General features: G+C 43.7%; 1 protein-coding gene across 2 annotated transcripts; it reads left to right on the plus strand.

The window, feature by feature from the left end:
• Positions 1–59,971: 59,971 nt before the first annotated feature.
• Positions 59,972–111,370, plus strand: LOC143983838 (keratin, type II cytoskeletal cochleal-like). 2 transcript variants are annotated; one of them, XM_077483936.1, is made up of 9 exons: positions 59,972–60,433; positions 90,631–90,839; positions 95,631–95,691; positions 96,627–96,722; positions 96,817–96,981; positions 97,088–97,213; positions 98,894–99,114; positions 110,933–110,961; positions 111,050–111,370. In XM_077483936.1, the coding sequence occupies exons 1-9, from the start codon at positions 60,017–60,019 to the stop codon at positions 111,202–111,204; spliced, it is 1,479 nt and encodes a 492-aa protein (XP_077340062.1). In that variant the 5' UTR covers positions 59,972–60,016; the 3' UTR covers positions 111,205–111,370. The 2 variants fall into 2 exon arrangements, with proteins under 2 accessions (XP_077340062.1, XP_077340061.1); XM_077483935.1 differs by lacking the exon at positions 110,933–110,961.
• Positions 111,371–144,179: the final 32,809 nt, after the last annotated feature.

Here is a 144,179-nt window from a genome sequence, read left to right on the forward strand (position 1 = left end):
GAGGTTGCAGTGTCATGGCACCAGCACCAGTGCCTAAGGCCCAATTTTTCTGCCCCTGTTTAACAGGGGCATGTAATTACAATTCTTGATGTAATATTTCACAGCAGGGCCCGTTCCTGTGCCCACCCAGAGTAACTGTGAGGACTTATAGTGTTGTGGCACCAGCACCACAACCACCAAAGGTCAATTTTTCTACCACTGTTCAACAATGGCATGTAATTACAATTCTTGATATAATCGTTCACAGCAGGACGCTCCAGTGCCCACCAAGAGTCACTTTGAGGGCTTACAATGTTGTGGCAACACCAACACCTTGTTCCGCCATTTCTGCAGAGCATATAGGGCAGGCCCCTACTTTCAAACATCCAACTTTCAAGCGTCTCCTACTTGCAAACTAAAGGAGATAACAGGAAGTGAGATGGCAAAACAAATTATACAGGGGTTATAACCCTTGCCTATATTTTCCAAAAAGCTTAAAAATAGATTTTTTGACTGGAGCTACACTTAAAAAATGTACCAGTTCAAAATTACACACAGATTCTACTTAACACAACAAATCTACACAGTCCCTTTCTTGTTTGCACCGCCTGTATACTGCTGTTCTGAGTATATAAGGCCTGGGGGCCCCACATCTTTCCTTTTTTTAATATGGGTACGGGGTTCCCCTTAATATCCGTACAAGACCCAAAGGGGCTGGTAATGGGCAGGAGGGGCTACCCGTGCCATTTTTCTCAATGATTTTCATCCATATTGCCGGAACCAGATATTACATTAAAAACGCAAGCAGTTTGAACTGACTTTTTTTCCGTTAAATGTCATTTTGTGCAGGGACTGTTCTAAACACAGGAAACATGTGGCACTTCACAGGCATACTATAGACACCCCCCAGGCACGATATTTAAAGGAATATTTCACTTTTTTTTTTCACTTTAATCGTCATTAAAATCAGTGCTCCCACAAAAACTGCCATTTTTAAAAACATTTTAGGCTTTGACTCATGTCCCCTGGGGCAGGAGCCAGGTCCTCAAACCCTTTTTAGGACAGTATCTTGCATATTAGCCATTAAAATTAGCACTTTTTATTTCAAACGTTAGAGTCTCATAGGCTTCAATGGGGTTCTAACGTTCGTACGAATTTGCGGTCCATTCGAACGTTCTAGTGCGAACCAAACTGGGGGGTGTTCGGCTCATCCCTAGTTTTGACCAGCAGCAACTCAATGTCTGTGGGTAGTTTCAAAGCAGATCAGGTTTATTTGACACACACTGTTCACACGTGTGGGGGGGTCTGCTTACAATTCAAAAGATCGCTGAAATTTGCTGTGATTGTAGTTTTTTTAATTTTACACAACATGATTAACGTCATTGGCAAGTAAAATGTTGCACAAGTCAGATCTGTTCTTCTTGAGATAAGCGCCGAGGGTGTGAGGTTCCTGCAAAAAGGCCCCCCAAATGTTCTCACAAGTTGTTACGCAGTGCTGAATTGTAATGACTATGCAAATTATATATACTGTATCCATAGCTCCCAACTGTCCCTGATTTCGAGGGACTGTCACTCATTTGGAGCAATGTCCCGTTGTCCCTCATTTCTCCTCATTTGTCCCTCATTTTGATCTAATCTATATAGATTTATATCAAATGCACTTTGTATCTATCAAAAAGTGTTTTCCAGGGATAAACTTTTCATCTGATTTCTACATTGCTGATTTGTAAATTCCAAAAGCCAATGTAAAGGAATAGTAGTGGTAAACAAAAAAAAGCACTTGTGAGTTTAACCAATCTTGTTTGTTTGTACAATTTTCCTTTAAGGAGGCGTGGCCAGAGGTGTGTCCTATGGCTGCATACTTTTGCTGATAGGTGTTCTAATACCTCTCCACTCTATCCAAAACAAAAAAATAAATAAAAAATTGCATTCAGTGACATTATGGGGGTTATTTACAAAAGAAAAATCCAATTTGCACTACAAGTGCAAACTACCAGTGCAAAGTGCACTTGAAAATTGCACTTGGAAGTGCAGTCGCTGTAAATCTAATGCTGCGTACACACAACCGGACTTTTCGATGGACTAGGTCCGACAGTCTTCCCGACGGACTTTCGGTGGAGTTCCGGCACCCTTTCTGAATGAACGGACTTGAACACACACATTCACACCAAAGTCCAACGGATTCGAACGTGATGACGTACGACCGAACTAGAATAAGGAAGTTCATAGCCAGTAGCCAATAGCTGCCCTAGCATAGTTTTTTGTCCATCAGACCAACATACACACGAACGGATTTCTCGGTCTCCGCCGGATTTTTGGCAAGCAAAGGTCAGATGGAGCCCACACATGATCGAATTGTCCGACGGACTCGTTCCATCAAACCTTTGCTGTCAAAAAGTCAGGCCGTGTGAACGCGGCATAAGGGGTAGATCTGAAATGAGGAGAAGCTCTGCTGATTTTTTTTATCCAATCATGTGCAAGCTAAAATGCTGTTTTTTATTTTTCTTGCATGTCCCCCTTGGATCTACAGCGACTGCACTTCTAAGTGAACTTTCAGTGCAATTTCAAGAAGAAAAGCTAAATCAACCTGCTCTGTTTAAAGATGGCCACCAGAGCTCACAGGATATCCAGATGACATAAGAAATTATAGCATTGGCCTTCTTCTTTAACTCTTTAACTACAGTGCAAAAGCATTGTGTTAAAGTGGTTGTAAACCCTTACAAACCACTTTGACCTACAAGTAAGCCTAGATTAAGGCTTACCTGTAGGTCCAAGAAATATCTCCTAAACCTACACGGTTTAGGAGATATTTGCCGAAAGACAGGCACCGCTGTCTACAGCGCATGCGCTGTAGACAGCGGCATGCAGGCACACTGAGCGCGCCACAGTTAACGGCGATATGCCGCGAGTGGCGGCTCCCGTCTGTGCGCATGCACGAATGACAGCGCCGGAGCAGCAAGACCCACCAAGAAGATGGAGGCTCCGTACACAAGGGGACAGCGGTGACTTTCGCTGGCTCCTGTGTCAGGTAAGTGACACATAATGGACTACTATGCGATGCATAGTAGTCCATTATGCTTTACCTTTGCAGGGAATCAAATTGGAAGTAAACTCATCAGGGTTTACTTCCTCTTTAATGCTCTAGAGATTTTCTGTAGCAGGATTGCAAGTCAGGAGATAATTTATTTACTTTCTTGGGTTAGTAGTGAATATCCTGGAATTCCAGCACAAACACCAGCTAGGATCCACTAAAGCTGTTTAGACCTGGGTGATGATTTCTCTCTCAGCCTTACCAGCAGAGATGTTGTTGCACAGACACTACCTCAATGCCAGTTTGTTCTATGTCAATATTTGCAGACAATTTGGTTTTCTTCCGATGCTACGTCTGCTGATCGCTGAACAACAAACAACAGCTGCTTCAACCCCAATCTTAACAGTTCTCCCAGTTGGGCCCTTTCCCAGCCTGGGCCAGCTGCTGGAAACTAAATGCTTTTTAATCTGCCTACACCTATATACGGCTTCCTAAAAAGGAAACTTTCTGCACCTCATAATATAGCCAATAATATATAGTACAGCACTACCCTCTCTAAATTCACAGAAAAAGCTTTCAAAAATCAAATGATATAAAAATAAAGATGAAAAAGCCACAAAGCCCCAATCCAGGTAAGTCCACAAGGTGTGCATACTCCTTTAAATTACACATTGTGAAGTGCAGTCGGAGCCCAGTTTAGTGGGCATGGAGGAGGAAGAAGGTAGTGTAACTCTATAGTCACATGGGCTGCTCAGATTTGATAGAGAGGAAATGCTCAGCATAGAAACACACTGAGCATGTGCACTAGCTGCCAACGGATGCTCTGCAGAATCCCCAGCTGCAGTGGGGACATAAACATAAGGAATGGATAGAGAATAGCAGGATCAATCAGGTTTTTTGTAGAATACAGAAAACAAATCCCATATTGACTGAGTGAGTATGAGCAGCATGTGATACAGCATTTATTGATAGTTTTTAATGATATGGGTTTAGTGACACTTTAATGCATTCCCTGCATTAGGGTAAAAATGTTTAAGTATTAGTATCACCCCCCCCCCCCCCCCCACCTTTATAGTTACCTGATTCAGGCTTTGTTTAAGTATTTAAACCAAACAGCAAAAGTCCATAGTAACATCAATCACGTGATAATGGTGTCTTCATGCATGGTGCACACACAACCCCCACCGGGTGTTCCCTTACCTTACAGGCTTAAATAATAAGTAGCCTGCAGAGATCCTCCTTTGCTTCCTTTATCCTATTCAGGTTTGTGGAACACTTATATGGAACACAGGACACCTTCTCCTTCCAATAATAACCCAGTTCAGAGGTCTCTATTTTGTCCTGGTATGTTCAGAAAATCTCCTCATACATCACATGTGGGAAATGACCGAGGCATGCAATAGCGTGATACCGTTTAAAAAAAAAATGTAATTGCACATAAAACTCCACATATCTACAACTCGCATTTCAAAATAAATAAAAATGACTTTTAAAGTGCTATATTGTTGAGGGGTGAGGGCCCGGCTTTGCAGACCCGGTTTTTACGGTGTTCCCCCTGTCCTATGTCAGCTCTCCTGCACTTCCTGGTACCTCTCTCGTCAGCTGATCAAGCTCCTCCTACCAGTTTGGTCACTCTCGTGACTTCCTCTGGGCTTCTACATGGACCACCAATGTAATGGAGGATTTGAAACTAACCGCAATTGCAAGTTTGGATTTTTTTACTTAATACCAATATAAAGAAGTGTTTTTACACTGGCCACCCATGTAATGGGGATTTACACTAACCACTAAGGTAATAGGAGTATTCACAACAACCACCAATGTAAGGAGGGATTTACATGAAAGGATTTTACACCAAGCATGAGTTATTCATCACTGTGTTCTTCAGTATGCTGTAACGTCTGATCTACACTCCTGGATTGTCTTTGATTGCACCCCGACAAAATTCTTTGTAATTGTCTTATCATTTAACCAACAACGTTTGTATGTAAAAAAAAAAGAAAAAAGAAAGGATTATACACCAAGTCCCAATGTAATGATAAGATGTATACTGACCACCAATGTAACTGAGACATTTAGCCTGCGTTCACATTTGTGTGTGTTGTGAAGGCATGCAAAATTGCTTTCCTGACACCACAGAAACATGCTGCCCTTTAGGAGATACACAGCAGTGCCATTAATTGTTCAATACACCCTCACACATTTGCTGAGATGTGCGTATTCACATGCACCAAAATTCAGGGTGCTGTAGCAGCTTATTTTGAAAAAGGGTTCCACCTCCAAATTGTTTACCTTTGTAGAACAGCCTGATGTTAGCCTTTATGACCACAGTTGTAGGCACACATTTCCAGCAAGCCCATTTACCCCCCCCCCCCCCCCCCCAGTGGACCGCATTCAGCAGAAGTGATGGTGGATACGACTTCTCTTTACAATTCAACGCCACCAGTCCGTGACTATTTACTTAATAGTGCCGCCTCTATTTACATAGCAATGCAGGTTATTTACATGTAAACACAGGATCTGCAGGTGAGTCACCCGTACACAGCAATAGGGAAGAGCTGGGCAGCATTAGTAACAGAACTTCACACTGAGATATCAGGACACAGCATGGGTCTAAAACGCCAAGCAACAAGGAAATTTAAACTTGAATAGTTGGCAATTTTTAGGCAGCTGCTTTGGGCCCCACAACAATGATAGGACCCTGAGCATTTGTTCCTTCTGCCCTGCCTTAAAAACGACCTTGCCTTGGGTCAATCTTGACTCACCAGCCACTTTAATAGGTACACCTTGCTAGTACCGGGTTGGACCCCCTTCTGCCTTCAGAACTGCCTTAATTATTTGTGGCATAGAGTCAACAAGGTGTTGCAAACATTCCTCAGAGATTGTGGTCCATAATGACATGATAGAATTACACAGTTGCTATGGATTTGTCGGTTGCACATCCATGATGCAAAGCTCCCATTCCATCAAACATCCCAAAGGTGCTCTATTGGATTAAGATCTGGTGACTGTGAAGGCCATTGGAGTACAGTGAACTCATTGTCATGTTCAAGAAACCAGTTTGAGATGACTTGAGCTTTGTAACATGGTGAATTATCCTGCGGGAAGTAGCCATCAGAAGATGGGTACACTGTAGTCATAAAGGGATGTACATGATCAGCAACATGGTTTTAAACAATGCTCAGTTGGTACTAAGGGGCCCAAAGTGTGCCATAAAATATCTCCCACACCTTTTAATACCACCAGCCTGAACCGTTGATACAAGGCAGGATGGATCCATGCTTACATGTTTTTTACGCCAAATTCTGACCCTACAATCTGAATGTTGCAGCTGAAATCAAGACTCATCAGACCAGGCAACGTTTTTCCAATCTTTTATTGTCCAATTTTGGTGTGCAAATTGTAGCCTCTGTTTCCTGTTCTTAGCCTTAGGAGGGGCTGGTTGGTTTTGAACAGAAGCAACTCAATGTCTGTGGGTAGTTTCACAGCAGATCAGGTTTATTTGACACACTGTTCACACGTGTGTGTGGGGGGGGGGGGGGGGGGGCTGCTTACGATTCAAAAGATTGTTGAAATTGGCTGTGATCGTAGAGTTTTTTGAATTGTAATGACTATGCAAATTATATATGTGAACTCACAAAAAATATATAGTACATAACGTAAATCAATCAAGTCCATATACCATAATAAATAACACCCTTTGAGAAAGTCACGTGGTATGTGACGCAATGCGTCAGGGAGGAGTCAGGTGTCGATTGTCACTTCCGGTCGCGGCCGAGACCGGAAGTACTGTTTTTTTACCCACGAATTGCTGTATTTTGATGTAAGTGTGGATATTGCCATTAATAAATGTTATTTTAACTTACTACACATTGGGGGCCCCTTTATTTTCTCCCCTTATTATTATACAACCCGGATTTTGGAGATTACAAGCTGGTGCTCCGGAGTTTATGTATGGGAGAAGGTGGAAAATTGTAGCCCATTATCTCTGAAGTGTCATCCGGTCCCTAGGGACCTTGGTTAGAGGTGAGAGGCTTTGAGAAACAAGGGGTGCACTTTAAGCACTGGAGTGTGGAGGAGTGGTGGATTTGCACTTTTGGTTCACATCACATGGTTACCATCATTTTCTGGACTTGTTATACATCTTATAAAGATTTGAATGGACTAATTTTTTTGCACTTTGTATTTTGATTGGGAGCAACACCATTTAATCGTTTTTATTCATTGATTCATTTGATTGTGTGTTATGCTATTTGCACTATTGCACATTTGCATGTATTCATTTATATATGGATTTGATTCTTATGCCTTTTATGCTATTTACATTATTGCTCATTTGCACATAGGTTTTGAAAATGATTGCACTTTATTATTTATTATGGTATATGGACTTGATTGATTTACGTTATATACTATATATTTTTTGTGAGTTCACATATTGTGGCAGCATGCAGGTAAAGTCACCTGGTTGTATCCAGGATGGGAAATATGTGTGCCCTAGATTCAGGCTTTATGCAGACTTTTACAATTAGAGGGGAAGAGTTAATGAGCCCAGCTGAAGTAAGTGGGCTCATTAAGACCTCTACAAAAAACCCCAGCATGCTTAGGGAGATGCTCCATCCTGGAACCAGTTTTGTGTGTATAGACTGGGGAGTGTGACACCTGTTCTGTGCGGTGAGTTAACGCCTGTGTGGCAAGCCCCTACAACAGAGACAGGGACTTGGGCAGCACAAGGCTGCACTCAGTTGTTAGACAGGGAGTCTAAGTGTGTAATTAGAGGTCAAGCTGACCAGGATTTATTTTCATGTTTTATTTTTGTTTGGCTGTTATATGTTTCACTGCATGGAGCATAAATAAACTGCATCTTTTGTTTTTTTGCACCAACAACGCTGTCTGCTGTGCCTAATTTTGTGTTGTGAACCCATCCAGGGGGCCACACACACCCACTGCCGAGCTAACCCCCTCACAGTTGGTGGAGAATGCGGGCAGTTTTTTTTTTTTTAAGGCCAGCATGGAAGAGATACTGAGACAGCTGGCTCTAGCTAATGCAAATCAGCAGCAAACAAATGCAGGTTTACAAAAGAGCCGTGCAGCCCAGCAGCAGACAAATGCAACTTTGCAGCAGAGTCTGGAAGCTCAGCAGAAAGCTCACCTGCAGAGTCTGGAAGCTCAGCAACAAGCCCAGCAGCGATCTGAAGCCCGCTTCATAGACCTGTTGCAGAAGCAAGAGCAGAGTTTTCAACAGCAAATAGAGACATTAATACAGCAACGTCCACAGACCAATGAGGCAAGTGATTACACTAATACCGCATCCTTTGGTGTGAGCCGTTTACTGACAAAAATGACTGGAGAGGATGATCCGGAGGTGTTTTTGACCACATTTGAAAGGACTGCTGAAAGGGAAAAGTGGCCTAAGGAGCAGTGGGCTGGACTGGTGGCCCCTCTGTTAACTGGGGAATTGCAGAAAGCTTATTATGACCTAGAGCCTGACCAAGCAAAAGACTATGTGGTGCTAAAAACAGAAATATTGGCATGGCTGGGTGTCACCCTGGCCGTCCGGGCTCAGCGTGTGCATAATTGGACTTTTGAGGTTGGAATAGCAGACACCTTATCGAAAGCCCAACAACAGGAGGTTAAAGAGTTTGTACTTCGTAACAAAGAGATTTTCTCTGAGCTTCCGGGACAAACATCTGGCGTAGAGCATGACATTATCACCCCGCCAGGAGAAAGGGTAAAACTAAAACCTTATAGAATACCAGAGGCCCGACGGGAGGCGATACGTGGGGAGGTTCAAAGGATGCTGGAATTGGGTGTGATAGAGGAGTCCCAGAGTGACTGGTCCAGTCCTATCGTATTAGTGCCCAAACCTGATGGGAGCTGGCGGTTTTGTAACGATTTTCGACAATTGAATAAAGTTACAAAATTTGACACCTACCCCATGCCGCGTATAGATGAGTTGATTGACCGGCTGGGAACAGCCCGATATGACAACTCTTGATCTCACCAAAGGGTATTGGCAAATTCCCCTGGCCGAGTCGGCCAAGGAGAAAACTGCGTTTGTAACCCCAGATGGGGCATTCCAATATAAGAGAATGCCGTTTGGGTTACAGAATGCACCGGCAACATTCCAGCGGAAAATGGATAAGATTCTGAGGCCCCATCAGAAATATGCTGCAGCTTACCTGGATGATGTGATTATCCATAGCACAGACTGGGTCTCACATTTGCCAAAAGTACAAGCAGTCCTAGACTCTATCCGGGAAGCTGGGTTTACGGCCAATCCAATGAAGTGTACCATTGGAGAGGAGGAGGCCAAATATCTTGGGTACACTATTGGGAGGGGGGTGATAAAACCCCAAGTCAATAAAGTCGAGGCCATACAGAGTTGGCCACGTCCCAACAGCAAGAAACAGGTACGAGCCTTTCTGGGAATCGCTGGCTATTATCGACGATTTATTCCCCATTTTGCTTCTCAGGCTGTGCCCCTTACCAACCTGACAAAAGGGAAAGAGTCGGTCATGGTTAAATGGTCCCCAGAGGCTGAAGAAGCATTTCAGTCCTTAAAAACAGCCTTATGTAGCCAGCCAGTGTTGTACTCACCAGACTTCTCTAAGGACTTCGTTGTACAAACTGATGCATCAGACGTTGGGTTAGGAGCAGTGTTATCCCAGGTCTGGAACGGGGAAGAGCACCCAGTCATTTACCTCAGCAGGAATTTGAAGTCCCATGAGGTAAATTATGCCACGATTGAGAAGGAATGTTTAGCAGTGAAGTGGGCTCTAGATTCCCTTCGGTACTATCTGCTAGGTAGGCACTTTGACCTGGTGACTGATCACGCTCCTTTAAAGTGGATGGCTCAGAACAAGGAGACCAATAGAAGGGTAAATAGGTGGTTCCTGGCCCTACAAGAATTTAACTTTACAGTTAAGCATCGCCCTGGTGTTAAAATGGGGAATGTGGATGCTTTGTCTCGGATACATGCGTGTCTGAATGCTTGTGTTACAACCCCAAGGTTGAAACAAGAGGGGGGGGGGGGTATGTGGCAGCATGCAGGTAAAGTCACTTGGTTGTATCCAGGGTGGGAAATATGTGTGCCCTAGATTCAGGCTTTATGCAGACTTTTACAATTAGAGGGGAAGAGTTAATGAGCCCAGCTGAAGTAAGTGGGCTCATTAAGACCTCTATAAAAAACCCCAGCATGCTTAGGGAGATGCTCCATCCTGGAACCAGTTTTGTGTGTATAGACTGGGGAGTGTGACACCTGTTCTGTGCGGTGAGTTAACGCCTGTGTGGCAAGCCCCTACAACAGAGACAGGGACTGGGGCAGCACAAGGCTGCACTCAGTTGTTAGACAGGGAGTCTAAGTGTGTAATTAGAGGTCAAGCTGACCAGGATTTATTTTCATGTTTTATTTTTGTTTGGCTGTTATATGTTTCACTGCATGGAGCATAAATAAACTGCATCTTTTGTTTTTTTGCACCAACAACGCTGTCTGTTGTGCCTAATTTTGTGTTGTGAACCCATCCAGGGGGCCACACACACCCGCTGCCGAGCTAACCCCCTCACAATATATTTTTTGAGAGTTCACATTTATTGAGACCTGTTTCAGGATTCACTTAATATTAAGGTAGTGCCACATAAAACACCCCCCTATCCATATTTCTGAGTGTAGAGAACACTTTTTATATGTGAGCAGCTTTCTAAAATTCAAGATTAGGTTATATTTGGCGAGGTTTGTGCGCAGCAGTATTGTTCATTTGTATATGCAAATTATATATACTTTATCCATAGCTCCCAACTGTCCCTGATTTCTAGGGACTGTCACTCATTTGGAGCAATGTCCCTTTGTCCCTCATTCCTCCTCATTTGTCCCTCATTTTGATCTGATCTATATAGATTTTGATATAAAATGCACTTTGTATCTATAAAAAAGTGTTTTCCAGGGATAAACCTTTCATCTGATTTCTAAATTGCTGATTTTTAAATTCCAAAAGCCAATGTAAAGGAATAGTAGTGGTAAAAAAAAAAATAGCACTTGTGGGTTTAACCAATCTTGTTTGTTTGTACAATTTTCCTTTAAGAAGGCGTGGCCAGGGGTGTGTCCTATGGCTGCATACTTATGCTGATAGGTGTTCTAATACCTCTCCACTCTATCCAGAACAAAAAAAATAAATAAAAAATTGCATTTAGTGACACTATGCCGCATACACACAACCGGACTTTTCGACGGACTAGGTCCGACAGTCTTCCCGACGGACTTTCGGTGGAGTTCCGGCACCCTTTCTGAATGAACGGACTTGGACACACACAATCACACAAAAGTCCAACGGATTCGAATGTGATGACGTACGACCGAACTAGAATAAGGAAGTTCATAGGCAGTAGCCAATAGCTGCCCTAGCATTGTTTTTTGTCCATCAGACCAGTATACACACGAACGGATTTCTTGGTCCGGCGGAGTTCCGGCGGGAAAATTTAAAACATCTCCGCTGGATTTTTGGCAAGCAAAGGTCCGATGGAGCCCACACACGATTGAATTGTCCGACGGACTCGTTCCATCGGACCTTTGCTGTCAAAAAGTCTGGTCGTGTGTACGCGGCATACGGGGTAGATCTGAAATGAGGGGAAGCTCTGCTGATTTTTTTATCCAATCATGTGCAAGATAAAATGCTGTTTTTTATTTTTCTTGCATGTTCCCCTTGGATCTACAGCGACTGCACTTCTAAGTGAACTTTCAGTGCAATTTCAAGTGCACTTTGCACTTGTAGTACAAAGTGGATTTGCCTTTAATAAATAACCCCCCCATATGTTTATTTTTATTCTTATTTTCTTCAACCAGGTCGGCGTTGGCCTATTGCAGTCCCCTAATTCACCTCCACAGCAACAATTATAATGGGACCTATATGCTCATGGCAATCAGCAAGCAATAGGTCGCAATCCCATTGATATGTTTCTGCAGGGGAAGGAGAAGAAAAGCTAAATCAACCTGCTCTGTTTAAAGATGACCACCAGAGCTCACAGGATATCCAGATGACATAAGAAATTATAGCATTGGCCTTCTTCTTTAACTCTGCAAAAGCATTGTGTTAATGCTCTTGAGATTTTCTGTAGCAGGATTGCAAGTCAGGAGATAATTTATTTACTTTCTTGGGTTAGTAGTGAATATTCAGGGAGGCAAGGCAAGGACGGATGTGTAGGGCTGGGCATGACTGATGCTCGGGTAAACACCTGCAGGGTTAAAAAAATATAACAGAAGAGAAGAGGTGAGCTATGAAGGAAGAAAGTGAGGGGGTGGAGTCATATATAAAGAAGGGGAGGAGTCGAGCGGCAAGCGTGGGTCACAACAGGGGAGAAGTTGACCACCCACCCGCCCATGTGTGTGTAGATTAGCACTGTATGTTATTGTTTGGGTTCGGTGATGCAGGTCGTCATAGCAGCTGTAACGGCGGCGTCTTTGGTCTTTGACGGGGTAAAGAAACTGATGTGATGGAAGTGTTGGGGGCTCATACGTGGTATGTGCCCCCTTTTGGTGTATCCCACCGGAAGGGTAGGCTGGGATACGGGATTGGTGGCACTGCGGGAAAGGGGGTTGTCTCCGGGCTGATAAACGGCCGGACGCCTGGTATGGTAAAATTTGGTCCCGCAGTGTATTGGTGGAAAGTGTAAAGTTCAAAGGAGGAAACCAAGGTACTGACAAAGATCAACTGACTGGGACTTTTAAATTGCCGTTGCAATATAGTGTTTTCTATTATAGTAATAAAGTTATTTATTTATGTTTGGTTTGAAGATTTGTTAAATAAAGGCTGCTATGGCCATTTAGAGCCGGTTCACACAGGGGCGACTCAGATCCGACTTCAGGTCGCCCCTAGTCGCCTCAGGTCGGACAACATTAAAAAATCAATGTAAGTGAATGAGAGCCGTCTTAATGCACGCTACTGAAGTCGCTCCGACTTCAGAAAAGGTTCCTGTACTACTTCAATCCGACTTGCAGGCGACTGGTACCCATTGATTTCAATGGAGGTCGCCCCCAAGTCGAATCCTTGTCTATACGGAGGCGACTTTGACAGAATTATTAGCTCTGAAGGGGAACTTCCCCCTCTGAGAGCATACCAGGCCCTTAGTTCTGGTATGGATTCCAAGGGGAACCCCCCTATGCCGAAAAAACGACGTGTGGGCCCCCCCCAGATCCATACCAGACCCTTATCCGAGCACACTACCCGGCCAGCCAGGAAAGGGGGTGGGGACGAGCGAGCGCCCCCCTCCTGAGCCGTACCAGGCCACGTGCCCTCAACATGGGGGGGTGCCTTGGGGAAGAGGGGGCCGTGCGCCCCCCTACCCCAAAGCACCTTGTCCCCATGTTGATGAGGACAAGGGCCTCTTCCCGACAACCCTGGCCATTGGTTGTCGGGGTCTGCAGGCGGGGGGCTTACCGGAATCCAGGAGCCCCCTTTAATAAGGGGGCCCCCGGATACTGGCCCCCCACCCTATGTGAATGACTATGGGGTACAATGTACCCCTACCCATTCACCTGTGAAAAAAAATGTACAAAAAAACACAACACACAAGGGTTAAAATAGTTTATTGCACAGCTCCGGGGGTCTTCTGTCTTCAGGGGTCTTCTCGCCGGACTCCTCCGCTATCTTCTGCTAGCTCTTTTGCTAGCGGAGGAGCCCGGCTTTCTTCTTCATCGCCGCTGCCCTCTTACAACTTCAGGGGTCTTGTCCCCCTCTTCGGTTCTTCTTGCCAGGCCACCGCTTCTTCTTCCAGCTCTTTTTTTTTGTACATTTTTTTCACAGGTGAATGGGTAGGGGTACATTGTACCCCATACTCATTCACATAGGGTGGGGGGCCGATATCCGGGGGGCCCCCCTTATTAAAGGGGGCTCCCGGATTCCGATAAGCCCCCTGCCCGCAGACCCCGACAACCAACAGCCAGGGTTGTCGGGAAGAGGCCCTTGTCCTCATCAACATGGGGACAAGGTGTTTTGGGCACCCCCCCATGTTGAGGGCACGCGGCCTGGTACGGCTCAGGAGGGGGGGGACGCTCGCTCGTCCCCACCCCTTTTCCTGGCCGGCCGGGTAGCGTGTTCGGATAAGGGTCTGGTATGGATCTGGGGGGGGCCCCACGTTGTTTTTTCGGCATAGGGGGGTTCCCCTTGGAATCCATACCAGAACTAAGGGCCTGGTATGCTCTCGGAGGGGGAACCCACGGCAAATTTTTTTCATAAATTTGGTGTGGAGTACCCCCTTCAGAGCTCATTCTCTGATTGGCCACGGCAAAAGTTGCCTGGCCTGGGGCGACTTAAAGTCGTGTTGTAAGTCGCCCCAGGTCGTGTTCAAGTCATCTCCAAGTTGCCTCACAAAGTCGTCCTGGAAGTCGTGTCGCCCCTGTGTGAACCGGCTCTTACACTCCAAACTCCGGTGTGGTCTATTTATTTGAGGGAAGGTTAAAGGTCAAAAGGGGAAGGAATAGGTAAAAGGGGGGTAAAAAAGGGGGTTTCCAGAGAAGGGGTGAACTCCCAAGTGCATGGGTCATGGAATTACAGCACAAACACCAGCTAGGACCCAGTAAAGCTGTTGAGACCTGGGTGATGATTTCTCTTTCAGCCTTACCAGCTGAGATGTTGTTGCTCAGACACTACCTCAATGCCAGTTTGTTTTAACTATATCAATATTTGCAGACAATCCAGTATTCTTCCGATGCTATGTCTGCTGATCGCTGAACAACAAACAACAGCAGCTTCAACCCCAATCTTAGCAGTCCTCCCAGTTGGGCCCTTTCCCAGCCTGGGCCAGCTGCTGGAAACTAAATGCTTTTCAATCTGCCTACACCTATATACGGCTTCCTAAAAAGGAAGCTTTCTGCACCTCATAATATAGCCAATAATATATAGTACAGCACTACCCTCTCTAAATTCACAGAAAAAGCTTTCAAAAATCAAATGATATAAAAATAAAGATGAAAAAGCTATAAAGCCCCAATCCAGGTAAGTCCACAAGGTGTGCATACTCCTTTAAATTACACATTGTGAAGTGCAGTCGGAGCCCAGTTTAGTGGGCATGGAGGAGGAAGAAGGTAGTGTGACTCTATAGTCACATGGGCTGATCAGATTTGATAGAGAGGAAATGCTCAGCATAGAAACACACTGAAAACTGAGCATGTGCACTAGCTGCCAACGACTGCTCTGCAGAATCCCCAGCTGCAGTGGGGACATAAACATAAGGCATGGATAGAGAATAGCAGGATCGATCAGTTTTTTTGTAGAATACAGAAAACAAATCCCGTATTGACTGAGTGAGTATGAGCAGCATGTGATACAGCATTTATTGATAGTTTTTAATGATAGGTTTAGTGACACTTTAATGCATTCCCTGCATTAGGGTAAAAATGTTTAAGTATTAGTATCACCCCCCCCCCCCCCCACCTTTATAGTTACCTGATTCAGGCTTTGTTTAAAGCAGGATTCCACCCTAAAGTGGAACCTCCGCTGATCGGATCCCCCCCCCCCCCCCTCCGGTGTCACAATTGACACCTTTCAGGGGGGAGGGGGGTGGAGATACCTGTCAAAGACAGGTATTTTCACCCACTTCCGGGCATAGACTCCCGTGGGAGTCTACGCCATTTCCTGCCCTGCCGCGCTGTCTGCTGGGACACACGGGTCCCAGTGACAGCGCGGAGATTTCCTATTGCGCGGCGCGGCTCGCGCATGCGCAGTAGGGAACCGGGAAGTGAAGCCGATTCGCTTCACTTCCTGATTCCCTCACCTAGAATGGTGGCGACAGCAGCCGAGAGCCGAGCGATCGATCGGCCTCGGCTGCCGGCATCGCTAGAACCCGGGACAGGTGAGTGTCCATTTATTAAAAGTCAGCAGCTGTAGTATTTATAGCTGCTGGCTTTTAATATTTTTTTTTTTTTGGTGGAATCCCTTTTTAAGTATTCAAACCAAACAGCAAAAGTCCATAGTAACATCAATCACGTGATAATGGTGTCTTCATGCATGGTGCACACACAACCCCCACCGGGTGTTCCCTTACCTTAGAGGCTTAAATAATAAGTAGCCTGCAGAGATCCTCCTTTGCTTCCTTTATCCTATTCAGGTTTGTGGAACACTTATATGGAACAATGACCAAGGCATGCAATAGCGTGATACCGTTAAAAAAAAATATGTAATTGCACATAAAACTCCACATATCTACAACTTATTTAGTTTAGTGACACTTGAATGCATTCCCTGCATTAGGGTGAAAATGTTTAAGTATTAGTATCACACACCCCCCCCCCCCCTTTATAGTTACCTGATTCCTCACTCAATTCAGCACTGCATCCATCTTTAGCGTTTTTCCCCATTCTCACAGGCTTTGCTGAAGCAACGGGAACGATGGCTCCCTCTGCTGTCAGTTAAATCCTGTGACGAGGAAGCAGGGGGTGATGCTGTGCCACGCCGTCTGTTTCTATTGACGCAGGCAACATGGCTCAGGACTGAGCCCATAGATGTGCAACCATAGGAAGTGGCTTCCTATAGTGGCATACCGAGAAGAGGAGAAGCCAGGAGCACTGGCAGAAGACTCCAGATAAGAAGGATTGGGACCACTCTGTGCAACATATATATATATATATATATATATATATATCACCGCTATCGGCGGTGGGAGAGGTGCCACCCCCCCTCTCGCACCCTCCGTCGCTTACCGGAGCCGTAGGTAGCGGCGGAGGTGATCGGGTCCTTTCCCCTGCTGGGTATGGAGACGAGTGAGGCTAAGATGGCCCCCACTCATCTCTATACCATAGGGGGGCGGAAGCTACGTCAAAACATCACTTACGCCCATACCTCTTAAAGGTATATTTTTTAATGTCATTTTTTCACTTTTTTTTTTTCAAATACATTTTTTTTTTTATTGCATTTAAGTCCAAATATGAGATCTGAGGACTTTTTGACCCCAGATCTCATATTTAAGGAAGACCTGTCATGCTTTTTTCTATTACAAGGGATGTTTACATTCCTTGTAATAGGAATAAAAGTGATCCATTTTTTTTTTTTACAACAGTGTAAAAATAAATAAAATCAATTAAAATAAATAAGAAAAAAAAGGGGGTTTTAAAAACACCCCGTCACGACGAGCTCGCACGCAGAGGCGAGCACATACGTGAGTAGTGCCCGCATATGAAAATGGCAATCAAACCACACATGTGAGGTATCGCCGCGATCGGTAGAGCGAGAGCAATAATTCTAGCCCTCCTCTGTAACGCTAAAAATGCAACCTGTAGAATTTTTTAAATGTCGCTTATGGAGATTTTTGAGGCTAAAAGTTTGACGCCATTCCACGAGCGGGCGCAATTTTTCAGCGTGACATGTTGGGTATCAATTTACTCGGCGTAACATTATCTTTCACAATATAAAAAAATTGGGCTAATTTTACTGTTGTCGTATTTTTTTATTCAGAAAAGTGATTTTTGTCCCAAAAAAAGTGCACTTGTAAGACCGCTGCGCAAATACGGTGTGAAAAAAAGTATTGCAATGACCGCCATTTTATTCTCTAGGGTGTTAGAAAAAACAATATAACAATATAAATATATAAATATAAAATGTTTGGGGGTTCTAAGTAATTTTCTAGCAAAAAAACAGTTTTAAACATTAAAGCGGGAGTCCGCCGGGACTCCGCGTTTTTTTTTTTTTTTTAAGTCAGCAGCTACAAATACTGCAGCTGCTGACTTTTAAAATAGTGACACTTACCTGTCCAGCGCGCCCACGATGTCGGCACCCGAAGCCGATCTCTAGATCGACACTCGAGTGCTGCCATCTTGGGTATGGGAATCAGGAAATGGAGCCTTTCGGCTTCATTTCCCGGTTCCCTACTGCGCATGCGCGAGCCGCGCTGCGCAATGAGGACGGTCCCCGCTGCCTCTGGGATCTGTGTGTTTCCCAGCAGGCAGCGGGGCACTTGCGGAAGGGGGCGGGCACTTGCGGAAAGGGGCGTAATGTACGCCCCTTTCCGCAGAGAGCAAGCCCGGAAGTGGGTGCAGTTACCTGGATTATCCAGGTAACTGCACTCCCCTCCCCCTGAAAGGTGCCAATTGTGGCACCGCAAGGGGGGAGGAATCCGATGAGCGGAAGGTCCATTTTAGGGTGGACCTCCGCTTTAAACACCGAGTCTTAAAAAGAGGCCCGGTCCTTAAGTGGTTAATTGTTCAATACACACTCACACATTTGCTGAGATGTGCGTATTCACATGCACCAAAATTCAGGGTGCTGTGGCACCTTATTTTGAAAAGGGTTCCACCTCCAATTTGCTTACCTTTGCAGAACAGCCTGATGTTAGGCTTAATGACCACAGTTGTAGGCACACATTTCCAGCAAGCCCATTTACCCCCCCCCCCCCCCTCCAGTGGGCAGCATTCAGCGAAAGTGATGGTGGATACGACCTCAGGGGGGCATGATATACATATGAATGCTGCCTCTCTTTACATATCAATGCCGCCAGTCCGTGACTATTTACTTAATAATGCCGTCTCTATTTACATAGCAATGCAGGTTATTTACATGTAAACACAGGATCTGAGGTGAGTCACCCGTACACAGCAATAGGGAAGAGCTGGGCAGCATTAGTAACAAAACTTCACACTGAGATATCAGGACACAGCATGGGTCTAAAATGCCAAGGAACAAGGAAATTTAAACTTGAATAGTTGGCAATTTTTAGGCAGCAGCTTTGGGCCCCACAACAATGATGGGGCCCTGGGCATTTGTTCCTTCTGCCCTGCCTTAAAAACGGCCTTGCCTTGGGTCAATCTACACTCACCTGCCACTTTAATAGGTACACCTTGCTTGTACTGGGTTGGACCCCCTTCTGCCTTCAGAACTGCCTTAATTCTTTGTGGCATAGAGTCAACAAGGTGTTGCAAACATTCCTCAGAGATTGTGGTCCATAGTGACATGATAGAATTACACAGTTGCTGCGGATTTGTCGGTTGCACATCCATGATGCAAAACTCCCATTACATCACACATCCCAAAGGTGCTCTGTTGGATTAAGATCTGGTGACTGTGGAGGCCATTGGAGTACAGTGAACTCATTGTCATGTTCAAGAAACCAGTTTGAGATGACTTGAGCTTTGTAACATGGTGAATTATCCTGCAGGAAGTAGCCATCGGAAGATGGGTACACTGTAGTCATAAAGGGATGGACATGGTCAGCAACATTACTCAGGTAGGCTGTGGTGTTTAAACAATGCTCAGTTGGTACTAAGGGGCCCAAAGTGTGCCATGAAAATATCTCCCACACCATTACACCACCAGCCTGAACCGTTGATACAAAGCAGGATGGATCCATGCTTACATGTTGTTTACGCCAAATTCTGACCCTACAATCTGAATGTTGCAGCGGAAATCAAGACTCATCAGACCAGGCAACGTTTTTCCAATCTTTTATTGTCAAATTTTGGTGTACCTGTGTGAATTGTAGCCTCAGTTTCCTGTTCTTAGCCTTACTAGTGGCACCCGGTGTGGTCTTCTGCTGCTGTAGTCCATCTGCTTCAAGGTTTGGTGTGTTGTGCATTCAGAGATGGTATTCTGCATACCTTGGTTCATGTAATGAGTGGTTATTTGAGTTACTGTTGCCTTTCTATCATTTTGAACCTGTCTGCCCATTCTCTGACATCAACCCTGCATTTTTGTCCACACAACTAGCGTTCACTGGATATTTTCTCTTTTTCTGACCATTCTCTGTGAATCCTAGGGATGGTTGTGCATAAAAATGCCAGTAAATCAGCAGTTTTTGAAATACTTAGACCAGACCGTTTGGCACCAAAAACCATGCCACGTTCAAAGTCACTTAAATCCCCTTCCTTCTGCATTCTGATAGTTAGTTTGAACTTCAGCAAATCGTCAAGATGCCTAAATGCATTAAGTTGCTATGTGATTGGCTGATTAGCATATTATGATACCAAGCAATTGAACAGGTGTACCTAATAAAGTGGCTGTAGAGGATATATCTTAAAAACCTTTATATTGTGACTGAGCAGAGACTAATAATCTGGTTTCTAGATGGCCACCGGGGTCATACGCAGTGGTAGATGGTGCTCAATATTTTGGGGAGACAGCAATCCTACGCCACCCCCCATGCGCACATGGGAGATGGACGGGAAGGCGGTGATCACCCCCCCACAGGAGACAGACAGGAAGGTGGTGATCAGTGGCCTTCTTACCTAAGGAGGCAGATAGTAGGGCTGCTGTTCCTTGCTCCAGGGCTGTTACTTCTCCTCCCAGCTGAACAAGAAGTGAGTCCTGAGACCCGATTGGCCTAGGAGTCCTAAGACTTCCGGTGCCAATTGGGTCTCAGGACCTGCTGCCTGATTGGCCGGAAGAAGAATCAGGATGACAATAGCGAATATTAATTCTTAGGCATAGTTAGAATTACACCCCAAAATACATTCTGCTACACCTCCCGAGTATGGAAATACCAAATATGTAAGACTTTTTCATAGCTTAGCCAGACAGAGGGGCCCAAAATCCAAGCACCTAAAAGCTTTCAAGGGGCGTAAATTAAACACCTAGATTCCTAACTACATATCAAATGTTTGGAGGCCCTGGAGCCCCAGAACAGTGAAAACACCCATAAAATTATCACATTTTGGAAAGGAAACACCACAAGGTATTTTCTAAGAGGCATAGTGGGCCTTTTGAAGGCTTCATTTCTGTTGCAACTTTTTGGAAAATGCAAAATGAAAATGAAAATTTATATTTTTACACAAAATGGTTAATTTAATACGATTTTACTCATACACAGTGCGGACATACTTAGAATTTCAACCCAAAACATATCCTTCTACTCTATCTGAGTATGGTAAAACCACATATGTGATCAGGGACACTGTAAGGTTCCCGTCACACAGCAAGGTTGGTGCAGCTGCCGGCTTTCTATGGCAAGAATTTACAGACTCTTGTTGCTGGAATATTTGTGTTGTGCAATCAGCTCAACACTTGTAAACGAATTGCAGGCTGACAGCAGCCACTGCTATTCACATGTAGCTGCAGACAGAGTTGGATTAACATAGGGGATATTGGAGCTGTAGCTCCAGACCCTTAACCTTAAGATAGGCCCATTTGCCAAAAAAAATCACATCACAAAAACTCGATGGACTTTAAGGTTCGTGGCTTGGGGACCAGGGGTCACATTGGTAGCTGAAGACCTACCCCACCACTGGTCAAAATTTAGGGCTCCTATCATCCGGAGATACGGGGCTCCTTGCGCAGCCTGTCAGAAGCTGCATACAGAACATGCAGTTTAATAAGCTGGCACACTCTGTTTGCAGCAGACTGAGAGAATGAGCTCTAAGTACCTTTTCTCCCTTCTTGTCAGGGGCACTGAGCTCAATGGACAGCTTGGAGCCGGCAAAGTTTGACAGGCTGCACTGCCTGTCAAACTCGCCTATTGATTTCAAGGGGGCCATGCTGCAACTGCAGGCCAAACTCGCTTGCAGTAGCAGCATAGTCCAACAATTAAAAAAAAACAAAAAAAAAAAACAAGGAGTGGCAGTAGCACCTCATGAATGCCTGTCAGCTGCTGCTATACCACTCATTGAAAAGCAATCCACTACAGATCCCTTTTCAGAGGGCAGTAAGCATTACAGTAAATGTGAAAGAAACTTGAAACACATCATCCATTTCACACTCTCCACCATCCAGGTCACTCCCCAGCCACTTCCCATGTTAGCCACCTCCGAGTTACTCCACCCACCCGCTAATTGATTTCCCTCAATGACCACCTCACATCCCCCTGCTGACAGACCTCGCTCCCCAGCCTGTCCCCACACACCCTCGCACCTGTTGACCTGTGGATGGGGGAATCACTCCCTCAGTGTTATTGTGTTCTGCCAGTGGGGGGCCTTTCCTACCCACAGAATACAATGATCAGTGTTGCTAACTTTAGCTGGCAGCACTGATTGTTTTGGGAAAAACCTGACAGGCTGGTTGTACACAAGTTGATTAATAGAATGACTTGTGTACAACCAGCTAGCCCATACATGGCTGGTCTCTACTTAATTGGCTCAATTTCAATCCATGTATGGCCTGCTTAACCACTATGCAGTCCGTAAACATCCTTCCACAACCCTTTAAATTTTCCTTTCCCAGATTCCTTCATCCTCCTCACCTGTACATAGTGCCCGCTGTCATACCCTCACACTCCTGTTCTGTACATACTGTCCACTGTTATACCTTCCACATTCTTCTCCTATACATCATGCCCCTTATCTTACCCCCCACAATCCTCTCCTGTACATACTGCCCACTGTCATACACTTTTCTCCTGTACATAGTGCCTGCTGTCATACCCTCCACACTCCTTTCCTGTACATACTGCTCATTGTCATACCCTCCACACTCCTCTCCTATACATAATGCCCCCTGTTATACCCCCCGCAATCCTCTCCTGTACATAATGCCTGCTGTCATACCTGCCACATTCCTCTCCTGTACATATTGTTCACTGTCATACCTCCCACCCTCCTCTCCTGTACATATTGCTCACTGTTTTACCCTCCACACTCCTCTCCTGTACATACTGCTCACTATCATACCCTCCACACTCCTCTCCTATACATAGTGCCCCCTGTCATACCCCCACAATCCTCTCCTGTACATACTGCCCCCATAATACCTTTCACATGCATCTCCTGTACATACTGCCAACTGTCATACCCTCCACACTCCTCTCTTGTACATACGGCCAACTGTCTTTCTCCACATTCCTCTCCTGTACATATTGCCCCCATAATTCCCTCCACACTCCTCTCCTGTGCATACTGCCCCCATCATACCCTTCACACTCCTCCTGTACATACTGCCAACTGGCATACCCTCCACATTGCTCTCCTGTACATATTGCCCACTGTAATACCCCCCACACTCCTCTCGTGTACATAGTACCCACTGCCATACCCTCCACACTCCTCTCCTGTACATACTGCCCACTGGCATACCCTCCACACCCCTCTGCTGTGCATAGTGCCCACTGTCATACCCCGCACACTCATCTTCTGTACATAGTGCCCACTGCTATACCACCCATACTCCTCCCCTATGCCTCTTACCCACAAAAACTGTTCTGTAAAATTATATTGAATATCCTCAATGTTACCAGTTTTAGAATGGCCACACTTTTGTTAGTTTAACTAAAGGAAATCTTCTCAGTCCTCATATTTGTTCTGCCCCATTATTAATACTCATTTATTTTTTTTACTGGTAAAAAAAAAGTGTCCCTGAAAATATTTTTTAAATGTTGGCAACTATGCACCTGGTCACTGCCCATGCATGAGCCACCGAATCAGTGGAGAGGGGCTCCATTAGAGGCTCCTGGGATCCTGTGATATTAAAGCGGTAGTAACATTACTATGTTTTAGAGACCCTGAGGTAGGTTATGCCATAATGTACTAGTATACACAGCATATTAGCACATTACGGCACACTTACATATCAGACTGTGCCCTCCAGCACTGCTCTGTGATCAATCCGTCTTCCATCGAGGTTTGCTGCAGTTTAGGACAGATGTCGGAGTCTGGATGCAGCACACAGGCAGGAAGCAGTTAATTATAATCCTGATTTTATCAATATGTTAGCTTTTCACTTTTCTGCCTAACAAATTAGAAATCATTCAGAACTATACTTGAATGGAAACAAATATATTTACTGTTTGCTTTTTTATTATGCAGAAATGTTTGTGCCTTTACATGGCTTTGCATTATTTTGCTGACATTTTGGTAAATAAGTCTCTTCTTGGATCCCAGTACAATAATAATTTTCTTATTCAGGTCCTCAGATTAAAAAAAAAAAAAGAACCTCTGCTCTAAAGCATCTGTCCATTCATACTGTATATCCATAATTCACACAAAATCTCAAAATATGTTCACTAAAAATAAGTATTTGATACACTTTGAAATGTGAAAAAAGAAAAGAAAATGTTTCAGTTTCCTTGATTTTTTTTATAGTGTTTTTAAAACAAAGAAATCTTAATATTGGTGACGTTCTGTGATGGAAGCCAGCAGTAAATACATTTAGCTTTAATTATTAAGGCGTGCTGATGTTTTATTCTTATAAAACATGACATTATTATGCTTCCAAACCATACCACAATATCTAGTGACTTGAAGTATACAAGTAAACACATTTCTCTTGTTCATTCTTTTTATTGAGTTTTATACATGAAAAGACAAATAATGTCTAGAAAATGAAATGAGAATAAACTACAAGCATGGGATACGATACAGAAAAATATAATCAGAACTTCTTAGATATAATCACATTTTAGCAAATATAGATATAATATTTGACAACTAAAACACAAAGAAGAAGGAATGTTAATATAACTTTAAATAAACATCTCTGAATTCCCAACCACATGTTCACCCCAATTGGGTTGTAAACACATTTCTATAGCCAGAAAGCAACTCGAGCATTCTCCACAGACCAGCTCGGTAAGGTGGTCCATCCGGTCTCATCACTCCATAATGGTGTCCTCTGGACACAAAGACTTCTGAACCTGTTTTTTTGCATTACCCAAACATTCCAGATGACACAGGCGCTTTTCACACTCTTCTTAACATGATGAACATGGTCACAAGACCCAACTGCACTTTCCAGTCTACATCTTGTGAGTGCAAAAAGAACATAAGATATTGGTAGGAAGTAATCATCTAGGTAATGGTGGATATGGACAAATGAAGGACAATGTCATTTCTATGGTGTCACTAGTGATCTGCTGGATGGGTTAAAACCCCTGTCAGTTTATTTTTTTTAATTGTTGTCTACATTCCCATACGGCTAGATTCACACCTATGCATTTTTAGTGCTTTTTGTTATTTACAGATTTGCACTACAGTCCATTCAACATGGTTTCCTATGGAACACATTCTGTAGTAAAAATCTGCAAAATGCATAGGTGTGAATCTGGCCTTAGGGAGATACAGTCTCTCTATTTTTCCTGGTGACACTCATTGTATCCACAAGAACAGGAATAGAACAGGAATAGAAGGGAAATTTTCCAATGCAGACAACTGTCTGTCCCTTTGGAGAAATTGTATCCCACTTTATGTTGTACCTATTGAACAGAATGTAAAAGAAAATCTCCCCAATCAGACACAGATGAAGCAAAAACTGACAAGGGTTTGCACCATTCCCTACTTTATTTAAAATAAGAAAAACATTTTGACTTTAATACATACTAAGCAAGCAAAATAGAATCTCCTCTACCTTGGCTACCCCACTCCCTCAACGTCAGGAAGCCCTGCATTACTTACTTGCTGAGTGATCACACAGTGGCCGTTATTGTTCCCAATCTGTATACACAGTTATCTACAACAAAACCCCAATTACATTTTTTTTCTGCAGACTTAGGCCGCGTACACACGCGCGGACTGTTTGCCCAACCTTGTTCGTCAAACAGTTTGGGCAAACAGTCCGCTCAAAATTTGCATGAGCGGACTTGCCCACACACGAGCGGACTGTTTGACGAACAAGGTTGGGCAAACAGTTCGCTCAACTTTTGAAATGAACGGACTCGCCCACGTAAGGAGGAGGCAAATCCGCCCATTTCGAGCGCGTGTACAGGTAGGCGGGGCCCGCGAAGGAGACGTCGCGGGCTCCGCCGCCTGGAATGGGCTTAAAGGGGAACCCCAACGCCGAAAAAAATCGGCGTGGGGGTTCCCCCAAGTCCACACCAGACCCTTGTCCGAGCACGCTACCCGGCCGGCCAGGAAAGGGGGGCGAGCGAGCGCGCCCCCCCTCCTGAGCCGTACCAGGCCGCGTGCCCTCAACATGGGGGGTGCCTTGGGGAAGGGGGGGCCGCGCGGCCCCCCCACCCCAAAGCACCTTGTCCCCATGTTGATGAGGACAAGGGCCTCTTCCCGACAACCCTGGCCGTTGGTTGTCGGGGTCTGCGGGCGGGGGGCTTATCGGAATCCGGGAGCCCCCTTTAAGAAGGGGGCCCCCGGATACCGGCCCCCCACCCTATGTGAATGAGTATGGGGTACAATGTACCCCTACCCATTCACCTGTGAAATAAAGTAAATAAAAACACAACACAGGGGAAAAAAATATTTTATTGCACAGCCGGGGGTCTTCCGTCTTCGGGGGTCTTCTCGCCGGACTCCTCCGCTATGTGTGTGTAGCTCTTTTGCCAGCGGAGGAGTCCGGCTTTCTTCCTCCCCGCCGCCGGCCTCTTCTCCCGACTTCGGGGGTCTTGTCCCCCTCTTCGGTTCTTCTGCCGGGCCACCGCGCCTGGTCCGGTGGCCCGGTCTTCTGTCGCCGTCTTCCGTTCTTCGGTCGCCGCCTTCGGTTCTTCTGCCGGGCCACCGCGCCTTCTTGTAGCTCTTTTACAGGCGGTGGCCCGGTCTTCTGTCGCCGCTGTCGCCGCTGGTGGCCCGGTCTTCCGTTCGTGTTCTTCTTCTTGTTCTTCTCCAGGAGATGTTGACACGTCGCTCCCTCCGGCCGGAATGCCAGAGCCGCCCTGCGCTGTCACTTTTATAGTGACAATGGGGCGGGGTCACATGGTATATGTCACATGGGTTGGTCACATGGGTTGATGTCACATGGGGACTATGACATCGTAAGGGGGCGGGGTCACCATGTGACCAACCCATGTGACATATACCATGTGACCCCCGCACCATTGTCACTATAAAAGTGACAGCGCAGGGCGGCTCTGGCATTCCGGCCGGAGGGAGCGACGTGTCAACATCTCCTGGAGAAGAACAAGAAGAAGAACACGAACGGAAGACCGGGCCACCAGCGGCGACAGCGGCGACAGAAGACCGGGCCACCGCCTGTAAAAGAGCTACAAGAAGGCGCGGTGGCCCGGCAGAAGAACCGAAGGCGGCGACCGAAGAACGGAAGACGGCGACAGAAGACCGGGCCACCGGACCAGGCGCGGTGGCCCGGCAGAAGAACCGAAGAGGGGGACAAGACCCCCGAAGTCGGGAGAAGAGGCCGGCGGCGGGGAGGAAGAAAGCCGGACTCCTCCGCTGGCAAAAGAGCTACACACACATAGCGGAGGAGTCCGGCGAGAAGACCCCCGAAGACGGAAGACCCCCGGCTGTGCAATAAAATATTTTTTTCCCCTGTGTTGTGTTTTTATTTACTTTATTTCACAGGTGAATGGGTAGGGGTACATTGTACCCCATACTCATTCACATAGGGTGGGGGGCCGGTATCCGGGGGCCCCCTTCTTAAAGGGGGCTCCCGGATTCCGATAAGCCCCCCGCCCGCAGACCCCGACAACCAACGGCCAGGGTTGTCGGGAAGAGGCCCTTGTCCTCATCAACATGGGGACAAGGTGCTTTGGGGTGGGGGGGCCGCGCGGCCCCCCTTCCCCAAGGCACCCCCCCATGTTGAGGGCACGCGGCCTGGTACGGCTCAGGAGGGGGGGCGCGCTCGCTCGCCCCCCTTTCCTGGCCGGCCGGGTAGCATGCTCGGACAAGGGTCTGGTGTGGACTTGGGGGGAACCCCCACGCCGATTTTTTTCGGCGTTGGGGTTCCCCTTTAAGCCCATTCCAGGCGGCGGAGCCCGCGACGTCTCCTTCGCGGGCCCCGCCTACCTGTACACGCGCTCGAAATGGGCGGACTTTCCGAGCGGGAACAGTCTGCTCATTTCGAAAGTACAGCGGACAGGCCCACACACGGGCGGACTGTTCGCTCAAACACAGTTTCAGCGGACAGTTTTTCGGAATTTCCGAAAGACCTTGTCCGTACAACTGTCCGCTGAAACTGTCCGCTCAAAGCCCACACACGAGCGGACTGTCCGCCCAAACACTGTTCAGCGGACAAGGTTGGGCGAACAGTCCGCCCGTGTGTACGCGGCCTTAGAGTTTTGGGGCTTTTGTACATTTTTGAGGAGTTTTATTTTGAAGATAGCTATTTTTTTCTTAATAATAGGTAGGTTTACGCATACAATATATAAACAATGAGGTTTTTCTTTTCCACCTAGATATGAAGAAGAAGCAAACAGACGCGCAGCAGATAATCATTTTGTTACATTAACCTCCCTGGCAGTATCCCAGAGTGTGGCACGGGGTTAATTTTCCATACCAAAAGCAGTAACCCCGAGCCACACTCAGGATTGCATTGCAGGATCCAGGCAAGGTTACTTACCTTGTCCTTAGGATCCTGCAATGTCTCCCCACTGTATCTGCGAGCCGTGTCCTCTGCTCAATTCATCACAGTGCTGAGCTTTGTTCCCTGTGAGCGTTGCGACGCATGGGGATGGAGGCCAGCGCCAAATTCAAAAAGTGAAAAACACAAAACACATACAGTACACTGTAATCTAACAGATTACATTACTGTATCAAATAATGTCACCTCCCTTTTGTCCCTAGTGCTTTGTCCAGTGCCCTACATGTAGTTTTAGATTATATATACTGTTCTTTCAACCTGGAAACTTGAGATTGTCCATAGCAATCAAAAAGTGCGCCTTTATGTCAAAAGCGGTTTTTAAACCAGCTAGAAAACAGTGATAATAAATTAGAATCACTTGCAGAATTGAGTGATAGAAATTCATCATCAAACACTGAAAGTAATGACACTGACACTCAATGAGAGTAATGACACCCAAAAACACTGAAATTTGCTCAGTTACAGAATTGTCACATTATGCAACTGAACAAATTTCAGTGTTTTTTTATTTCAAAATGTTTTTATTTTGTACTCAAACATATACAAACATGTTTAACCACTTGCTTACTGGACACTTAAACACCCTTCCTGACCAGACCAATTTTCAGCTTTTGGTGCTCTCACACTTTGAATGACAATTACTCAGTCATGCAACACTGTACCCAAATGAATTTTGTGTCCTTTTTTTCCCACAAATAGAGCTTTCTTTTGGTGGTATTTGATCACCTCTGGGGTTTTTATTTTTTGCGCTATAAATGAAAAAAGACCGAAAATTTTGAAAAAAACGCATATTTCTTTGTTTCTGTGATAAAGTTTTGCAAATTATAATTTTTTTTTCATAAATTTTGGCCACAATTTATACTACTACATATCTTTGGTAAAAATAACCCAAATTAGTGGATATTATTTGGTCTTTGTGAAAGTTAGAGAGTCTACAAGCTGTAGTGCGAATCGCACAAAATTGATCACACCTGATGTACTGGTGGCCTATCTCATTTCTTGCGACCCAAACAAGTCAGGAAAGTACAAATACCCCCCAAATGACCCCTTTTTTGAAAGTAGACATTCCAAGGTATTTACCAAGATGCATGTTGAGGTTTTTGATGTTGTCATCTTTTTCCCACAATTCTTTGCAAAATGAAGATTTTTTTTTTTTTTTTTTCTCACCAAATTTTCAATGTAATAGGTTATTTCTCTCACATGGCATGTGTATACCACAAATGACACCCCAAAATACGTTCTGCTACTCCTTCTGAGTATTACGATACCAAATGTGTGAGACTTTTACACAGCTTGGCCACATACAGAGGCCCAATATTGAAATAGCACCATCAGGCGTTCTAGGAGCATAAATTACACATTTCATTTCTCAACCACCTATTACATTTTTGAAGGCCCTGGAGCACCAGAACAATGGAAATGCCTACAAAGTGACCCCATTTTGGAAAGCTAACACCCCAACGTATAATCTATGAGGCATATTGAGTCGTTTGAATGGTTCATTTTTTTCCCAGAAGTTTTGGGAAAATGTGGAAAAAAAATGAAAACGCATTTTTTTTTACGCAAAGTTGTCCATTTCTAAGATATTTCCAAAACATAGCATGTACATAGCAAAAATGACACCCCAAAATACGTTCTACTACTCCTCCTGAGTATAACGATACCAAATGTGTGAGACTTTTACACAGCCTGACCACATACAGAGGCCCAATATTGAAATAGCACCATCAGGCGTTCTAGGAGCATAAATTACACATCTTATTTCTCAACCACCTATTACAGTTTTGAAGGCCCTGGAGTACCAGGACAATGGAAATGCCCACAAAGTGACCCCACGTGGCACTGACGACATGTGGCACTGACAGATGGCACTGGAGGCAGATGGCACTGGAGGCAGATGGCACTGGAGGCAGATGGGGCTGGCAGATGGGGCTGGCAGATGGGGCTGGCAGATGTCGCTGGCAGATGGGGCTGGGGCTGGCACTGGGGCTGGCACTGGCAGATGGCACTGGCAGATGTTGCTGGCTATTTGCTCTGGCCAATTGCTCTGGCAAATGGGGCTGGCAGATGGCACTGCGGCTGGCAGATGGCACTGGCGCTGGCAGGTGGCGCTGGCAGGTGGCACTGGCAGGTGGCACTGGCGGCACTGGGGCTGACAGCACTGGGGCTGACGGATGGCACTGGCGCTGGCAGGTGGCACTGGCGCTGGCAGGTGGCACTGGCACTGGCAGGTGGCACTGGCACGTGGCACTGGCACGTTGCACTGGCGGCACTGGGGCTGGCGGCACTGGGGCTGACGGATGGCACTGGCGCTGACGGATGGCACTGGCGCTGGCAGGTGGCGGTGGCAGGTGGCACTAGCAAGTGGCACTGGCGGCACTGGCACTGGCGGCACTGGTGGTGGCAGGTGGCACTGGCAGGTGGCACTGGCGGCACTGGCACTGGGGCTGACGGATGGCACTGGCGCTGGCAGGTGGCACTGGCGCTGGCAGGTGGCACTGGCGCTGGCAGGTGGCACTGGCAGGTGGCACTGGCAGGTGGCACTGGCACTGGCGGCACTGACGGCACTGGGGCTGACGGCACTGGGGCTGACGGATGGCACTGGCGCTGGCAGGTGGCACTGGTGCTGGCAGGTGGCACTGGCAGGTGGCACTGGCAGGTGGCACTGGGGCTGACGGCACTGGTGGCACTGGGGCTGACGGACGGCACTGGGGCTGACGGGCGGCACTGGGGCTGACAGGTGGCGCTGGCAGGTGGCACTGGCGCTGGCAGGTGGCGCTGGCAAGTGGCACTGGCGCTGGCAGGTGGCACTGGGGCTGACGGCACTGGGGCTGACGGCACTGGGGCTGACGGCACTGGGGCTGACGGCAGGCACTGGTGCTGGCAGGTGGCACTGGCGGCACTGGCACTACTGGCAAATGGTACTGGACTGACAGATGGCACTGGGCTGACAGATGGCACTGGCACTGGGGCTGACAGATGGCACTGGGCTGACAGATGGCACTGGGGCTGACACTGGCACTGGGGCTGACACTGGCACTGACACTGGCACTGGGGCTGACACTGGCACTGGGGCTGACACACAGATCGCTCTCCCTCCTCACACGCTGTCTCTGTGTGAGGAGGGAGAGACACTGCAATGGGAGACGATCTCATATGTTTACATATGAGATCATCTCCCATTGGCAGCTGCGATCGCGCTGTGAACGGCCGCTTTGATTGGCCGTTCACGGCGATCTGTATTTGCCTGTCTCCGGGAGACACGGCGAATACAATACTTCCGCGATGGGCGCCCCCGTTGGTGTGCATTGCGGAAGTAAACACCAGGCCGTCCAGGGACGGCCAGGCGAAGGAACCCGCCCGCTCTAAGGCCGTCATTCGGCTATAGGGCGGGTGGGAGGAGGTTAATATCAGGTTGACAGTGTATATATTTCAATAACCAATACATGTAGTTAGTCTTCGAGACTTAGCTAAACCTAGCTGTACTACAAAGAAAGGAAGACTGAGTCAGTCGGGACAGTGTCCTGTCTATGCATAGAGTTGTTGAAGGAACTTAGAGCAATTACAACTTGCTAACTGAAAGGTGGGTTTTGCAACTGAAGAGAATGCCCTTATGGCTGTACAATGGTGGAGACAGGAAGGGCCAGGGGAGTCCCTTTTATACACACAATACCCCCAAGGGGATCAGACTGTGCTGGGTGGGGGTCCCGACCACAGAACCCCCCCCCCCCCACCATATGATCTAAGATTGGCATAAAATGGTTCTAGAGTTCCTATAAGCATCCGGAACTCAGAGCTGGTGATTCATATGTGTTCCATTGTCATCCCATTTAAATGTAGATAAGTGAGGTAAGAGAATAGGATAGAGTAGAGAGAGTTAGGCCGCGTACACACGGGCGGACTGTTCGCCCAACTTTGTCCGCTGAACAGTGTTTCAGCGGACAGTCCGCTCGTGTGTGGGCTTCAGCGGACAGTTTCAGCGGACAGTCTGACGAACAAAGTTTTTCGGAATTTCCGTAAGACAGTCCGCTGAAACTTGGTTTGAGCGGACAGTCCGCTCGTGTGTAGGCTTGTTCGTCAAACTAAGTTCCGCGCATGCTCAGAAAGGATTTACACGGCGAAGGTTGCATTGCAGTGTATTGGATGTCGTATTTTTCGTCCCGTCGTACGTGCCATTCACGTCATCACGCACGCTTTCAGCGGACTGTTCGTTCATCGTGTGTGGTCAAGTCCGTTCATGCAAATTTTGAGCGGACTGTTTGTCGGATTGTTTGACTAACAAAGTTGGGTGAACAGTCCACCCGTGTGTACGCGGCCTAAGGGATAAAGGAGGGGAAAGGAGAGAAGGAGATGCTGCTTGGTGTTGTCTATCGTCAATAATGTTGAGGTTGAGGTTTTAAAGTCTCAGTCTGGCCTACTGACAGGGAGGAGGGAGAGACCCATGTACTGAGCCCACGGTTCCCATGTGGCTTTAAATTTAGTGTGGGTGTCTGACAGTATACTAGATAATTTTCTTGGGACATAATCCATGATATTTTTCTCTGGGCAGTTTTGATGGAAATATTTGTTTGTTTCCAAGCTTAAGCTATTGTAAGTTTAGCACCCACTAGTATGAAGTGGATTAGCTTCCTAGTTTGTGCAAGGATTTTTGGGATTTGTTCATTGAGAAGGGCTATTTTTGGAGATCTACAGTAGGTATCTGGTGTCCCGCCAACCTGTCTATAATGTTAAAGTATTTTTTTCCAACCATATAGAGCAGTGATTCTCAACCAGGGTTCCTGGTTGCGAGGGGTCCCTTCAGCATTGGGCACTTTCTGCCTCTCAGATAAGTTCCCACTGATACCATTGATCTGTTTAGCTATCTGTAAGGAGGTAATTCTTCCCAATGACCACAAGTGTAAGGACCATTATTCCCACTGACCATCAAATCACAACTCATGTATCATGAGTTGTAGACTTTTAATTTTTAGCAGGGGTTCCTCAAGACCCAAGAACTATTTCAAGGGTTTCTGTGTTGAAAAGGTTGAGAAAGGCTGATATAGAGTGTAGAAAGTGTGAGATTTGTTGGAATCTGAAGTGTTCTGTTGTGGGAAGCTTCAGCTTATTAATGCAATGCTTGAAGGAGAGAGGGCCTGCAGGAGAGAAAAAAGTGCCTGATTCTGTACAGTCCTTTGTCCAACCACCATTTGAATGCCATAATGTTCTGGCCTGGGAAGAAGTCTGGGTTGTTGAATAAATGGGACAGTGGTTTGCTGACTGAGGTTAGGGCTTTAGACTTGCGTGGCTTGTCCCAGAGCACTAGGGAGTAGGAAAGGGTCGGTGCCATTATCGGAGGACGGGTTTTTGGGGAAGACCACATTAAAAAAATCTATAGTGTGGTGAGGTACTGCTTGCCTTTCAATTCTGAACCAATCTGGTTTCTCATATCTTGAATATTTGATTGAGATTTGAGCTAGTCTAGCTGCAAATATTGGAGTAAATTAGGGAGCCCTATAGCTATACATGGAGCCTTGTGGTATCCTTTAGCCTCCCTTGCCCCAAGTGAATTGTAGGATCTTGCTTTGAAAGGATTAATTGTGGCCCCTGTTAATTGGGATGGGGAGGGAGTGAAAAAAAGTATAGAAGTTTGGAGAGAAGAGTCATCTTTATAGAATTGAACATTCCTATCAAGAAGAGGTTATGGCTAGCCCATACTTTGAGTTCCATTTCCAGTTTCCAGAACATAGGGGGGTAATTGTTATTATAGAGAGATTCCATTTTGGGCATTAATTTGATTCCCAGGTATTTAATGGACTTGTCATTCCATTCGAAGGGGAAGGATTTTTGAAACAAGGATACAGTTTGCGAGTAGAGTGATATATTCATGGCTAGAGACTTGGAGTTATTTACTTGAAGCCCCGAGATGCTTGAAAAATCCTCCAAGGTCTGGCGTAAATTTGGTAGTGACATGATGGGTGAGATTGATTATGTAGTGTGAGCAGTCTCTGGTGGCGGAATTCAGTTCTCTCCATATGTCGGTCAGTCCCTGAGTGTGAATCAGTTTAGCTATTTTGTGTCTGGGCTTGAAGGGGCATGTTAATTGTTGTCCCTGGGGTTTTTAACTGTCGCCCCCAAAGGTAACTGTTCCCTCTAGTATAGGGTTAATGAAACGGAATAGGCAGGCAAAAAAAATGTTGCTTGTCCTTTATTAGGAGACTTTAACTAGTACAAACCTGCCTTTCCATGTCTTTATAATCAAAGGTCCAGTTAAATTTGCATGGTATCGAGAAAATGATGGCCACTCCTTTGGTTTTATTTTCTGCATTAGCGAAATAGAATTTGGGATACTGCCCGTGGATGAACTTAGGACTGTGTACCGGGAAGTGTGTCCCCTGTATCATAATAACGTCTAGTTTGAGGGATTTATACAAGTTGAAAATTTTCTTGCATTTCAAGGGGGAGGTCAAGCCTTGCACATTGTGAGAGGTGACCCTGAGAGTGTTTGGTGTGAAGCTAGTCATGGGAACAGAGGGGAGGGCTGTGGATACATTCACCATAACTTACCGTGGGAAGTCTTCTTTTGTATTCAGTAATACCTCTAAAAACCTCTTTGGGCCTTTTCGAGTGCTGTTTGTTCAAAATCTGGGAAGCGGGGATATCTGCTAGAGATATGGTAGTTGTGTCATGATAGACAAGACAAGGGGATAAGCATGAAGTGGGAATGAAGAAAGAAAAGGAGGTCTTCTCCCTAAGAAGATAGTAGGTCCCAGGGGGGAGAAGGGAACCCCCGAAGCTAATGAGTCCAAAAAATATTGAAAAAAAATGTCCAAGCTTGACATGTGAGGTGTCCTAGCCCCTGGAAGCCGAATGTGTACCATCCCAGACCAAGGCGCTCAATATACAAAGAAGAAAAACAATATAATTCAGCTATGATACATGCTTTCATATAGAGACATCCAAAAAAATGCAAACTCCCCAGTTTTTATGTGACTAATGCGTCTGTTCTAAAATCTGTAGAATAGAACGTGAACCAGTACAAAGGGAGACAAAACCAGGATGGGGAAGGGAAAAGAAAAAAAAAGGGGGGTAAGAGGCAAAACTGTGCCGCATAGTACACTTAGGAGCAAACAACGTTAGTGTGGGACTGGGTTAGAAGCTTGTTGTTTTTGAGGGCCCTAAGTAACGTGTCAAGAGAACTGCCAAACATTTAAGCAAATAGGTGGATTCAGGATAAATTGTGGAGACCCTCAGGCAGGGCCGTTGTCCCTCGATTTTCTCGACTTTAGCTTTGACCATAGGGGGGGGGGGGTCGAAGGGCTGATGGATGGAAGTCTCTTAGTTGAGCCTGTAGATGCAGAGGACATATCCATTTTTGCGTCTTGTGAAAGAATTTTCAGGCGTAGTAGAAGCTTTTTTCCCTCAGAAAAGTTGGAGAAGACGTGGTTTTGACTTTTGTATGTGAATTTTACCGCAAACGGGAATGCCCACATGTATTTTATGTCTTTCTGGGCCATGGCGGTTAGCAGGGGTTTCAGGGTGCATCTTCATTGGATGGTTGATGGTGCAAGGTCTGCAAAAATCTGTATTTTTTGGTGCCTTGACTTGTCACCTGGATTAAAGTGCATGCCTGTTTCATAACAGCTTCTTTTATGGCAAAGTGATGCGATTTGACGATTATGTCTATAGGCAAGCCATCTTTCCTGGGGAGGCCCAGGGCTCTATGAGCCCTGTCCAGTTCTAGGCGCTGTTGATTGATGTTAGGCAGTAGAATTTTAATCAGGTCTTGGGTTCCTGCAGATACATCCATCATGGTTTCTGTTAGTCCCCTTATCCTGAAATTGTACCATCTGGATCTGTTCTTGAGGTCATCTATGCGTGATATGGCGGTTTCTAGTTGGTCCTATAGGGTTTGAATCTTGTCAGTATTTTGGTTAGATACTGTGGTAGTGAGTTCCAGTTTGTTTTATAGCTCCTCCATTCTGGAGCCTATGTTTTGTAGGTCAGATTTAATGTCCCCTATTATCTTAGCTGCCATTGTGGCCACACCTCTTTCCAGGAGGATGGAAAGATTTTCATATAGATCTGCTGTGGAGAAGTAATGATCTTGTGGATGCAGGCCTGTTGTGGGAAAGTCAGAGTATTAAGGTCCTGTGGGGGAGAGGGCCTGTTCTGCCATTGTGTGGCCAATCAGTGATTCCGTGGAGTTGAGTGAGTGGTAGAGACCTGCCAGCTGTTCCCATTCAAAAGAGGGGTGTACGTCAGAGTAGCTGGGGTGAGCACTTGCATGGACCCCGGGGCTCCCTCTGTGCTGGAGGCATGAGGCTGCTTGCTTGCATCAAACGTCGTGGCCAACTTGGTACACCCGGCGGGGGTGGACTCCTCAAATTGCAGGCCCAAGTAGTGGCATGCAGCCGAGTTGTGCATCCGAGTGGAGTCTCCGGAAGTTCAGGCGGTGGGTACTCTCTTTGTTTGCCCTCTACGAAATTACAGAGTTTTTGATTTGATTACATTCTTGAATACATATTATTATTATTTGCTATAATTATTTATAGTTATTTATTATATTATAATTTATGATTTTGTGTTTCAAACTTTATCATACCTGGGATGTCTACTAGATTCTTGTTTGGACAGATTCAAGTGTGTTATTCCTAAGAATTACAGACCTACAGTATAAAACTCCAAATTTCCATGTGAAACAATGTACCACTTTCAGCATCAAAAATCTGACATACATCGTACCGCCAGGGAGATTAAAGAGAGTAATGCCGCGTACACACGGGCGGATTGTATGGCATACTTAGTCCGTCTAAACACATTTCAGCGGACAATCCGCTCGTGTGTGGGCTTCAGTGGACTTTTTCAGCGTGCAGTCCGGAGTACTAAGTATTTCGTTTTTTTCGAAATTCTGTCCGTTGTACTTTGGTTTCAGCGGACAATACGGTCGTCAGTATGCTAGTTTGACGGACTAAGAATGGCGCATGCCCAGAAAGGATTTACACGGCGGAAGGGTGCTTTGCTGTGTCTTGGACTTCCTACTTCTAGTCCCGTCGTACGTGCTGTACACGTCATCGCGCAAGCTTTCGACGGACTGTTTGTGTATCCGTGTGTGGTCAAGTCCGTTCAGTGGAAAGTACTTTTAGGAGATCCAATGTGTTTCATTAGCCTTCTGGACATTGTACTATGGGCATTTTGGAGTATCTATGTGACCACTTTTTATGAAGGCATCTTCATCACAGCAGAAATTATGGACCATGAATAAAGTTTTGCTCTAGCAATTTAAAAAATAAACAGACTCAGGATTAGGGATGAGCTGAACACCCCCCTGGTTTGGTTCGAAACAAGACTTGCGAACAGGCAAAACATTTAGAGCCACTTGCTGAGTGGCTAAGCTGGGTGCCGGTCCAGGCTGCTGGGTGGGTTCCGATCATATGGTAAGGTTCTTTCCCAAACCTGTACCAGTGACTTCAGCCGACAGTGAGCTTTAGCCCACTGTCAGCTGAAAACTGGTCACAGAAGTACAGAACCACATGCACTCCTGTGATCCATAGAAGTATGGGCAAAAAAGCTTTGACCATACTTCTCCTTTAAATGATAATATAGAAACAGCGCTTAACAAATACATATAGTACATATGGTGAAATGTTTAATATTGAATAAAGTCTGTGCTAAAAAAAAAAAAAAACTGCGACTGGTAACAAAGCAATGCAGATCGCAATCCATCTTCCTTTTGAGAAGGACAGTAGTGTCCATTGATCTACTTGCCTGTTTACATCGGATAATTTGTAAGTGCAATTCCTTTAGTAAACTTTGCTGTTTTTTAATGATTTTACACTATGGAGATTGCTTATTTTTATGAATGTACCAATACATAGAGCTTCCTTATCTGATGTATGTGGGAGATCTATTGTGGTCTGCATTGCCTTGTTACTATTCACAGTGGAGGAATCAAATGTCTTATTGAGCTACTCAGCTTCCTCACATGCCTGTTTGACCTCTCTTCATTGAGGGTCAAGAGTATTTGGCAAGCCTCCATCTTGTCTTCACAGTGGTGGTTCACTGGAAGCTTTGCATGTTCCTGGGACTACAGGATTACTAGTCACCTGGGATCATTGTCTGTTTATCCTTATTGCACTGGACTGATATCCCTTTTCTTTTTGATACTTTTTTAGTACAGACTTTATTACATTTTTATAATTTCACCATATGTATGTATAAGTGCCGTTTCTATATTATCATTTGTTTATATGGTTTGTGCTGCTTGGCCTAGATAGCTAGATGTTGCCATCCTTTTCTTCAGATTAACATTTTTTCTGTACCCCCAGCAAGCCGTCCAGAGAAAAAATACAGTCTCAAATATTTTGAATGAAATCTTCTCATCAAAAAACATTGTGCAGAGAAAGAAGGCACACAAGGAAACATACTGAAGAGAAAAATGTTTTAATCAGAAGACAATTTGAGAAAGTTCCCGATACCACTCAGAAGCAGAAGGAGACAAGGAAGTTTTATGGATATTACATAAAAACTTGCTTGGTTTAGGATAACCCCCAAGGTTGCCAAGTGAAACATGTAGCAATAGATCATAGAGCAGGGGGAGAGCGGGCATGGCTGAGAGTAAAAAGAGAAAGAGCTGAAAGAGGAGTAAGTATTTAAAGAAGCCGAGGAGAATGGCCACAGAGCAGAGAAGAGTGAACACATACTGAACAGTGTGTTCAAGCCAATTCACGAGAGTGGTCACCTTCATGCATATTGCAGGGTATCAAACAATCCAAGAATTATGGATAGTTCAATAGCTCAAATAGCTACATAGGCAATGTCAATTTACAGACAAATATAAACTATTTAATTGGCAGAATAACAGAGCCACCAATATACAATTTTATATATATATATATATATATATATATATATATATATATATATATATATATATATATATATATATATATATATATATATATATATATAATACATAAAAGCAACAAATTTCATAAACCTTTGAGGCTGAAACAGTTAAAGTGTTTCTAAAGGAAAACATAAAAAAAGAAATAAAAAACATGTTATACTTACCTGATTTTGCATGGAGCAGCCCTGATACTCTTCTTTTTAGGTCCTGTGCCAGCAGTCCTTGCTCCTTCCTCCATCCGAATGCCCCCAATAATCAGCCTCTTCTTATGGGAGCACTTGAGCAGGTTCACTCCTGAGCCACCCTCCTGTGAATGGACAATAAACAGTCGCACACAAATCACACCACCCCCTGCTCTTTCCTCAATGGCTTACAGGCTGCACACTGCTGTGTGAGCCAATGAAGGGGAAGGAGACCCTGGAGAGCCACAGCTCTCATGCACATCATTGGATCGACATGGGGCTGGGGGGTGGGGGAGCTGCACCCAGAAGGTTTTTTTACCTTAATGTATTTATGCTTTAGTTAACATTAGGGATGAGCTTCGTGTTCGAGTCGAACGTAAGTTCGACTCGAACATTGGTCGTTCGTGCGTTCGCCGAATTCCGAACGTTTGGGCCGTTCGCGGCAAAATTCGTGTGGCCCACAATGCACTGCGATGGCGCAATGCATTGCTGGCTCACGATTGGCCAAGCATGCACTGTGACCCCGCATGCTTGGCCAATCGCAGGGCCAGCAGCGAGGAGAGCCATGGATGCCTGTGGCCAATCATAGCTCAGGCTGTGTAGTGCACGCCCCACACTATATAAGGCCGCCTTTGAGGCGGCCTCGTGTAGTGTGTTAGTTAGCATCTGAAGCAGTGGGTGTTCTGTGTACCTTCAACACAGTTACACACCAATCGTTTTTGGCTGATTTACTATCTTGCTCTTGTGTAGTGGTTACTGTCTGTGCCCTGACCGCAGTATACACCACTATATTCACCTCACCTATATAGCTAGTGATCTAGCTTTAATAATAGAGCTTGCAGTCAGTAGTGTTAGTGCGTGCTGTCTGCGTGCTCTGTACTCAGTACATACCACTATATCCACCTACATAGCTGTTCTCTATTTGAGCCCAATTGCCATCTGCAGGAGTTATTGGAAGTTGTGTGTGCTTCCAGCACAGCACAGCACAGTATACATCTGTATATACCCCTTTAACTCTGCTGTTTTCTGGTTATTGTCTGCGTGCCCTGACCGCAGTATACACCGTGATATTCACCTCACCTATATAGCTAGTGGTCCATCTTTAACAATAGAGCTTGCAGTCAGTAGTGTCACTCAGGAGATAGTGCGTGCTGTCTGCGTGCTCTGTACCCAGTACATACCGCTATAATCCACCTACATAGCTGTTCTCTATTTGGGCCCAATTGTCATCTGCAGGAGTTATTGGAAGTTGTGTGTGCTTCCAGCACAGCACAGTACAGTATACATCTGTATATACCCCTTTAACTCTGCTGTTTTCTGGTTATTGTCTGCGTGCCCTGACCGCAGTATACACCGTGATATTCACCTCACCTATATAGCTAGTGGTCCATCTTTAATAATAGCGCTTGCAGTCAGTAGTGTCACTCAGGAGATAGTGCGTGCTGTCTGCGTGCTCTGTACCCAGTACATACCGCTATAATCCACCTACATAGCTGTTCTCTATTTGGGCCCAATTGTCATCTGCAGGAGTTATTGGAAGTTGTGTGTGCTTCCAGCACAGCACAGTATACATCTGTATATACCCCTTTAACTCTGCTGTTCTATAAAAAAGGCATCTGCAGGAGTTAGTGGGTGTTGTGTGCCTACAGCACAATATAAACTACCCAACTACTGTTTTACCCAACTCCCTTCAGGCCATTACCATGTCTGGAAGGCCAGCAAGAAGAGGCAGACAGGCGCGAGCCGATAAAAGAGGGCAAGCAGGCTCTGTGTCTAGAGACAACAGTGCTGGTCGTGGACGCGGTGCATTGTCATCAGCACGTGGCCATGGGACATGCTTGTCCTTCTTTTCTGCAGCTGGACATGTTGAAACGCAACATGCCAACGACTTGGTAGAGTGGATGACCAAGCCCTCTTCATCCTCCTCATCCTCTCTCACCCAGTCTCAGGGTAGTAGCAAAGCAGCTGCCAACGCATCGTCTTCCCTCCTCTCAATGTCATCATCAGTGACTCCTTCCCTAGACCCACCACGTCCTCCTGAGGAGTCTCCTGAACTCTTTGAGCACAGTGTTGGGTACATGCTCCAGGAGGATGCCCAGTGTTTGGTGGGCTCTGATGATGACACTCAGCTAGAGGAAGGCAGTAGCGTGAGCGCAGAGAGAGAGGATGCTCAAGAAGCACAGCAATCTGGCAGTCATGTTCCACAAGCTGCAGCATACTGCCAGGTTTGCTACAGCGATGAAGAGGGAGGGGATGATGAGGGCACTGACTCCACTTGGGTGCCTGGAAGGAGGGAGGAGGAGGAGGAGGAGGAGGAGGAGGAGGCACATGTCCAACGAGGCAGGATGCCCTCCGGGGGCCAGCTTAGGGGCAGCACACCGACTGAATCACACCGCAGAGCTCCGCCTGCGCAGAGTGCTTCCTCTGCGCGTTATTTTAAAAGTTATTTGGTGTGGGCCTTTTTTGAGACGAGTGCATCAGATCGCACCGCTGCTATTTGCAACATATGTCTCAAGCGTATCTCACGTGGCCAAAACATCAGCCGCTTGGGCACCACATGCTTGACCAGACATATGTTGACCTGCCATGCAGCTCGTTGGCAAGCGTACCTCAAAGACCCACACCAAAGAACAAAGCGGACCTCTCCTTGCTCCTCATCAGCTGGCATCTCCAACCCCACTAGACCTTCAGTCCTCTCTGAAACCTGCTCTGAGAGGAATGAAGGTGTAGAATTAGGTGTGTCACAGCCAAGTGCTTCCGGGAACTCTGCTAGTGGTACATCCACATCCGATTATAGCAGGCAAATGTCCCTGCCCCAGCTGCTGGACCGGCGGAAGAAGTTTACTCCCAGCCATCCACATGCCCAGCGGTTGAATGCTAGCTTGGCTAAATTGCTAGCACTTCAACTGCTGCCTTTTCAGTTGGTAGACTTGGCCCCCTTCCGTGAGTTTGTACAATGTGCGGTTCCTCAGTGGCAGGTCCCCAAACGCCACTTTTTCTCACGGAAGCGATTCCGGCTCTCTACCGGCATGTGAAAGGCAATGTCCTTGCCTCGCTGGACAGGGCGGTCAGCGGTAAGGTGCATATTACCGCTGACTCATGGTCCAGCAGGCATGGACAGGGACGTTACCTGTCTTTCACAGCCCATTGGGTCACTCTTCTGGCTGCTGGGAAGGATGCAGGACAAGGTGCAGTAGTGTTGGAGGTTGTTCCGCCACCACGCCTCCAAAATGCTACTATTGGTTGTGACACACCTCTCTCCTCCACCCCCTCCTCTTCTTCTTCCTCCATGGCCTCTTCCAGTGCTCTGTCCTCAGAACCAGCGGTGCTCCGTAGGCGTTGCAGGGGCTACGCAAGTATGCAGGCAAAACGATGCCATGCCGTGCTTGCGCTGGTTTGTTTGGGGGACAGGAGCCACACTGGGGCGGATGTTTTGTCAGCTCTGCAGGGGCAGGCCGAGAGGTGGTTGACGCCACGCCAGCTTAAGCCAGGAATGGTGGTTTGCGACAATGGCACCAACCTCCTCTCCGCCCTCCGACAGGGACAACTGACCCATGTGCCCTGTGTAGCTCACGTCCTTAACCTGGTGGTGCAGCGGTTCTTGGGCAGGTACCCCGGCTTACAGGATGTCCTGAAGCAGGCCAGGAGAGTCTGTGTGCATTTCCGCCGATCATTTAATGCCTGTGCTCGGCTGGCTGAGCTCCAAAAGGAGTTGAACCTGCCCAAGAACCGCCTTATATGTGACATGCCCACCAGATGGAACTCAACATTGGCCATGCTGCAGCGGCTGCACACGCAGCAGAGGGCCATCAATGAGTACCTGTGCGACTACGGCACCAGGACAGGGTCAGGGGAGCTTGGTTTTTTCTCACCACGCCAGTGGGGCATGATCAGGGATGCATGCACTGTCCTGTCACCGTTTGAGGAGGCCACAAGGATGGTGAGCAGTGACAGTGCATGCATCAGTGACACTGTACCTCTTGTCCACCTCTTGGAGCATACGCTGCGTGGAATAATGGACAGGGCACTTGAGGCAGAACAGAGGCAGGAAGAGGAGGACTTCCTTGCCTCTCAAGGCCCCCTTTATCCAGACAGTGTTCCTGCTGTGCCACCCATCACACAGGAAGAGGGTGAGGAGGAGGAAGAGGAGGAGGAGGATGATTGTGTCAGCATGGAGGTGGAGGCTGGCACTCAGCATCAGCAGCAGCAGTCTTATAGGGATGATTTACAGTCCCAAGAAACACGTGGACTTGTACGTGGCTGGGAGGAGGTAGCTGCGGATCATGTTGTCCTTAGTGACCCAGAGGACTCCGGACCGAATGCCTCAGCTAACCTACGCTGCATGGCCTCCCTGATCCTGCAAAGCCTGCGGAAGGATCCTCGTATTCTTCGGATCAAGGAGAGGGACCATTACTGGCTGGCCACTCTCCTTGATCCACGGTACAAGGGTAAGGTTGCCAACCTTATCTTGCCATCGCAGAGGGAGCAGAGGATGAGACATCTCCGGGAGGCCTTGCAGAAAGCTCTGTGCAACGCGTTCCCAGAGACTGGGAGGTCACAAACTCCTGGTCCTGGACAACGTGTTGCTGAGGCATCAGTCAGAAGGAGCGGTGGAGAAGGTGGCCGTCTGACTGATGCTTTCAGACAATTTTTTAGTCCGCAGCCCCAAGGTATGATTGGTTCCAGCACCCATCGCCAGCGTCTAATTTACATGGTGCAGGAAATCCTCTGGCTTACTGGGTCTTGAGGATGGATCACTGGCCAGAGCTTGCACAGTATGCAATTGAGCTACTGGCCTGTCCTGCGTCCAGCGTTCTTTCGGAACGCACCTTCAGTGCTGCTGGTGGCTTCGTTACCGATCACAGGGTGCGCCTGTCCACCGAATCAGTTGATCGACTGACCTTCATCAAGATGAATCAGTCTTGGATCACCCACAGCTACCAAGCACCTGAAGCTTATGTAACCGAATAATTTTTTTTGAAATACCACATCCCTTCAAGACTGCCTATGCTGATGCTGAGTGACTGTCCTGTTATGTTGATTGTCTATCCTCTTCCTCCTCCGCTGATATGTTGGAAGAACATTTTTGGTTCTGGGTGATGCCAGCAGCCCAATTTTTCTGCCCCTGTTTAACAGGGGCGTTTAAGTACAATTTTTGATGCAATGCTTGGCAGCAGGGCTAATTCCTGCAATAAAACTAGAGTATATGGCAGAGGTTGCAGTGTGATGGCACCAGTGCCTAAGGCAGAATTTTTCTGCCCCTGTTTAACAGGGGCGTTTAAGTACAATATTTGATGCAATGCTTTGCAGCAGGGCTAATTCCTGCAATAAAACTAGAGTATATGGCAGAGGTTGCAGTGTGATGGCACCAGTGCCTAAGGCCCAATTTTTCTGCCCCTGTTTAACAGGGGCGTTTAAGTACAATTTTTGATGCAATGCTTTGCAGCAGGGCTAATTCCTGCAATAAAACTAGAGTATATGGCAGAGGTTGCAGTGTGATGGCACCAGTGCCTAAGGCCCAATTTTTCTGCCCCTGTTTAACAGGGGCGTTTAATTACAATTTTTGATGCAATGCTTTGCAGCAGGGCTAATTCCTGCAATAAAACTAGAGTATATGGCAGAGGTTGCAGTGTGATGGCACCAGTGCCTAAGGCCCAATTTTTCTGCCCCTGTTTAACAGGGGCGTTTAAGTACAATTTTTGATGCAATGCTTTGCAGCAGGGCTAATTCCTGCAATAAAACTAGAGTATATGGCAGAGGTTGCAGTGTGATGGCACCAGTGCCTAAGGCCCAATTTTTCTGCCCCTGTTTAACAGGGGCGTTTAATTACAATTTTTGATGCAATGCTTTGCAGCAGCGCTAATTCCTGCAATAAAACTAGAGTATATGGCAGAGGTTGCAGTGTGATGGCACCAGTGCCTAAGGCCCAATTTTTCTGCCCCTGTTTAACAGGGGCGTTTAAGTACAATTTTTGATGCAATGCTTTGCAGCAGGGCTAATTCCTGCAATAAAACTAGAGTATATGGCAGAGGTTGCAGTGTGATGGCACCAGTGCCTAAGGCCCAATTTTTCTGCCCCTGTTTAACAGGGGCGTTTAAGTACAATTTTTGATGCAATGCTTTGCAGCAGGGCTAATTCCTGCAATAAAACTAGAGTATATGGCAGAGGTTGCAGTGTGATGGCACCAGTGCCTAAGGCCCAATTTTTCTGCCCCTGTTTAACAGGGACATGTAATTACAATTCTTGATATAATATTTCACAGGAGGGCCCCTTCCTGTGCCCACCCAGAGTAACGGTGAGGACTTATAGTGTTGTGGCACCAGCACCACAACCACCAAAGGTCAATTTTTCTACCACTGTTCAACAATGGCATGTAATTACAATTCTTGATATAATCGTTCACAGCAGGGCGCTCCAGCGCCCACCAAGAGTCACTTTGAGGGCTTACAATGTTGTGGCAAAACCAACACCTTGTTCCGCCATTTCTGCAGAGCATATAGGGCAGGCCCCTACTTTCAAACATCCAATTTACAAACATCTCCTACTTGCAAACGGAAGGAGACAACAGCAAGTGAGATGAAAAAAAATGAACGACAAAACAAATTATACAGGGGTGATAACCCTTCCCTATGTTTTCCAAAAAGCTTAAAAATAGTTTTTTTGACTGGAGCTACATTTTAAAAATGTACCAGTTGAAAATTACAAACAGATTCAACTTAACACAACAAACCTACACAGTCCCTGTCTTGTTTGCACCGCCTGTATACTGCTGTTCTGAGTATATAGGGCCTGGGGGCCACACGCATTTCCTTTTTTTAATATGGGTACGGGGTTCCCCTTAATATGCGTACAAGACCCAAATAGGCTGGTAATGGGCAGGGAGGGCTACCCATGCCATTTTTCTGAATGATTTTCAACCATATTGCAGGAACCAGATATAACATTAAAACCGCAAGCAGTTTTAAATGGTGTTATTTCCGTTTAATGTCATTTTGTGCAGGGGCTGTTCTAAACACGGGAAACACGTGGCACTTCACAGGCATACTACAGACACCCCCCAGGCACCATATTTAAAGGAATATTTCATTTTTTTTTCACTTTAATTGTCATTAAAATCAGTGCTCCTGCCAAAACGGCCGTTTTTAAAACTTTTTTTTGCATTGACCCATGTCCCCTGAGGCAGGAGTCAGGTCCCCAAACCCTTTTTAGGACAGTATCTTGCATATCAGCCGTTAAAATTAGCACTTTCCATTTCGAACGTTCGAGTCCCATAGACTTCAATGGGGTTCTAACGTTCGTTGCGAACGCGGGGTCCGTTCGAAAGTTCTGGTGCGAACCGAACCGGGGGGTGTTCGGCTCATCCCTAGTTAACATAATGGACAGTGAGACACAAGGATAAAGACTGCTAGCCCTTCATGCCCAGCATACTACCATTCCTATGCTGTAGCAAATACCCAAACTTCCAGTGGAAGAAAATCATGTATGTTGTACATATGTATTGTTATCTTCTGTTTGTTGTTGACAACTCATGAATAGTTTAACTGCTGACTAATAAGTTATATAAATATATATTTGGTGTTTGTTTTATGATGTTTTATGTTAATGTTTTACGATGTTTGTTTTATTATGTACGAATGGTTTATGTCAGCTTCATCTTTGGCTAATGTGTCATCTACTAAATAACAAGATTTTTAAACGAATGACAAACATCAATTTAAAGAGCAAATTGTCAGCAAAGTGATTAGAAATGTTTATGTTATATTGCGTACAACAGGAAGACTTTGTTTCCTTTTACAGATAAAATTGTAAATGTGAAAAACACTATTCTTCAAAATGTGCGTCCATAATGAAAAAAAAATCCAGTAATACAAAAATAAAGCTGAAGCTATGTTTCATATATTAAGTAAAGTACAGTAGCTTAATACAAAAATAAAGCTGAAGCTGTTTCATATATTAAGTAAAGTACAGAAACTTAATACAAAAATAAAGGTGAAGCTATGTTTCCTATATTAAGTACAGTAAGTAAAGCACAAGTGAAGTTGGGTAAGTAAGGTTACAAAGGATTTTTTTCAGATCTATGGCATATTTATTACTTCTTCTGTTTCTTGTCTACTCATTTTATCATTATTATTTTTTTTAACAAACTTAATTATAAATGTTTTATATCATTAAATCACTTAGTTCTGCATACATATGTAGTGTTTTATTTATTATTATTTCAGAAACTTATATAGTGCTCTCAATTTACGTTGTGCTTTACATGTGAACCCAGGCTAATTCACAGAATTCCTTCTAAATCTAAAAGATAAAACTGAGTTAATAAATAAAAATGAAGATGAGACGCAAATAAAAAATATACAGACTGGGAAATTTGGATCAGAGAGACAGTTGGAGCAAATGGACAGAGGGAGAGAAACAAAGTTACAGTGATAACAAACTCAGAAGCAGAGCTAACATTAGAGCCAGCACTGGGAGGGGGGGGGGGGATTAGTGAGGGACAACTGTCTCTTTCTCAGTAGCTAAAAGCTGATACCAGGGAGAGGGGGGGGGGAACCAGCTTTCAGCTGCTGGAGTAAGAGTTCTTCAATTGTCGTCCATCACTAATCCCCCTCCCTGTGTGGGCCCCCTGTGTGCCCAGACCCTCTACAAGAGGACCAGTGGTTCCCCCTATCAGCTGCCCTACACAAAAGTGCCCGTTATTTGTGTTCAGTGGACTTATTGACCTTCAATCATCAGGACTATGTTCTAATCCTTTGACTCCTTTTTTTGCCATTCATAAAGTATTTGCTCTACTTGTTTGTGTTTTTGCACATTACTGGTTGGGAACCTCTGCTTTATAAAGGCATTTTATTTCAACATTTCATCAGATGAAAGGGGTTTCTGTCCACAAATGTTTGTATACATGTTATAAAAGCACTTATCCAGTATGAAATACACATAATTTATTTGCTTTGTTACAATAGTAACAATAGTGATAACACATACAATGAATAAAAAAAGATCCCTCTAGATGTTGCTGCCTTAGACTCCAGCCTCTCTACAGCTTCCAGCAAAATAAGCAAAAAATAGATTATATTTTAAGCTTAGCCTTAGCATACCTACAAGGTAGTGGTTTGGTCTTTGGTCTTTACACTAAACTTAGTGTAAAACTACATTAACCAATTCCTGACCGGCAGATATACTGCGACAGAATGGCTCTCCTGGACGAAATCCCATATGGGTACGTCCTTCCCCATTTCGGCCACCAGAGGGTGCACACTGCACTGCAGTGGACCCGCTGCGCATGGCCAGCGGTCCCGATGGCCACCGGCCAGGTGCAATCATGTGCACGAGCTCCAGCACGGGGATTTGTGTGTGTAAAAGAAGAAGAGACATGTTGTTTGTTCCTAGTAAGTAGGAATAGCGATATGTCTCCTCTCCCACTCAGCCCTATCCCCATACAGCTAAAACACACATTTAACCCATTGATCGCCCCCTAGTGTTAACCCCTTCCCTGCCAGTGAAATTTACACAGTAAGCAGTGCATTTTTATAGTACTGAACGCTGTATGAGTGTCAATGGTCCCAAAAATGTGTCAAAAGTGTCCAATACCACTAAAAATTGCAGATCACCGCCATTACTAGTAAAAAAAGTATAATCATAATAAAAATCCCATAAATCTTTCCTGCAGTTTGTAGATGCTAAAACTTTTCCGCAAACCAATCAATATATGCTTATTGCTATTTTTTTTACCAAAAATATGTAGAAGAATATATATTGGCCTAAACTGATGAAGAACTGTGTTTGTTTTTTTGGAGATATTTATTTTTTTACTTTATTTTAAGTAAAAAATATATTTTTTTTTTCAAAATTGTCGCACTTTTTTTATGTATAGCGCAAAAAATAAAAACTAGAGAGGTGATCAAATAGCACCAAAAGAAAGTTCTATTTGTGGGAAAAAAAGAGGATGCAAATTTTATTTGGGTACAGCGTTGCATGACCGCGTAATTGTCAGTTAAAGCAGCGCAGTGCCGAATTGTAAAAAATGCTCTGGTCAGGAAGGGGGTAAAATCTTCTGGGGCTGAAGTTAAACTTTACACACTAAAAAATGGACTAGTGCTTTGATCCTTAATCAATATGTACAGTATTCTAAATACTTTATCAATACCGCTGCTCAACTGGAACTCATAATAGACAGGCCTGCAGTGAGTGAATACATTGTAAAAAAACATTTTTCCTAGTATTGCTAAGCACACTCTTAGGCCCCATGCACACATGCGGACTATTCATTTTATTAGTTCAGTCACTTTTTTCCAAAGAAAAAACAGATGAAGTTTACATTAGTTTTTTTTTTATCAGTTTTTTCGTCCGTTTTTCATCCATTTTTTTACATCTGCCAGCTAGAGTCATTAACCACTTTTTTTTCACACAAAAATGGACCGTTTGTCAGTTTACATATGTTTAAACGGATGAAAAAATAGGGCTTTCATTAGTTCCAAAAAACAGATGCTCATGGAATTGGTTGACCATCCATTTACATCTGTTGTTCTATAGGAATGGATGTCTGTTTTTCATCCGTCAACGTATGGATGAAACGCAGACGAATGGTCTGTGTGTGTGAAAGGGGCCTTAAGCACTCCATAACACTGAAAACAGATTTAAAAAAGTAAAAAAATAAAAAATACTGTTACTTTTGCCACTTACAAGTGAAAACAGAAGTGTGGAATAGCAAGAAATTGCAATAGCAAACTGTGTTCTGAAATTAAGGAAATACAATAAGTGGAGTGACTGTTACAAAATTTCCCCAAAGTGGAAACTCTTAACTTTGCCCACTAAAGAGACACCAGGGTTGATTTACTAAAGGCAAATCCACTGTGCACTACAAATGCACTTGGAAGTGCGGTCGCTGTAGATCTGAGGGGAAGATCTGAAATGAGGGGAAGCTCTGCTGATTTCTATCATGCAATGCTGTTTTTTATTTTTCTTGCATGTCCCCCTCAGATCTACAGTGACTGGACTTCCAAGTACTTGTAGTGTAAAGTGCATTTGCCTTTAGTAAATAACCCCCCCTGTCACTTTGTACATTCAAGGCAAAGTGACAGTGTCTGTGCAAAAGGGGCCCCTATCCCAATTTTGCCCACCTTGCCAGTGTTCCCTCCTTGATCCTTCCTCATTTACAGATGGTACTAAAATCCCCATTACTATCTGGTTTTGGAAACTAGGGGGAGTGGTGTCATCTCTCCTTCTGTCATGTGATAGCACTCAGGTCCAGCGACTAGAAGCTAGCATTCAAAGTGAAGCGCTACCTCACCAATGAAAAGATCAAACATTAAAGGTAACTAAATATATATAATAGTGATGATAGTGACCCCAGCTAGGGGTCACTATCATCACTGTTATATAAATCTAGTTACAATATATCACAAAAGTGAGTACAAACCTCACATTTTTGTAAATATTTGATTATATCTTTTCATGTGACAACACTGAATAAATTACACTTTGCTACAATGGAAAGTAGTGAGTGTACAGCTAGTATAACAGTGTAAATTTTCTGACCCCTCAAAATAATTCAACACACAGACAATCACTGTCAACAAAAGTGAGTACACCCCTAAGTGACAATGTTCAAATTGGGCCCAATTAGCAATTTTCCCTCCTCGGTGTCATGTTACAGTCATCAGGTGTGACTAGGGAGCAGGTGTGTTAAATTTGGTGTTATCACTCATGCCTGTGACTAATTATAGTTAGACTAATTATAGTTCAATTATAAAAAAAGGTGGGGGGGGGGGGGTAAGGTTTCCGCTATGGAGACAGAAAAATAATAAATAATAAAGAAGAGGCGAAAAATTAAAATCGCATGTATAAAAGAAGGGAGAGAGGCTGCCACTACCAGATAGTACCAGCCTAATAGGTTGCAAAGAACTGTGAATATTGAGGTGGTAGCTATAGCGCTCTCCTGTAACAGTGCATAAAATGCATACTACATATGAATTACAAATGCTAAAATTATTACCAGCCTTCTTAAAGTGCTAATACTACATAAATTCTTATGTGTTAATCCCAGTGAAAATTGTAAGTGATAAAAACAAAAAATATTTACAAAATACTGAAAAAAATATATAAGAGAAAAAAATAGAAAATTATTAAAAAAATATTTTTGAAATTAAAAATGCTCTATATTTCACAGCTATGTGCAGTCGAAAGTGCTTGTGTGCTTTAGTGCAAAATACATGCATATAAAGCCTATAAAACTTGTATCATCTTCACACCATGAAAATCATTCCAAAACATAAAATAATGTCCATTTAGAATTTTTAAGAAAAAAACAAAAAAAAACAATCTTCAGAAAAATTCCACAAGAGTTCAATTTGACTTGTGCTCAGTGCCTGGTGTATCCTGAATCACAACCGGTGCGTTTTCCGTGCATAGGACAAATTGCCGCACTCACCAGCTCCCATGCACCTGCAGGGGTTAACTCGCCTCCACAGTGTGAGTCCCTGTGCCGCTGTATAAAGCTGGTCCGGTTAATGTTCAGTTACTCCTCATTTCCTCGTGTTTATATAAAACATATAAAGCATCCATAGTGTAGTACTGTTTAAAATTAGTGCCTTTATTACATTCAAAAGTGGCTACTCACATAAGTCAGAGGTTAAAAAACGTTCCTAAAGTACAAACACCGCCGCCGCCTTGTGAGAGAGAGAGTGTGTACACGTTAGGCCACATCCTACGCGTTTCGTCCAATGATTTATTATTAATATTACTAGTATTAGTATTAGGTTTAATTATATATATTTATTAAACCCCCAATTTTTTTTTTACCAATAATATTCCTTTAGATTGGCTTTGGAAATTTACAAACAAAGCAATTTCGAAATTAGATGGGAAACCCTTTTTGAAAGATAAAAAGTGCATTTTATATACAACTATATAGATCAGAACAAAGTGAGGGACAAATAAGAAGGAAATTTAAAAAACCTTAGCGCCTTTTGGATAAAAGAACTGATCATCAAACTACAGCTGCAGTAAAAAAAAACTCACTAATAAGCAACTGGCAAAGAAGCAAAATGAGAATCTAAACCAGGTTTATTTTTATTTTTTGAAAATTTTCATTCAAGTTTAAACATTACAACAGTGTTCAGAAAAAGAAAAACAAACAATACATGCTGACAGATTTTCATATTAGAGAAAAAAAAAAGAACACAGATTTAGGGGGGTAAGGGTGGCGCTCTCTAAAAATTGCTGTATATTCATACTAAACCTATGATTCTACATATTACATGTCTTCATAGATATTAGATACCATTCCAGGGTTACAAAGAAGGAGTAGGGGGTTGTAGAAAGCCCCTTAGGAGGTGTATGTAGGCATTTCTCCATTGGGGTGAGGGGGTTCACTGCCCACTTTGGAGCTAGAATCAGGTAACTTTAGTTTGCCCAGGGAATTAATTCGATTTGCCTTGGCATACCAGGAGGTGTATTGGAAGGTATCCATGAGTTGATGAATTTCTGACATTGAAAAAAAGAGTACTCTATGAAAATCTTCCAGTGTGTGAAAAAACACTTGGTAGTTCCAAGATTTTGTAGCATAGCATCCAGCTTCTCAAGGTACAGGAGTGATTTCAGATCCTTCTTTACCGTAGGGAGAGATGGACTGTGAGTGGAAGTCCAGGCCCACGTGAGTACCCTCTTAGCTGCCAGGAGACATAAGTGCATCCATGGTGTCAGGGGTATTGCTTTCCCTTTGTTTGGGGTGTCCATGTGAGGAGTGGCTGAAAAGATAAATCAGCAAATCTTTAGGTAGTTTTGTGGATGTAATACCATGAATATATTGAATTATTTGATCCCAAAAAGCCTGGATTGAAGTCCAGGGAAAGTGATGTAGGAGTGTCAGCCTGTTAGCGTTGCAACAGGGAAAAACTGCGAGAAGTGGGTTTGCACAATCCATCACTGCAGGTATAAACGCCCTGTGCACAATTTTAAATTGAGTCTCCCTCCATTGTTCATTGGTTATGATCTTGCGTACAGCCTTGTATCCTTCCAGTATTTGTGTAGTGTCCTCCAATTCTGGAAGATCTTTAGACCAAGCTTTCCCAACGAAGTGCTCTGTGGAAGACATAGTGTGTTGCAGGATTTGGGAATATAGTATCGATATAGAGCAAGTTTTCTGTTGTACTGCCTTGTCAACCACTGGATGAAATAGGTTGGTTCTCGCCCATCCCAGTTGTGATTTAACAAAAGCCGCCAGTTGAAGATAGTGGAAGGGATGGTGTGTGGGAAGATTGTACTGTTTTGCAACCACCTGAAAAGGTTGGATGTTGCAGGTGCCTGGCTAAAGTAATGATGCTGCCTGGGTTAGGCCCAATGTAGTCCATATTAAGAATGCTTCATGTGTCATTCCTGCAAGGAACAGCAGATTGCCCTGTATTGGGAGGTGATTTGAGATAGTATAAGGTACCTTCATATGCTTACATACCCCTCTCCATTCCACCGTGTCTCCTATCAAAGAGTTGCTTCTCAGATGAGGTGGCAAGGCCTTGAGAGAAGAGTGGAGTACTGCCGATAGGTAGGATGGGGAGACCAAGGCCGCCTCTAAGGCATGATTGGAATAGTTGGATCTATGCAATAACCAGTCAATACCCTGTCTAAGGAGACATGAAAGGTTGTAAAAGCGGAGGTCAGGTAGCCCCACTCCTCCCTCTTGTTTCAGAAGATGTAATTTTTATCTAGCGATGCACAGTCTCTTGGATTGCCATAGAAAAGTCATCAGTACCTTGTTGAGGTTTTGGATGTCTTTGTGTTTACGCAGACGTGGAAGTGTTTGTAGGGGATATAGCAATCTGGCAAATGAGACCATTTTGTATAAATGGCATCTTCCAAAAAACTATAACGGGAGAGTCCTCCAGGACTTCAGCTCCCTTTTAATCCTATCAAAGATGGGTGGATAGTTAAGGTGGTAGAGAGAAGAGGGATCCCAGCCTATTCTAATACCTAGCTATGTTATGGAATGTTTCCCTATGTGTAATGGGGAGGATTGGGTCCAGCAATGAGAGTGTGTCAATTGTCGTGGAAGTACCTCACTCTAAATCAGGTTTATTAAATACAAAAATTAAAATAATTCACTCACATTTAAAAGTCAGACCACTTTTGGTGGGACCACTTCCCGATGACTGCTTTGTGATACGCCGAAACGTCGAAGGTTACACCACATCATTACGTTACTTCCACCCGTACAAAATTACCCAGGAATCGAGCTGAACGCATGGCAGCTTTTCCTATGAGGGCCATTTACCCTTAATAATCCCCTGTTACACACGCCGGATACCAGGACTATAACTATAAGGCACTTTTAAATGTGAGTGAATAATTTTAAATTGTATATTAATAAACCTAGTTTTACGTCATTGTCAATAAAGGTTCTCCTTTGTCATTTCCATCCATACTTATGAGGTGCCTTCAACGTCATTTCAACAGACTCCCTAGGGGTATCTCGACATGCCTAAATGACCATACTAGCGATAGTTGGTCAACATCCAGGGTGAGTGTACATCTATGCGGGGCTCCCATTCTGAACATCATTGCACAGGAGATGTCAATTTAAGCACAAGCACTTTGTTTCATCACCTAATAGGACGTTATTCATTTTTTTGTGTGCTCTGCATGTTTACATGAATGTAATGAACCCTAAGTGCAGCAAACAGTATTTATACAAATGAGGGACCGATGCACACCGACATCAAAGTAGTCCCTGTACTGCTTTGGACTGACTTTGATGCAAGTTTACACAGGCATTCCCTGAAATCACGGTAAAATTGCCAGTGCAAAATTGTGGGAAAATTGCACGACTTATCTGTGACTCACGCGTCCATAGACCTCAAGATTACACAGGCACTGCTTAAAGTCGCATCAAAATTGCGTGACTTTCAGGTCACACAAGAGTGAAAGGGGCCTAAGTCACTGTGCTGAAAAAAAGGGGAGAGTCGCCCTGGGACTTTAAATGAGGTGGTCACAGTTAGCCACTGAGTAACACGAGTAATAGTAGTATAAATGTTTATTAAAATAATTGTACATACATGGATAATATAGCATACTAGCTCAGCCAATGGATTTGCACATAGTAAAAAGAATAAATCAAGTTGATACAAACATTATACAATGCAGTATATACCAATGCACGCATCAGAAAACCCGACACGCATTTTGCGAGATCATTGCTCGCTCATTAGGGGTGGATGCAGATGAAGTGTATCTAAATACACAAAAAAGATGTGTCATAGTGGTAAATGTAAGAACAATGGCAGAATGGGCCAGAGAAAAATGGCCCAATACTTACCAATGAACGAAACCAGAGTTTCCATCACTGAACCCCTAAATGAACGGCAGCAGCCAGAGTATGGCACGGGAGCTGAGGGGGAGAAGATTAACACAGGTACCCCCAAGGGGGATGCCAGGCGGCGGACATGGCATGGGTGAAGGTGAATGGTCCTAACTGCCTCAGTATGTAACTTGATAGATATCAGTTGTAAACATAGCTGTATATGTCTCAATGGTTTGTCAAATTTATTAAGATGAACAACAAGTTATATAATGTAGTAAAAAAATGTTTGTATAAGAGCATGTATACTGTAGCATAAGTGTATATGTCAAACCTTACTAAATAAGCAGAGTAAACAAGTTATACAATTCTTTGTATAGAAACATACGTGAACTAACCTGATCAATATTGAAGCAGACATAGAGACCATGAACAAAGAAGTGAATCCTGAAAAAATGTGTTTGTTTGGGAAATCAACCCCTATAGTAAGAAAAAAGGGAAAAGGGTGTGTGTAGAGCCATGTTTAAATAAAAAAAAAAGTGCAGGGAATGCAGGTGAAGCACCAGGTGAGTGCTAGGGTGGGGATAGCATATTTACCTTGATATACAAACAGCTGAACAGCAATGGAACTCTGTGACGTGCATAGTATTGGTGAGTGAAGGAAGTGATCTCAGCCATGTCACACCTCTGACTTTTATACCCTAAGAGGTCCGGTCCGTTCCGCCCCCAACACCATGCCAGGGTGGATTGGTAAGCCAACACCATGGTGTCAGCTGCCAATGGGAGTATGCATGCACAATGGACTCCTATCCATCCAAGATGACAGACTGCACTGCACTGGGTGACAGCGTATCCGCGGAAGCCACCCAATGGGTGTAGGAGCATGGCACCAAAATGCTGGTGCCCCCCCCCCCCTCACAAAGTCCATAGGGGGAGGGGGAGGGGAAAGCAGGAAACAAAAATCTCCCTTAGCAAATCGCAGCTCCCATGCCATACATAAAACCGCCAACTGCCAGAGGAGACAGCAAGAAAACAAAGGAACACCACCACTATTGGAGGCAAGATCAAAAGGCTAAAACATGTATATGGCATATATTTGTGAAACAGTGGCTGGTGGTGACAGCAGGCCAGTTTTTGGGCTAAATGGGTGTCTTCCACCCAGATTCAATAGAAACAAAATGAAAGGTCTGCAGTCACCAGTGATACACCTCCATCCCTATATACATGTCCAAAAAAAGGGAGAGTCGCCCTGGGACTTTAAATTAGTACTATTAGTACTACAGTGACTTTAAATAAGTCACTGTGCTGAGTACTATTATACCTAGAATATAAAGTAGCACCACTATCAAACACTAGTAAACGTATGTTCTCAATATAATTGTGCTCAAATTCACACAAATGGTATCCCTTAATAAAAACTTGCATTGTACTCAGCAGCATATACTGAAAAGAGGTGATCGCCTATTAGCCAATGCCACATCAGCCAGAGCATGGTTGTTACTATAATATTAATGCCTGAATGCAAAACATTTTAGGATAGATTCAAATATTAGTAAATGTATTTTCTACATAGGTATGTGCTTAGCTCTATTGCATAGTGGTGTGCTCTGCTACCTTCAAAGGTTCAAGCCATGTGTTCCGTACCAGGCCACGTGCCCTTAACATGGGGAGGGTGCTTTGGGGACATGGACCTCTTCCCAACAACCTTGGACGTTCACCAAAAAGAGGAATGTGAAATGTAAAAAAATAGCATTTTTTTGACAATTCCTTTATTTTAAAATAGCTCCGAGCTGTCTTCTTCCCCGAGCCATCTTCTCCTGCCCCTGTCTCTCCCACCACCATCTTCTCCCCGGGTTGTCTCTCCTGCCACCGCAGTCTTTTCCATCTGCTGTGTTCTTCTGCACCGCCGGTTACCCGCTAATAAAAAAAAGCCAATCTTCTTCTGTGGCTGTCTTCCTCCGCTGTATTATCACCCACTGTGTGGCGTCTCTTACATAGCCATGGGGCGGGCTCTCCAGGTGACGTCATTGATGGCCACAGAAGACTGCCACAAAAGAAGAGCAGATTTTTTTATTAGTGGGTAACCGGCTGTGCAGAAGAACACAGCAATGGGAGAAGACAGTGGCGGCACGAGAGACGGCTTGGGGAGAAGAAACATGAAACACTAGTAAATGTATTTTCTACATATGATTGTGCTAAGCCTAATAGGCTAGTAGTCAGCGCTTATACATTGAAAAACTCAGGCTTTGAAAGATTCAGGGTTCAAATCTCACACAGAGATACTGAAAGATTGCATTGGTGAAAAAAAGGCAAATGATAATTAGCCAAAACAGCATATGCTGAAAATAGGTGAATGACAATTAGCCAATGCACTTTGACCACTTACAGACCGTACCATTTTGCTGGTCAAAGACCAGACCACTTTTTGCGATTCGGCACTACCTCGCTTTAACTGACAATTGTGTGGTCATGCAACGTGGCTCCCAAACAAAATTGACGTCCTTTTTTCCCACAAATAGAGCTTTCTTTTGGTGGTATTTGATCACCTCTCCGTTTTTTATTTTTTGCGCTATAAACAAAAATAGAGCGACAATTTTGAAAAAAACGTATTATTTTTAACTTTTTGTTATAATAGATATCCCACAAAAATATATAAAAAAAAATGTTTTCCCTCAGTTTAGGTCGATATGTATTCTTCTACATATTTTTGGTAAAAAAATATCGCAGTAACTGATTATTGATTGGTTTGCGCAAACGTTATAGCGTTTACAAAATAGGGATAGTTTTATGGCATTTTTATTAATAATTTTTTTTTTACTAGTAATGGCGGTGATCAGCGATTTTTATTGTGACTGCGACATTATGGCGGACACATCGGACATTTTTGACACATTTTTGGAACCATTGTCATTTATACCGCAATCACTGCTATATAAATGCAATGATTCCTGTGTAAATGACACTGGCAGTGGGTGGCAGTGTAGGGGTTAAGTGTTCCTAGGGGTGTGTTACTAACTGTTGGGGGCTTGGCTTTCATTCAGTGAACACTGATCTCTGCTCCAATCACATGGAGCAGAGATCAACGTCACTAGTTGCTAGGCAGAATGGAGAAATGCTGTTTACAACGGCATTTCTTCATTCGACCGCCCCGTGAGACGATCACGGGTATGCCTGCGGCAATCGAGTCCACGGGACCCGTGACCGGACTCACGGGGGTCCCGACCAGCACGGGAGCGCGCCACCGGCAGCGCGCTCACCGATGGCAGGGCGGCAAATTTAAAGGGACATACAGGTAAGCCCATTTGCCTGCCCGTGCCATTCTGCCGACGTACATCGGCGTGCGCTGGTAGGGAACTCGTTAATTCAGCTGATTCTATTTTATTGACTCTTCAAATGCTTGCAATGGGACTGAGACCTGCATATTAGTGTAGTATGATTAAAGAGTGAACATAAATAATTACCGCTTTATAGTCACCAAGTTAAAAAAAAAAAAAAACATGAAATAAACAACATACAACAAAAAGGTAACCTAAATGTTAAATACATGTAACTTTACAGAATAGCAGACATTACTCTGTAATAATCAGTCATAACTGCATTCTTTAACAAAAGAAGGAAAAAACTAGGAATAACAATTGCAATATACATCAATAGATGCACACAAAGTAGAGCACCTCTCACATAAAAATGTTTCTTTCACATACATGGATCATGGTTGCAGTGCAGTGCTATATAATAACCTAGTAGAAATTGGCGTTTGCATATACGCGGAATCGCCAATTGGCGCTGAATTTACTAATGTATGTTCGCTGCTAATATCGCTTTTTTTCATTCACGCGTTTGCCTTTTGAAACCTTAATTGCCTAAAATGGGCGCTATTATATGTAATAGTGCCCAGTACTTCCCAGCGCTATAGTAAAAGACCCCTAGTAATGACAATTGTAGTTGGAGCCTTTGTTGTAATTACAAGAAAATTGAAACATCATTAGAATGGAATGAAAATTGACAAAACCATAATCCATCAACTGCAGAACACTATATTGTTGGAAAATGCTCATATCCTGTACCAATATCCCTGAGCATTGTGGGTCCTTCGGAAGGATTTGATACATGAAGAGCACCATATCAACTCATTAACATTTGGTTGACTATGTAACAATATTATTATCATTATTTGATGTTCACATCAATTTTTATTTTTATTGTGGTGAATCTAAAGCAAACTCAATGTTATATTCCAGTAAGTGCAGCTAATAATATTTTCATTATAGTTTTGACAATGCAGGTGTGTTACTAGTCTGCCTTCTATAAAATTGAAGAGATGATGCTACAAAACAAAACTCACATGGTCATAATTTTTTATGAGACTTTTAACAGTCTGTTGGGGAATAAAAGCAGTATGAGAGATCTGTTGGTCAGCAAGTTCCTGGAAGATTTTCTATTCAACATATCCGGTGCAGACCAGCTTAAAGCCTGAGAGAATCTATTATGTCTCATCATTGTATCATGGCCTCCTCTGGAAACAAACACTTCAAGTCTTCTGCTGCTTTACCCAAACATTATGGCTCCCATAGTTGCTTATCACACACTTCTAAACACTTTGAACATGGTCACAACACCCACCATTTTTTCAGCAGCAAGAGTGCCCATAACATTGGATCAAAGGGGCCCAAGATGTCAGTAGGAAGTTTTCATTTAGGTAAAGCAGGGAATGGACACAGACATGGAATTGGTCATGGTTTTGGAGGATCATATGGTTCTGGAGGCATCACTGCAGTTACTGTTAACCAGGGTCTTTTGGCTCCTCTCAACTTGGAGGTAGACACAAACATCCAAAGAGTCAGAACTGAGGAGAAGAATCAAATCAAAGGTCTCAACAACAAGTTTGCTGACTTTATTGACAAGGTGAGAGTGTTTATTGAATGAAAGCCTATATAAAAATTCATTTTCTTGATGCTACAATAATTACAACTAAGGTGTATTTTTACTGAAGTGAGACACTGTAATAGTAACTATCGTGATTTATCTCCACTGTGCAGCAGTTTAATAAGTTGTGATGAGGAGTAGTGAGGATGATCTCTGCTGTCCATCGCAGCTCAATGAGAAGCTGCCAGTGAGTACTATCCAAATGGTCAGTTTAATAAGAAATGAAAGAAGCACCTCATTGGCTGTTTGTGTAATTTATCTCACTCCCACCGAGGGGACAATAGTAGAGAGATAAGTGGAAAATGGCCTTGATGTGAGGAGAAATCAAGGGGGATTATGTCCTCTGTTTCACCAGTCGCTACTTGGCAATCCCTGTAAAAGATAGAACAGGTATATATACATACAATATCTCACAAAAGTGAGTACACCCCTCACATTTTTGTAAATATTTTATTATATCTTTTTATGCAACAACGCTGAAGAAATTATATTTTGCTACTATGTAAAGTAGTGAGTGTACAGCTTGTATAACAGTGTAAATTAGCTGTCCCCTCAAAATAACTCAACACACAGCCATTAATGTCTAAACCCCTGGCAACAAAAGTGGGTATACCTCTAAGTGAATAGATAAATGAATAACTAAAGTCGCGCTATGGAAAAAATCAGATCTCCAATGTGATAGAAATATGTGAAATAAAATTAATAAAAAAAGTGAAGAGAGAAAAGAAAATATACTGGGTTAGAGCTGCCTGTGCCTGAAGCCCTCACTTCCTTAATAGGGAGGAGAGGGAAATGAAAAGTGTAAAATAAAAAGGTTATGGCGCTAAACCCTATCAGTGATGTGATGAGTTAACCTATCATCAAACCTGGTGTTTATTTTTTATATAGAAAGAAAAAACTGTTGGTGGTAACGTGCATAGATTTCCTAAAATATTTTTATCCTAAAAAAATTGTGTGTGATCAATGTGGAGTCAACATTCGTGTTCCATCATAATTAAAACCAAAGTAGGTATTGAATTATCTTATACGTATCAACCTACTATGGGTGGGTACTAAAAACATGTAAACATTCATTTAGGTATGCAAAAAGGTGGAAATGTTGTTAATATTCAACAATGTGCTAGTTCAAAACAGACTGTGCAAACATGTGCAAAAAAATGTGCAAAAAAGCAACTAAGGATCAGAACAACAGAAATAATTCAACCAAAAAATCGCATGAAGACGCAAACTATGTGCAAAAAACAACAACTAAGGATCAAAACAACCAGGGGTCTGAAATATTTTCAACCAATAATCGCATAAAGACGCATCTATGTCCAGTCCAAAGTAAATATTTGGCTTAATAATACTGCCTTTTCAGATTATTGTTGTAATTGATGCATAAAGTCAATAGGGAATATTTGATTCACTCGTGCAAATAGTGCGGGTTTTCAATTAGAGAACTTCATCCCCGGTGCGCCACTCAGTGCTATAGTATGTGAATGCTCTCACCAGAGTTAATGCCCCTGTGGGGCTGGATGGACCTTCACAATGTAAGCCACTGTGTCGCTCTCTGGTTGCTGCTGGTGCACTGGGTGAAGCTTCGTTATTCCGTCCGTATGGTATCCAATGTTAATTATGTATGAGGAAAGACATATCCATAGTGTAATACATTCTTAACCAAATCGTTCGTTTATTGGTATAAAAAAACTACTCACATTTAATATTAAAAGCATATGCGTATGGAAAAACTCAGCCGTTCGTCTCAAACGAGTGCACACAACGTGGCCACGCCCTACGGGTTTCGTCACTACGACGTCCTCTGGAGCGGCCATGTTGGTGCACCTTACTACTTAAATAGGGTGCAGTGCTCCACTACGCCTGCGCTGAACTGACAGCGCCATTTTGGATGTGGGATGCCCTTACTCTGCTAGGGATGAACACAGTTACTTCCCCTATAGCGCCCTTAGGGGAAACAGATAGAATTAGCCTTGGAGCACTGCAGCCTACCCATAAACCATACCCAATTAAGATAACATTCCTTAGCTTTTTCCCATTTGACCGAAAATTTATATTCAGGGAGGAATATATATAATTACTTCTGTCTGGGGAATATTGAATAAGTAACTCCCAGGTAAAATCGGACAGAAGAGGAAACAAAAGATATGGAATAAAAATGACAATAAAATGCAGTAAATAAATAAATATATGTATAAAAATACATATATAAAATTCACATATATAAAATTCATACATATATAAAAAATTCATACACATATAAAAACTCATACATATATAAAAATTCATACATATATATGAAAAAATTCATACATATATAAAGGGGGTACACATTAATGCTGAAGAAAAACGCATGAAAATTCAAAAAAATTATGTGACATTATTTAAAAAAGTTTTTTTATGTATGCTAATATATGAATTATAAAAATATAGAAGAGGAGATTATTCCAGAGGAAAGTTTTTTCAAGAATAAAATTTTTTTCGGGAAAAACTAAAATTCTTAAAAAGATTTATGTACATGTGGAGGTGCAGGGGAGGTCTGTTTAGAATTGTCCTATAGGTGATTGTGATGCTTGTGACTGTATGTTAGGTTCCAACAGGGGGACCTTTAGATTATTATTACTTCCCAATTGGGGGTAAGACTATTTCTTGTTTGATCGTACTATAAAAATTAAAAATTAAATAATATGTTCTAACCTACAGAGAATTGAATGTAAATAGAAAGTGTATAAAGGGACGTTCATATACCTAAAGTGTCTGGTAGTCAAGTCTTGTTGTAATTCCGACACATCTAATGTATTTTGAATGAATAACATTCGACCCGAACCCAAAGATTTAGGCCATGAAACTCATGCATTGTCTTGTGTTGGGGCAAGTTGGCTACTTATATATGTGGCTAGGTCTTGTCGGAATCCTGCAACATCATGTGTTTGTATGGATAACATTCGACTTTGACCACGGAATATTCGACCAGCATTATCCAATGCTGAGGCAAGCAGTTAACTATTAAAAGTTAGTTAAGAAGCAATTGAGGTCTAAGTCTATGTTCATTCCCCTTGGCTGGAGGGTGTCTAAATTGAAAATCAATTTCGTTTCATTCCTGGATATTTTGATCGTTTTGTCTTCCCCTCTCCAGTGGCCTCTTATTTTGTCTATTCCGTAGAAAATCATTTGTCCAGGGTCCCGGTTGTGGAAATCCCTAAAGTGTTTGGAAACACTGTGTTTCTGGAAGCCTTTTTTGATATTTGCAATATGTTCCCTTATCCTGACTCTTAACTCCCTGGTGGTCCTTCCCACATATTGCTTGTGGCAAGGACACTCAATGACGTAAGTGACGTGGGAGCTACTACAAGTGATCAATTCTTTGATTTTATATTCTTTTCCATTAGAGGTGGATTTAAAAGTAGTTTTCTTTTTTTCCGTCTTTTTGCTATTTCTGCAAGGGAGGCAATTTCCGCACTTATAGAATCCTTTTAGGGTCTCAGAGATTCTTATTTGTTTTGGTGGGTCCACCACATTTTTTACTAATTTATTTCGGAGTGTTGGAGCCCTCCTGTAGATGAACCGTGGTTTGTTCGGCAGCATGGCCTGGAGTGAGCTGTCTGCTTGTAAGATCGGCCAGTGTTTTTTGATGATACGCTCCACGTCTTTGTGTTGCCTGTTGTACCCTGTAAGGAACGCGATATCATGGAGGTTCTGTTTTTGTTTTACTTTCTTGCCTTCTAGTAATTTTTTCCTATCCATATGTTTTACTTCATTTTTTAATTTACGGAGATTTTCTTCCTTATATCCTTTCTTCCTAAACCTTTCGATGACGATTTCCGCCTGCTTATCAAAGTCGTCAGTTTTACTGCAGTTCCTGTACAACCGTAGAAGCTGGCCCTTGGGTATATTCCCTAGCCACCTAGAATGGTGGCAGCTATTTGTGGGAATGTACCCATTCCGATCTGTGGTCTTGAAGAAGGTAGGGGTGCCAAGATTTCCTTCATGTTTGTAAATTTGGAGGTCCAGGTAATCTACACTCTGGGTGTTAAACTTTCCTGTAAATTTAATGTGATATATATTGTTATTAATTTCTCCAAAAAAGTCTTGCAGTTGTTCTACCCTGCCTCCCCATATCAATACAATATCGTCTATATATATTGACGGTAAAATTTTAAATTTTGCCTATGCACTCCATAGATTTGTTCTTCCTCCCATCGGTTCAAAAACAAGTTCGCCACACTTGGAGCGTACTTTGCCTCCATTGCCACGCCTGAACAGGAGTGGGACCAACCCACACACACACAAGATGGAACAGTAAGAACTGATATCCCCCACACACCAGGGTATAGGAGACCCGAAGGGAGGATAATAGGGGAATATGAGCAAGACAGATATAGGGGGAATCATACTCCCTATACACCCAATATTCCGAGACATCACAACAGATACTCTCCTCTAAGGGAATACCCACAATATACCCCATTTAGAAACCGGAGATTTGAAAGAGATTTTTTTCCCAGGGGACAGGAACACAGACCACCAGGCCCGAGAGATACGAGACATGGTCCCCAGAGGGAATGGAGACCTTTTCGATATCCAATAAGGAATCAACAGTACGGGCCCCCCAGAAGAAATGGTGGGTGGAACCCGAGATGGACCAGGGAAGACAATACGAGGAGGAACTATGGGGGAAACGGCCGTCATCGGAACCAAAGAGGGGAAGAAACACACTGGACACAAGACAGAAGACGCATACGAGGAAAGAGAGGAGGCCTCCAGAAAAAGAAGAAGGGAACAATAGGGGAGGGCATTTATAATTTAAGTAAGGTGGTCTTTACGGAGGAAGAGCTCAGGGTGCTGGACATGGGCTTAAAATTTGCCCCAGATAAGGGACTAGATAAATTTGAAACATATATAGACCTCCAAAGATTCGTGAGGAAACTTAACATCAAAAAATTTTTTGCAACCAGGAATCCCCACACAAAGGAAGATAATAACACAATTTACCAACACTCGCAATTAAGAAATAACTCAACCTTTAATCCCAAAGTCCAGCAGGATGAAAACATTAAGGTCTTCAAGAAGATGGTTGAACACGACCTAAGGAACATAGAGGTTAGGAAAACCAAAGGAAAAGGAATATGGGACACCATCAAATCAATAGAAAAGAGAAAGGGGATTATCATCAGACCCGCAGACAAGGGAGGCGGCCTTGTCATTTTGGATAGACAAGACTATGAGAAAGAAATGGAAAACTTGTTGAACATACCTAACACATATAAGAAGTTGAAGAAAAACCCGAAATCAGAATATGAAACTAAACTTAAGAAATATATCAAAAGGGGTAAAGAATTAGGCATTTTGAATAAAAAAGAGGCAAGATACCTACTCCCAAAGGCGGCAAAGACCCCAGTTATATACTACGTCCCTAAGATCCACAAAAATCAAACTCATCCACCCGGGAGACCCATAATAAGTGGAATCGATTCTTTATTTTCCAGGCTAGGGGCATATGTGGATGGCTTCCTACAGCCCTTGGTGATAAAAGGAAGGTCATACTTAAGGGACAGTAAGCAATTACTAGAGGACTTGAATGGAATCCCCATCAGTGAAAGTGACATACTCGTGACGATAGACGTAGAATCGTTATACACAAATATAAAACAAGAGGATGGCATCAGCAGTGTCGAGTGGGCATTGCAACGACTATCGGATTTAAAACAGGAGCAAATAAAATATATCATTGAAGGCCTAAGGATGGCAATGACTTCTAACTATTTCTGGTACAATGGAACTTTCTATACACAGACGAAAGGCGTGGCAATGGGGGCAAAGTACGCTCCAAGTGTGGCGAACTTGTTTTTGAACCGATGGGAGGAAGAACAAATCTATGGAGTGCATAGGCAAAATTTAAAATTTTACCGTCGATATATAGACGATATTGTATTGATATGGGGAGGCACGGTAGAACAACTGCAAGACTTTTTTGGAGAAATTAATAACAATATATATCACATTAAATTTACAGGAAAGTTTAACACCCAGAGTGTAGATTACCTGGACCTCCAAATTTACAAACATGAAGGAAATCTTGGCACCCGTACCTTCTTCAAGACCACAGATCGGAATGGGTACATTCCCACAAATAGCTGCCACCATTCTAGGTGGCTAGGGAATATACCCAAGGGCCAGCTTCTACGGTTGTACAGGAACTGCAGTAAAACTGACGACTTTGATAAGCAGGCGGAAATCGTCATCGAAAGGTTTAGGAAGAAAGGATATAAGGAAGAAAATCTCCATAAATTAAAAAATGAAGTAAAACATATGGATAGGCAAAAATTACTAGAAGGCAAGAAAGTAAAACCAAAACAGAACCTCCATGATATCGCGTTCCTTACAGGGTACAACAGGCAACACAAAGACGTGGAGTGTATCATCAAAAAACACTGGCCGATCTTACAAGCAGACAGCTCACTCCAGGCCATGCTGCCGAACAAACCACGGTTCATCTACAGGAGGGCTCCAACACTCCGAAATAAATTAGTAAAAAATGTGGTGGACCAACCAAAACAAATAAGAATCTCTGAGACCCTAAAAGGATTCTATAAGTGCGGAAATTGCCTCCCTTGCAGAAATAGCAAAAAGACGGAAAAAAAGAAAACTACTTTTAAATCCACCTCTAATGGAAAAGAATATAAAATCAAAGAATTGATCACTTGTAGTAGCTCCCACGTCACTTACGTCATTGAGTGTCCTTGCCACAAGCAATATGTGGGAAGGACCACCAGGGAGTTAAGAGTCAGGATAAGGGAACATATTGCAAATATCAAAAAGGCTTCCAGAAACACAGTGTTTCCAAACACTTTAGGGATTTCCACAACCGGGACCCTGGACAAATGATTTTCTACGGAATAGACAAAATAAGAGGCCACTGGAGAGGGGAAGACAAAACGATCAAAATATCCAGGAATGAAACAAAATGGATTTTCAATTTAGACACCCTCCAGCCAAGGGGAATGAACATAGACTTAGACCTCAATTGCTTCTTAACTAACTTTTAATAGTTAACTGCTTGCCTCAGCATTGGATAATGCTGGTCGAATATTCCGTGGTCAAAGTCGAATGTTATCCATACAAACACATGATGTTGCAGGATTCCGACAAGACCTAGCCACATATATAAGTAGCCAACTTGCCCCAACACAAGACAATGCATGAGTTTCATGGCCTAAATCTTTGGGTTCGGGTCGAATGTTATTCATTCAAAATACATTAGATGTGTCGGAATTACAACAAGACTTGACTACCAGACACTTTAGGTATATGAACGTCCCTTTATACACTTTCTATTTACATTCAATTCTCTGTAGGTTAGAACATATTATTTAATTTTTAATTTTTATAGTACGATCAAACAAGAAATAGTCTTACCCCCAATTGGGAAGTAATAATAATCTAAAGGTCCCCCTGTTGGAACCTAACATACAGTCACAAGCATCACAATCACCTATAGGACAATTCTAAACAGACCTCCCCTGCACCTCCACATGTACATAAATCTTTTTAAGAATTTTAGTTTTTCCCAAAAAAAACTTTATTCTTGAAAAAACTTTCCTCTGGAATAATCTCCTCTTCTATATTTTTATAATTCATATATTAGCATACATAAAAAAACTTTTTTAAATAATGTCACATCATTTTTTTGAATTTTCATGCGTTTTTCTTCAGCATTAATGTGTACCCCCTTTATATATGTATGAATTTTTTCATATATATGTATGAATTTTTATATATGTATGAGTTTTTATATATAAAATAGGGAAAGCTAGTGCGCTCAACCTAAGATAACTTACAGAGAGGAAGTAATGTATCTAGGAAGCAGCCAGCATAAAAAAGTGTTCTCTGCACCAAAATTAGATAAATGAAAATGAAAATGCGGCGCTACCAAAAAAGTGCTAAATAAAAATGAGTGTATGGTAATCTCAAAATAAATGTGGATCAAAATGTTATTCACTAAATATAAATACAATGGAAAATAAATATATCAAAAATTCAAACAAATATGCGTGTATGCAAATATATGCAAAATTAGTGAATAAAAAATTGTGGAGAAATATTCAAACCCCTAAACAATCCACATAGACAATCCCAATCCAAACAAACATAATAAAATAACCATATGAAGAATAAAAAATAGTGAATATCGTGAAAAAATGAATATTTAGACATATGATGCAAACACGTGATAGTCCATAAATTTAAAGTGCATTAATGACTAATGCCATTGTAAAATTAATAAATAGAGTTCATGCAAAAGATGTGAAGAGGCGATTCCCACAAGTGATAGATCACTGCAAACTTCAGTGCTTAATGGGTGCACCACCTATTTCCCCCAGCCTCTCACCTCCAATATCTGGTATACAGGCACTGTGTACAAGGGGTAACTGCTGGCTTCTATTTCGTTTCCACTGCTTCACCGCTGATTAACTTTTCACTGTGAGGATAAATGTTACATGCCCTCCCAATAGCTCCAGGATATCCAGGCCATAAAGAGTGGAAAAACACAGAGGGCTCTCATGTGTAGTAACTTGGCTATTTTATTGAAAACAACAGTAAAATCCACACTTACATTTAAAATATCAGCAGAGTGTGCAGCAGACGCGGACTTCCGGTTTCGGCCGTAAACCGGAAGTGATGGGTCCGACACCGAATTCCTTCCCTGACGCGTTGCGTTACAGAACGTAACTTTTTCAAAGGGTGCTTTGAAAAAGTTACGTTCTGTAACGCAACGCGTCAGGGAAGGAATTCGGTGTCGGACCCATCACTTCCGGTTTACGGCCGAAACCGGAAGTCCGCGTCTGCTGCACACTCTGCTGATATTTTAAATGTAAGTGTGGATTTTACTGTTGTTTTCAATAAAATAGCCAAGTTACTACACATGAGAGCCCTCTGTGTTTTTCCACTCTTTATGGCCTGGATATCCTGGAGCTATTGGGAGGGCATGTAACATTTATCCTCACAGTGAAAAGTTAATCAGCGGTGAAGCAGTGGGAACGAAATAGAAGCCAGCAGTTACCCCTTGTACACAGTGCCTGTATACCAGATATTGGAGGTGAGAGGCTGGGGGAAATAGGTGGTGCACCCATTAAGCACTGAAGTTTGCAGTGATCTATCACTTGTGGGAATCGCCTCTTCACATCTTTTGCATGAACTCTATTTATTAATTTTACAATGGCATTAGTCATTAATGCACTTTAAATTTATGGACTATCACGTGTTTGCATCATATGTCTAAATATTCATTTTTTCACGATATTCACTATTTTTTATTCTTCATATGGTTATTTTATTATGTTTGTTTGGATTGGGATTGTCTATGTGGATTGTTTAGGGGTTTGAATATTTCTCCACAATTTTTTATTCACTAATTTTGCATATATTTGCATACACGCATATTTGTTTGAATTTTTGATATATTTATTTTCCATTGTATTTATATTTAGTGAATAACATTTTGATCCACATTTATTTTGAGATTACCATACACTCATTTTTATTTAGCACTTTTTTGGTAGCGCCGCATTTTCATTTTCATTTATCATGAGTTTTTATATGTGTATGAATTTTTTATATATGTATGAATTTTATATATGTGAATTTTATATATGTATTTTTATACATATATTTATTTATTTACTGCATTTTATTGTCATTTTTATTCCATATCTTTTGTTTCCTCTTCTGTCCGATTTTACCTGGGAGTTACTTATTCAATATTCCCCAGACAGAAGTAATTATATATATTCCTCCCTGAATATAAATTTTCGGTCAAATGGGAAAAAGCTAAGGAATGTTATCTTAATTGGGTATGGTTTATGGGTAGGCTGCAGTGCTCCAAGGCTAATTCTATCTGTTTCCCCTAAGGGCGCTATAGGGGAAGTAACTGTGTTCATCCCTAGCAGAGTAAGGGCATCCCACATCCAAAATGGCGCTGTCAGTTCAGCGCAGGCGTAGTGGAGCACTGCACCCTATTTAAGTAGTAAGGTGCACCAACATGGCCGCTCCAGAGGACGTCGTAGTGACGAAACGCGTAGGGTGTGGCCACGTTGTGTGCACTCGTTTGAGACGAACGGCTGAGTTTTTCCATACGCATATGCTTTTAATATTAAATGTGAGTAGTTTTTTATACCAATAAACAAACGATTTGGTTAAGAATGTATTACACTATGGATATGTCTTTCCTCATACATAATTAACGTTGGATACCATACGGACGGAATAACGAAGCTTCACCCAGTGCACCAGCAGCAACCAGAGAGCGACACAGTGGCTTACATTGTGAAGGTCCATCCAGCCCCACAGGGGCATTAACTCTGGTGAGAGCATTCACATACTATAGCACTGAGTGGCGCACCGGGGATGAAGTTCTCTAATTGAAAACCCGCACTATTTGCACGAGTGAATCAAATATTCCCTATTGACTTTATGCATCATTATGCATCAATTACAACAATAATCTGAAAAGGCAGTATTATTAAGCCAAATATTTACTTTGGACTGGACATAGATGTGTCTTTATGCGATTATTGGTTGAAAATATTTCAGACCCCTGGTTGTTTTGATCCTTAGTTGTTGTTTTTTGCACATAGTTTGCGTCTTCATGCGATTTTTTGGTTGAATTATTTCTGTTGTTCTGATCCTTTTTGCACATTTTTTTACACATGTTTGCACAGTCTGTTTTGAACTAGCACATTGTTGAATATTAACAACATTTCCACCTTTTTGCATACCTAAATGAATGTTTACATGTTTTTAGTACCCACCCATAGTAGGTTGATACGTATAAGATAATTCAATACCTACTTTGGTTTTAATTATGATGGAACACGAATGTTGACTCCACATTGATCACACACAATTTTTTTAGGATAAAATTATTTTAGGAAATCTATGCACGTTACCACCAACAGTTTTTTCTTTCTATATAAAAAATAAACACCAGGTTTGATGATAGGTTAACTCATCACATCACTGATAGGGTTTAGCGCCATAACCTTTTTATTTTACACTATACCTCTAAGTGAAAATGTCCAAATTGGGCCCAAAGTGTTAATATTTTGTGTGGCCACCATTTTTTTCCGGCACTGCCTTAACCCTCTTGGGCATGGAGTTCCCCAGAGCTTCACAGGTTGCCACTGGAGTCCTCTTCCACTCCTCCATGACGATATCACGGAGCTGGTGGAAGTTAAAGACCTTGCACTCCTCCACCTTCCATTTGAGGATGCCCCACAGATGCTCAATAGGCTTTAGGTGTGGAGACATACTGGGCCAGTCAATCACTTTTACCCTCAGCTTTTTTTTTCAAATCAACAAAAGTTTTATTGATGTTAACATTAGGTACCACATAAAGTAATTACAGAGATAGACAGTCAATGACCAGTAATATTTGTTACATTTCTAGTAGTTTACAGAGATTTTAATAGTGTGTGACCACTGACCTCCACCCCATACATTGTGAATCCCTGCAAGGGACCCGTCATCTTCGCCGTTCCCTTATCCAGGGGGAAAGCGAACATGACAATACACATATCCGGTTCATAAGGAAACTCGAACCTGTCACAAAATAGATGGAGAGTAAGAAAAAAAAAAAAAAAGGGGGAAAGAGGTACCATAAATGGGTTAGAAAAAATAGACAAACCCCAAACATAGAACATGAAGTAAACTAATACAAAAAAAAGCTCTCTCTAGTCATATAGCCACTCCCATCATTGAGAAAGGTGCTTATATCATAGTATGCACCATCAGGTGTACCCCGCTCAGTGCTCCATCATCTTTCTACTGCACCACGCTCAAAGCCAATCATCCCATTAGCAATCTATCCAATGCTAGTTGTGGGGGCGCCACATCCGGCGATCCCAACCAACACTGCCATATACCGTAGAATTTATTGGGTGACTTCCTGTGTTGATAACTATTTTTTTCCCTCACAAGGGTGTTGTTAACTTGCTGGATCCATTGTGTAACCCCAGGTACAGTGGCCGAGAGCCAGAGACGGCCAATCAATTTTCTAGCCAAATAAAGGAGCCTTGTGAGCGCGATGTACACCAAGGGGGTATACAGGCCCTCATCGAGACTACCCAAGAGGCATGTCAATGGGTCTACTGCCAATTGCACCCGGAAAACATTATTAATTTTGGCCACAACAGCATTCCAGTACCTTACTAATTTAGGGCATCTCCATAGCATGTGGATTAGGTCCCCCGTGTGGGCCTGACATTTTGGACAAATGGGAGTGTCTCTTCTTCCCCACTTATGTAGCTGCTCCTGTGTGCTGTATACACGGTGTAATATAAACAAATGAGACAGCCTCTGAGCTGCAGATACAGACACCACCGGTCCTACCTCCAGGATCTGTTCCCACTGTTCGCCATCAATAGGACCAATATCTCTCTCCCACTTTTCTCTACATGGCAGAAGGTCAGGAGCTTGTATGTGCGACAGTAGCTGGGTATAAAATCTGGAAATAGCCCCTTTTTTCTCTGATTCAACAAATTTAGAATTCAAAAATGCAGAGTCGTCCAAGCAAAGGTCAGACTGCCTGCCCTGTGCTTCCACTGCATGCTTTAGTTGAATATATTGGAAATAATGGCCCCCGAGGGGCGGAAACTCCACCGACAGGAGAGGGTACGGCTTTAGCCTAGGTCCCTGTAAGATCTGACCTAGAAACCTTATTCCTGCTCTCCTCCATACCGGATTCTTGGGAACCCTAGCCAAGGCTGGGTAGTGTCTATTTCGCCAGATGGGGGTATAGCTCATGTAACCCGTCACTCCCAGTATACTCCTGACTTCTCTCCATACTTTCCTCAGTAGTTGAGCCGTAGGGGCGCCAGGTGGTACATTAGGGAATCCCATTTCCATATGGGATAGGGCTGTGTAGGTTTCAGTCTGATCCAGTTATAGTCTCTTTGAGGGGTCCCTGTTTGTCTCCAAGTCCCAACCCGTGAAGTGTTGTAATTGGGCCGCAAGGTAATACAGCTGTGGGTGTGGAACAGCCATGCCACCCCAATCCTTAGGGTATTGTAGGGTAGTTTTATGCGTGCCACCCCACCCTTCCAAATAAGGGCTCCAAAATTTGATTCAATTCGCCTGAACCAATACTGTGGTATCCACACTGGGGCATTATGCAGGATATACAGCAGCTGTGGGGCCCAAATCATCTTAGTGAGGTTTACGCGCCCGGTCACTGAGAGCGGCAGCCTGCACCAGCTAGCTTGCTTTTGTTGAAATGTGCGCAATAGTGGTTTAAGATTCAGTGTGATATAGTCGCCCGAGTTTCCGGTCACTACTATGCCCAAATATTTGAAAGTGGTAACTACAGGTATATGTGAAAGATCCGCCGCCAATGGCAAGAGAGCGGACTTGTGCCAATTAATGGTGAAGCCAGATAACTGACCAAATTGGTCAATCAATCAGTGTCTCTCAGTGTCTCTCAGGGAACCCGCGGTGTCACCTAAGTACAGTAGTGTGTCATCCGCGTATAGTGAAATCTTTTCTTCCTGACAGCCATGGCGCAAACCTACTATGTGAGGTGACTCCCTCACTCTAGCCGCCAGAGGTTCCAAGGCAAGGGCAAACAGCAGGGGTGACAATGGGCACCCCTGCCGCGTACCCCTAAACAACGGAAATGCCTCAGATAGGGTGTCATTAATCCTCACTCTGGCCGTAGGGGCCCTATACAGCAGCTGCACCCAAGAAGTGAATGTATCACCCAGCCCAAATCGCCGCAGCACCTCCCACAAATACTTCCATTCCACGCTGTCAAAGGCCTTGGCAGCGTCAAGGGAGAAAACAGCTCTATTGTTGGGATTGTCAACTGGGATTTGTGTATTAAGAAACAGTCGTCAGATATTCAGTGATGTGGATCTAGTTGGGATAAAGCCGGATTGGTCTGGATCCACCAGGTCTGCCACCACCCCCGACAGTCTAGTAGCCAGTACCCTAGCCAAAATCTTCACGTCAGTGTTGAGAAGTGATATGGGTCGATATGAGTAAGGCTGTAGAAGGTCTTTATCAGGCTTCGGCATGACCACAATAGTTTCATAGTTTCATAGTTAGTAAGGTTGAATAAAGACACCAGTCCATCTAGTTCAACCTGAGTGTCTACAATTGTCCCTATCCCTGTACTTTACACACTCACATTGGTCCCTACCCACAATCAAAGGTCCCCATTCATATACTAGGGCCAATTTTGGACAGATGCCAATTAACCTACCTGCATGTCTTTGGTTTGTGGGAGGAAACCGGAGTACCCGGAGGAAACCCACGCAGGCACAGGGAGAACATGCAAACTCCAGGCAGGCAGTGTCGTGGTTGGGATTCGAACCAGCGACCCTTCTTACTGCTAGGTGAGAGTGCTAACCACTACACCACTGTGCCGCCCAAATGATGGCCTCATTCATGGAAGCGGGTAAACCGCCCCCATGGAGGGCATCATTCAGGGTGGCCAACAGAGTGGGAAGGAGAACATCTCCATATTCCCCATATATTTCAGTGGGTAGGCCATCCACACCTGGCGACTTGTTATTCGCCAACTGCGCCACTGCCAGGGAAAGTTCCTCCAGAGTTATTGGGACGTTAAGTGCGGCCCGAGCCTGTTGCGACAAGTACGGAAGGGAGCGCTGGTCCAAAAATTGGTCCAGTTCCTCCTTCGAGGGATGGACCTTAGAGTCGTATAAATCCCTGAAAAGGTTAGAAAATACCTCGGGACTGCGACTTTGATCTGTAATCACATTTCCTACTGTATTCCGTATACATTCAATGTGTGTGCTGTCCTGTTGGGTTCTAGCAATCATTGCAAGCAAATGACCAGTATTCTTCCCTTCATTAAAATATTTTTGTTGGAGAAAAAAACTTTTATTCTCCATGCCTAAAACAGAGACCTGTCTATAGAGTACCTGTACCTCCTGCCATTTACGCTCTGAGGCAGGGTAGGGATCAGAAATATATGTTTCCTCCGCCTTGGCAGCCTCCTGCATCACTATGTTCTCCCATTCTTTGGTATTTGTTTTAATGAGGGTGATTTGTCTAATGATCAGTCCTCTCAGATGGGCCTTCAAGGCATCCCATACCAACATAGATGTTGCCGATCCCCGATTAATCTCCAGGAACTCCCGAAGGGCCCCCAGGGACAAATCAGGCTCTGGGAAGAGTGCAAGCCAAAACGGGCTCACCTTCCACAGCTTGCACTTAGGGCTAGGGATAGCGTTGATATGAGCACATAAGAGAGAATGGTCTGAAATGTTGCGTAGGGCATACACCACCGAGGTGGTGAGAGAGTGTGCCAGGTCATTACCCAAACATAGATCAATTCTAGATAAGCATTTATAAGATACTGAGTAACAGTATGTTTGTCCATAACATTATTGTAATCTCCCAGTGCCCACACCGGTAGGTTAGGGTGCACTGCTAGAAATCTTGTCAGGCAAGTCAGGGTTTCAAACAAGAAGGGTGGAGGGACATAAAGGTTAGCAATGATACCGTTTAAACCTGCCAGTTTACAAAGCAAAAAGATGTATCTGCCCTGGTCATCAATTAGGGATTGTTGCAGCTGAAAAGGCACATGACGTGAGATAAGTATGCTAACCCCTTAGAGTAAGCTGTGTGGGTGGAGTGAAACTGAGTGGGGAACCCACGGCTTCTAAGTGCAGAGATAGTAGAAGGCTGAAGGTGGGTTTCCTGCAAGCATACTACTCAGGGTTTATACCTTTTTATGGTGGAGAAAAAAGCCACTCTCTTCACTCCATCCCCCAGCCCCCTCACATTCCACGACACTAGAGTGGTTTCAGTAGCCATTAGGTGTCAAACTTATATGCAACTGACTGGTGGTAATGTAAATACAGGCATATCATAGGCATAGCCTCCTCCCCGCAGCCATTACAAACACAAATGAGGTATACCCATTCCATGGATTGGGGAATAATGGAGCAGTGCCATATAGGCCACAGAGCAACATAGGGTTCAACTTCATGCAGGAGAACAAAAATCACACTATGCCTGCTGTCAGCAAGATGTAGACTAGAGAGTGGAACCCTATCTTTCACTAACCTGAAAGACAGGTTCCAGCATAACATCAAAAAACAAGAAAAATACTGAAAAAAGGGGAGGGGGAAACAAAAATGCAGGAGCACATTTCTCAACTGTTTGTCCACACTGGACTGGTATAGGGGGGCCCCAGTGTCTCAGTTCAGGTGATCCAAAGGGACTTGCAGATCCAGATCATCTGTGGAGTGTAGAAAAAGCACAAATGTTATATAACTTTCCGCCTTACAAAAGAAAAAAATGGAAAGGTGATCAAACTTCCTCTGTCCTGCCACCAGGAAGTGCATAGCAGCCAGAACAGCCCACACAAAAAAAAAGGAAGGGATAGGAAGAAGGGGCCACCGGAGAGATCAATACAAGGAAATGAAGTAGAGTGTAGTCAACCCCTGGAGGCCGCAGCTTTCTTAAGGGTGTGTTCTGCTCGATCCAGCCAGTGAAACGCATTAGCAGGGTTGTCAACGAAATGCGTTTCCCCATTCGCTGCAACTCTGAGCTTGGCCGGGTACAACATGGCATATGCGATGTCATATTTTCGAAGTCGCTTTTTAACTTCTGTGAACTTGGATCGCTTGCGCTGCAATTCTGCGGAGAAATCCGGATAAAATGATATGCGGGCATTATCAATTTTCATAAGGTCTTCTTTAGTTCTGGCTTGGATCAGGGCAGCATCACGATCTTTGTAGTTCATCATTTTAAACAAAAACGACCGCGGAGGCTCCCCTGGGTTAGGCGGCCTGGGTAGGACTCGATGGGCCCTCTCCACTGTAAACATAGGAGAGAAGGCATCCTTAACAAAAGTGTCAAGCAGCTAGTTCTCTATAAATGCTACCGGGTTCTTTCCCTCTACCCTCTCGGGTATGCCCACTGTGCGGACATTATTGCGTCTTTGCCTGTTCTCCATGTCTTCCAAACGGGCAGAGTGACCCGTGATAACAGATTGCATATGTCGCATGTCCCTCTACAATGGTGCCACATCATCCTCAACATTGCTTAATCTGTCTTCTAGGGCAGCCGTGCGGGCCCGCAGCTTCTGCATGTCCTGTCTGACTAGAGTCAGTTCCAGCTGAACCCCCTTTATTTCTGTAGTTAAAGTGGTAATGGATGCATTACAAGAGGTAACTGCGGTGTAAATGTCCCTGAGGGTGGGTTTCGGTGCCTGCGCCTCCTGATCTGGTGGGGCTGCGCCATTACTGACAGGGCCTGGGTTACTAACTGCATCCCATGCAGCTGTGTCTGCGGTGTCCTCAGGCCAGCCATTCTCCAGAGCCTCCGGGTCATTGCTGTGCACATCGGGATCCAGGAGAGTGGAGGGGAACTTAGAAGGGGTGTTTTTTCCCATAGCTCTGCTGAACATCCTCATGGCTGCTTCTTTGGCTGAATGCTGTGACCGTGCGCCATCTTGCCCGCCATGCTCTGCTGCCTGCATGAGGTCCTTACCGCCTCTGCGGGACATGTCCGTGAACTGGAACGTGGCGAGGAGGGCACTGCTGGATCGAGGACCATGCAGGGAGTATTCCGGTATGCAGTGGTGGCAGGTCGGGTGTATCAGGATGCAGTAGTCAGGATAAAAGTGCGGAGTCTCAGCGGAGCTCTTACACCACGCTGCCTACTCCATCCGCCGCAAAGGGAGGGGATCATGCGCTGCTTCAGTATATCACAGTACATATTGGCATTCATGGTTCCCTCGATGAACTGTAGCTCTCCAGTCCTGGCAGCACTCATGCAGTCCCAGACCATGACACTCCCACCACCATTCTTGACTGTAGGCAAGACACACTTGTCTTTGTACTACTCCCCTGGTTGCTGCCACACGTGCTTGACACCATCTGAACCAAAAAAAGTTAATCTTGGTCTCATCAGGCCCCAGGTCATGGTTCCAGTAATCCATGTCCTTAGTCTGCTTGTCTTCAGCAAATTGTTTGCGGGCTTTCTTGTGCATCATCTTTAGAAGAGGATTCCTTATCAGATGACGGCTATGCAGACCAGTTTAATGCAGTGTGCAGCGTATGGTTTGAGCACTGACAGGCTGACCCCCCACCCCTTCAACCTCTGCAGCAATGCTGGCAACACTCATAGCTCTATTTTCCAAAGGCAACCTCTGGATATGATGCTAAGCATGTGCACTCAACTTCTTTGGTCGACCATGGCGAGGCCTGTTCTGAGTGCAACCTGTCCTTTTAAACCACTGTATGGTCTTGGTCATTGTGCTGAAGTTCCATTTCAGGGTCTTGGCAATCTTCTTATAGCCTAGCCCATCTTTATGTAGAGCAACAATTCTTTTTTTCAGATCCTCGGGGAGTTCTTTGCCATGAGGTGTCATGATGAACTTCCAGTGGCCAGTATGAGTGAGAGCAATAACATCAAATTTAACACTCCTGCTCCCCATTCACACACCCCATTGGCTCAGGCCCTCGCCCCATGCTCACCATTATCACTTGTAAACACAGAAGTCTGTCTTCTGTGTTTACAAGTGACAACTTGACACCAACAGCTCCCACATATCTAATCTCCTGAGTGGCACCCACTGAGTGCAGGATGAGGAAAAGGAAAATGCGTCTTATAGGGGCATTTAATACCAGGAGTGCATTACGTTAATAGAGCAGAGTTCAGGGGTTCGCTGCACTACCCACAGTGTGCAGAGAGGTGCATGAGCCAACTGGGTGCTTCAGCTTATACAGTAACAAAAGTAAGACATATGAAAGATGGTGGTGCTTTTAAGGGCATTGGGAGAAGATAGGGGTATTGGTAGGGGGGTTGCATGCAGAGGTCAAAGCTGAAGAGGGTTGCAAATTAGATGTGGAAATAGAGGTAAGCAGCTGTGAAAGAAGACTGTTCTCTGCACTTGGTGGGTAGTGCAGCGCACCCCTGAACTCTGCGCTATGTACGTAATGCACTCCTATAAGACACTCCCACTATTAGTGAAATTTGACCACACCCACTATTTGATGCGATTTGAAGAATGTAAGTTTGTGAGTGTGTGTGTGTGTGTGGGGGTCTTGTGATCGAGCACCTGTACCTGAGAAAAAAAAGCCCTGGTTATGCCCCAGTGTAGATGTACTGCACATCTGTCACAGAACCTATTTAACCACTTAAGGATTGCCAATGTACGTCATTACAATGGCACCGGCAGGCACAAGCACGTACATGTACGTGCCTGCCTTCCAGCGGGTGGGGGGTTCGATCAGACCCCCTCCCGCTGGATACGGCGGTCCGGTTCGCTTCAGGAGCGATCCGAGATGAGGGGATGGCCGTTGGTTTCTGGCCATCCCCTCTCGATCGCTCCTGGCGAATGAGAAGCTTCCTCCCACTGTGTATTGTATACACAGGCAGGGAGGAAGTGATGTCATTCTCCTCGGGGCAGTCTTTTTGACCGGACTACGAGGAGAAGACAAAGTAAGTGTGCACCAACACTACACTGACATGTAGGCACACACAGGCACACAAACCCCCCCGATCCCCCCCCAGTCACAGTGTAACTGATTGCAGTAATCATTTATTTACTGATCACTGCATTCAGTGTCAGTTGTAACAGTAAAAACTGTCAGGGCAGTTAGTGTTAGGTCCAGGGTAGCCCCCTACCACCCCCAATAAAGGTTTAACCCCCTGATTGCCCCTAGAGTTAACCCTTTCACCCCCTTTTGCCAGTGTCACTAAGCGATCATTTTTCTGATCGCTGCATTAGTGTCCCTAGTGTCGCTAGGTAGCTAGTTATTTTTTTAGGTTCACCGCCAGGTTTTTATATCGCTACGTACCCCGATATACTACCCATTAATGGTTTTAACCCCCTGATTGCCCCTAGTTAACCCTTTCACCCCGTTTTGCCAGTGTCACTAAGCGATCATTTTTCTGATCGCTGCATTAGTGTTGCTAGGTAGCTAGTTATTTTTTTAGGTTCACCGCCAGGTTTTTATAGCGCTAGGTACCCGATATACTACCCAATAATGGTTTTAACCCACTGATTGCCCCTAGTTAGCCCTTTCACCCTCTTTTGCCAGTGTCACTAAGCGATCATTTTTCTGATCGCTGCATTAGTGTCGCTAGTGTCGCTAGGTAGCTAGTTTTTTTTTAGGTTCACCGCCAGGTTTTTATAGCGCTAGGTACCCCGATATACTACCCAATAATGGTTTTAACCCCCTGATTGCCCCTAGTTAACCCTTTCACCCCCTTTTGCCAGTGTCACTAAGCGATCGTTTTTCTGATCGCTGCATTAGTGTCGCTAGTGTCGCTAGGTAGCTAGTTTTTTTTTTAGGTTCACCGCCAGGTTTTTATAGCGCTAGGTACCCCAATATACTACCCAATAATGGTTTTAACCCCCTGATTGCCACTAGTTAACCCTTTCACCCCCTTTTGCCAGTGTCACTAAGCGATCGTTTTTCTGATCGCTGCATTAGTGTCGCTAGTGTCGCTAGGTAGCTAGTTTTTTTTAGGTTCACCGCCAGGTTTTTATAGCGCTAGGTACCCCGATATACTACCCAATAATGGTTTTAACCCCCTGATTGCCCCTAGTTAACCCTTTCACCCCCTTTTGCCAGTGTCACTAAGCGATCATTTTTCTGATCGCTGCTAGGGATGAGCTTCGAGTTCGAGTCGAACTCATGTTCTACTCGAACATTGCCCGTTCGCCTGTTCAGCGAACAGTGAACAATTTGGGCTGTTCGCAGCAAATTCGAAAAGCCGGAACACCCTATACAAGTCTATGGGAGAAATCTAAAGTGCTCATTTTAAAGGGTAATATGCAGGTTACTGTCCTAAAAAGTGTTTGGGGACCCGGGTCCTGCCCCAGGGGACATGGATCAATGCAAAAAAAAGTTTTAAAAACGGCCGTTTTTTCAGGAGCAGTGATTTTAATAATGATTAAAGTGAAACAATAAAAGTGTAATATTCCTTTAAATTTCGTAGCTGGGGGGTATCTATAGTGTGCCTGTGAAGGGGCACATGTTTCTGGTGCTTAGAACTTTCCCTGCACAAAGTGTCATTTGTGCAGGAAAAAAAGTCTTTTAAAATCACTTGCGGCTAAATTGTCGGGTCTCCGTAATACAGAGAACACTCAATGAGTGTTCTCTGTATTAGCCGACAATTCATTCATTCATTGATTAAAAAAAAAAAAAAAAAAAAGCGTGGGGGTTCCCCTAAATTCAATCAAAAGGCCCTTCAGGTCTGACATGGATATTAAGGGGAACCCCGTGTCAAATTAAAAAAAAAAATTGACGTGGGGGTCCCCCCAAATATCCATACCAGACCCTTCAGGTCTGATATGGATATTAAGGGGAACCCCGCATCAAATTAAAAAAAAAAATTGACGTGGGGGTCCCCCTAAATATCCATACCAGACCCTTTATCCGAGCACGCAACCTGGCAGGCCGCAGGAAAAGAGGGGGGGACGAGAGAGCGGCCCCCCCTCCCTCCTGAACCGTACCAGGCCACATACCCTCAACATTGGGAGGATGCTTTGGGGGTCTGTGACCCCTCAAAGCACCTTGTCCCCATGTTGATAAGGACAAGGGCCTCATCCTCACAACCCTGGCCGTTGGTTGTGAGGGTCTGCGGGCGGGGGGCTTATCAGAATCTGGAAGCCCCCTTTAACAAGGGGACCCCCAGATCCCGGCCCCCCCCCCTGTTTGAAATGGTAAGGGGGTACAAAAGTACCCCTACCATTTCACAAAGAAAGTGTCAAAATGGTTAAATAAGACAAACACACTTTTGAAAAATTCCTTTATTAAAAAAAAAAAAAATAAAAAAAAAATTCCAGCGGTGCTAATCCACTCTTGCTATCCAGCGACGGGTCTCCGGGGTCCAGCGATGGATGATCATATCCAGCGACGGGGGATCTCTCAGTCCAGCGCTGTCCATACCTCCTTCTTCTGTCTCCACTGCGGAGACACTGCAGAGAGCCGAGCGCTGACATTTCTTATATTGGGAGGGCGGGGCCACCCGTCACCTGACCCCGCCCCTCTGACGCAGGAGAGGGAAGCCAGGGGTTCCCCAGTGACGTGTGGGTGACCCCGCCCCCTCTGATGTAACGGAAACCTGTGAGTCGGTTCGAAAACCTTTTCAGGTAGTAGCAAGACATCAGCTGAGACCACTCTGTATATTAACCTCATAAAATCTGACCGACCTGGAAATAGACTATCTATTTGTGTCATTCGACCTCCTCCGGAGACAAACATACCAGAAATACCATAAATCTTCCATCCTAGTGCGAGTGTCTGGAAAGAAAACTCTCTCTCTTCTCTGGTATATCCCGAGTGGGCACACGGAAGGTTAACTCTGACATTGTGGCATACCCTGAGGAAGTAAGGGGAGCACAGGTTGACACTAAATTGGAGCCACTTTCGGGGCTGAAGGACCCCTTTGAAAGGACCGTAAGAAACTGACCTCCCCTAGTAGCGGGTTGCCCAACGTGATATTTCCCAGTGTATGACTAAGTTCTGACGGGGATAAAAACACCCCCTAGTTCCCTCCTTTAGCTTTTATTTTATTTTTTATTCTCTTTTCTTTCTCTCCTGGTTTTGTCGTGCGCACCCTTTACAAACCTATTGCCCCAGAAGAGTAGGGAGGTATCAGGCCTCATCAGGGTGCGTCTGGATATCCCCCCAAGGGCCAACTCCGTCAGTCCATATAGGCTGACGGGGAAGAATATTGTACATATATCTGTGTATTTTTCTTTTGTGATTATTGCAGGTGTACAACGATATTGCGGTATATAGGTGTGTAAGCAAAGGAGGGGGGAAAATGAGGGGGAAGACAAAATCAACTAAAAGTGCCCCACCGATATCCAGCCCTGGCGGGATACAGAGATACATGGCATGTAATAATGCGAACACCAGTATGCTGGAGGAGGGGCAGGAAAGCCCAAAACAGGGAGGAGGAAGGAGGTCAGGGCCGAGTAGACAGAAGTTAGGAGAAGAAGGTAAAGGTGTAAAAGCAGACGGGGTTAGAAGTGGGGGGAGGAAAGAAATGAGCCCAAGTATTACAAGTACTATAACCCAAAGCTCCCACAGAGGCCAAGTGGAGAAAGAGGGGGAGAGAGCAATGGGAGAAACTATCCCTGAGGAAGAGACCCCGCGACCCAATCCCCAAGTTGATCCCGCCCCAATAAAAGAGATGTTGGGAGAAATGTTTTCAAAAATGGAGACGGCTTTAAAGACAGAAATAGCGGGAATACGGGCGGATATAGGTAGAGTGCTGGAAAGGGTAGAGGAGGTTGAAGAGAGAATGGATAACCAGGAGTTGAGAATAGAGGAGATAGCAGAACAGGTGCAGAATCTACGGAGAACAAATAGGTCCCTCCTTTATAAACTAGAAGATCAGGAGAATAGGAGCAGGAGGAAGAATGTACGCATTAAAGGTATCCCTGAAAAATATGGCGCCGCAGAGCTGAGTAAAATAGTGCAGCAGGTCCTCAACCCACTATTACAAAGAGACCCAACTGAGAACATAAAACTAGACAGGGTTCACAGGATAGCAGATCGGGGAGGAGTAAGCAGGGAAGCAACACGAGATGTGATTGTGAGGTTCCACTATGTAGAGGAGAAGGGGCAAATAATGGAGAAATTGAGGGCAGTTTCAGGGATTCCCTTTGAGGGTACAGATCTGCGAGTATTCTCAGACTTAGCTCCAGAAACATTGAGGAGAAGAAGACTCCTGAAACCCCTAACAGAAGCTATGACCGCTGCGGGCATCTCTTATCAGTGGGGTTTCCCAGCGTGTTTGCGGGGGCGAAGAGACGGCCGCCTGGCGGTACTTCGCTTCCCAGAGGACCTAAGAAGGTTTTGCGAGAACCTAGAGATCACTCCCCCCCCGCTACCTGGTTGGCAGGAGGAGATAGATACGCACGCCCCCCAAAGAAAGCTAAGATGGCAGAGAAGGAGCGCTAAAGGGAGGAATGAGGGAGAGGAAGACAACAGATACAGGAGACAGCAAAGTTGAGGGCTCGAGGGATCCAGGGGGAAGGGAGGGGAGGAGGCGGGGAGGAGGGAATCGTCGTCATTGGGTAGGTACTACTAGGTATGAACCCCCAAAAGAAACATGAAGTATAGACACTGTCAGGGAGACAGAGCCAGGTTCATGTACATCCATTGGGGGGGAGAGACCCCCTACCAACGCCTGCAGTGGCAGAGTTGGGGGAAAGGGAGGGAGGGAGGATGGGGGTTAGGGGTGTTGAGCAGGGGAAGGAGTGGGATGTTTTTTTTTTTTTTTTTTTTTTTTCTTTTTTGTCCTTCGTGTCCTCCTGGTCCGCTGGAAGAGGTGGACCCACTCTGGGTCGGTGCGTGGGAAGCAAGGAAACAGTAGATACCAATGGTTCTTATTAACGTAATAACATATAATGTAAGGGGATTAAATACAAGTGAAAAAAGGTACAAAATCAATAAAGAACTCCAATTTATGGGGGGAAAAATTATATGCCTTCAAGAAACGTATATCACTAGTAGCTCCGGGATAAGTTTATCATCCCATCAATTTCCATTGTGGTTCTATGGAGATTCCACATCAGTACACTCCAGAGGAGTAGCGATCGGTTTTGAAAAATCAGTAAGATTTGAGATTGAAGACCGGCTGACCGACCCAGAGGGGAGATACCTATTCTTAAAGGGCAAATTGGGAAATATGAAATGTACGATTGTTAATGTGTATGCACCAAACAGCAACCAAGAGAAATTCCTGTTGAGAATATTAAGTAAACTAGAAGATTTTAGAATAGGAATGGTAATCCTGGCGGGTGATTTAAACTGGTGCCTGGATCCTAAACTGGACTCCTCAGGGGGTGGCTCATGGAGAGCAGAGCATCAACATAGGAAAATAAATAAAGCACTTAATAACGCTCAGCTACATGATGGGTGGAGGATTACTCATCAGAAAGAGCGGGACTATACCCACTTTTCCTCCGTACATAAAACCTTTACAAGATTAGATTATATCCTAGTGGGACAACAATTGGTAGCCTCTCTAAAAAAAACAGAAATTAAGTCAATTACTCTGTCAGATCATGCCCCTGTAAGTGCCCAATTAGATATACAAGGTCAGACGGGGACAGGAAGCGCGTGGAAATTAAATGATTCACTCATCCTTGAACAAGATGTAAGTGCAAAAGTCCTACAGGAATTAAGTGACTTCTATACGACGAATGACACAGGAGAGTGCTCGAAGGCTACTATTTGGGAGACCCATAAGGCGGTCATCAGGGGGATCCTGATTGGAATTGGTGCAGGGAAAAAGAAAGACAGGGAGAAGGCGAAGAGACTGCTATATAAGGAGATTGAGGAATTAGAACAAACCTCCAGACCCAGAGGGCTCCAGGAGTCACAGGAACTACAAAAAAAAAAAGAAGAGAATTAGAAGAATATTTAGAACAAGAGAGGAGGACTGCTTTCCATAGAATAAATAGGGAGAGACATTTGTGGGGCAACAAATCAAGCAAGTGGCTAGCCAGAAGAGTAAAGGAACAGAAGAACAGGACCTATATATCGAGGATCAGAGATAGGGAGGGGGAGATGAAATTCGCAACATCGGATATTGCAGAGAACTTCCAGTCATACTATAGTGCATTATATAACATAGGTAGGAGAGGGGAGGGGAAAGAGAAAAGGAAAGAAATAACCAGGGACTATCTAGAGAAGTTTAAAAACTTAAAAGTGTCAAGTGAGGATCTGCAGGTATTAGAGGACCCTATCTCAGTAATGGAAGTGGAAAGGGCAATTAAGGAAACAGCTATGGGGGGAAGCCCCGGGCCAGATGGCTATTCCATCATGTACTATAAAAAATTTAAAAACTTTCTAGCACCCAAGCTTTGCGATTATTATAATGAGGTGGGGGATGGGGGGACCTTCCGTGAAGAGGCCCTACTTGCCCACATCTCATTGATTTTAAAAGAAGGAAAGGATCCAGCAGCGATGGAAAGTTATAGGCCGATCTCATTGCTGAATGTAGACGTAAAGCTCTACGCGAAAATTTTGGCGGAACGATTCAAATCTCTCCTCCCCAGGTGGATCCATACCGACCAAGTGGGTTTCGTCAGGGGCCGAGAGGGAAGGGATAATGCCTTAAAGTCAGTAATGTTGATACAGGAAGTAACTAGAAGAGAGACTCCCACTCTGCTCTTGTCGGTGGATGCCGAGAAGGCATTTGACAGAGCAGATTGGGAGTTCATCAATGAGACCCTGGAACACCTGGGGCTGGGCGAGAAAATGATGCAGAGGGTAAAAGCGCTGTATAAAAAACCGACAGCTAGGATTAAGGTGAACGGCTCCCTGTCTCGCCCCTTTGAATTATTCAACGGGACGAGACAGGGATGCCCTCTATCCCCGATCCTTTTTGTGATTGCCCTGGAGCCATTATTGGCAGCAATTCGGGACAATCCGGACATACGAGGAATAGCAGTAAGAGGGAAAGAGTATAAGGTGTCTGCATTTGCGGACGACCTGCTCCTATATGTGACGCACCCCAGAGTATCAATACCAATGATAGTGAAGGAAATAGAACAATACGGTCGAATATCAAATTTTAAAATCAACTTATCTAAATCAGAAATATTAAATCTGAATGTATCCAAAGAAATTCAGAAAGACCTAACCTCAAGCCTACCCTTTAAATGGAGTGGAGGGGAATTGAGCTACCTAGGGATTAAACTGACAGCAAAAAAAACGAAACTGTATGAAACAAACTATATACCCTTACTCAATAAAATTAAATCCCAAATGGAAAATATGAAACATAAAAGAATATCGTGGATAGGCAGAGTGAACGTAATAAAAATGTTCATACTGCCAACGGTACTATATACATTCCAAATGCTCCCCATTGTCATCCCGAGCAGTTTTTTTAGAAAATTAAAATCCCTTGTTCTCGCATTTATATGGTATCCCAAAAAACCACGCATTGCTCACAAGGTCCTAGTAAAGGAGAAGGAAAAGGGAGGAGTGGGTCTACCAGATTTTAAAAAATACTATGAAGCCATAATATTATCCAGGATAGTAGACTGGATACATAACTCACAGGGGAAGAACTGGGCAGAGTTGGAAATAAGCTTAAGCGGGACAGACTTAACAAAAATGATTTGGATACCATCCCAAGTAAGGAACCTAGGAATAGGCACTAGTACGATCACAAGGCACACACTGAGAACATGGGACAAAATAAACAAGTCACACAACTGGACATGTAATTCCCCTTTAATGTCACTATTAGACACAAAATATTTTATACCAGGAATGGAAGAGCGAATGTTTTATAGCAGTTGGTAGCATTTTATATTTAAATCCGGAAGGCAGTGCTTGGTTTTCGGGGTCCCGTACGTGGCTAGGCTCCCAAAAAGTCCCCCACATGTGGTATCCCCATACTCGGGAGAAGCAGCAGAATTTATTTTGGGGTGTAATTTGACTTATGCCCATAGCATGTGTGAGCAATATATCATTTAGTGACAACTTTGTGCAAAAAAAAAAAAAATTGTAAAATTCCTGCAACTTGTGGCAAAATATAAAATATTTCATGGACTCAACATGCCTCTCAGTAAATAGCTTGGGGTGTCTACTTTCTAAAATGGGGTCATTTGGAGGGGTTTTGTGTTATTTTGGCATTTTATGGCCTTCGAAACTGTGATAGGTAGTGAGGAGTGAAATCAAAAATTTGCACCCTTAGAAATCCTGAAGGCAGTGATTGGTTTTTGGGGTGCCGTACGCAGCTAGACTCCCAAAAAGTCCCACATATGTGGTATCCTCGTACTCAGGAGAAGCAGCAGAATGTATTTTGGGGTGCAATTCCACATATAACTATGGCATGTGTAAGCAATATATCATTTAGTGACAACTTTTTGTAAACTTTTTTTTTGTGTCATTATTCAATCACTTGGGACAAAAAAAAAATATTCAATGGGCTCAACATGCCTCTCCACAACTTCCTTGGGGTGTCTACTTTCCAAAATGGGGTCATTTGGGGGGGGGGTTTGTGTCATTTTGGCATTTTATGGCCTTCGAAACTGTGATAGGTAGTGAGGAGTGAAATCAAAAATTTGCACCCTTGGAAATGCTGAAGGCAGTGATTGGTTTTCGGGGTACTGTACGCGGCTAGACTCCCAAAAAGTCCCACATATGTGGTATCCCCACACTCAGGAGAAGCAGCAGAATATATTTTGGGGTGCAATTCCACATATAACTATTGCATGTGTGAGCAATATATCATTTAGTGACAACTTTTTGTAAACTTTTTTTTTTTGTGTCATTATTCAATCACTTGGGACAAAAGAAAATATTCAATGGGCTCAACATGCCTCTCCACAACTTCCTTGGGGTGTCTACTTTCCAAAATGGGGTCATTTGGGGGGGTTTGTGTTATTTTGTCATTTTATGGCCTTCGAAACTGTGATAGGTAGTGAGGAGTGAAATCAAAAATTTGCACCCTTAGAAATCCTGAAGGCAGTGATTGGTTTTCGGGGTGCCGTACGCAGCTAGACTCCCAAAAAGTCCCACATATGTGGTATCCTCGTACTCAGGAGAAGCAGCAGAATATATTTTGGGGTACAATTCCACATATAACTATGGCATGTGTGAGCAATATATCATTTAGTGACAACTTTTTGTAAACTTTTTTTTTTTGTGTCATTATTCAATCACTTGGGACAAAAAAAAATATTCAATGGGCTCAACATGCCTCTCAAAAACTTCCTTGGGGTGTCTACTTTCCAAAATGGGGTCATTTGGGGGGGTTTCTGTTATTTTGGCATTTTATGGCCTTCAAAACTGTGATAGGTAGTGAGGAGTGAAATAAAAAATTTGCACCCTTGGAAATCCTGAAGGCAGTGATTGGTTTTCGTGGTACTGTACACGGCTAGACTCCCAAAAAGTCCCACATATGTGGTATCCCCATACTCAGGAGAAGCAGCAGAATATATTTTGGGGTGCAATTCCACATATAACTATGGCATGTGTGAGCAATATATCATTTAGTGACAACTTTTTGTAAACTTTTTTTTTTTTGTCATTATTCAATCACTTGGGACAAAAAAAAAATATTCAATGGGCTCAACATGCCTCTCCACAACTTCCTTGGGGTGTCTACTTTCCAAAATGGGGTCATTTGGGGTGGGGGTTTGTGTTATTTTGGCATTTTATGGCCTTCGAAACTGTGATAGGTAGTGAGGAGTGAAATCAAAAATGTGCACCCTTGGAAATCCTGAAGGCAGTGATTGGTTTTCGGGGTACTGTACGCGGCTAGGCTCCCAAAAAGTCCCACATATGTGGTATCCCCATACTCAGGAGAAGCAGCAGAATATATTTTGGGGTGCAATTCCACATATAACTATTGCATGTGTGAGCAATATATCATTTAGTGACAACTTTTTGTAAACTTTTTTTTTTTTGTGTCATTATTCAATCACTTGGGACAAAAAAAAAATATTCAATGGGCTCAACATGCCTCTCCACAACTTCCTTGGGGTGTCTACTTTCCAAAATGGGGTCATTTGGGGGGGGGGTTGTACTGCCCTGCCATTTTAGCACCTCAAGAAATGAGATAGGCAGTCGTAAATTAAAAGCTGTGTAAATTCCAGAAAATGTACTCTAGTTTGTAGACGCTATAACTTTTGCGCAAACCAATAAATATACGCTTATTGACATTTTTTTTACTAAAGACATGTGGCTGAATAAATTTTGCCCTAAATGTTTGACTAAAATTGAGTTTATTCGATTTTTCTTATAATAAAAAGTAGAAAATATCATTGTTTCTCAAAATTTTCGGTCTTTTTCCATTTATATCACAAAAAATAAAAATCACAGAGGCAATCAGATACCATCAAAAGAAAGCTCTATTTGTGGGAAGAAAAGGACGCAAATTTCGTTTGGGTACAACATTGCATGACCGCGCAATTACCAGTTAAAGCAGTGCAGTGTGAAATTGTAAAAAGACCTCCTTAGGCTGTTTATTGGTCCGGGGCTGAAGTGGTTAATCTGCCGGAAACTGGGTACTGTAGCTCTCAATATTTAGAACACAGTGACCACAATACTATAATAATGTCACATTGAGGAAAATCGCTATCCTATTCATATTTTATGGCTTCTAATGGTAATGAAGTAAACTGAGTTTACTTCATTTAATTTTTGTTACAGGTGAGATTCCTAGAACAGCAGAACAAGATGCTGGAGACCAAGTGGGCTTTACTACAAGAGCAGAAGACAGCGAGTTTTCACATTGAACCTCTGTTTGAGTCTTTTATTGGCAATCTCCGGAGACAGCTCGAGAGTCTGGAATGTGAGAGTGCTCGGCTAGAGGCAGAACGGAACAGCATGGAAGACATGATGGAAGAATTTAAGAGAAAGTAAGTTGCTTATTATTAGTTATGGTTCACTTTGAAAAAAAACTTCCCTACCAATTTTGTAGAGACTGGGGTGATGTATAAAAGGTATGCCAGTCTCGTGATTTTGTTTTGCTCTAATACAATCAAGTTAAAATGTATATCAAAGCAAAAAATAAAAAATAAATAAAAAATTTCTCTTCACTACAGTACATCTCTTCACTATACAGTGCTTTGAAAAAGTATTCATACCCCTTGAAATTTTCCACATTTTGTCATGTTACAACCAAGAACGTAAATTAACTATATACTAGGATAGCAGCAAATACACTTAATCTTTCCTTTTATTACAATGATAAAAGCAGAGGTGATGGGAGGAGGCACAAGACTGCAGAATTACAGAGCAGACCTGCAGGATGGAAAGTGGCAGGTGGCTTCAGTGCATACTCCAAGTTCCCAATAGGAATGCCCATAATTTGGGCTATAGCCTGGGGAGGAGCTATAGACAGCACTGATTCAAACTACCTCTTTCCATCTTTCAGCATAAGGTAGTTTCCCACCACTGGGGTCATGGATTTACCTCAGTTTGCTGCCTCATAATAAATCTGTCACCTCCAGCCATCTCCACTGCTTCCACAGTTGTTTGTGAATACCCCAGTTGCATCTGGTGTGCTTTACTTTGGCATTATACCACACTAGGCTGGATGGTAAGTGCAAAGGGAATGGCCCCATGGGCCTCTGCAGCTCATGATTCTCTAGCAGCTCCAGGGTGACCTGCAGTGTTCCTCCCAAAGAACCTAATGCCAAAAATGTACATAATTGTCCCCTCAACTCCTTGAGTCCACTCCCTTGATGTTTTCCCTGACTCCACCGGGTGTGGTTCCCTCCTCTGCTCTATCCAAGGAAAACTTTTCTTCAGTTGTGCAAGATTCCATGTGCAAAATATGTGCCATGATAGCTGACTCAGAATGTCTCCTTATGTTAATCTTACAGCTACTGCAGCCTTGGCATAGTCAGCTGCATATGAAGAAGAGTCACACTATTCTCATTTAGACTGATTTGTACTTGAGAAGTCTCATGCCGTGTACACAAGACCAGAATTATCGTTGGAAGAAGCTCTGATGGTTTTCACGACAGAATTCCACTCAAGCTGTCTTGTCTACACACGGTCACACCAAATTCTGATTTAGAACGCGGTGACGTACAACACGTACAACAGGACTAGAAAAAGGAAGTTCAATAGCCAGTAGCCAATAGCTTCTGTCTTATAGTTGAATCTGAGCATGCGTGATTTTTGGCGTGTCGGAATTGCATACACACGATCGGAATTTACAACAGAAAGTTTTTCCGTCTGGAAAATTGAGAACATGCTATCAATTTTTGGCTGGCAGAAATTCGGACAGCTAAATTCCAATGGAGCATACATACGGTCGCATTTTCCAATGAAAAGCTCTCATTCGTCTTTTTCTGGCCGGAATTCTGATCGTGTGTACACGCCATCAGTCTCCTGACATAATGCCTAGGCTTAAAAAAAAAAATGTCTTATTGATGGAGCAAACTACATCTGAAAGAACCTCTGTCACCAGCCTGGGTTCCCTTACAGGTCCCAAGACTGTCAAAATGTTTCCAGTACATTTGTTGCTGAAATTTTGTATGAAAATTTGATTATTGCATGAAAATTGCTAGCCTCTCTGAAACAGTTTACTGAGCAATATCCCATGGAGAAGAGTTTACTAAGATGTGGGCTGCTGCCTTCGTGGGCCCAGTCATTTCTTTTCTGAACAAAACTCTGACAAGCATCAAGAAACTCTTTCTAAGTACTTGTTTTCCCAAGCTGGCCCTGCCCTACTAATATGATTGTTCTGCGCGTCCTTTGAGGGAGAATACCTCTTTAGGGCTGCCCTTGTAAAAGAAGTCTCTGGTGTTAAAAGTACTTTTTACCGCAACAAATTAAACTCAAGCCCCCACCCTGCAAAACTCATTCTACCTCTGAAAGTAAAAAAAAATCATTTAATTTCTCACTGATCCCTTTATTTTTGTTTGTCTTTTGCACCCTGAGTGTTCTAGCTCTAGGTCCTAGCTCCTTTGCAATCCTTGTTATGCCGACAGGGTATTCCAATAGTGGAATACTAAGGCAAACAGACAGACCTTGTCAGACAATATCTGCCAAACCTGTAAAGGCTTTGTGAAAGTTCAGATTCTGAACCATAAAAATGATCACTAAAACTGACCCTTTGCTTGGAATGTCTGGTTTTAATCCTGGATACTTTGCAGTCAAGAGTTTATTTGCCTTAAGAGAAACTTCAATTCCTTTGCTCCCAAATCTGGACCTTACTGTCCAGGAGCTGTAAATCTATACACTCTTGTATTAGAGTTCTGGGTTTGATGGTAGCCTCCTTTGATGAAGTCCTAGTTCTCCAGTTCAATTCCAAACCATTGCAACTCAACAATCTGTCTATCAACACAGTGGAGCTCCAAATGATTTTTCTGTCCCTTTATTGCTCAAATGCATTGACATCCAATTCAGTTAGACAACTCCACAGCAGTAGAATACATAATTATAATATTGGTCTCACACTCAAATGTGTTCTGGTCTTCTGTTAACACATTCTTTAACCTCCCTGGCGGTATAGTGGTTTTAGGTGCTGAAAGAGGTACAATTATTTTGCAAGGAAATTTGGTGTTTTATATTGTAGTTCTGTAATTCTTACCAATAACTCTCTTAAATCTGTTCAAACCAGAGTCTAGCAAACATCCCAGGTATGATAAAGTTTATAATATAATAAATAATAATAAAAATTATTCAATAATGTAATCAAATCCAAAAACACTGAAATTTGCTCATTTGCAGAATTGTTGCTGTCATTAGATTTAGTGTTTGATGATTAATTTCCCCATAAATCGCTATCGCTCAATTCTGCAAGTGATTCTAATTTATTATCGCTGTTTTCTAGTTGGTCTAAAATCACTTTTGACGTAAAGGAACACTTTTTGGTTGCTATGGACAATCTCCAAATTCCAGGCAGAAAAAAAAAACGTATTTATAATATAAAAGTGCATGCAGGGCACTGGACAGACCACTAGGGACAAAGGGGGTGTGTAATTTTTTTATACAGTACTGTAATCTGTAAGATTACAGTACTGTGTGTGTTTTTACTTTTTTGAGTTTGGCGCCAATCTCCGCTCCCGTGCGCTGTAACGTCGCAGGGAACAGAGCTCGGCGGCACTCGGGCACTGTGTGAATCGAGCGGAGGACAGCTCACTAACACAGCGTGGAAGCCATCGCTGGATCCAGGGGACAAGATAAGTAACTCTCCCTGTGTCCTCCCTGTATCCAGCGATGCGATCCCGAGGCTCTGGCTCGGGGTTACCGCTTATGATTCTAAAATCCCAACCCGAGCCAGACTCGGGATCATCGCCAGGGAGGTTAATATAAATAAAAATAATTTAAATTGTGTCTCTGTCTGGAGGTCACCATATTGTTAGCAGCATGGTCTTTTTTTCTCATGTCAGATCATCCAACAGGTAGAGCAGTAAACACTACAGTAGTGACTTTACCAAATCTCACCCTAAATCTTTTAGCAGTTAGAGGCAACAGTGCCTCAGATCTCACAGTGCGGGTATACAACTCTGTGGCTGTAGACAGGGTGAGGGTGCCTAGGCACCCTCACATACCAGGAGGTGCACTGCTCTTTTTCAGGAGGAGTTCCTGGTGAAAGATACATTTTTCAGAGTACTACATAGGTACAATTGATATTTCAAGATTTTCCCTTTAACATAGAAACTCGTCCCTTGTTATTTAAAGCGGGAGTCCGCCGGGAGTTCCGCCGTTTTTTATTTTTTTTAAAAGCCAGCAGCTACAAATACTGCAGCTGCTGACTTTTAAAATAAGTACATTTACCCGCCCAGCGCGCCCGCGATGTCGGCACCCGAAGCCGATCTCTCGATCGTCTCTCGGGTGCTGTCGCTGCCATCTTGGGTATGGGAATCAGGAAGTGGAGCCTTTCGGCTTCATTTCCCGGTTCTCTACTGTGCATGCGCGAGTCGCGCTGCACAATAAGGATGGTCCCCGCTGTCTCTGGGATCCGTGTGTTTCCTAGGAGGCAGCGGGGGACTTTTGGAAAGGGGCGTAGATTCTGCGGAAAGGGGCGTTCCTTTCTGCAGAATCTACGCCAGAAGTGGGTGCAGATACCTGTACTGTACAGGTACCTGCACCCCCCTCCCCCCTGAAAGGTGCCAATTGTGGCGCCGGAGGGGGGAGGATTCAAATGAGTGGAAGGTCCACTTTAGGGTGGACCTCCGCTTTAAGTTCCACTTTAAAATACAAAGCCCCCATAAGCCACCATAACTCTGTCCTGAGCTACATTCCCAGGATTATTTCAAAATATCATCCAAACCACCCTCTTCCCTCCTTCCAAGACCTTTAGCTCCCTCATCACCTTTTCTCATGCTCTCCTCCAGGACTTATTTTGAGAGCATCTCATACCCTGGGAAATTTCCTACCCAGCCTCTCTAATTGCTGACTATCTCCTACTCTGCAGGCCTTCGGACAAGCCATAACTCTTTTTGTATTTTCAGGAATGTCTATCTCGCTTCTAGATAACAACTGACTGTTATTTTCTCAAACATCTCAGCCCCACACAGTTAGTACCTTTTGTATCACTTGATCTTTTTAGATTGTAAGCTCTCACAAGCAGGGCCATATGATGGTCCTTAGTACTATATACACTAACACTGCTGTAGTTAACCTGCTATGGTCCATAAATATTAATTATCTGCTAGCACAGATTAAAGTATTGTTTGTTTTGTCGTCAGATATGAAGAAGAAATGAACAGGCGTACAGCTGCAGAGAATGAATTTGTCCTGCTGAAGAAGGTAAGAATGTCATCTATTACTCCTTATGTTCCAGATGTTTGCATTTAGGGGAATAATGCACACCCCAATGAAAAAAGGAGGATTGATCTTTTTAAATGATCTCTTCTAGCACATCTAAAAAAATATTTTATACACCATTCTATTTATCCTTATAGTTGAACTCCAGGCACAAACACATTAACTAAACTATATTCCTCTAGTCTAACCCCTTTATGAGCACCCACTGTCTTTGCATACCAAGTTACTGTATTACCTTGTTAACATAGTGGTGAAATTAATATTTTGTGGTACATAGCCTGTACAGAATGCAGAGCTGTGGGAGGAACTCAACAGGTCCCCCCTATACAGATTGCTGGCAGAAAATTTGAGCAGGGATGGATAACAGGCAAATCACCTAGAACAGTGGTTCTCAACCCTGTGCTCAAGTACTCCCAACAGACCATGCTTTGGGAATTTCTCTTAGATAAAATAGCTGTCCAAAATAACAAGCCATTGACTTTGATTTAAAGCACCTATGCAAAGTAAAGGAAAACCTGAAAATATGGCCTGTTGGGGGTACTTAAGGACAGGGTTGAGAACCACCAACCTAGAGCAAGGAGAGATAGCAACAGTGACTGATCTACATTACTTCTACTGTATACAAAGGAAAAGTTTCAAGGTGAATTACTACAGATATCTAGAAAAGCACAACAGAATCCATGTAAAAATAAACATTCATTTTTGTATTTAGATAGTTTATGCTTATATAAGGGTTTAAAGAGTATATTTAGTCTAAATTATAAACATAAAAATCAGCATAAGGGACATAACTTACATTTAGTATGATATGTCCTTTGTGCTAATTCTTCTTGAGGAGAAATTGTTGTCTTTCCTAAACCCCCCACCCGCCCATACCTTTTTTTGGTCAAGATTCAACTAACTCAAGTTTATTGTAGGATGTTGATTCTGCATTTATGAACAAAGCTGAACTACAAGCAAAGGCCGATGCTCTGACTGATGAAATTAGCTTCCTGAGGGCTCTGTATGAAGCGGTAAAAATCTATCAACCTATTGCTAAAGGATTCTTAACTTTTATTGATTGATTGACTATCTATTCTTAATGTTTGGTTACTATTCATTCTGCAGGAGATCAATCAGCTCCAGGCTCAGATCTCAGACACTTCAGTCATTGTGTCCATGGACAACCGCAGAGACCTGGACCTGGACAGCATTATTGCTGAGGTCAGAGCGCAGTATGAAGAAGTCGCCAACCGAAGCAGAGCTGAAGCAGAAGCCATGTACCAGTCAAGGGTAAGTCTAATTTAGTATCTGCCAGATAAACAAAACACTCCTCATGTAGTATGAATACCAGTATTAAGAAAAAAAATAACATAACATGGCGATCTTTTTTTTCTAGTTTGAAGACTTGCGCACGGCAGCTGGCAGAAATGGAAATGATCTGCAAAACAGTAAAAATGAGATTGCTGAACTCAACCGAATAATTCAAAAATTTAAGGGAGAGATTGAATGTGCCAAATCTCAGGTACATCATGTATTTTTTTAAAAGGAAGAATGGTGAAATATAAATATATTTCCTAAGTGGTCCCAGAATTTCACCAATAATCTAGGCAGCATTTTTTATATTTAAATATACATTTGATATACATACAGTATATGTTAACTAATTTAACCTTTGGCAAATTGTTTCAACCCATATTTTGATTTGCATACACGTGTCATACTGCATTACCATAATGGTGATACCATTATTTACGATTGCAGCTTTGCATATTCATGTGGCATAAGACTATGACTGAATTTTAAATTTCTTCATCCCAACCCTTCACTTTCCCCAATTAAACATGTTAGACTGGCAGCCTTGTGCATTGCAATAAAAGCTGGCTGTCTCAAAGTGCATAACCTGCCTGATTAATGCTGTGGATTCAGCCAACAGTTAGCACAATGATATAGTTCAATCAGTCATTTTATACCATAAATACATAAATATATTAATACTACTATTTTGAAGATTGATACTTATCTGATGTGTCTGTATATTTTGCTGGGTTCTGCTTTTAAAGTGTCCTGTCATTACAGTAAGTATTTTAAATCCAACTTTACCTGTAAAAGGAGTCTTTGGTTATTTACATGTCTTACTACCTGTGATGTAGAAACAGCTTTGATGCTGAAGAATCTGAAATATGAGGGGATGCTGAAAATTTCAGGAGTGTTTATCTCCTGGGTCCCCTGCAATTCCCATAGGTTCCTCACTCCAACCTTCATGATATAGGCGTGTCATGGAAAAGATCCAGGAGATAGACACTCTTGGAATTGTTGCCTTCAGTTTGAACTTTAGCAAAATAGTTCTTAGGATTTAAGTGGTGCTCAGCAACATGGGCACCTGAAATGATAAGATGGTTCTGTCTTCTTTAACAGGCATTTCATGGTTTAAAATATGTATTACAGTGACAGGGTTGCTTATCATCATAAAAAGACAGAAACAATATGTGGTCTAATTGAAGGAAATTAAAGAAAGTAAGAAAAACATTATATTCATTACCGAAGAGATACTTAAATGTGGAATATCTGTTTAATTCCACAGAACTTTCAGTTGGTGATCCCAGTTAAATATTTTTTTTATAATAAAATTAAAAGATTTGGTCTAGATCAGTTTATTTGGTTACATTTATCTCCAAATGAGCTATGACTCCTCAAGATTAAAAATGTAGCTTATAACTTCATGTCAGTTCTACTTTTTTTTTTTTAATCCTCTTTCTGTATATTCTTGCAAAGCAACAACAACTACAATTCACAGATATTACACATTTTCTATCCTTATATAAGCCTTGAGTCTTCAGACCAATGGTGAACAACTCACTAGGAATAAATATCCTCAACTGTGGACCTTGGGGTTACACATAATTTTCAGTATCTGTGGTGCTATAGAATGCTATCAGGGACTGTGGATATCCTTCAGGATAAAAACCGTGATCCTACTCTCTCTACTGACTGCTGGGATCTGAGGGCCACACAAGTATCGAGGACCATAGACTAGGCAGAAGGGCTTGAGATAGCCATATCTACACTGGGCTATCAAAAAGGTTAAAAAAAAAATATTGTATTTCCAGCCAAAACATGGGAAGTAAATAAGCAAGAGATCAAATTATGCTCTTTCTGATACTATTAGCTTCTATATAATTAATTCCTTCTCATATTTTCCTAGCGTGCTGCCCTGGAAACTGCCATTAATGAGGCTGAGGAACGTGGTGAGGCTACTGTCAAAAATGCCAAACATAATCTGGCTGAGCTGGAGGCTGCCCTGCAGAAGGCCAAGCAGGACATGGCTCGCCAACTGAAAGAATACCAAGAATTGATGAATGTCAAACTGGCTTTGGATATTGAGATTGCCACATATAAGAAGATGCTGGAGGGAGAGGAGCACAGGTGATTTTGATATTGATGTCACCTAAATCTGTAACTAAAGTTTAGTAAAAAATGTTGTTGGGGATACAACACTAAGGACATAACTTGCCTCTAATGAAGCATCTCCCATGTCCTGCTGGCTGCGATTTACTGTTGAAATCCTCCACTGACTCCTGATACTCCCCACAGTGGTGATCTTCGAGCTCTTTGGGGTGTTAAGATTATCGGGAGTAACTGTAATCATTGCACTCTGTAAGTGGGGAGGCATGCTATCATTCTTCTACCCCTCCTTTTTATCTTATTGCTGTTAGTGGAATAACTTACATTCCACCACATAGTACAAAATATATAAAAGCGCAGGCAGGCTAACATGTACAGACCTATCCAGTATTATCAGTTCTGCACTACTCTGCATAAGCAACTCTAGTGCACAGTAGACACTAGACACAGTAATATACAAGTGTCTGATAATTAAAGTAAATGTTTTCTGAAAGAAACATTGTTGTGCTTTTTAAGGACAGTTTCCCGCACACTTTTTTTTTAATAAGTAATTTTTAACAAAGATATTTTTAAGGTACAAAATCAATTTATGACACGGTCTATACATGTGAAACTTGTTCATGGAGACCAGTGATAAAATACAGATTGCGTTACATGAACATCTTGAAATTTAATGGAAACATATATATATATATATATATATATATATATATATATATATATATAATGAAAAATTGAATTTTAGAGAAAAAATCTAAAAGGCCCTTATTGATTCAGGAGAATGATTATCAATAGTAGAATATTCAATACATCAATATTTGAAATAATATACAAGATATAATCAACATGGCATATTTACCCATTCCAAGTGGCTACTATTCTGAATTGTTGGATACCAGGATTTTTAAGATGGCTGCCGGGCTCAGGAATCTTCATGAATGTTAAAATATGTATTCATGCATGGTGCATGAGTGTCAGTCTGTCTTGGAGTGTGTGTATCTCTCAGTGTCCCTTCTCAGGGTGGGTCCCTGAGCTCCTCCTTATGACCATCTTTCCTGCTTCTTAAATATCCTCTTAACCAGTTGCCGACCGCCGCGCGACGATGTACGTCGACAGAATGGCACGGGCAGGCATATGGGCGTACCTGTACTTCCCTGCGTTCCCGCGGGTGGGGGGCCCGATCGGGCCCCCCCCCCCCCGGTGCCAGCGGCGGTCGGAATCCGTTCAGGAGCGATCCGGGATGAGGGGGCGGCCATTCATTCATGGCCACCCCCTCGCGATCGCTCCTGACGAATGGAAGTGCAGCGTGACATCACTTCCTCTCCTGTAATGTAAACACAGGCAGAGGAAGTGATGTAATCTCTCCTCGTATCGGTCTTTTTCGTTCCGGCACCGAGGAGAGAGGAACGGTGAGTTGCACCAACACTACACTAACAGTAGAACACGCCAGGCACACATTCACCCCCGATCACCCCCCCCAATCACCCCCCCAATCACCCCTGCACCCCCAGTCACAGTGACACCAATTGCAATTTTTTATTTTTTTTGCATTGGTGTCATTTGTGACTGTAATAACTGTTAGGGCAGTTAGGGTTAGCCCCTTTAGCTCTAGGCTACCCCCCTAACCCCTCCAATAAAGGTTTAACCCCGTGATCACCCCCCGTCGCCAGTGTCACTAATAAGCGATCGTTTTTCTGATCGCTGTATTAGTGTCACAGGTGACGCTAGTTAGGCAGGTAAGTATTTAGGTTCGCCGCAGCTTTTTATAGCGTCAGGGACCCCCATATACTACCGCATAAAGCCCCCTGATTGCCCCCTAGTTAACCCTTTCACCAGTGATCACCATATAACTGTTACAGGTGACGCTGGTTGGTTAGTTATTTTTTATAGTTTCAGGGCACCCGCCATTTATTACCTAATAAAGGTTTAACCCCCTGATCACCCGGCGGGTGATATAAGTTTGAGGGTCAGATAAGGTCTGCGTCACCCCAGGCAGCGTCAGGTTAGTGCCAGTACCTCTAACAGCCACGCGCAAAGCATACACCTCCCTTAGTAATATAGTATCTGATCAGATCTATATTAGCGTTGCCAGCATTTTAGGTTTCCCAAAACGCATTGTTAGCGGGATCAGCCCAGATACCTGCTAGCACCTGCGTTTAGCCCCTCCGCCAAGCCCAGCCCAGCCCACCCAAGTGCAGTATCGATCGATCACTGTCACTTACAAAACACAACACACATAACTGCAGCGTTCGCAGAGTCAGGCTTGATCCCTGCGATCACTAACAGTTTTTTTTGTAGCGTTTTGATACAGTCGTTGACAGCCTAGGTGCTTTTTTACCTGTGAGTCTCACTAGTGTACCCCTAAATTTAGAGCCCAAAATGGCAAAGCGAAGGTACACTAGTGAAGAGGCCTACACATTTCTGAGCATGACAGATAGTGAAGAGGACGTCACTCATCTGTCAGATTCAGGCTCAGAATACGATCCTGTAGAGGACAGCGGCTCCATGACAGATAGCTCTGGCGACGGAGATGAGGTCCCTGTTAAGGGCAGGTGTACCCGATCCCGAATGTATTCTGTTGTTCAGGTGGAGGAACCGCAGGTCACTCATATGGAGCAGAGACGTACTAGAGCCGCTCATCCTTCTGGTGAACTGGCAAGCACCAGCGGCCTAGTACACCCTGGACGTACATCCAGCACTGCAGTAGCACGTGGTGACGTGGCGAGTCCCATAAGTGCAGTTCAAGCTGGTGAGGTGGCAAGCACAAGTAGTGTCCCGCTGCCACCAAGACAAAGACAAAGACAGGCCCATCGTACCCATAGTGCCCTTCCTGCAGAATTCGCCAATCCTAATTGGGTGCCCACCACTTCTGCAGAACCCGTACTTCCCCCATTCACTGGCCAACCTGGCATTAACGTGGAAACAGTTGATTTTACGACACTTGACTTTTACTCACTGTTTTTTACCTCCCTTCATGCAGACACGACGGTCCAAATTCCTACGGCGACTGGTATTGTGGAGAAACCCCTCTGTGTCCACAAATATAACCTTAACATGGGAGGGGTGGACCTCAATGACCAGTTGTTGGCGCCGTATCTAGTTGCCCGTAAAGCCAGACGCTGGTACAAAAAAGTGTCTGTTTATTTATTCCAATTGGCTATGCTGAATGCTTATGTGCTACACAAAGCTTCAGGACGGACTGGATCCTTCCTTAAATTCCAGGAGGATATCGTCAGAGCCCTTCTGTATCCAGGCGGTGCTCCACCTCACGTTCCCCAACCAGATGCAGTAAGCCGGCTGCATGAGAGGCATTATCCTTATGTCCTCCCGAGTACCCCTACCCAACGAGCCCCCCAAAGAAAATTTAGTGTCTGCAGAAAGCGCGGATATAGGCGTGACACCCGTCATTATTGTCCCCGCTGTCCTGACAATCCTGGTCTTTGCATTGGTGAATGTTTTGAACGCTACCATGAACTAGTTGAGTTTTAGAGTAGGGTACAGCATTGCACAGGCTAGGCACACGTTCACAGGGTCTCCCAAGATGCCATCGCATTTTGAGAGACCCAAACCGCTGGAACCATTACAACAGAACTGTTAAAGTTACATAAAAAAGTGTTTAAAAAAATAAAAAGTAAAAAAAATAAAAAAAAATAAATAAAAATAGTTGTCGTTTTATTGTTCTCTCTCTCTCTATTCTCTCTCTATTGTTCTGCTCCTTTGTACTGTATTCTATTCTGCAATGTTTTATTGTTAACCATTTTTTGTTTTCAGTTACGCCATTCAGCTGTAGCGTGGATTTATTTATCTTGACAGCAACAGCGTTTGCTCCCACGATACGTAAAGCCGCGACTTCAGCGCTGTCGGAGGTGATTTCACCACCACAGTTAAAAAAGAGCATATATGCCGAAGCATGGGGGCATAAGGGGTGGAGGAGCGATCTGCTCCTACCTTTTGCGGGAGGATGCCCCCATGCTTCAGCATATATATATTTTAGGCACAGATTGTGTTAAATGTGTTATTTTTTGCTATTTTTTTTTTTGTATTTGCTTTGCAGGTATGGTAAGTCCTACTGTTATACTGTAATGTTACTTTGTTTTATTGTTAGCCATCATTTGCTTAGCAGGTACGCCATTCTGCTGCAGTGCGGATTTATTTATCTTGACAGCAACAGCGTTTTGCTCCCACGATACATAAAGCCGCGACTCCAGCACTGTCGGGGGTGATTTCACCACCACAGTTAAAAAAGAGCATATATACCGAAGCATGGGGGCATAAGGGGTGGAGGAGCGATCTGCTCCTACCTTTTGCGGGAGGATGCCCCCATGCTTCGGCATATATAAATGGTGCATGTATGCCCACCATTAGAAGTGGGTGGATGAAGGGAGGTATTCTAATGGTGGGCATACCCACCGATCAATATTTTTTTTTCGTTCAGCCCACAGGCTGCATGAAAAAAAAATTACAATATATGCCCAACCAGTTCCAGCAACATACTGGTATGTTGCTGGACTTTGAGTGCTTATACCAGAATGATGCCTGCAGGTTTAGGTATCATCTTGGTATCATTCTTTTCAGCCAGCGGTCGGCTTTTATGTAAAAGCAATCCTAGCGGCTAATTAGCCTCTAGACTACTTTTACAAGCAGTGGGAGGGAATGTCTCCCCCCCCGCACCATCTTCCATGGTTTTCTCAGGCTCTCCTGTCCCAACAGGGAACCTGAGAATGCAGCCGGTGGTTCCGCCAGCTGACCATAGAGCTGATCAGAGACCAGAATGGCTCCAATCATCTCTATGGCCTAAGACACCGGAAGCTACGAGCATTTCATGACTTAGATTTTGCGGGATGTAAACAGCGCCATTGGGAAATTGGGAAAGCATTTTATCACACCGATCTTGGTGTGGTCAGATGCTTTGAGGACAGAGGAGAGATCTAGGGTCTGATAGACCCTAATTTTTTCAAAAAAGAGTACCTGTTACTACCTATTGCAGTCATAGGGGATATTTACATTCCCTGAGATAACAATAAAAATCATAAAAAAAATATATAAATGAAAGGAACAGTTTAAAAATAAAATAAAAAAGTAAAATAAATAATAAAAAAAAAAAACACCCCTGTCCCCCCCTGCTAAGGCGCAACGTCGAACGCAAGCGTTAGTCTGGTGTCATATGTAAACAGCAATTACACCATGCATGTGAGGTATCACCACGAAGGTCAGATCGAGGGTACTAATTTTAGCAGTAGACCTCCTCCATAAATCTAAAGTGGTCACCTGTAAATGCATTTAAAGGCTTTTAAAAATGTACATAGTTTGTCGCCGATGCACGTTTCTGCGCAATTTTAAAGCATTTCGTGTTTGGTATCCATGTACTCGGCCTGAGATCATATTTTTTATTTCATCAAACATTTGGGCAATATAGTGATTTTTAGTGGATTAAAATAAAAAAAAGTGTGTTTTTTCCCCAAAAATGCGTTTGAAAAATCGCTGCGCAAATACCGTGTGAAAAAAAAAATGAAACACCCACCATTTTAATCGGTAGGGCTTTTGCTTTAAAAAAAACACTTCATGTTTGGGGGTTCAAAGTAATTTTCTTGCAAAAAAAAATATTTTTTCATGTAAACAAAAAGTGTCAGAAAGGGCTTTTTCTTCAAGTGGTTAGAAGAGTGGGTGATGTGTGACATAAGCTTCTAAATGTTGTGCATAAAATGCCAGGACAGTTCAAAACCTCCCCAAATGACCCCATTTTAGAAAGTAGACACCCCAAGCTATTTGCTGAGAGGCATGTCGAGTCCATGGAATATTTTATATTTTGACAAAAGTTGTGGAAAAAAGACATTATTATTATTTTATTTTATTTTTTTGCACAAAGTTGTCATTAAATGATATATTGCTCAAACATGCCATGGTTATATGTGAAATTACACCCCAAAATACATTCTGTTGCTTCTCCTGAGTACGGGGATACCACAAGTGTGAGACCTTTTGGGAGCCTAACCGCGTACGGTACCCCAAAATCCAAGCACCACCTTCAGGCTTTCTAAGGGTGTAAATTTTTGATTTCATTCCTCACTGCCTATCACAGTTTCGGAGGCCATGGTATGCCCAGATAGCACAAAATCCCCCCAAGTGACCCCATTTTGGAAAGGAGACACCCCAAGCTATTTGCCGAGAGGTATGGTGAGTATTTTGCAGACCTTCATTTTTGTCACAAAGTTTTGAAAATTGAAAAAAAGAAAAAAAATATACATTATTTTGTTTTCTTCATTTTCAAAAACAAATGAGAGCTGCAAAATACTCACCATGCCTCTCGGCAAATAGCTTGGGGTGTCTACTTTCCAAAATGGGGTCATTTTGGGGGTTTTGTGCTATTTTGGCATTTTATGGCCTTCGAAACTGTGATAGGTAGTGAGGAGTGAAATCAAAAATTTACACCCTTAGAAATCCTGAAGGTGGTGCTTGGTTTTCGGGGCCCCGTACGCGGCTAGGCTCCCAAAAAGTCCCACACATGTGGTATCCCCGTACTCGGGAGAAGCAGCAGAATTTATTTTGGGGTGTAATTTCACATATGCCCATAGCATGTGTGAGCAATATATCATTTAGTGACAACTTTGTGAAAAATTAATAAAGTTTGTAATATTCCCGCAACTTGTGGCAAAATATAAAATATTCCATGGACTTAACATGCCTCTCAGCAAATAGCTTGAGGTGTCTACTTTCTAAAATGGGGTCATTTGTGGGGGTTTTGTGCCATCTTGGCATTTTATGGCCTTCAAAACTGTGATAGGTAGTGAGGAGTGAAATTACAAATGCATGCCCTTAGAAATCCTGAAGGCGGTGCTTGGCTTTCGGGGCCCCGTACGCGGCTAGGCTTCCAAAAAGTCCACCACATGTGGTATCCCCGTACTCGGGAGAAGCAGCAGAATATATTTTGAGGTACAATTCCACATATAACCATGGCATGTGTGAGCAATATATCATTTAGTGACAACTTTGTGTAAAAAAAAAAAATAATAATTTTTTTGTCATTATTCAATCGCTTGAGGCAAAAAAAAAAAAATATTCAATGGGCTCAACATGCCTCTTATCAATTTCCTTAGGGTGTCTACTTTCCAAAATGGGGTCATTTGGGGGGGTTTTGTACTGCCCTGCCATTTTAGCACCTCAAGAAATGAGATAGGCAGTCATAAACTAAAAGCTGTGTAAATTCCAGAAAATGTACCTTAGTTTGTAGATGTGACAACTTTTGCGCAAACCAATAAATATACAGTTATTGACTTTTTTTACCAAAGACATGTGGCTGAATACATTTTGGCATAAATGTATGACTAAAATTGAGTTTATTGGATTTTTCTAATAACAAAAAGTAGAAAATATCATTTTTTTTCAAAATTTGCGGTCTTTTTACGTTTATATCGCAAAAAATAAAAATCGCAGAGTCAGTCAAATACCTTTAAAAGAAAGCTCTATTTATGGGAAAAAAAGGACGCAAATTTTGTTTGGGTACAACATTGCATGACTGCGCAATTACCAGTTAAAGCAGCGCAGTGCCAAATTGTAAAAAGACCTCTGGTCATTGACCAGCAAAATGGTCCGGTCTGAAAGTGGTTAAACAATAAGATCATAACATTATACTAAGTTCTGCCCAAAAGGTATGTGTTCCCTCCTCATTGGCAGGCAAAACGTAATGATTACCTTTCCCAGGAGCCTAATGATTTTAAGGTAATAGCACCTTCAACCACCAGGTGTCTCACATGTGTTTGGTGTTTATCTCTTTAAGTTAATATTTTATATTTATAATGTGTATTTTTTTTTATATATGTTCTAACAAATATATCTCTAGTGTTCATTGATGCTAGTAACCGACATAATAGAAAATATGCTTAACATACCGTATATACTCGAGTATAGGCCGACCCGAATATAAGCCGAGGCCCCCAATTTACCCCCAAAAAAACTGGCAAACTTATTGACTCGTGTATAAGCCGAGGGTGAGACATGCCTGTCCATCCCTGTGTGTGTGTGTCCGTCCATCCCTGTGTGTCCGTCCATCCCTGTGTGTCCGTCCATCCCTGTGTGTCCGTCCATCCATCCCTGTGTGTGTGTGTGTCCATCCATCCATCCATCCCTGTGTGTGTGTGTCTCCATCCATCCATCCATCCATCCCTGTGTGTGTGTGTCTCCATCCATCCATCCCTGTGTGTGTGTGTCTCCATCCATCCATCCATCCTGTGTGTGTGTGTGTGTGTGTGTGTGTGTGTGTGTGTGTGTGTGTGTGTGTGTGTGTGTGTCCAGCCTACCTGTGTCCCGAGCCTTTGTCCCGAGCCTCCGTCCCGTGCCTTGCCTCCTTGCCTCCGTCCCGTGCCGTGCCTTGCCGCCGTGCCTTGCCTCCGTCCCGTGTCGTGCCTTGCCTTGCCTCCGTCCCGTCCCGTCCCGTGCCTTGCCTTGCCTCCGTCCCGTGCCCTCTTCGTCGGCGCCTCGGCGGCCATTGTAAAATTCAAAAGCCTCCGCCTTCGCCTGTGATAGGCGGAACACTGAATTTCCCAGCAGCCTGTGTTCCGCCTATCACGGACATCGTATCATCCTCGTCCGTAGTACGAGGATGATACGATGTCCGTGATAGGCGGAACACAGGCTGCTGGGAAATTCAGTGTTCCGCCTATCACAGGCGAAGGCGGAGCCGGAGGCGCGGCTTTTGAATGATAGAATGGCCGCTGTCTGTCTGCTCGACACGCTGATCGAGCGGGCAGACAGCGATGACTCGAGTATAAGCCGAGGGGGGCACTTTCAGCCTCAAAAAAGAGGCTGAAAATCTCGGCTTATACTCGAGTATATACGGTAATTATTATATAAAATGGTTATATATATGTATAGCAATGTATAACTATAAAAAAAATTTAGTCCATTTAGAAAGGACACAGGTTATATATATCAATCAATATCACACAAAATTATTTATATGGATAACTGGATAATTCTGATATATCCAATTAATATTTGTTTATCTAAACATAGGTTAAATTCTTATACGGTTATTATCATGATTATATGTTTTTCATAATACTAATTCGTTGCTAAAACACTTCTATTTATAATCACACTTTCATATATATTTTCTTTATAACAAAGTTCGTTAGATCATTAGATACAAAAATTATAATATCTCTTTTGTGACCTACAAATATCACATATAATTTGAATGACTTATAATTATAATCATAGGTACTTTTAAAATATGTCTGATATCCCTTCGCCTCTCTCTACACCATGTTTTGAGATGGACTTTGAGCAGTCCAATAAATGTTTAGATAGCTTAGCTGTGTCCACAAGTCCCTAAAAATTCACACAATAGGTTTTGTTGGACAAGGTGTCAGCTATTTAATTTTGTCTTCATGGTTGTATATTGTCCAAACAGTCTTTACTTGAGCACGATTTTTTTTTCTAGTTAAGGATTATTTCCATGTGATAAATACTTAAAGTAATAAAGTAATTCCTTATGCAGATTTGGTCTTCTCAATCTAACCAACAAAGATAAGTACACATCTTTTTGTTTGGTGACAAAAGCTACCATTGTTCCAATCTCTTGTTTCAATACAGGGTTTGTAACAGTTATAGATAACTAATCCCCTGAACATTGTGATCATGTATTTTGCTTTAAAGGTCTCCAAATGGGTAACAGTTCAATAATATCAAAATTATAGTTCATCTACTTTTTTTTAGGCCTACTGAAATCTCTCATCTCTGCCAGTGAATATTAAATGTATTTCTTCATGATTTCACAACACAGAGGCTGCCATTGAAGCTACTTAGTACAGTTCTGGAGGTTATTATTGTTGCAAATGCTGGGGGCTTATTTTAATACCACACTATAGGCCATACACCATGAAGCAATGGCCACATCTCCAGGTGTTCAGCATATGGTGTACTATGCCATATTTTTTCTTCTTGTTACCTTAAGGAGTACCTTATAACTATGTATCCATATCTTGGTGCCTCTTGTTTATTTTGTCTTTAACCTCTTCCCACCCAGCCAGCAGAATGACAGGCAGGCGGTGGTTCTGTTATCCTGACTGGATGTCATATGACGTCTTTCAGAATAAAATGCTAGCGTGCGCCCGTGGGGCGAGCAGTGCAGCGATCAGTCTTGCGGTGTGTCAGTCTGACACACCGCAACTCTGATCTAGGTAAGGCTCTGATGGAGGCGCCTTACCACGGGATCAGCTGTGACCAATCACAGCTGATCACAACGTGAACCAGATAGTGCCGGTAAATGGCTTACCTCGGTTCGCGCTGACAGGAAGAGCTGATCCGCGGCTCTCCCTGTCATATTGATTATTAGTGCAGCCTCCACGAGGGGTGCCTATCAGCTGCCAATCAGTGATCATAAGCTGCCAGTCGGTGCCCCATCAGTAACTCCTGTCAGTGCCCATGGAAGTGCCAATCAGTGCTGATTGAGCCAATCAGTGCCCCATTAGTAATGCCTGTCAGTGCCCTTCAGATACCAATCCTTAGTGCCTGTCAGTAGCTCTTCACTGGGGCTGCCTATCCAGTGCCATCTATCATTGCCACCTATCAGTGCCGCCTCTCAGTGCCCATCAGTGCTGCATATCAGTGTAACTTATCAGTGCCTATCAGTGCTGCATATCAGTGCTGCCTATCAATGCCCATCAATTCTAAATATCAGTGCAACCTCATCAGTGCCACCTTATCAGTGCCACCCCATCAGTGCCCATCCCAGTGCTGCATCAGTTCCCATTAGTGCAGCCTCATCAGTGCCCATCAGTGAAGGAGAAAACAACATTTTAGAACAGAAACTAAGACATTTTTTATTTTTTTTCTAATTTTGGTCTTTTTTAATTTGTTTAGCAAAAAATTTTGCTAAACACCATTTTTTTGATGGCATGTTAAAAATGCTGTGTGTGGTTAAAGTGTGTGTGGTCAGTAGTTATATTTATAAATGAGTGCAGTTCAATATTTTCTTGTACATAACACTGTGAATCTTTTACAATCATCATATTAAAATGTGCACTTCCAAATAGAACATTAAATTCCCAAAGGAACTCCTCCATGCTTATAGCTAAACTTTACCAAACATTGTTCATTTTTCTTTTTCCACAAACTTGATGATATTATTTGCTGCCTTCTCCTACACCTCAGATACAATTTTCAGTATATATTATTACAATGACCCTAAATCAACATGCAAGAATGGCTCCTCTGCTAAAAACAAAAAAACACTATAGTGCTTCACCTTTTCAAAACTACTTTAGTCCAGTAAAAAAAACAATAAGAATACTTCTCTCAATGCTGGTGCACTTTAAATCCCAGAGCACACTGTAATATCTGGTATAATGACATCACATCCGACCATGAATTTCTTAAGGGTATCAGAAGCCTAATACCCCTGAGAAAGTCGCAGGTGGATGTGGTGTCATTAAACCAGACCGGAATTTGCAAAGTAAGCCAATGCTGATCTCCAGGCACTTAGGAGACATCCTCATTTATTTTTAAAGCAATATTACAGTGTGCACTGGGATTTAAAGTGCATCCGCATTGTGAGTAGTATTCCTATTGGTATTCCTCAAGAAGTAGATGCTCCTCCTATATAATGTATGAACAAAGACTTTGCCATGCCAACCAACCTTTTAGAAGAAAGAGAGATAAAGATATTGTCAGGCAGACTACAGGAATCCTTTTTGGAGGTAGTAAATACCAGAAAAGACTACAATTACACATTACTTATGCAGCTTTGCTGAACCCCCCCCCAGAATAACCCATATAAAGTGAAATAATAACCATACTTTGCAATATATGTTTAAACATATATTTTGATATTTTATTTCAGATTGTCTTCAGATGGCAATGTAAATATTGGTAAGTAAACATACTAATCTTTGCTGACAGTTGTAATTCCTAGGAACAATGCTTTAACTGTCTGTTATTTTCTTTTCTTTTTATTTAGCTATACTGCACTCCAGCCATGGGGGGAAACACCATTCAGGAGGAATGTCCCATGGGGGACATCATCATTTTAAAGGTGGATTCAGTTCTGGCAGTGGAAAAAGCCATGGGCATGTTTACACAAGCAAGCACCATTCCTGCCATGAGCACCACTGATAGAATGGGAACATAGATATGTCATATTCCCTCTCAACAATGCTTTTATTGCTGCTACCCTGTTATTCCATTCTGCTGTATTGTGTGTCTGCTTCCATGTATATTCACAGTTAAAAGCTCCATTCTTGTATAGCCATAAATACAGTAAGGGCCTTTGTCAAGTCAATGGGAAGCAGGTTGATGTAGTTTAGAAGGAGAAGTAAAAAGTAAAAAAAAAAAAAAAACGGTAGGTTGGACGGAGGTCAACTTCTGATCAATTGTACATGTCAATGTATTCTGAAAGATCCTAGAAATGTCTTAAGCTGATGTCAAATTCAAACAGAAAGTATCTGAAAGTAAGTTGCATTTTCCCATTGATACAAACTCAAAGCCGGCCAACACAGGCCAAAAACTGTTACCTTATCCTATTCCCTAATAAACTACTGTTTACAGATTTGTGCATTGTAGATTTTATTTTTCTTATTAAACCTTTTCTGTTGATAAAAAAGTTTGCAACAGACAGTACAAAATATAAGAGAAATATATCCAATAATGACATATATTTCAACAAATATCTTCCGCTGCAGTATGCATTTGGTCCATATTTTAACCAAACTGATGGGCACAAAACAAAGAAAATGGGACAACTAGAGAGCTAAAAGGGATTGAAGAGAGCGAGAGAGAGAAATAATTTACAGGTATAGAGGAAAGGGGAGCATGAATGGAATGGGTAGGGAAGGAAAATAAGGAATGGAAATTGGGGATATGGGCATTCAGTGGTTGGCAATCCCTGCACATTTCCGGCACCGTATTGCAATCTCACTGTGTTTGCGATTTACTGCGGGTGTCAATACAAAGTTAACAACAAAAGGATCGCAATTGCAGTGTGGTTTGCCTGAACCGAATCACATAGTACAAAACGACCATGTGATGCAGTTGTGGTGCAGTGCCAAAAAAAGGTGCCTGCACTTCAAAATGAATAGGCTCAAATTGCACCACACTGAATCACATGTGGCTTGCACAGGAATGCACTGCAATCAGTGGCGGAACTACCGCCATAGCAGCACATGCGGGCGCTATGGGGCCCGCAGTCAAATGGGGCCCGGTGAGGACAGGCGCTATGGCTCCGCGGGAGATAGCGGGCGGCTCCGCGGGTGGCCCGCGGGCAGTCCGCGGCTCCGCGGGCGGCTCCGGGGGTGAGAGCTGGCGGTCCGCGGGCGGCCCGCGGGTAGTCCGCGGCTCTGCGGGTGGTCCGCGGGTAGTCCGCGGCTCCGCGGGTGAGAGCGGGCAGTCCGCGGGGGGCTCCACGGGTCCGCGGGGGGCTCCGCGGGTCCGCGGGGGGCTCCACGGGTGATAGTGGGAGGCAGATGAGAGTGGCCGGTCCGCTGGTGAGAGAGTGGGCGTGAGCGGGCTGGCCAATCAGGGAGCTGACGGGCGAGGGAGCATAGAGATGACATCATCTCTCGCCGCCCTCTCATCCCTGCAGTGCAGTTCCCCCCTCACTGTGCAGGCAGCCAGGAAGCAGAGAGATGACATTATCTCTCTGCTGCCTGACTGATAATCTGCTGGCTGACTCTGTGACACAGCAGGAAAGTGGCAGAGCAAGTGACAATCTATAATGTGTGGCAGGCGACGTGGCAAGTGACAAACCAGGACGTGGCAAGTGACAATCCGTAACGTGTGGCAGGTGACGTGGCAAGTGAAAATCCATGACGTGGCAAATGACAATCCATAATGTGTGGCAGGCAACGTGGCAAGTGACAACCAGGGACGTGGCAAGGGACAATCCGTAACGTGTGGCAGGTGACATGGCAAGTGACAACCTGGATGTGGCAAGTGACAATCCGTAACATGTGGCAGGTGATGTGGCAAGTGAAAATCCGTGACGTGACAAGTGACAATCCGTAATGTGTGGCAGGTGACGTGGCAAGTGACAACCCGGGACGTGCAAGTGACAATCCATAATGTGTGGCAAGTGACAATCTAGGATGTGGTAAGTGACAATTTGTAATGTGTGGCAATCTAGGACGTGGCAAGTGACAATCCGTAATGTGTGGCAGGTGACGTGGCAAGTGACAACCTGGATGTGGCAAGTGACAATCTGTAACATGTGGCAGTTGACGTGGCAAGTGAAAATCCGTGACGTGACAATCCGTAATGTGTGGCAGGTGACGTGGCAAGTGACAACCCGGGACGTGCAAGTGACAATCCATAATGTGTGGCAAGTGACAATCTAGGATGTGGTAAGTGACAATCTGTAATGTGTGGCAATCTAGGACGTGGCAAGTGACAATCCGTAATGTGTGGCAGGTGACGTGGCAAGTGACAACCTGGATGTGGCAAGTGACAATCCATAACATGTGGCAGGTGACGTGGCAAGTGAAAATCCGTGACGTGACAAGTGACAATCCGTAATGTGTGGCAGGTGACGTGGCAAGTGACAACCCGGGACGTGCAAGTGACAATCCATAATGTGTGGCAAGTGACAATCTAGGATGTGGTAAGTGACAATCTGTAATGTGTGGCAATCTAGGACGTGGCAAGTGACAATCCGTAATGTGTGGCAGGTGACGTGGCAAGTGACAACCTGGATGTGGCAAGTGACAATCTGTAACATGTGGCAGTTGACGTGGCAAGTGAAAATCCGTGACGTGACAATCCGTAATGTGTGGCAGGTGACGTGGCAAGTGACAACCCGGGACGTGCAAGTGACAATCCATAATGTGTGGCAAGTGACAATCTAGGATGTGGTAAGTGACAATCTGTAATGTGTGGCAATCTAGGACGTGGCAAGTGACAATCCGTAATGTGTGGCAGGTGACGTGGCAAGTGACAACCTGGATGTGGCAAGTGACAATCCGTAACATGTGGCAGGTGACGTGGCAAGTGAAAATCCGTGATGTGACAAGTGACAATCCGTAATGTGTGGCAGGTGACGTGGCAAGTGACAATCCGTAATGTGTGGCAGGTGACGTGGCAAGTGACAACCCGAGACGTGGCAAGTGACAATCTAGGACATGGCAAGTGACAATCTGTAATGTGTGGCAGGTAATGGGGCAAGTGACAATCCGGGACTTGGCAAGTGGACAATCCGCAACATGTGGCAGGTGACATTCTGCAACGTGTGACAAGTGACAATCTGCATCTGGTGGCAGGCGACGTGGCAAGTGGACAATCTGCAATGTGTAGCAGGTGATGTGACAAGTGACAATCCTTAATGTGTGGCAAGTGACAATCCAGGACATGGCAAGTTACAATCCATAATGTGTGGCAAGTGACGTGGCAAGTGACAATCCAGGACGTGGCATGTGACAATCCATAATGTGTGGCAAGTGACAATCCAGGACGTGGCAAGTGACAATCCATAATGTGTGGCAGGTGACTTGGCAAGTGACAATCCGCAACATGTGGTAGGTGACATTCCGCAACGTTTGACAAGTTACAATCTGCATCTGGTGGCAGGCGATGATGGCAAGTGACACACTCAGGGATCCCACTGATTTTGCATTATGGTGAGTTGAACTATTTCATTTTATATAACAGAACAGAAATTGGTTAAAAGGCCTGGAGGTCAGCAATGTGTTCCCTTCAGGGGCTGCATAGAGTATACTGCATACTTTGTTGTTCAAAATTAATATAAGCCGTTGCCTGGGTACTGTGCCACATGGGTGTGGTAGTCTGTTGTTTAATGGCATTAGTTCATTTTTTTTGGTGGGGGGGGGCCCATACAACATTTTGCTATGGGGCCCTGTGATTTCTAGTTACGCCCCTGACTGCAATCTCTGTGCTATTCACATGTGGGTTATAGTGTGAAATGGGGCTTAATAAGTAACTCATAATCTTTATGTACTCTCTTTAGAGGAGATAAAGGTCTTGCAGATAGGTCTGAATTTCTGCCCTTGGGATAATATTAACATTTGTAAGTTTATAACATATCTAAACCCTTTTGCCTGGAATTTAACAATGAGAGTCATTTATAACAATTGGAATAAACCACATGTGGCAACCTTGGATTTGGAAAAATTGAAAGATTTTATCATCAATGACTTCCATGCACTTAGAGATCCTATGCATCTTATGGGGCTTACTGCATCTTCTGGGATCTTACTAATGCTCTAGTTTAGGCAACAAGCTTTGTGAGCTGACAACTCTTATGTCTAGGGACAAATTGAACCTTGTTGCAATTACAGAGACCTGGTTCAATTACTCAAATGACTGGGAAATAACAATACCAGGGTATACAGTATACAGGAACAACAGCGTAGGGAAGAGGGGAGGTGGAGTTGCCAGTTATGTAAAAAATAGCATAACATTAATGAAAAAAAAAGAATGAAATACTCAAAACTCTCTGCGTCTGCCTTCCAACCAGACAGGGATCCTCCCTTAGAACTAGTGTAGTATACCGCAGGGACGGGACAAGGGAAGGGCAGGAGGGGTGGCTGCCCAGAGCACTGCCTTATCATGTGAGGTTCAGGAGGCACCACAAGGAGATTGGGGGAAATTTGTGTTGAGAGGGGGAATTGGGGGGGGCGGCATGAGGTAAGAATTGTTCTAGGAGGGGAAATTTGGAGAGGTGTGCCAGGAGTGGTGAGATGAAGGAAGGGGATTTATGTTGACAGGGGAAATGGAGAAAGAGAATTTGTGCTAGGGTGGAGGATTTGGGGGATTTGTGCTAGAAAAGGTAATATGATGGGGGTGGGTAATTTATGCGAGGAGGGATGATTGGGGGCATTTGTGCTATGAGGGAAAATTTGGGGGGGTGACATTTTTGCTAGGATGGGGGATTGGGGGGAGGGGCATTTGTGCTGGAAGGGGAGATTTGGAGTGGGGGGAGAGAATTTGTGCTCAGAGGGAAAACTTGAGGGGTAAAGGATTTGTGCTAGGAAGGGGTATTTTTTTTTTGAGGGGGGGGGGGGGTTGTGCTGGGAGCATATTTGAGCTAAGCATGCAGATTAGCACTCAATTTTTTTGGGAGGGGGGAGGGAATTTTTGCTGACACCTAATGCGCATACATCTTGGCGTTTGGCATGCTCGCCCTGTGCTCTAGATAACCTTTTCCCAGCACTGGTATAGAGACCCCCCCAGGATAGACTGCAGATTATGATAACTTGTTGATTGATAAGGTAAATCCTTACATTAACTGGAATTCTTAAACTGCTATTATAAGCAGGAGCTGGGATATAATGGATGCACTGAATAGGGTTTCTCTAAAACAGTAAATAAAAAGCCCAACCCGAGCTGATCATATTCTAGGCCTAGTACTGACAAATATTAACTGTCTGATGTTGAGGTGGGAGAAAACTTGGGTTCTAGTAATCACCAATGTGTTTGGTTTGATATTAAAGAAGAACTGTAATGCCACGTACACACGATCAAACAAGCAGGTGGAAAAGTCCGGCAAACTCAAGTCCGCCAGACAATCCCCCCGTGTGTAGCCTCTGGCATATTTTTTGACCCGAAAGTACGGCGGACTTAGAAAGAAGTTTTACACTCCAATCTTCCCGCCGGACTCGCATTTCGGCGGACATTCCGGCCGTGTGTATGCCAGTCCGCCGTACTTTTGAAATGAGCGGACTTTTCCCGCCCGGAGAAAAGTCCGCTCATTTCGAGCGGGTCTGCAGGTAGGCGGGGCCCGCGAAGGAGACGCCGCTGGCCCCGCCACCTGGTATGGACTTAAAGGGGAACCCAAAAAAAAAATCGGTGTGGGGTCCCCCCAAAGTCCACAACAGACCCTTGTCCGAGCACGCTACCCGGCAGGCCAGGAAAAGAGGGGCGAGCGAGCACCCCCCCTCCTGAGCCGTACCAGGCCGCGTACCCTCAACATGGGGGGTGCCTTGGGGAAGGGGGGGCCGCGCGGCCAAAGCACCTTGTCCCCATGTTGATGAGGACAAGGGCCTCTTCCCGACAACCCTGGCCGTTGGTTGTCGGGGTCTGCGGGCGGGGGGCTTATCGGAATCCGGGAGCCCCCTTTAATAAGCGGAGGAGTCCGGCAAAAAGACCCCCGAAGACGGAAGACCCCCCGGAGCTGTGCAATAAATTGTTTTATCTTGTGTGTTGTGTTTTTTTTTGTACTTTATTTTACAGGTGAATGGGTAGGGGTACATTGTACCCCATACTCATTCACATAGGGTGGGGGGCCGGTATCCGGGGGCTCCCTTATTAAAGGGGGCTCCCGGATTCCGATAAGCCCCCCACCCGCAGACCCCGACAACCAACGGCCAGGGTTGTCGGGAAGAGGCCCTTGTCCTCATCAACATGGGGACTGCTTTGGGGTGGGGGGGCCACGCGGCCCCCCCTTTCCCAAGGCACCCCCATGTTGAGGGCACGCGGCCTGGTACGGCTCAGGAGGGGGGGGGGCACTCGCTCGACCCTCCTTTCCTGGCCGGCCGGGTAGCGTGCTCGGACAAGGGTTTGTTGTGGACTTGGGGGGGACCCCCACGCCGATTTTTTTCGTTGGGGTTCCCCTTTAAGTCCATACCAGGCGGCGGGGCCAGCGACGTCTCCCTCGCGGGCCCCGCCTACCTGGAGACGCGCTCGAAATGAGCGGACTTTCCTCCGCATGTGTGGGCGAGTCCGTTCATTTCAAAAGTAGGGAGGATAGTATGGCGGACTTAGTACGCCGTATTAGTCCGCTGAAAAAGTGCCGTGTGTGGGCAAGTAGCCCGTTCGGAAAGTCCGACGGACAGTCTGGCGGAAAGTCCGCCAGACTAAGTACGTCGGACAGACGGCTACTTGTGTATGCGGCTTAAGGCCCCTTTCACACATGTCTATAGTTTGTTTCATCAGTTCAGTCACATTTTTTCAAAGTTTATATCAGTTTTCCATCAGTTTTTACATCAGTTCTTTACATCCACTTAACCACTTGAGTAAAATGTTTGGTTTACACTAGAGGTGCACGATTCTGGATAAAATGAGAATCACAATTTTTTTGCTTAAAATAAAGTTCACGATTCTCTCATCATTCTCGCGGTGTAACATCATCTTTAACATTATACAAAAAAATTGAGTTAACTTTACTGTTTAGTTTTTTAATTCATGGAACTGTATTTTTTCCCAAAAAATTGTGTTTGAAAGACCACTGCGCAAATGCCGTGTGACATAAAATATTGCAACAACCTAGGGTCTCTGTTAAAAAAATATAAATATAAAGTAATTTTCTAGAACAAAATACAAATTTTAACTTGTAACCAACAAGTGTCATAAAAAGGTTTAGTCTTTAAGTGGTTAAACTGCCCTCGTCTATAGACTGAAGTTCATTCCTTTGATCTAAGAACTGAGAGATACATTGTATCTCTTTATTATCTCTCTGCACTGAGGAATGTCTTTGTTTTTGACAGCTTTGGCTCTGCACTGTTAATAGAACAAAAAAAGAGCCGACACATATTTAAATGCTGACAATGACAGCCAGCGCCGGACTGCTCCCTCTGTGTATACTGCTCCCTCTGTGTATACTGCTCTCCTGACTTTCTCTGCCACAACCCTCCCCCCCCCCCCGTGACTGATTGCACCTAGCAACCATTGCAAAAACGGACAATTTGTCAGTTTACATCCATTTTGTCAGCCGATCCGTTTTTCTGACAGGTGAAAAATAGGGCTTTCTTCCGTTCAAAAAAACGTATGTTAACGTAAGCACATGAAAATGGATGATCATCCATTGTCATCCATTTTCCCATTGGAATGCATTGAGAGTACAATGTTGGGGTTATAGTGTTGGCCAGCACTACGGAAAAAAAAGATTTGGGAGGACATATTTTTAGAGGATTGCAAAATGAGCAAGCAGTGTGACCAGGCAATGGGGAAAGTGAATACAATTCTAGGATGCATAACTAGAGGGATCATCAGCAGGAGGAAGGAGGTTCTGATTCCCCTATGTAGTGAGACCTCGTTTAGAATACTGTGTCCAGTTCTGGAGACCTCACTTACAGAAAGATAGTGATGAAATAGAACAAGTCCAGAGACGGGTAATAAAAATGGTGAAAGTTCTGGGGGAAAAAAACATATAAAGAGCAACTTCAGGAACTTAATATGTACATTCTAGAGAAAAGAAGGGAAATGGGAGACATGACTGAAACCATTAAAGCGGAAGTCCACCCTAAAATGGACCTCCGCTCATCGGAATCCCCCCCCCCTCCGGCGCCACAATCGGCACCTTTCAGGGGGGAGGGGGGTGCAGTTACCTGGATAATCCAGGTAACTGCACCCACTTCCGGGCTAGCTCTCTGCGGAACGAGCGTAGGTTACGCCCCCGTTCCGCAAGCGCCCGCCCCCTTCAGCAAGTGCCCCGCTGCCTGCTGGGAAACACACAGCTCCCAGAGGCAGCGGGGACCGTCCGGATTGCGCCGCGCGGCTCGCGCATGCGCAGTAGGGAACCGGGAAATGAAGCCGAAAGGCTCCATTTCCTGATTCCCATACCCAAGATGGCGGCGGGACCCGGCAGCCGAGCGAGCGATCGGCTTCGGGTGCCGACATCGCGGGCGCGCTGGACAGGTAAGTGTCACTATTTAAAAGTCAGCAGCTGCAGTATTTGTAGCTGCTGGCTTTTAAAAAAAAAAAAAAAAAACGCGGAGTCCCGGCGGACTCCCGCTTTAAATACATCAAGAGGGTGAATAAGGTTCAGGAGGACAGTTTTTTCTATATGAAACCAAAATCAAGAACACAGGACATGACCTCAAACTAACTGAAGGAAAGTCAAACCTAATTTTATAAAGTATTAATTTTACTGAAAGGGTAGTTCATGCTTGGAATAAACTTCCAGCAGAGGTAGTGAAATAGTCAACGATAAATTACTTTACCCCACTTCAGCCCCGGACCAATTGTCAGCCTAAGGACCAGAGGTCTTTTTACAATTTCGCACTGTACTGCTTTAATTGGTAATTGCGCGATCATGCAATGTTGTACCCAAACGAAATTTGCGTCCTTTTCTTCCCACAAATAGAGCTTTCTTTTGATGGTATTTTATTGCCTCTGCGATTTTTATTTTTTGCGATATAAATGGAAAAAGACCAAAAATTTCGAGAAAAGAAATATATTTTCTACTTTTTGTTATAAGAAAAATCAAATAAACTCAATTTTAGTCATACATTTAGGGCAACATTTATTCAGCCACATGTCTTTAGTAAAAAAAATGTCAATAAGCGTATATATTTTTTGGTTTGCGAAAAAGTTATAGCGTCTACAAACTAGAGTACATTTTCTGGAATTTACACAGCTTTTAATTTATGACTGCCTATCTCATTTCTTGAGGTGCTAAAATGGCAGGGCAGTACAAACCTCCCCCAAATGACCCCATTTTGGAAAGTAGACACTCCAAGGAAATTGCTGAGGGGCATGTTGACCCCATTTTTTTTGTCCCAGGTGATTGAATAATGACACAAAAAAAAAAAGGTTTTCAAAAAGTTGTCACTAAATGATATATTGCTCACACATGTCATAGTTATATGTGGAATTGCACCCCAAAATATATTCTTCTGCTTCTCCTGAGTACGGGGATACCACATATGTGGAACTTTTTGTGAGTCTAGCCACGTACGGGACCCCGAAAACCAATCACTGCCTTTAGGATTTCTAAGGGTGCAAATTTTTGATTTCACTCCTCACTACCTATCACAGTTTCGAAGGCCATAAAATGCCAAAATAGCACAAACCCCCCCCCCCCCCCAAATGACCCCATTTTGGAAAGTAGACACCCCAAGCTATTTACTGAGAGGCATGTTGAGTCCATGAAATATTCTATATTTTGCCACAAGTTGCAGGAATATTAAAATTTTTATGTTTTTTTGCACAAAGTTGTCACTAAATGATATATTGCCCACACATGCTATGGGCATAAGTGAAATTACACCCCAAAATAAATTCTGCTGCTTCTCCTGAGTACGGAGATACCACATGTGGGGGACTTTTTGGGAGCCTAGCCACGTACGGGACCCCGAAAACCAAGCACTTCCTTCCGGATTTAAATATAAAACGCTACAAAAAAAACTGTTAGCGATCGCAGGGATCAGGCCTGACTCTGCGAACGCTGCAGTTATGTGTTTTTAGTGTTTTGTAAGTGACAGTGATCGATCAATACTGCACTTGGGTGGGCTGGGCGGAGGGGCAAAACGCAGGTGCCAGCAGGTATCTGAGCTGATCCCGCTAACAATGCGTTTTTTTGGAACCCTAAACTGCTGGGGACCCTAGTATAGATCTGATCAGATCAGATATTGATCTATTCAGATTCTATACCACTTCGGGAGGTTTATGCTTTGCGCGTGGGTGTTAGCGGTACTGGCACTAACCTAGCACTGCCTGGGGCGACGCAGACCCTGACCCTAAAACCTAATTGATATCACCCGCCGGGTTATCAGGGGGTTAAACCTTTATTGGGTAATAAATGGTGGGTGCCCTGATGCTATAAAAAGCAAACTAACTAACCAGAGTCACCCGTAACACTTATACAGTGATCACTGGTGAAAGGGTTAACTAGGGCCATCAGGGGGTTAAAATCTTTATTAGGTGGTATATGGGGGTCCCTGGCGCTATATAAAATCCTGACGGGGAACCTAAATAACTAACTGGCTAACCAGCGTCACCAGTGGCACTTATATGGTGATCGCTGGTGAAAGGGTTAACTAGGGGCAATCAGGGGGCTAAAACCATCATTGGGTAGTATATGGGGGTACCTAGCACTATAAAAACCTGGCGGTGAACCTAAAAAAATAACTAGCTACCTAGCAGCACTAGTGACACTAATGCAGCGATCAGAAAATGATTGCTTAGTGACACTGGCAAAAGGGGGTGAAAGGGTTAACTAGGGGCAATGGGGGTGTTAAAACCGTTATTGGGTAGTATATCGGGGTACCTAGCGCTATAAAAACCTGGCGGTGAACCTAAAAAAATAACTAGCTACTTAGCGGCACCAGTGACACTAATGCAGCGATCAGAAAAACTATTGCTTAGTGACACTGGCAAAAGGGAGTGAAAGGGTTAACTAGGGGCAATCAGGGGGTTAAAACCATTATTGGGTAGTATATCGGGGTACCTAGTGCTATAAAAACCTGGCGGTGAACCTAAAAAAATAACTAGCTACTTAGCGGCACCAGTGATACTAATGCAGCGATCAGAAAAACTATCGCTTAGTGACACTGGCAAAAGGGGGTGAAAGGGTTTTTTTTTTTTTTCTTGCCATTTCAGTCTGTTACTTTATCCTCGCGGAGTGTAATCAACTCAATGTTCATATCTCTGCTAGCTCCTTTTGACATCATTATGGCAAATTTTTGTTTTTCTTTTCATTGCCTTTAATAAACAGTTTTACATTTAAGCACATATAAATACATTACAAAAAATTACTTATACACCCTAATTTCTTTAACCCTCCCTCCAAAAAAAAAAAAAAAAATCATACCCAATGTCCTCTCCCTCTCTGTCCCCTTATCCCTCAATTATTTCACGACAGTCCTCCCTCTCCAGCAATGCCAGCCATTGTTGCCACTCCCCATGATCTTCTTCCTCTATATCTTGTAATTTATGTAATGATTCCTCCATTATCCTCGTTTGCTCCACCCTCTGTACCCATTCCGTAATTCTTGGGATTTGTTTGGATTTCCAATAGTGAGGAATCAGAACTTTAGCAGCATTTAGGAGATGGGGGACTATCGTGTTTCTATATTGTGTTACTCCTGATTCAGTGTCGTGAAAAAGGCATGTCCAGGGGTTTTTCTTAAGTTTCTTTTGTGTCACCAAGTTTATGATTTCTACAATTTTATCCCAAAACGGAGATATTTTGGGGCAACTTCACCAAATATGTGAGAGGGAGCCCACCTCCGAACACTCCCTCCAACACGCCTGCTGTGCCCCTGTAAACCTCTGCATACTTTGGGGGGTCATATATCATCTTGATAGTAATTTATAAGACATCTCTATCATACGGACTTCTCTTGATACTGAGTGAGTCAGTTTACATATTTTTATCCTGTGTTCCTCATTCCTTAGTGCACCTAAATCTTCTTCCCATTTCCATAAAAATCTCGGAAATTCTAAATCCGTTTCTTGTCTTAATATTTTATAGATTTTTGATACTTTTCGAACTAAACACTTGTTATCCTTCAATAAATTCTCCAGAGGTCTCAGAGACTCTAGTCCCCGTAGCGGACATGGTAGACTTTGTGCAAAGTGTAAAATTTGAGCGTGCCTCCATTTATCTAACGGTTTATGTCCCCATTCTTGTGTGAGTTCCCTATATGTGTATAACCTATTCCCTTTAATAATTTCTCCTAATTTTATTTCCTCTTTGCTTGCCCATCTACTAAAATACAATCGTTCCTCTTTCCCTGGCAAAAAATAATCCGTGTCCAAAAGTGACATTAAAGGTGAATTGTGAGTCCAGTTATGTGCCCTATTAATGCTATCCCATACTCTTAACGTGTGTCTCGTTAAATTACTTGTGTTTTCTTCTAAGTTCCGCTGTTCAGATGGTATCCATACCATTTTTTCTAGCGGTACTCCACTCGGTCTCATTTCCAGGTTTACCCAACCCTTTTCCTTCTGATTATGTATCCAGTCTGCTACTCTAGCTATTATTATTGCCACATAGTATTTCTTAACATCTGGTAATGCTACTCCCCCCTTGTCTTTTCCCTTTACTAAAACTTTGTATGGTATACGTGCTTGTTTCAGGGGCCATATGAAAGTCATCATTATTGTTTTTAATTTCCTAAAGAAGCATATTGGGACCGGAACAGGAATCATTTGAAATGTATAATTAATAATAGGGAGAATAATCATTTTTATTACATTTACTCTACCCATCCAGGATACTGCTTTATACCTCATGTTATTCATAATTTTTTTAATTTTATTTAGGAGCGGGATATAATTTGCCTCATAAAGGCCTTGTCTCTGTGGGGTCAATTTTATCCCTAAATAATTCAATTCTCCCTTACACCATCTAAAAGGTAAGCTTGATATGAGGATACTCTGTTCTACCTCGGGTATATTCAAATTTAAGATCTCTGTCTTCGTGAGATTTATTTTGAAGTTTGATAACCTTCCATAACACTCCAGTTCCTTCAAGATCGGGGGGATCGATGTTCTTGGGTTAGTTATATACAATAATACATCATCTGCAAATGCCGATAATTTATACTCTATCCCCCCCACCCTGATACCTTGGATATCCTGATTCCTGCGTATTGCCACCAAGAGGGGTTCAAGGCTCAGAACAAATAGCAGCGGTGAGAGCGGGCATCCCTGTCTCGTCCCGTTGAACAACTCGAGGGGGCGAGACAGGGATCCGTTAACTCTTATTCTGGCCGTTGGATGAGTATATAATGCCTTAATCCATCTCATCATTCTGTCCCCTACCCCCTTATAACTTAGGGTTTCGTACATGAACTCCCAGTCTAATCTGTCAAAGGCCTTTTCGGCGTCAATTGACAACAGCACTGTTGGGATCTTTTCTTTATTTACCTCTTGGATCAGAATGATGGATTTCACAGAGTTATCCCTTCCCTCCCATCCCTGCACGAATCCCGCCTGATCGGCGTGGACCCATGCAGGTAGAAGAACCTTTAACCTATCAGCTATTATTTTTGCGTATATTTTTATGTCTACATTCAATAGCGATATTGGGCGATAACTCTCCAACGCCACTGGATCCTTACCCTCCTTCAAAATTAGGGAGATGTAGGCCAGAAGTGCCTCTTTACGGAGGCAATTTGTCGACTTGCCCCTGGTTCCTGTATAAGGGAATCATTCATTCTCCAAATCATCTCCCTTTCTGTCTCTTCCTGCGTTTCTATTTGGGCAACTATCGGGGCATGATCTGATAGGGTAATAGGCTTGATCTCAACTTTTTTCAAGTTGGTCACAAGTCGGTGTTCTATAAAAACATAATCTAATCTCGCGAAAGTTTTATGAACCGCTGAGAAATGAGTGTAATCCCGCTCTTTTTGATGGCTAATCCTCCAAGCATCTTCAAGCTGAGCCTTTGAAAATGCTTTAATTACCCCCCTATATCTCTGTTGCGATGCTCTTAAGCCCCCCCCCCCCCCCCCCGAGGAATCCATCCTTGGATCTAGACACCAGTTTAAATCCCCTGCTAGTACTACTTTGCCCTAAATTCCTCAAGTTTTATTAAAGTTTTCTTTAGAAACCTATCTGGGTTTCTGTTTGGAGCATAAATATTTGCTATTGTATATTGCGCTGCCCCCATTTTTCCCTTTATAAACAGAAATCTGCCATCTGGGTCGGTTAAGCGGTCTTGAATATCAAATCTCAATTGTCTATCAAAACCAATGGCTACTCCTCTTGAGTGGGCCGATGGTGAATCTCCATAATACCATACTGGAAATTGTACTGATGCCATTTTTATTCCAGAGGTACTGGTTATGTACGTCTCCTGTAGACATATTACATTCCCCCTCAGGAACTGCAATTCCTCATTGATTTTGAATCTTTTTTCTCTTGTATTTAACCCCCTCACATTGTATGTTATCACATTAATTAGTGTCATTTAATATTAAAGAGCTCCACCAACCCAGAGACATTTTTCAAAAGGACAGATCGGGATTGACAGAAATTTTTTTTTTTTTTTTAAATAAATAATTTCCCCCATACCTCCCCCCCTCCCTCCCATCCCTCTCCGCAACGCTATTCGGAGAACCCCCCTTTCTGCGTTGATCATATGGGATCGACACATCACCTCGAGGTGTCTTTTTCCTTCCCATATTTACCTCAGTGGCTCACATCAGTAGGCCTACAAGAGGCCCCCCCCCCTCCCCACCATCCCCCCATCCTACCTTCTCTTTTAATTTAGCTTCTAACTGTCTCCCCCTCATTAGGCTCTGCGCCTCGCTCCCTCTTCCATCTTGCTCTCCTTTGTATCGGTCCTTCCTCTATAGCTTCTATTCCCCACCCCGGTAATAGGGGCTGGGGTATATCCAGCCTATCGCAGAAGGCTCTAAGGTCTTCCGGGAAGCGCAATACTGCAGAGCGACCATCCTTTTTCCCTTTTAGACAGGCTGGGAAACCCCATTGGTACGCAATTCCTAGGGCAGACATCTGTTGAGTTAGAGGTTTTAATAATCTCCTTCTCCTTAGTGTTTCTGGGGCTAGGTCTGAGAACACCTGCAGATCCGCCCCATCTAGGGTCAAGTCTGGATGCGTCCTCAGCCTCCCCATTATTTGTACCTTTTCCTCTGGATAGTGGAATCTTGCTATTACATCTCTTGGGGCCTCTTCTCCTGCCCTCCTCCCCCTGGGGATCCTATGAACTCTCTCCAATTTTAACGGATCAGAGGGGTCCCTCTCTAACAAAGGATTAAAAAGTTTTTGTAATGTGTCTCCCAGAACCCCGGAGCTATATTTCTCCGGGAGTCCTTTGATACGCACGTTCTTTCTCCTCCCCCTATTTTCCTGGTCTTCAATTCTATACTGGAGATTTATATTTGTTCTCTGCAAGTTTACCACTTGTTCTGCTATCTCGTCCAACCTTACATCTTGTTTATCCAGCCTATCCTCCAGTTCCTCAACTCTTCCTAATACCTGTCCTATGTCTGCCCTTACTCCTGCTATCTCTGTTCTTATTGACTCCTCCATTTTACAAAACATTTCCGTTAACATCTCCTTAATTGTGGCTGCCTCCACTTCCTGGGGTGCAGAGGCTGCCCCTCCTACCCCGCCTGTCCCCGTTTCTACCTCTCTTGTTTCCTCTCTCTCTTGTTGAGTCCTTGTTAATCTGACAGATTTACCTTCTTCCGAACCCTTCTGTCTATTTGGCCCTGATCTACGCAATGATCCTATTTTTGGGCTGCCTTGTCCTTCCTCTAGGGTATTAGCCGTGTTTGCCATATACCGCTGAATGCCTCCCGGACTGGCCACCGGCGGTATATTTTTCCCTGCTTTTGCTTTGCCTCTCATTTTCCTTTTCCTACCTATCCTCTTTCCGCCCACCCCTTTCACCTTCGTTTGTCTTCCCCCCCTCTTCTCTCCCTAGCTCCCCGGACTCTGTTCCCCAGAGCCGCGGAAGCAGTGAGAGACTGGAGGAAAGACAAAGAGATAACTATACCACTCCGTACTATTGTTTCCTTTTGTTATATCCCCAGAATTCGCCCTTCCATGTTACTAAGGCCGCTTACTTTGCGGGTGTCCCTGTTTTTTTTTTTTGGGTATATGGTTTGCACTATATTGTTTAGTCTCTCCCTTCTTTACATTAAGTCCTTATTTGTTCTTGCCCTTGTGTGTCTGTTGTATTTATGATCTTTTTTATGTCCCTTATACTCTTTGGCCTCTTCTACAGATGGAACTCATATACCTATTCCGATCTAGGCCTCCCACTTCCCACCCAAAGAGTCCCAGTCCCAGAAGATGTTGTTGGGCCCGACGATATTCTTCAGGTTCCAACTCTGCCGGCCCAATTTCCATCCAATTAGAACTATCTCGTACAAATTTAAGGACAGTCCGATATGTTCTTTTCTACACACTTTAACCATAAACACCTTGTCGCGAGCAAAAGGGTATTTTCCAGATGTTACGTGGAGTGAAAAAAAAAGAAAAAAAAGAAGAAGAGGGACGGGGAACTTTAGCGGAACTTTACCGGCGGGTAGAACCGGGGGCATATAGATGTGAAGGGACAGTCTCCCAATTCCTTCATGCGACTTGTCTTCCCGCTTAATTTAATTTAAGTTCGCTTTCCACACTATGATACCTCCTTTAGCGTATCAACTACTGCTTCACTTTTGATTTTTACCAGCCCGCAGAGCTGGACCATGTACACTTCTCCGTGGCCAAACAATCATCCACCAATTTAACACATGATAGACAGCCATACAGTAGTCCAACCAAACCATTTATAATGATCGGCGTTGAGAAATAGCGGATATATCAGAGATAATACGGAAAGATCAGCGGCATGTAGAGATTATCTCCTACCTCCTTCAGATGTCACGTGAGAGACAGCCATTTGCTAGTCCATTCAGACCGAGGATAAAGCGGGTATAACAGAGATGTAACGGATATAGCGGAGATAATGCAAAAAAGTCAGTAGCATATAAAAATTATCAAACGCCGGATATTGCGGGTATAACAGAAATATAATGGATATAGCGTGGACAATGCAAAAAAGTCGGTAGCATGTAAAAATTATCATGTGAAAAACAGCCATATAGTAGTCCAGCATACCACTAATACTGGTAGGCGCTGAAAAGTTGCGGAAATAACAGCGATAATGCGGCAAAATCAGAGGCTTGTGATAATTATCTCCTACCTCCTTCCTGCGACCTCTCTTCTCTGTTTCCCTTCCTTCATGACATGATAATTCTTTCCTCTCCAGGCTCCCCTCAGGTAAATCACCTTGCCTTACCTGGCCATGCTGTTTTGCTTAATTCGCTGGAGCTGAAGCCTGGGGCCGTGCTCATCCACAACGCTTGGTCGGTCCGGAGGGGAGAGACTGTCGGCTCTCTATCAGCTTCCTCTGCTGGCACTCCTCCTCTACTGCTTAGGCGGTGGATTATTACGGCATAGCTAATGATCTCTGCACGAACCGCCAACTAGAGAAGATGGGGGGGGGGGATTTGTGTGCCTATGTGTACCTACATGTCAGTGTAGTGTTTGGTGCACACTTACTTTCTGTGTTCTCCTCGCAGTCCGGTCAAAAAGACCGCCCCGAGGAGAATGACATCACTTCCTCCCTGCCTGTGTTTACTATACACAGCGGGGGAAGCTTCTCATTCGCCAGGAGCGATCGAGAGGGGATGGCCAGAAACCAACGGCCATCCCCTCATCCCGGATCGCTCCTGCAGTGAAACGGACCGCCGCATCCAGCGGGAGGGGGTTCCGATCGGACCCCCCACCCGCTGGAAGGCGAGCACGTACATGTACGTGCTTGTGCCTGTCAGTGCCATTGCGCCGACGTACATTGCCATGCGGCGGTCCTTAATTGGTTAAACATGCCTAGAAAAAACATAGATTTATATTCGGGCAAAAAAGCTAACGAAAAAAAAAAACAAGAAAAAAAAAAAGGGCACTCGATGGACTAGTAATGGCGCACACGGTCAGAATTTCTGACAGAAAAAGTCTGATGGGAGCTTTTTATCGTATATTCCGACCATGTGTGTGCCCCATTGGACTTTTTATGTCGAAAATTCAGACGGACTTAGATAGAGAACATGTTCTATATTTTTCAGACGGAACAAATTCCTATTGGAAAAACCACTTGTTTGTATACCGTTCTGATGTACCAAAAATGATGCATGCTCTGAAGCAAGTATGAGACAGAAACGCTCGGTGTGGTAAAACTAGCATTCGTAATGGAGATAGCACATTCCTCACGCTGAAAAATTCTATGATCTTTTAATGCAGCGCATTCTTTTCTTTTTTATAATGCTAGAAGAATGAAGTTGTTTTGCTGCTGAGATTCACACAAATTCTCACAAACGTATTTCTTTATTATTTCTCGTGATCTCATGAATAATCTTTTATTTTATTAAAAACAGATCTCCATAATAATGTTTAGAATTATTTTTTATAGTCATTTATTTTTATTTTTTATTGTTGAATATGTTTATTGAGTTTTCACAAAAAAACAAAGGAATGTAAGGCATGAATACATAGCATGCATTCAATATTTTTAATATTATAGTAGGAAATTAAAACTATCTTACCACTATGTTAATTTTATACACAAATGAATATAAGGATGAAAGAAAGTTAATGATCAGACAGATAGTCAAAGTATCAATTTTCAGTGGTAAGATATGTAGCTTGTAAAGAGGAAATAAACAAAGGGGATAAAAAATAAATAAATAATTAATTTAAAAAAAGGGGGGAGAGGGTAGTTTCAGTAGTGGTGGTCTGGCTCACGATAGATATACGCATTTATTAGTTAAGTTATCTATACCATATAGTGTGGTAATAATAAAGACTGGTCAAAATCATTGGGGTAGTAGTGTTTAACCCATGGTTGCCAAATCTTACAAAATGTATTGATCTTATTATCTTCAATAGCTGTCATCTTAGCAATTATGAGTGCTCTATTCATTCTATATTTTGCTTCTTCCAAGATTAGAAATTTGGACTTCCACGCCTTGGCAATCGTTTGTATGGCTGAAGTTTTTAGTTGAATAAGTAATTGGAATTGAGTGTGGGAAAGTGTAGTGGGCTTAAGATTTAGAAGTGCTATAGCAGGATTTTGAAGAATAGAAATGTCTAGGGCTTTAGAGGCCATTTAAAATATGTTTTTCCATAATTCCTGGGCTACGGGACATTGCCACCATATGTGAAAATGTGTACCTGGCGAGTCACAGCCTCTGAAGCAATTTGGTGAATGTGTGGGAACAAATTTTGCTATTCTACTAGGTACCATCGTGTTAGAACTTTATAGTTTGTTTCTACAGCATAACAATTAGGAGATGAAGTTTTGGTGGCTAACCATATAGTTGACCAATCCTTAGTATCAAACACCCGATTCATGTCTGGAGATGTATTTATGTTTACTCTTAATGATTTACATATGAATGCTTTGACTCTAAATTATAAGATAATGAGTGTAATAGCAGTGTTAATATCACTTTCTTAAGGTAATACATAAATTGGCATAGTTGGTAGGATACATTGAGGCTAACTTTTGATCAAAACATGCTATTTGAATAATTATTTTTGCTACTGACAACTCTTGCACAGGGGAAGTCAGGTGCACAATTTGGATATTTGGCTTTTTGACAACAGGGTTCAAGTGCTAATATCACACTAACCATAATAGATAGTGGGGAATTGTTTGCGGCATTGGTACTACAGTAATTGAAAGTACTGTTTGAACCTATTGGCACTCTGCCAAAAAAATAGAAATATAAATAAAAATTGTTTGGTTATAAAAATATAAACAATACAAAACAATATAAACAATAAAACAAAGCTTGCTTGTAATCAGGGGAACCTCTGGCCATAAGGAGTGCTTATTGGCATTTTGCCAAGAAAAAAAATAAAGTCTCAGTATCTACAAGAAACTAATCAGAATGTTTAGAAAGAAAAAGAAGGATGAAAATAAAAATGCTGTGGAGATCCCCGGCTGGACCGAGGCTCCCTATAGCATCCTATTCCAAACATTGTCCACGATGGGTTTAACAGAGACATGGAATGGTGGATTTAAGGATTAAATCAACCTTCTCTATGCCTGTACCATGCGCCCCCCCTTCTCACCCTTACATTCCACAACCAGATCAAGAGCTGCACGAAAGACCTCATCACATGAGGACACACAGCCAGTATCAGAGTGGGCTACAAGCACGATAACTGATTTCTGCGCTGACAGCGAAGGATGCTGCAGGATGTTTTGACACATTATCAAAATGATTTCTCAGGAAATCAAAGGGAAACTTTTATAAAAATATAGGAGGGGATACAGAGGAAGGGGGCAAGGACAAAGAGGGTGTTACACACAGAGACAACCAAGAGGATGGCTTACAGCCAATAGTCAAGGATTTCTTAAAGAAAGGGATGTTAAAGAGAAATTGTCTTGCCCTACAATACTCCCATTAACCCAGTAAAGAAAGCAAATGGTGACTATAGGTTTGTACAAGACCTAAGGGCCATCAACAGCCTAATGGTACCGATTGTCCCAATAGTGCCTGATGTGTCATCAATACTTACCGCCATACCACCCGATGCAGAGTATTTTACTGTGATTGATTTATTGAACGCATTTTTATTTCCATTCCTGTGGATGAGGAGACACAGCCAATCTTTGCTTTCTGCTTTTAAAAAAAATGCCAACTAACATGACTAACATGGTGTAGAATGCCCCAGGGTTATATAGACTCCTCTGCAGTCTATTTCATTGTCCTCCAAACTACTCTCAGAGCTTGGATACCAGGATCCCCGCTGCAGTATGTGGATGAAGTCCTCACTTGCAGTTCTAATCTGGTGGCCACCCTGGAGGATTGAAGGGATCTTTTGAAATGTCTTTTTGAAAGTGGTCACAAAGTGTAAAAAAAAAAATGCAATGGCGTCTGGAAACGGTTGAATATCTTGGTTTTGTACTCTCAAAATGGAGAAAGGAAAGTCAATCACAAAAGTGCTATGGTTCTTGTGAGTCTGCCCCGCCCACTTACTAAGAAAGACATGTTCACCTTTCTTGGTATGATTGGTTACTGCCACCAATGGATACCTGACTGTTCCTACTATGACAATCTCCTGAGACAAGCCACAGGTTCAGACATGCCAGACTGTATAAAATGGTCAGATGAAATGTGCAATGCTTTTGTGTATTTGAAAAATGCTATGGTAATGGCTCCAGGGCTCAGCCTTCCTAACTAGGGATGAGCCGAACACCCCCCAGTTCGGTTCGCACTAAAACCTTCAAACGGACCAAAAATTTGTACGAACTTTAGAACCCCATTAAAGTCTATGGGACTCGAACGTTTGAAATCAAAAGTGCTAATTTTAAAGGCTAATATGCAAGATATTGTCCTAAAAAGGGTTTGGGGACCTGGAAGGGACATGGATCAATGCACATTTTTTTTTTTCTAAAACGTCTGTGTTTTTTCGGGAGCACTGATTTTAATGACAATTAAAGTGAAAAAAAACCCTGAAATAGTCCTTTAACCTCCCTGGCAGTATGATTATTTCCGATTTTAGGTGCTAAAACGGGACAATTATTTTGCACAGAAATTTGGCGTTTTATATTGTAGTCCTGTAATTCTTAGGAATAACTCACTTAAATCTGTCCAAACAAGAGTCTAACAGACATCCCGGGTATGATAAAGTTTGAAAAATGAAATCATAAATTATAATATAATAAATAACTATAAATAATTATACCAAATATTAATATAACAATAATAAAAATTATTCAATAATGTAATCAAATCAAAAACACTGAAATTTGCTCAGTTGCAGAATTTTCGCTGTCATTGCTTTTCAGTGTTTGATGACAGATCTCCCCACAAATCGCTATCGCTTAATTCTGCGAGTGATTCTAATTTTTTTGTGTCAAATCTTTTTATTGATTTTTAGCAATGAAGCAGTACAACAGTGAACAGAAGTACACAAAAAAAATAAACAAAAACAGTACACAGCTTACATCTGAGGATAGGATAGGAAGAAGAGCATCACAACGCGACACATCATACAACAACAAAAGGCATATAAATAAGTACAGTATCTAGTTTAAAAATCTGAGTACATAGTAGTACACGTAGCCAACTAGATAGTTGCAGTATTCAACCTTAGTGACAGTAGCAGGGCGCCTCCGACACCCCTCAGCGGGAACTTTCTGTGTCAGGAGGGTTCCAACACCACCACACAGGTATCAAGATCAGTATCACTTAGAACCTCTATCGCTTAAAGACGTAAAAGTGGATCCACTAGCTAACTGTAAGGACCATCATGAATTATTATATTTTTTCTTTGAAGTATTTGTACCATTTGACCCACGGTGCCCATAGCTGTTGTTCTTTATGATAGTGGTTACTTGAATTTGTAGTTATAAGTTCGTAGGAATAGTGAGTCTGAGTCAAAAGTATAACACCATTTAAGGAAGGGGGGGTGTCTGCTTTCCATTTCCTAGTGACCGATAGTCTAGCTGCCAGGAGTATGTGATTTGCTATTTTACGATACACAAGGAGAATAGTATTGATTTCTAAATTGAGTAGAGCCAATTCTGGGCAGGGTTGTAAAGGAGTGCCTATGACTTTGGAGATCAGCCCGAAAACAGTTTTCCAGTAGTCTAGTATGGCAGGACAGTCCCAGAAAATATCGAACATTGTCCCAGGTTGGCCACACTTCCTCCAGCAGGTAAGGGGGTTAGAGCCCCCAAATTTTGAAATAATCGATGGGGTTAAATAGCTATATTGTGTTATTTTTTGCATTAATTCTATTAGCGTGGCAGAAGCCGTTGCTTTATATATGGATTGGAGTGCGGTCTTCCATTGAGATGCTGTAAACTGGCGGCCTAGGTCTAATTCCCATTTGACAAGTGGTGGTATCATTGTAAATATAGTCTTCTCGTTCAGTACATTATATATAGTGGAGATACCCTTCAATCCTAGGGTGGGATTTGATAAATATGTCCAGATTTTAATGGGAATCCTGGCCCGGAGCTGGGGATTGGCGTTGAGGCAGTGTGATATTTGAAGGTAAGTAAAGTGAGCTGACATTTGGAGATTGAAGTCTGTTTGAATTTGGTGGTACGGTTTTAGAGATTCCTGGTTGTATAATGCATTAAGTTTAGTATCAGATGGTATGTTCCATGATTTAATATTGACATTGGGGATTAATGAAGGAAGGATTGTCAAATGCGGGTTCAATTTAGTGGTTGGGGTGTCGCTCCACTGGTTAGCGAGGATACGGTGCCAACTCAAAAAACTTGCTTTGATTGTGGGTGGGAGATGGGTTGGTATGGGTTTTTTCACTCGGCAACTTAGCAGCCAGTAGTGGAGAGAAGGTTGGGGAATAAGTGCTAGTTCTATTTCTCCCCACAGGGATTTGTGGGGAGAGCATAACCATTCTCTAAGCTGGCTGAGTCTTTGAGGTCAGGGACTGCAGACCCTCCTATTAATTTATGTTTAGTAAGAGCTAGTCTTGAGGATCGAGGTTTCATTTTTTGCCATAAATAATGTCCTAAAATGCCTTGTAATGAATTTAAGTAACTTCTAGGAATGAGAATAGGGAGGGCTCTAAGTAGGTATACCAGTTTGGTTAATACCATCATCTTAAAGGCCGCAGGTCGGCCTATCCAAGAAAATTCAAATTTGCTAAGGGACTTTAGTTCTGATTCAAATTGTTGTTTAAAGGGGTGGAAGTTAGCAGAGAATAGTTTATTAGTAAATTTGGTCAATGTCACTCCTAGATATGGGATTCCGTCAGTTGTCCATTTGTAGGGAAAGGTGGAAGAAAGAACGTGTCTCATTGCATCATCTACTCCCAGATCAAGAATGTGTGATTTGGTTTTGTTTACTTTATAGTAGGAAATATCGCTGAATTCTTTTAATATAGATTGTAGTCATGGGAGGTAAGTTCTAGGGTTGGTAATTATAAGGATTATATCATCTGCAAATAGACTTATACGATGGTCTGTTGGTCCAATATTTATACCTGTGGAAATGGGGTCTGCGCGAATTCGTTCTGCTAAAGGTTCGATAATCAAATTAAAGATCAAAGGGAAGAGAGGACATCCTTGTCTCGTGCCGTTCGAGATTGCAAATGGTAGGGATAACATCTCGTTAACGAAGACTTGTGCAGAGGGCCGGCTATACAAAGCTAAGATTGCTGAAAGGATGGGACCAGTAAACCCAAATTTAATGAGCACTTGTTGGAGGTATCCTCAGTGGACCCTGTCGAACGCCTTCTCCGCATCTAGGGAAAGAAGCAGAGAAGGCGTTCGAGAGCGGTCCACATGATGGATGATATTAATCAAACGTCTAGTTGCATCTGAGGTTTGTCTTCCTTTTATAAATCCTGTTTGGTCTCTATGTATAAGTTGGGGCATATAAGTTGTCAGTCGAGTTGCTATTGTCTTTGCGTAGATCTTGAGGTCTGTGTTCAAAAGAGAAATCGGTCGAAAATTTTGAGGGACATCAGGTGTTTTGCCTGGTTTTGGCAAAGTGACCACAAAGGCTGTAAGTATTTCTTCTGGAAATGTGGAGGAGGAGGCAGCATCATTGTACAGCTGACATAGGTGTGGAGCTAAAGTGTCTTTGAGTAGTTTATAATATTCTGCAGTTAGGCCATCTGGGCCAGGAGATTTTCCATTTGGGAGAGATACAATAGATGCGGCAATTTCCTGCACATTGAACGGAGCATTAAGGGCCTCTCGTTGAGTATCAGTGAGAGAAGGAAAATTAATTGTATCTAAAAATTGCTGTATTCATTCAGGTGTAGGATGGGGGTGGTTAGGGTCCTTTTTTAAATGATATAGAGTGCTATAATAGCAACTAAAAGCATCCGCTATAGATTGGGGATCCTGTAGTTTTATTTTAGTAATGGGGTGGTGCAAATAAGGAATCTTAGATTTAGTGTGGTGACCCTGGATTATCCTTGCCAAGGCCTTGGCAGCCTTGTTACTAGTATGGTAATATCTAGCTTTCAATTTATGAAATTGCTTCTCATAGGTATCCAATAAGACCGCCCTAAGTTCCTGTCTTAAAATTAGGAGTTTTTGTTTTAGTTGAGGTGTTGGGTTTGATTGGTTCAGGGTATCTAGCTGTTTAATGTCAGCCGTAAGAGAGTCAATGTGCTGCGTCCTCCTCCTTTTGGCTTGTGCATCGAGTTGAATGAGAATCCCTCTACTAAACGCCTTATGTGCTCCCCAGAGGGTGGCCGAGTCTGACACCGAGCCCGTGTTAAATGTAAAAAATTCAGCAATTTGGGAGTTTAGGGTTTTGACTGTGTCAGACATTTTTAGGAGGTGGACATTTGCCCTCCATATCCTATGTGTTGGATGTGGGTTGGATAGGTGTAATGTGATACTAATAGGGGCATGATCCGCCCAAGTTATGGGCACAATGTCAGACTCCGCGACCCTCTGCAATAACCATTTATCAACAACAATATAGTCAATACGAGTATACGTATTGTGAACTGTTGAATGAAAGGAATACTCTCACTCAGCCGGATGGTGGCATGTCCAGGTATCATATAGTTCGTGTCTGTATAAAAGAGGACCCAAAGTGAAATGGCGTCTCAATTTAGGGTTGGAGGAATCTAGATCTGGATCGTGAATAGTATTGAAATCTCCGGAAAGAATTAAAGAACCTTTTTGCACCTTAAGGATTTTCCTCATTACGTTATTCAAAAAAGACAGTTGCTCACGATTCGGGGTATAGATCGACGCTAGGGTTATGGGAGTGTTATCAATTAGGCATGTTAGGATAATGTACCTTCCATTAATATCTGGGATAGACTCAATCAACTGGATGTGAATGGCTATGAGTACGCCTTTAGTTTTCTGGGGACCAGATGCACAGAAGATAAGGGGAATGTCAGGGTGCGTACATTTAGGTTCTTTGCCTTGTTGGAAGTGCGTTTCCTGCACACATAGAATTTGACAGGCGTGAGATTTGGCAGTACGCCACAAGGAGCTTTGCTTAGCCGGGTGGTTAAGCCCATTGACATTTAAAGATAAGAGTTTCGTACTCATATGATAGTAAGAGTGTTGCGATTTATCATGGTACTCACAAGTCTCGACAGATGGTACCTGAGAGATTGGTTGTTAGACGTTTGTGGCGGCGTTAGATGTTCGTTGAGGTGGTGGTCTTCCACTGCTAGTGATTTCAAAGAATGACGTTCTAGGTCACAAGCAGGATGGTGTGCTCCTCTGATCCTCTGTGCTGTTAGAATGCTGTGAATGAACAAAAACAAAAAAAAGGAAAAAAAGAACAAGTAATGCAAACAAAAGTTAGAACATAAAGAGTGAAGCAGTAAGGGATATACACCATGCTGCATTGTGTTGGGGGAAAAAGTTCAAGGGCCAACTGGTAGGGATGGCCCAACGGATTGCCCAGCGGTCGTTTCGCGGCGAATTTCGGCTGTTCGCGGTCCGCCCGTTCAGCGGACTATTGCCGCTGTTCGCCCGGCGGACTTCCGTGTTTACTGTGTAAAAGAACTTTGACCTATGATGACACACCCATCATGTGGTACAGGACAGCCAATTGAGACATTACAGCACATGGACACGTGGACATTCCCCCTAACTTATAAATAGACCCGATCAGGCGGCCATTTTACATTCTTTCTACTGTCACTATAGGAAGAGGTTGCCGTGTGGAGCAGGGAGAGACTGCAGTGACCCAAATCGCTAGCTATTAGGTCCACAAAAGTTCTTTTAAGGACTGGTATGGTATAGGTGTTAGGTGTAGTTCAGGATATAGGTTTGAGGCACTACTATTCAAGTCATTGTTGCAGAAGCCTGTCTTTTGTATGTGTATAGAGAGGGACAGGACGCTGTGTGCAGCAGGGACAGTCAGTTTAATCATTAGCTGTTAATATTAGGTCCACAAAAGTCCTTTTCAGGACTGGTATGGTAAAGTAGTACAGGATATAGTTTTGAGTGCTATTCAAGTTATTGTTGCAGCAGCCTGTGTTTTGTCAGTTTAAATAGGGACAGGCAGGAAGCTTTTCAGGACTGGTATGGTAATAGGCTTGTACACGTATAATATTCTTTCTTCCAAATATAGAAAGAATATTATACTTGACTGCTGCCCTTCTGCTGCAGTAGTCCTTTATGAGTATAGGGACTGAGGTACAGTCTGCTAATCACAACCTAATAGTTCCACAAAGGTCCTTATAAGGACTGGTAAGGTATAGTGTACTATAGTACATAGGGTTGAGTGAGGTACAGTCTGCTATTCCTTAAGGACTGGTATAGGTCCACAATATATAGGGTTGAGGTGCACTACTGCTGACTGATGCCCTATTCTTCAGCAGTCCTTTATCAGTATAGGGACTGAGGTACAGTCTGCTAATCACAACCTACTAGTTCCACAAAGGTCTTTATAAGGACTGGTAAGGTATAGTGTACTACAGTACATAGGGTTGAGTGAGGTACAGTCTGCTATTCCTTAAGGACTGGTATAGGTCCACAATATATAGGGTTGAGGTGCACTACTGCTGACTGCTGCCCTATTCTGCAGCAGTCCTTTATCAGTATAGGGACTGAGGTACAGTCTGCTAATCACAACCTACTAGTTCCACAAAAGGTCCTTAAGGACTGGTATAGGTGTACTATTTGGTGTGCAGTATATAGTTGTGTAATACACGTATAAAATACTTGCACATACTTGACTTCCTCCTGGGGCTGCTTATTATGAGGGGCTCCCACCATCCCTGTGCTGTGCTGACTTCCTTCTGGGGCTGTACCTCTGCTGTGCATATTATGAGGGGCTCCCACCATCCCTGTGCTATGCTCATTATGAGGGGCTCCCACCATCCCTGTGCTGTGCTGACTTCCTCCTGGAACTGCTTATTATGAGGGGCTCCCACCATCCCTATGCTATGCTGACATCCTCCTGGGGCTGCTTATTATGAGGGGCTCTCACCATCCCTGTGCTGTGCTGACTTCCTCCTGGTGCGGTACCTTTGCTGTGCATATTATGAGGGGCTCCCACCATCCCTGTGCTATGCTCATTTTGAGGGGCTCCCACCATCCCTGTGCTATGCTCATTATGAGGGGCTCCCACCATCCCTGTGCTGTGCTGACTTCCTCCTGGGGCTGCCTATTATGAGGGGCTCCCACCATCCCTGTGCTTTGCTGACATCCTCCTGGGGCTGCTTATTATGAGGGGCTCCCACCATCTCTGTGCTGTGCTGATTTCCTCCTGGGGCTGTACCTCTGCTGTGCATATTATGAGGGGCTCCCACCATCCCTGTGCTATGCTCATTATGAGGGGCTCCCACCATCGCTGTGCTGACTTCCTCCTGGGGCTGTACCTCTGCTGTGCATATTATGAGGGGCTCCCACCATCCCTGTGCTATGCTCATTATGAGGGGCTCCCACCATCCCTTTGCTGTGCTGACTTCCTCCTGGGGCTGCTTATTATGAGGGGCTCCCCACCATCCCTGTGCTATGCTGACATCCTCCTGGGGCTGCTTATTATGAAGGGCTCCCACCATCCCTGTGTTGTGCTGACTTCCTCCTGGGGCTGTACCTCTGCTGTGCATATTATGAGGGGCTCCCACCATCCCTGTGCTATGCTCATTATGAGGGGCTCCCACCATCCCTGTGCTATGCTGACTTCCTCCTGGGGCTGCTTACGGTGCAGGTGTCAGTGCTGTATATCACTGTGCTGGTGTCAGTGCTGTATATCACGGTGCTGGTGTCAGTGCTTTATGTCACGCTGCTGATGTCAGTGCTTTCTATCACGGTGCTGGTGTCAGATCACTCTATCACGGTGCAGGTGTCATTGCTGTATGTCACGCTGCTGATGTCAGTGCTCTCTATCACGGTGCTGGTGTCAATGCTCTCTATCACGGTGCTGGTGTCAGTGCTTTATGTCACGCTGCTGATGTCAGTGCTCTCTATCACGGTGCTGGTGTCAGATCACTCTATCACGGTGCAGGTGTCATTGCTGTATGTCACGCTGCTGGTGATCAACTCCTGCACCCTCTTCTTTGCCTACCCCGACCTTCCCTCTCCTCCATTGCCTTCATGCGCTCCACAGTCCTGAACTGTCACAATTTCACATATAAAAAAAGAATGCTTGTAGTTGTCGATCCCAGATTCACCTCATACATGTGTTATGTCATTGGCCATGTGGTGGGACTATGTTTGCACAGCTAGTAATTATTTTGTGGCTGCAAATTTGAAATGTAGGTTTGCAAAGTTCGCCTCCCATTGAAGTCAATGGGGCCCGCCTCGAACGTTACGGTTTGCGAACTATCGACCGTGTTCGTGGTCCGCATTCGCGAAATGTCCCATCGGAAGTTTGTCCATCACTACCAACTGGTATGAAACAACCATAGGAAGGCATCGCGGAATTCAGTGGTAAACTGCAGGTGGATATTCACCCGACTGTGGCTATATTGGACCAAGCGAGAGTCAGTGAGGCTGTCATTGCCATTGAGGCGTAAGCTTCTCCAAATTTTTCTTTGCCCCCCAAAGGAGGTGCAGGTTCTGGGATAATGCCCCAGTCATGCAGTAGTGCTAGACCTTTTTCAAGGGTGGAGACCAGGTAGGAGGTGCCGTCTTTCTGAATAGAGAGCTTAGATGGCTGTTTCCACTTGTATTCGATTTTGTGGTTGCGGAGAGCTTTCGTTATGGTTGACAATTGCCGGTCTAATGTCTAGTATGTGTTTGGACAGATCCACAAATACTTGTAGTGCAGTGTACGGTTGAGGTAATTACCCCATAGCCCTGACTTTGTATAAAACTTGCTCTTTAGTATGATAGAAGTGAACTCTCATAAGCACGTCACGGGGAACCTGTGGAGACAGGAAAGAAGGTTTTGGGATATGGTGTATCCGGTCGATAGTGAGCTCAATGGCGGGTGCGTCTGATAGCAGTGTTGAGAAGAAATCGGTGGCATACTTTTTAAGTTCAGGTGGTTGGACATTTTCGGGGATGCCTCTGATTTTGAGGTTATTTCTCCTCGAACGGTCTTCAAGATCGGCCATTTTGGCTTTTATCCATGCTCTGTCCTCTAAGTTATCGTCATGAGCGTCTACTAGCTCGTTCACTGTAGTCATGGCTCCAATTGATTGCTCAATGTTACTGACTCTGTCCCCCAGGGCTTGGAATTCTCTGGTGAATTTTTTGGAGAATTGCTTAGTCAGGGCACATAAGTCATTTTGGAGGGAGTTGTGGAGATTCAGCAGCATCTCCTTTAGCTGTGTATCCAGAATGGGTTGATTGGCGATCGGGAAGGCCGCAATAGGGGATATCCCCAGTTTGTCAGGGCCTAGGAGGTTAGTAGGGGTCTGGCTTACCTCAGCTTCCGTAAAGTCCAGTTTTTGACGTGACTTTGCCAGGCTGCAGCACGATGGACTAGGAGAATCTTCTCCTGAAGAGAAGGTTTGGCTCCCCGCTCTGTCTGCAGGTAGTGGCACTGCGTCTGGCATGTCAGTGTAGTGAGAGCAGGCGCTGCGCGCCTCCGTGGCTGTGGATAGACCGGCGCCACCTTGGCCTTCTCTGCGTGATGGAGGAGGGAAGAACTTCGTAAGTTTCTTCGGTCTCCAGTCATCTTTGCGTTTCCTTGTCATACTGCTATTGTTGCAGGAGTGTTCTGCCGATCAGGTGGACAGGTTAACGTGGATTTGCGGTCCGGTGTCGCTATAAATTCCGCCGATGCTACGGAGCTCTCTTCCTATGCGTCCATACGGCTTGCGCGCTGGCCATGCCCCCCCGCGAGTGATTCTAATTTATTATCGCTGTTTTCTAGCTGGTCTAAAATCACTTTTGATGTAAAGGGATAGTTTTGGTTGCTATGGACAATCTCCAGTTTCCAAGCAGAAAGAATAGTATTTATAATATAAAACTGCATGCAGAACACTGGAGAAACCACTAGGGACAAAGTGGATGTGAAATACTTACATACAGCAATGTAATCTGTAAGTTTACATTATACTGTATGTAATGTGTATGTTTTACTTTTTGAATTTGGCACGGTTCTCCGTCCCCGTGCGTCACAATGCTCGCAGGGAACGGAGCTCGGTGATGTGATAGATCGAGCAGAGGACGGCTCGCTCGCACTTCAGGGAGACATCCCTGGATCCAGGGGACACGGTAAGTAAACTCATCCTGGATCCAGCGATGCGGCCCCGAGTCTGGCTCGGGGCTACTGCTAATGGTACTAAATTTTCACCCCGAGCCAGACTCGGGAATACTGCCAGGGGGGTTAAATATTGTGCCTGGGGGGTGTCTATAGTATGCCTGTTAAGTGGCACGTGTTTCCCGTGTTTAGAACAGTCACAAAATAACATTTAATGGAAAAAAGTAATTTAAAACTGCTTGTGGTTTTAATGTAATGTCTGGTTCTGGCAATATGGATGAAAATCATTGAGAAAAATGCCATGGGTAGCCCCCCTGCCCATTACCAGCCCCTTTGGGTCTTGTACGGATATTAAGGGGAACGCTGTACCCAAATTAGAAAAAGAAAAGGAGTGGAGCCCCCAGGCCCTATATACTCAGAACAACAGTATACAGGCAGGGACTGTGTAGGTTTGTTGTGTTAAGTAGAATCTGTTGGTAATTTTGAACTGGTACATTTTTTAAGTGTAGCTCCAGTGAAAAAATCTATTATTTTTAAGCTTTTTGGAAAACATAGGGAAGGGTTGTCACCCCTGTATTCCCCTGTATCCTGTTGTCTCCTTCCGTTTGCAAGTAGGAGACGTTTGTAAGTTGGATGTTTGAAAGTAGGGGCCTGCCTTATATGCTCTGCAGAAATTTGGGCCTAAGGTGTTGGTGTTGCCACAACACTGTAAGCCCTCAAAGTGACTCTTGGTGGGTGCTGGAGCGCCCTGCTGTGAACGACTATATCAAGAATTGTAATTACATGCCATTGTTGAACAGTGGTAGAAAAATTGGGCCTTTGGTGGTTGTGGTGGTGCTGATGCCACAACACTGTAAGTCCTCACAGTTACTCTCGGTGGGCGCAGGAACGGGCCCTGCTGTGAAATATTATATTAAGAATTGTAATTATATGCACCTGTTAAACAGGTGCTGAAAAATTGGGCCTTAGGCACTGGTGCTGGTTCCATGACACTGCAACCTCTTCCAGATACTCTAGTTGGAGTGCAGGAATGAGCCCTGCTGCAAAGCATTGCATCAAAAATTGTAATTAAATGCCCCTGTTAAACAGGGGCTGAAAAATTGGGCCTTAGCCACTGGTAGCATCACCCAGAACCAAAAATGTTCATCCAAGCCATCAGCAGGATCATTGAGGAGGAAAAGGATAGTCAGTCAACATAACAGGACAGTCACTCAGCATCAGCATAGGCAGTCTTGAAGGGATGTGACATTTCAAAATAAATTATTTGGTTACATCAGCTTTAGGTGCTTGGTAGCTGGTGGTTATCCAAGACTGATTTATCTTTATCAAGGTCAGTTGATCAACCGAGTAGGTGGACAGGCGCACCCTGTGATCGGTTACAAAGCCTCCAGCAGCACTGAAGGTGCATTCCGAAAGAACGCTGGATGCAGGACAGGCCATTAGCTCAATTGCATACTGTGCAAGCTCTGGCCAGTGATCCATCCTCAAGACCCAGTAAGCCAGAGGATTTTCGGTGGGAAAGGTGTCCAAGTCTGACCTTGCCCCTAGGCATTCCTGCACCATATAAATCAGACGCTGGCGATGGTTGCTGGAACCGATCATACCTTGGGGCTGCGGACTAAAAAATTGTCTGAACGCATTGGTTAGATGGCCACCTTCTCCACCGCTCCTTCTGTGACTGAAGGAAGCCTCAGCGACACATTGTCCAGGACTGGAGTTTGTAACCTCCCAGTTTCTGGGAACACGTTGCACAGACCTTTCTGCAAGGCCTCCCGGAGATGTCTCCTCCTCTGCTCCCTCGTGCAACGGAAAGACCTTACC

The sequence above is a fragment of the Lithobates pipiens genome, unplaced genomic scaffold (assembly GCF_037356315.1).
Source record: "Lithobates pipiens isolate NorthernLeopardFrog02 unplaced genomic scaffold, aLitPip1_a1.2 Scaffold_16, whole genome shotgun sequence".
Classification (NCBI taxonomy): domain Eukaryota; kingdom Metazoa; phylum Chordata; class Amphibia; order Anura; family Ranidae; genus Lithobates; species Lithobates pipiens.

What these genes read in the sequence shown, in the direction of transcription:
- LOC143983838 (XM_077483936.1), top strand. Translation starts at nt 60,017, where the DNA reads ATGTCTCATCATTGTATCATGGCCTCCTCTGGAAACAAACACTTCAAG. An exon ending in CTGGAGGGAGAGGAGCACAG is followed by an intron (nt 99,115 to 110,932) that starts GTGATTTTGATA and finishes ATTTTATTTCAG; the next exon opens with ATTGTCTTCAGATGGCAATG. An exon ending in AGATGGCAATGTAAATATTG is followed by an intron (nt 110,962 to 111,049) that starts GTAAGTAAACAT and finishes CTTTTTATTTAG; the next exon opens with CTATACTGCACTCCAGCCAT.